Raw genomic sequence first — 144179 nt, forward strand, 5'->3', positions numbered from 1 at the left:
CCAGCCCTCCCTCACTGAGCTGCTGAGAGGATGCATGGAAAACACAAGATAGCAGCAGGCACTCAACAAAAAATACTATTACTGTTTTGGAGTTAATCTTAAAGTTGGTTTTGGTGGGGCGCCTGCGTGGCTCAGTCAGTTAAGCATCTGCCTTCGGCTCAGGTCATGATCTCGCGATCCTGGGATCGAGCCCAGAGTCAGGCTCCTTGCTCCACAGGGAGTCTGCTTGTCCCTCTGCCTGCATGTGCTCTCTCTCTCACTCAAATAAATAAATAAAATCTTTTTTTAAAAAAGCTGTTTCTGATAAACAGCCCTCAAATTTTAATTTTCCTGTGGGAAAAAGCTTAATGAGGTACCGTGGTTGCTTACGTTCATTCGGACTTCTCCAACCACTTTGTTTCAAAAACAATTTGGGAATTGACAAAATACTCTTTACACAGTGGGTGTTACTAAGCCCACCAACAAACTTTTCAACACTATCACTTCATGAAAGAAGCATGTGAACATCTGCAAAAAAAAGGCAGTCTCTGAGTAAAGGACATCATCCCCCAAAAAGGACAGTGAGCAACTGCTTGACAAAATTATCCTTGTTTTCCATTTTGCCACCTACCAGTAAATACTTAAAGACCAACAACAGTTTGCAAACTGACACTTGATGAAAGACACTCAACTTCCTAGCCTGACTCTTCTCCATTACAGGAAGTTGTTCTATCTACATCATGGGATGTTCATTCAACAAACACTAACCAAACCTACTAGTTGCTATTAAAGGAATTTAAGCTCAACATGATTCACTGTGTATATTTTGCAAGGTAACATTAACTTATATAGTACTGTTATTACAAAAAACCCACACAAATATTATAAATTAATTCCTACAAGGAAAAAAGATTTCCCTCCGTTTCAATGTCTAGGTCATTTTCTGTACTCACGCTATCACAAATGACATTTAGAATTTTAGAATAAACATATGCCACACTTTCTCTTTAGAAAATAGTCATATTTGTGATATAGCTCATGACTCTGCCATTCTCTGTCTCATGAAAATTAAGAATATTACTTTTCTCTCAGATAGTATGGCTCCCAAGGGAAAGTTACTAAGCTAGAAATTGCTGCTATAATTACCAGCATGCAGACTCTGAATTCTAAGGAAGACAATTTAGGAAGATTTAAAATATAGATTTAGACAGAGAAAATTTTATTTCCTTATTTTTGAAAGTATTGTGGGGTGCCTGGGTGGCTCAGTCAGTTAAGTGTCTGCCTTTGGCTCAATTCATGATCTTGGAGTCCCAGGATCAAGCCCGCATCGGGATCCCTGCTCAGTGGGGAATGGGCTCCTTCCTCTGCCCCTCACCTTGCTCATGCTCTCTCTCTCAAATAAATATATAAGATCTTTAAAAAAAAAAAAAAGAAAGAAAGAAAGAAAAGAAAGTAAGTGTTGTAAGATTTTCCAAGTGTTAAAATTCACTGTCAAGTACAACGATTGAGAAATAACAAGACACCAAACGTAGAAATTACATAGTTTTATAATTTTCTCTGTTGCTTCTTAATCCACTGACAATAATTTCATAATATAATATTTTTAGGCATCTTCTCATTACTTTCTTCGGTTTCTACTTCTTTAGGCAACAATGGCTTGATCTTTAGTAACAAACCTTCACTTGTTGAACTACGAAGGAAAGCTCGTACCACGAAAGGTCCTGGAAACAAGGACAAGAATCAACTTTTATTTTATTCCACAAATATATGCGCCAATAGAAACATACAACAACAAACCTTATAAAACTTACATTATATTTTCCCCTTGAAAAGTACTGATATTACTGAAGTAATATTTTTAATTACAAGGAATATCATCTCATGTCTAGAGTAGAAGACTACCTGTACTCTAGCAAACTATCCTTGAAGCTACACATTCTGTAATAATTCGTTTCTCTCTTCCAGGAGATGACCACCTAGAATTTATCTTACTGCAAAGCTGAAAGTGAAGGGAGCAGGTGGTAATATTTACATTTGATGGCAATAGCACCGATACTATTCTGCGTTATTGAACATTTAGTAAAATTCCCTAAAAATTAAAAGGCTTTTCATAAGGAAAGTTAAGGGACTTCATTTAAAATGTCAAAAAAAGATGGATAGCCGGGACGGCAGCATAGGAAGAGCGTTAGCGCAGCTCTCTCACAGACACAGCCAAGCGACAACTACATATGGAATACACTCCGTAAAGAAGTCCGGAAGACTACATGAGCAGCACATCCATAACAGAAGGTTCAAGGGCTGCACTGCGAGAGGCAGGAAAGTCAGAGATCACACTCTCTGCAAAAGCCCCGTCCCAGGCAAGGTTACCGACAATAAGGAGGGATCTCAAAAATACAGAGCTTTTCCCTGATGACCAAGGGTTTTGTCTTCCACACCAGGCACTCCAACCACTGTGTCCTGTACCAGAGAGATGAGCTCCCAGAATTATGGCTTTGAAAACCAACAGGGTGCATCCAGGAGAACTGTAGAACTGGAAAGAACAGAGAACGGACTCTGGGTTCACACACAAACTCACTCCACAACCTCGTGCAAAAAAGCAGCAGTCTGAAAAGCCTCTAGACTGTATGTGAAGGAAACCCCCTTATTAATCCTAAAGCAACCTGGAGAGCAGGAACCTGCTGAGACTCTCTCTGGGGATGAAAGTGCAGGTAGATGGCATTGTTGCAATCTCATTTAACCTTGCTCATGTCTGCGCTGGCGGGAGCCATGCTGGCAATCCCACTCTAACCTAATGCCACTGGGCATGCTCTGCACCCCCACGCCACAGCCACAGCAGAGCTGGGGGGCCAGAGCCCCATGCACTATGACCTCACTGTACTGCAGCCAAAGCACAACCAACCAGGTGAGCAGCCGCACCCTAAAATGAAACCTGTTGCACAGCCAGTCAGGTGAGACCCCACCCCGGCTCCTTCCTTCCTTCCTTCCTTCCTCACAGGTTACAGACAGACAAGCACCCCACATCCATTCCACCCCAACCCACACACAGCTGACAGGTGTGTGAAGTCCACACAGGGGATGCCCCTTGAGCACCTGGCTCCCTCGTACTTCTAAGCCCCACAGAAAATCTTGTACACAGGGCCACTCCCTCAAGACTGGGAAGAGGGAGTTATTGCAATACAAAAGAACAAAGCAACACCTCCAAAAAAGACTTTAATGAAATGGAGATAAGTAATCGACCTGATGAAGAGATCAAAGTAATAATGGTCTTAAAGATGCTTACTCAGGAGAAGAATGAACGAACACATGGAGAACTTCAACAGAGAGAGAGAAAATATATGAAAGTCCCAAACAAAAATCACAGAGCTGAAGAATAAAATTACCGAACTGACATACACATGAGGGGTCAACAGTAGGCTGGATGAAGAACAGATCACTAACCTGGCAGACACAGGAATGGACTCACCCAGACAAGGGAACAGAAAGAAAAAAGAACTTTAAATCGTGAAAATAGCTTAAGGAACACACAGGACAACATCAAGCAGAATAACTTTCTCATTATAGGGGTCCCAGAAGGAAAAGAAAGGGGCAGAAAACCTATACAAAGAAATAATAATTGAGAAACCTAACTTGAGGAATGAAATCAACATCTAGATCCCAGAAGGTCCGAAAGTTTCGAGAGATGAAACCAAAGAGTCACGCCAAGACATGTTATAATTAAAATGTCAAAAGTTAAAGAGAGAGTTCTTAAAAGCAGCAGGAGAAAAACAACTTGACACATACAAAGGAAACCTCATAGAGTTATCAGCAAATTTTCAGAAGAAACGTTGAAGGCCAAATTGACCAGCAAGACATATTCGAAGTTCTTAAAGGAAAAAACTTAAAACAAAGAATACTCCACCAAGAAGGTTATCATTCATAATAGAAGGAGAGATAGTTTTTCAGGTAAGTATAAGCCGAAGGAGCTCATGATCACTAAACCAACCTTATAAGAAATGTCAAAAGATGGGGGCACCTGGGTGGCTCAGTGGGTTAAGCCTCTGCCTTCGGCTCAGGTCATGATCTCAGGGTGCTGGGATCGAGCCCCACACCGGGCTCTCTGCTCAATGGGAGCCTGCTTCCTCCTCTCTCTCTGCCTCCCTCTCTGCCTACTTGTGATATCTCTCTCTCTCTTTCTCTCTGCCTACTTGTGATCTCTCTCTCTCTCTCTGTCAAATAAATAAATAAAGCCTTTAAAAAAAAGAAATGTCAAAGGAACTTCTTTAAGCTGAAATGAAAGACTACTAATAATGACAGGAAAACATACTAAAGTAAAAATCTCACTGGAAAATATATTGTAAAGGTAGTACATTTACTCACTTATACAGCTAGCATAAAAGTCAAAGAAGAAAAGTGGTAAAACTAAAACTATAATAATTAGTTAAGGGATACATAAAATGAAAAACTATAAAACGTGACATAAAAACCATAAAATACAGAAGGTGAAATAAAAATGCAGAGTTCTGGAATGAGTTTCAATTAAGTTGCTACCAACTGAAAACAGACTGCTATATACATGGAATGGTATATGTGAACCTCCTGGTAACCACAAAGAGAAAAACTTGTCACAAATATAAAAAGAAAATGAGAAAGGAATCTAAACATAACATTAAAGGAAATTAACAAATCAGGAGGAAAGAGAAAAGAAGAAAGAAACAGAGAGGGACAATAAAAACACCCCAGAAAACAACCAAATGGCAATAAGTACACACCTATTAATAATTACTTTAAATGTAAATGGTCTAAATCCTTTAATTAAAGACAGAAAGTAGCTGAATGGATTTATAAACAAAAACAAGGGACACCTGGGTGGCTCAGTTGGTTAAGCATCTCCCTTTGGCTCGCGTCACAATCCCAAGGTTCTGGGATGGAGTCCCGCATTGAGCTCCTTGCTTATTAGCAGGGAGCCTGCTGCCTACCACTCCCCCTGCTTGTGCTCGCTCGTTCGCGCTCTCTCTGACAAATAAAATCTTAAAAGAACACACACAAAACCCAAAAAACAAGACTCTAGGCCCTGCTACAAGAGACTCAGCTCAAAAGTGGAGCTTTTGAAATAAAATCTAAAAAGAAAACAAACAAAAAAGGAGTAAGGACTGAGAGTAAAGGGATGGAAAAAGATATTCCACGTTAAGTGGAAACAAACAAAAAGCTGGTTTAGCTGAACTTACCCAACAAACCGATTCTATTTTTATTTATTTTTTTTAAGATTTTATTTATTCATTTGAGCCAAAGAGAGAGAGAAAGCAAAAAGCAGGGGGAGAGGTAGAGGGAGAAACAGACTCCCTGCTGAGTGGAAGCTGGATGTGGGGCTAGATCCCAGGCCCTGGAGATCATGACCTGAGCCAAAGGCAGACGTTTAACCATCTGAGCCACCCAGGCACCCCAGCAAAACTGATTTTAAAACAGAATGTAATAAAAGACAAAGAAGGTTATTACATAATGATAAAAGGATCAACCTGGCAAGAAGATATACTATTATAAATATGTATGTACCCAACATAGGAGGATCAAAATATATAAAGCAAATATTAATAATCTTGAGGAAAAGATTGACAGCAGTAGTAGGGGATTTTAACGCTCCACTTAAACATCAATGATCACCTAAACAGATAATCTATAAGGAAACATCACCCTTAAACAACACATTAGACCAAATGGACTTAATAGATTTACACAGAAGATTCCATCCGAAACAGAGCACACATTCTTGTCAAGAACACATGGAACATTTTCCAGGACAGATCAAGGGTTAGGCCACAAAACAACTCTCTATAAATTTAAGACTGAAATCACATCAAGAATCTTTTCTGACCACAATGGTATGGAAACTAGAAGTCAATTACAAGAAAAAGAATGGAAAAAACACAAAAACGTGGAGATTAAATAACATGCTACAACAACGGATCATCAAAGAAATAAAAGGAAAAATTTTAAAGTACCTAGAGACATGTGAAAACAGAAATACAACATACAAAAATCTATGGGATGCATTAGAAGCAGTTGGAAGAGAGTTTATAGCAACACAGGCCTACTTCAAAACACAAGAAAAATCTGAAACAACTTAACTTTAAACCTAAAGGAACTAAAAAATGAAGAACAAATGAAACACAAAGTTAGTACAAGGAAAGAAATAATAAATATCAGAGTTGGGGTGCCCGGGTGGCTTAGTGGGTTAAGCCTCTGCCTTCAGCTCAGGCCATAATCTCAGGGTCCTGGGATCGAGCCCCACATTGTGCTTTCTGCTCAGTGGGGAGCCTGCTTCCTCCTCTCTCTCTGCCTGTTGCTCTGCCTACTTGTGATTTCTCTGTCAAATAAACAAATAAAATCTTTAAAATAAATAAATAAATAAATATTAGAGTGGAAATAAGTGGAAAAAAAGAGAAAGAAATGAAATAGACCTAAAAAGACAATAGAAAAAAATGAATGAGGGGCATTTAGCAGAGAGCCACTCTCTCTGGGATAGAGTCCCTCATCGGGCTCTCTGCTCAGTGGGGAGCCTGCTTCCTCCTCTCTCTCTCTCTGCCTCTCTGCCTACTTATGATCTCTATCTGTCAAATAAATAAATAAAATCTTTAAAAAAAAAAGAAACAAAATTGACAAATCATTACTTAGACTCACCAAGAAAAAAAAAAGTCAGAAATGAAAGAAAATTATAACTGATAACACAGAAATACAAAATCCTAAGACCGCTATGAACAATTATATGCCAACAAACTGGATAAGCTGCCAAAACCTAGCAAATACTTAGAAACAGGGGCACCTGGGTGGCTCAGTGGGTTAAAGCCTCTGCTTTCGGCTTAGGTCATGATCTCAGGGTCCTGGGATCGAGCCCTACATCGGGCTCTCTGCTCAGCAGGGAGCCTGCTTCCCTCTCACTCTCTGCCTGCCTCTCTGCCTACTTGTGATCTCTGTCTGTCAAATAAATAAATAAAATCTTTAATAAAAAAAATACTTAGAAACAAACAAGTTCTTCCAAGACTGAATCGGGAAGAACAAAAACCATCTGAACAAACTGATAATAGCAAAGAGACTGAATGACTCAGTAATCAAAAACCTCCTAACAAACAAAAAGCCAAAACCAAATGGCTTGACTGGTGAATTCTGACAGACATTTAAGGAAGATTTAGTACCTAACTTCCTTAAACTTTTCCAAAAAACTGAAGAGGACAGAATGCATCAAAACTCATTTTATGAGGCCAGTATTATTACCCTGACACCAAAATTAAACAACACCATCACAAAAAAAAAAAGAAAATTACAGGTCAATAACCCTGATGCACACATATGTAAAAGTCCTCAACAACATATTAGCAAACCCAATTCAAATATACATTAAAAGAATCATAACCATGATTAAGTGGGATTTATTCCAGGGAAGAAAGGCCGGTTCAACATGTATACATCAATGTGATACAGATTAACAAAATGTAAAATAAAAATCATATGATCACCTCAATACATGCAGAAAAACCATCTGACAAAAGTCACATCCATTTACAATAAGAACTTTCTACAAAGCAGGTAAAGAGACAACATACACACCTTAACATAATAAAGGTCATATACAATCCCACAATTAATATCAGACTAAACAATGAAAAGCTAGAAGCTTTCTCTAAGATCAGGAACAGAGACAAGGATGCCCACTCTCCCCACTGTTAGTCAACACAGCACTGCAATTCCTAGTCACGGCACTTAGGCAACAACAACAACGAAAAGGCACTCGTATAGGAAAGGAAGATGTAAAACTGTCCGTTTGCAGCAGACATGGTATTATATATATAAAAAAAAAATGACGACTACACCAAAAACCGATTAGAATCAATTTACTAAAAAAATTTAGTAAAGTGGCAGGAGACATGGAAGGGGCAAGACGGCAAAGAAGCAGGAGACCCTGTTTCAACTGGTCCCCTGAGGCGAGCTAAGTGTCTACCAGAACACTGTGAACACCCGTGAAATCAGCCTGAGATGAAGATCAGATACTTCCGGATCTCTGCGGGGGCAGAGGCCACCAGTGGAGAGGTCAAGCAGAGTGGGAACTGTTGGGACTGCTATCAGAGGATAATCAGAGCATGAAGGAGCCACCACAAGCGACTCACTGGAAAGTAATGCCCCAATAAGGAAGTGTCCCATGCTTGGGGACCAGCATCAACCTGGAGTCTAATGAAAAGCACTCAAAGAGAACAAAAGGTCTTAAGGTGCAACTGGTGGGATCAAATGGCCCCGGGCACGGTCCTAAGCCCATGGTCCCAGCCTCAGGGGTCGCACCCCCGCCTGCCCGAGAGAGCCTGGTGTGGGCGCCGGCAGGCAGTCTCTGAAACCGCAGGCTTCTGCGACCTGTACTGCTGCTGACCCCAGACAGCAGTACCGACAGCCGCCAGGATCGGGTGCCCCCAGACCAATATACTTGTGGTTTTAGAGGCACGAGGAGTGCAGAGACAAGCAGGGACATCAGGCAACCACATAGTGGCTTGGAGTCTGCATCAGCTGTGGAAGGTTACGGTGTTCAGCAGAGATTGCAGAGGGGGAGACTGTGTGTTCTGGACCATCCAGGGGCGATCAGACTGAGGCTTCTCTCTGAGGCCGAGGACTGAGTGCAGACAGTTTACTTTTTGCACTGGCCCTCTGAAAAGCTGCAAAAAGCTGCCCAAGAACAAAAACCTCCAGAGTACAAAAACCTGAAAAACACGTTTCCACAGAGCCCAGCCCCTTGATAGAAGGCAGGGTGACTCAGCCCAAGCACGACTGACTGAAAAATAACACGCAGGCCCTGCCCCCAGAAGACAAGCCAAAAGAACGAGAGGACAACCACCACAGGGTCCCCATAAAGCTGTAAAACCCCAACATCAGGGGAAAACAATATATTAAGCTCCCAGTATTGCCCTAAAATGTGTATATTTCATAGATACAATTTTTTTAATTAGTTTTCACGATTCTTTTACTTTTATTTTTTTAACCTACTCACCATTACAACTAGATATTAAATACTACATATTACATGACAACTTTTTAACTTGAACTTTTTTATACATATACCTGGGTTTAATTTTCTTTTTTTTTTAAAATATATAGATATAATAAGCTTCAAGGTAATCCTTTTTTCTTATTAAATGCTATTCCTATACATAAGCTATTTTTAATTTCCCTGTATCTCTGGAAAGTTGAGTCCTTTAACAAAGATAAGATACCCCCAGGAAATACTGAAATAACCTTCCTTGCCCACATCAAGGGTTTATAACCACCTTCTCATCTTATTCTTCGGTCATCTTACTCCTTCTGTATATTTGTTTTTGTTTTAGTACCATATAAATCTTATTCTTGGGGTTCATTTTGGCTGAGTTTTTCTTTTTTTTCTTTCTTGTCTTTTACTTTTGTCAGTCTTTCTGTTTGTTCATTTTTGGTTTATGTATATTATAAATGTTACTTTGGGGACTCATTTTGGCTTTTTTTCCTGTCTTTTTCTCTTTTTTTCATTTTTCTTTCTTATTGGTGGTAACTTCCAATTGCTCCAAAACTTTCCAAGGGGCACCTTTACTGGATCATGTTCAATATATTAGGCTATATATCCCCTCAACCACCTCTCACCAAAATGACTAGGAGGAAGAACACCCAAAAGAGGAAAAATTCAGAGACTGTGACCTCTGCCACAGAACCATTGGATATGGACATAAGCCATATGTTGGAATTGGAATTTAGGGTAAAAATTGTCCAGGCAATGGCTAGGTTGGAGAAGACCATTAGTGGCAACATAGAATCTCTAAGAGTGGAAGTGAGAGCCATCTAGCAGAAGGTAAAAATGTTATCAAGAAGATCCACTCTAATCTAAATACTCTAACAGCGAGAGTAACCGAAGCAGAAGGCTGAATTAGTGATCTAGAAGACAAAATGATAGAGGAGGCCTGGAACAAACGATGTAGAAGCCATGAAAAGAGAATTAAGGAAATAAATGATGCAATGAAACATTCCAGTGGCAGAATTATTGGGATTCCTGAGGGGGTGGAGAAAGAGAGAAGATTAGGAGATATAGTTTAACAAATACTGGATGAAAATTTCCCTCATCTGGGGACTGGAACAAATGTACACGTCCTAGAAGCAGAGAGGACACTCCCAAAGATCAACAAGTCTAGAAAGACCTCAAGGCACTTAATTGTGACATTCACAAATCATAAATTCAGACAGGAGATCTTAACGGCAGATGGGGGAAGAGATTCCTTACGTACAGAGGAAAGAGGGTCAGAATAACGTCAGACCTGTCCACAGAAACCTGGCTAGCCAGAAAGGGCTGGCAAGACATACTCAGGGCACTAAATGAGAAGAATATGCATCCAAGTATACTTTATCCAGCAAGGCTGACATTCAGAATGAATGGAGAGATAAAGAGCTTCCAAGACCAGCAAGGTCTAAAAGACTATTGACCACCAAGCCAGCACTACAAGAAATACTAAGGGGAATCTATAAAAGAAGAAAGAATCCAAGAGTGATATAGAACAGAAATATACAGAGACAATGTACAGAAACAAGGACTTCATAGGCAACATGATGTTAATAAAAACTTATCTTTCAATAATTATTCTCAATGTGAACAGCCTAAATGCTCCCATAAAAAGGCACAGGGTTGCAGACTGGAAAAAACAACAGGACCTGTCCGTATGTTGTCTACAAGAGATACATTTTGAACCTAAAGATACATCCAGACTGAAAGTGAATGGATGGAGAACCATCTTTCACGCCAATGGATCTCAAAAGAAAGCTGGGAGATGAATTAGATTTTAAACTAAAGACTGTAGTCAGAGATACAGAAGGACACTACACATCATTCTTAAAGGGCCTATCCAACAAGATCTAACAAATGTAAATATTTATGCCCCCAACATGGGAGCAGCCAACTACATAAGCCAACTGTTAAAGAAAATAAAGTCATATTGATATGAATACATTAGTTTTAGGGGTTCTTAACACGCAACTCTCAACAACAGATCATCTAAGCAGAAAATCAACAAAGAAACAAGAAGTTTGATCAACACGTTGAACCAGAAGAACCTCATAGATATATACAGAACATTCCACCCTCAACCAACAGAATACTCATTCTTCTTGAGTGCACATGGAACTCTCTCCAGAATATACCACATACTGGGTCACATATCAGGGCTCAACCAATACCAAAAGAACTGAGATTATTCCGTGCATATTCTCAGACCACAATGCTTTGAAACTGGAACTCAATCACAAGAAAAAGTTTGGAAGGAATTCAAACACTTGAAAGCTAAAGACCATCCTGCTCAAAAATATTTGGATCAACCAGGAAATCAAAGAGGAACTTAAACAATTCAAGGAAACCAATGAGAATGAAGACACATTGGTCCAAAACCTATGAGATATGGCAAAGGCGGTCCTAAGGGGGAAATATAGTCATCCAAGGCTCACTAAAAAAACCTGAAAAATCCCGAATACACTAACTCTCTTTACACCTTAAAGAACTGGAAAATCAACAACAAATTAAGCCAACCCCATGTACAAGAAGGGAAATAAGATTAGAGCAGAGATCAATGAGTTAGAAACCAGAAATACGGTAGAACACATCAACGAAACTAAAAGCTGATTCTCTGAAAGACTTAATAAGATCGATGAACCACTGGCCAAACTAATCCAAAAGAAAACAGAGAGGACCAAAATTAATAAAATTATGAATGAAAGGGGAGAGATCATGACTAACACCAAGGAAAATGAAACAATCATCACAAAGTATTATCAACAGTTATATGACAATAAGTTAAGCAACCTAAAAGAAATGGATACATTCCTGGAAACCTATAAACTTCCAAGACTGAAACAGGAAGAAACTGATAACTTGAATAGACCAATATCTACTAATGAGATTGAAGCAGTGATCAAAAACCTCCCAAAAAACAAGAGCCCAGGACCTGACAGATTCCCTGGGGAATTATAACAAACATTCAAAGAAGAATTATACCTATTCTTCTGAAGCTCTTTCAAAAAAGAGAAAAAGAGGGAAAACTTCCAGACTTTTTCTATGAAGCCAGCATTACCTTGATCCCCAAACTAGGCAAAGACCCCACCAAAAAGGAGAATTTCAGACCAATATTCCTGATGAATATGGATGCCAAGATTCTCAACAAGATGCTAGCTAATAGGATCCAACAGTACATTGAAGATTATCCACCATGACCAAGTGGGATTTATCCCTGGGATGCAAGGGTGGTTCAACATTAGCAAGTCAATCAATGTGACAGAACAAATCAATAAGAAAAGAGAGAAGAACCATATGGTCCTCTCAATTGACGCAGAAAAGCACTTGACAAAATACAGCATCTGTTCCTGATTAAAACTCTTCAAACTGAGGGACAGACGGGACATTCCTTAACTTCATAAAATCTATCTATGAAAAACCCACAGTGAATATGATTCTCAATGGGGAAAAACTGAGAGCCTTCCCTTTGAGATCAGGAACATGACAAGGATGCCCACTCTTGCCACTATTGTTCAACATAGTACTAGAAGTCCTAGCAACATCAATCAGACAACAAAAAGAAATAAAAGGTACTCAAACTGGCAAAGAAGTCAAACTCCCTCTCTTCGCAGATGACATGATACTTTGTATGGAAAACCCAAAAGACTCCACCCCCAAACTACTAGAACTCATATAGCAATTCAGTAATGTGGCAGGATATAATGTACAGATATCAGTTGCTTTCTCATACACTAGCAATGAAAATATAGAAAGGGAAATTAGAGAATTGATTCCATTTACTATGGCACCAAGAACCATAAGGTACCTTGCAATAAATCTAACCAAAAGGTAAAGGATCTGTACTCAAGGAACTACGGAACACTCATGAAAGAAACTGAAGAAGACACAAAAAGATGGAAAAGCATTCCACGCTCGTGGATCGGAAGAATAAACATTGCTAAAATGTCTATACTGCCTAGAGCAACCTATACTTTCATTGCCATCCTGATCAAAATTCCACCAGCATTCTTCCAAGCGCTGGAACAAACAGTCCTAAAATTTGTATGGAACCAGAAAAGACTCCGAATTGCTAAGCAAATGTTGAAAAAGAAAAACAAAGCTGGGGGCATCACATTGCCTGGTTTCAAGCTTTACTACAAAGCTGTGATCACCAAGACAGCACAGTACTGGCACAAAAACAGACACATAGACCAGTGGAACAGAGTGAAGAGTCCAGATTTGGACCCTCAACTTTATGATCAAATAGTCTTCAACAAAGCAGGAAAAAATATCCAGTGGAGAAAAGACAGTCTCTTCAATAAATGGTGCTGGGAAAATTGGACGGCTATGTGTAGAAGAATGAAATTCAACCATTTTCTCATACCATACACAAAGATAAACTCAAAATGGATGAAAGACCTCAACATGAGGCAGGAATCTATCAAAATCCTGGAAGAGAACATAGGCAGTAATCCCTTCGACATCAGCCACAGCAACTTCTTTCAAAACATGTCTCCAAAGGCAAAGGAAACCAAAGTGAAAGTGAACTTCTGGGACTTCATCAAGATCAAAAGCTTCTGCACAGCAAAGGAAACAGTCAACAAAACAAAGAAGCAACCCACAGAACATGAGAAGATATTTGCAAATGACACTACAGACAAAGGGTTGATATCCAACATCTATAAAGTACTCCTCAAACTCAACACTTAAAAAACAGATAATCATGTCAAAAAATGGGCAGAAGACATGAACAGACAATTCTCCAATGAAGACATACAAATGTCTAATGGACACATGAAAAAATGCTCATCATCACTAGCCATCAGGGAGATTCAAATCAAAACCACATTGAGAAAACACCTGACACCAATTAGAATGGCCAAAATTAGCAAGACAGGAAACAACGTGTGTTGGAGAGGATGTGGAGAAATGGGAACCCTCTTACACTGTTGGTGGGAATGCAAGTTGGTGCAGACACTTTGGAAAACAGTGTGGAGATTCCTTAAGAAATTAAAAACAGAACTTCCCTACGACCCTGCAATTGCACTACTGGGCATTTACCCCAAAGATACAGATGTAGTGAAAAGAAGGGCCATCTGTACCCCAGTGCTCATAGCAGCAATGGCCACAGTTACCCAACTATGGAAAGAGCCAAGATGCCCTTCAACAGATGAATGGATAAAGAAGATATGGTCCATATATATTCCATACAATGGAATATTACATAGCCATCAGAAAGGATGAATACCCAACTTTTGTATCAACATGGATGGGACTGGAGGAGATTATGCTGAGTGAAATAAGTCAAGCAGAGAGAGTCAATTACCATATGGTTTCACTTACTTGTGGAACATAAGGAATAACACAGAGGGCATTAGAAGGAGGAAAGGAAAAGTGAATTGGAATAAATCAGAGAGGGAGACGGAAGATGAGAGACTGTGGATTCTGGGAAACAAACAGGGTTAGGAAGGGGAGGGAGGTGGGGGGTTGGGTGAACCTGGTGGTGGGCATTAAGGAGGGCACGTACTACATGGAGCACTGTGTGTGGTGCATAAATAATGAATCTTGGAACATGAAAAAAGAATTAAGATGTTAAAAAAAGTGGCAGGGTACAAAATCAATATACAAAAATCAGTTGTTTCTATACACTAACAACAAATGATCAGAAAGAGAAATTAAGAGAGTAAACCCATTTACAACTGCATTGAAAAGAATAAAATACCTAGAAAGAAATAAAGAAGGTGAAAGATTAGTACATTGAACACCGTAAGACAGTGATAAAAGAAACTGAAGACAATACAAAGAAACAGTCCATGCTCATGAATTTGAAGAATTAATATTGTAAGGATGTACATATGGCCCAAAGTGATCTACAAATTCAATGCAATCTCTATCAAAATTCCAATAATATTGCTCACAAAAATAGAACAAATAATTCTAAAATTTGTATGGAACCACAAAAGACGCTGAACAGCCAAAGCAATCTTGAGAAAGAACAAAGCCAGAGATACCAAGCTTCCTGGTTTTAACCTATACTACAAAGCTACAGTAATTAAAACAGTATGATATTGACATAAAAAGACATATGGAACAGAATAGAGCGCCTAGAAATAAAGCCATACATATATAGTCAATTAATTCACAACACAGGAGGCAAGGACATACAATGGAAGAAGGACAGTCTCTTTAATAAATGTGCTGGGAAAACTGAACAGGTAACATGCAAAGAGGGAAACTGAACCAATATCTCACACCACATACAAATATTAACTCCAATAGGTTAAAGACTTGAAAATAAGACTTGGAACAATAAAACTCCTAGAAGAAAATACATTTGGTAAGCTCTTCGACATTGGTCTTAGCAGGATGACTACAACGGGCAACAAAAACAAAAACAAATGAGACTACAACAAACTAAAAAGCTCTGAACAGCAAAGGAAACCATCAACAAAATCAAAAGGCAATCTGGAGAACAGAAGAAGGTATTTGCAAATCATATATCTGATAAGGGATTAGTATCCAAAGTTTATAAAGAACTCATAAAACTCAGTAACAAAAAAAAATCCAATCTAAAACTGGGCAGAGAATCTAAAGAGACAATTTCCCAAAACACACAGGAGGAAAACAGGCACATGAAAAGCTCAACATCACTCATCACCAGGGAAATGCAAATCCAAACCACCTCACACCTGTCAGAGTGGCTGTTATCAAAAATAACAAGCAAGGATGTGGAGAAAAAGAGAACCCTCATGCACAGTTAGTGGGAATGTAAATTAGGGCAGACACTGGAAAAGAGTATGAGGATTCCTCCAAAAACCACCAAAAGAATGACCATATGGCCCAGCAACTCCACTTTTGGGTATGTATCAGAAGAAAATGAACACACTAGTTTGAAAAGATATATGCACCCCTACGTTCCTTGCAGCATATTTGCAATAGTCAAGATCTGGAGACAACCTAAGCGTCCATCTATACATGAATGAAGAAAGAAGATATGGTGTCTGCACGTGCACATACGCGCACGCGCACACACACACACACACACACACACAATGGAATCCTACTCAGGCATATTAAAGAATGAAATCTTACTACTTGTTGCATTAATGGACCTTGAGGATACTTTGCTAAGTGAAATGAGGCAGACAGAGACAAATATCAATGATTTCACTGATAAGTGAAATCTAAAATACAAAACAAACCAACCAAACCAAACCCCGTCTCACAGATACGGAGAACAGACTGGTGGGCGCCAGAAGAGAAGGGACCAGGTGTGGGGGGGACAAAATGGGTGAAGGGAATCAAGAGGAACAAACATTCAGTTATGAAATAAATCAGCCAAGGGGATGTGATGCACAGAAATAAAGTCAGCATTACTGTGATACTAACTTATCAATTTGCAATGTATACAAATGTTGAATTATTATGTTGTACACTTGAAACTAAAAGGATATTGTATATTAATTATATTGATATACAACTTCGAAAATGGCAAAAAGAGGACACACTGCTTTTAGAGATCTGCTGTTCATCATTTCATTCCTGCCTGTCTCAGAAGGTCCTATCCTGAAAGCAAAATGCCCGTGGAACGTAAGAATGCGCACACGCACAATCACTAAGTACTACGGCCACACCTGTGGCAGCAGAATTAACAAGTGAGGTCTTTATTCACCAGCGTGTTAACTTCCAAGGAAGGTAAAAAATAGCTTAAGATTGGGTTTTAATTACACACTTGGTTATAAGACTAAGCCTGACGGAGTCCTATCATGGCAAGGCTATAAACGAAGAGTCTACTGAGTACAGTGAACCCTTTCTGGGCTGCAGCGGCTGGCAGGGAAGCTTGTCTGAGGAGACGATGTGGCACATAGTGGGACAGTAGGGGTCTGGCTCTGTGCTTCCATCCTACGAAACAGCCTCCACATCTCCATCAAGTTTCACCGTTGTGCAGGAATTACCAGTTTATAAGAGTGACTCTCGTGACATGATTAAAAACTTTGTTCTTTTGAAAAAATAAGTAACATTGAAAAAGACAATTGCTAACGTCAGTGACAAATCTGCTTCAAAATATTTCATAAATGCTTTTAGTTTCTATTTAACACTGTTGCAAGTTTAAGGCAATCAGTTACAATTTTCTTTCAAAGTTAATACTTAATGGTAGAAATAATGGAATTTACAAAGATTTCAGGATTTCCTTACTAATGTTAAAGAGGTCTCCTCTCCAAACAACTACAACTGGTTAATAAGGTCATTAGGAATCCTCTGGATAGTTAAATTTTATTTATTTAACCCCTGAAAATATTGCTGCTATTGTACACTGTTACTTGCTCTTAACTTGTTTTCTTAATATTTTACATTTTTAAAGAATCCCCGAGCTCTAGGGACGTCTACCGCAGCAAATTGCTTACCCAAATTGACTGGTCTGTGCTTACAGACTTCACCGATAACTGCTTGCAGATTTGCAGCTATCTGGTCACTTGGCATATCCAGCTGAAAGAAAGGATATAGAACGTTAATAATGTGAAAGTGAGAAGATAATACAACTTTTGGTAACTGTACCAGTAATTATTTTCATCTGTTAAGAGACCCTCCTGTGAAAGAAAAAACTTCTGTCTCTCTTCTTTTAGAAGGCTACACTCACACGTCTTTACATGTCAAGACTTAATTACCTTATGAAACATATCACAGTAAAGTTTGTTCAAGCTGCTCTACTTGAGATTCCTGATTTCCAAGTATTTTCCCCAAAGCACAACCTGGGCAGAATATACCATCCCCTGATCCCTACATCCAAAGACTCACCGATATTTCCTTTTGAAGTTTTTTGCTACTTTTTTTTTTTTTTTTTTTAAGATTTTGTTTATTTGAGAGAGAGACAAAGAGCATGAGCAGGGAGAGTTGGGGGAGAGTGACAAGCAGGCTCTGCACTGAGCGCACAGCCCAGTGTGGGGCCCGGAGGTCATGACCTGACCTGAGTGGAAGTCAGACGCTCAGCCCACTGAGCCCCTCAGGGAAGTCAGACGCTCAGCCCACTGAGCCCCTCAGGCACCCCTGTTGCTGATTTACTTTTGAAGGAGCATTTTCATAGGAAAATGTTCAGAAATTCATGCTCTCAGGAGTACAAAATAAAACTACTTAACCACACACATTCACACAACACACCCCTGCTACAGGGACATTTCCAGGATGCTATGCTAACACACTATGAAATAACAAATATCCTGCTATTCAATGAAAACAGTAGTAAGTAAATATACAGTGAACACGCCCTATACGTAAAATTCCAGAAGCTAGCTCACAACTGGGAAAAAGTCCTTATGTTTACCATGTTACTCTTCTAAAATATACCAGTTAAAATCAGCTACATTACATCCCAATGTTTAAAGGATTTTACACTTCGCTAAATGCATCAATTTTTTAAAAATTCATGTAAAACTCATAATAGCATAACTGGAAAAAAAAGTCACATGGTAATAGTTGGAAGTTCAAGCAAGGTTTCTATTCTCCAGTGATTCTAAGACCCCTATGAGAAACGTGCTGTGTCAGCATGAAGAGAATTCCTCATGAAAAAAATTATTCTCATTATCACCAGACAACACTTATTTGACACTCGCTTGGACAAGATGTAACACCAAACCCTAAATGAGAAGGTCTGGACATTACTGGAGAATTTTCCCTTAAGCCAATCTGTAAGTGGGAGTTCTGAGAGGGGGGGGAAAAAAATCAAGCAATGCTTATTAATTCACCTTCTCAGTCCAGAGAACTTACAGGCTTTAATCACGTAGTTCACTAGCAGAAAAGGCTACCTTACATTTGCAATGTTAAAAAACAAAACAAAATGAAACAAAAACTAAGGGTATCAACATGTGTCTCCTTTCATTCCTCTCTCAACTGTCTACATTAATCAAATTGTCCTATTACCAACTGAAGCAACCACCACAGCTCTGTTAAGTTCCTTCAGCCTTTGTTAAAGACCTGCAGCTACCTTAAATTTGGGAAAGTAACAGATACAAGAAAGAACAGATGTCCGATATAGCTTTTACTATTTATTATTAAGTTATGCTCTACATTGTTACATTATAAAACATTAAATAATATACTAAACTCAACTATACTTTTGTGGACTTATACTGCCTACAGTTAGTTCAAATAAGATGCTGAACACATGCAACATATGCTTGAGAAATACAAAACAAACAATTTCTCTATGACTTTCATTATTAGAATGACTTCAAGGACTTCATTAAGTTTTAAAATATGTAAAAATGCTTTTAAACATAGTTTACATTTTTGTCCAAATTTCAGCACCTCTAATCTTTAGTATTGTGTCCTCTGTTCAATTTGAAAATATTTATAACCATATTTCATTTTACTTTTTAAGATACTATACAAAATTATGAAAAATCTATATATTTCATGGTTTATATAGTAATTGCGATTACTTAATTGACTGTTGATGCTAATTATGGTCAAAAAGTATGCATGCATTCATCTGTTGATGGACATCTAGGTTCTTTCCATAGTCTGGCTATTGTAGACATTGCTGCTATAAACATTCGGGTACACGTGCCCCTTCGGATCACTATGTTTGTATCTTTAGGGTAAATACCCAGTAGTGCAATTGCTGGGTCATAGGGTAGTTCTATTTTCAACATTTTGAGGAACCTCCATGCTGTTTTCCAGAGTGGTTGGACCAGCTTGCATTCCCACCAACAGTGGAGGAGGGTTCCCCTTTCTCCACATCCTCTCCAGCATCTGTCATTTCCTGACTTGTTAATTTTAGCCATTCTGACTGGTGTGAGGTGATATCTCATTGTGGTATATATACACAATGGAATACTATGCAGCCATCAAAAGAAATGAAATCTTGCCATTTGCGACGACGTGGATGGAACTAGAGCGTATCATGCTTAGTGAAATAAGTCAATCGGAGAAAGACAACTATCATATGATCTCCCTGATATGAGGACATGGAGAAGCAACATGGGGGGGTAGGGGGATAGGAGAAGAATAAATGAAACAAGATGGGATTGGGAGGGAGACAAACCATAAATGACTCTTAATCTCACAAAACAAACTGGGGGTTGCTGGGGGGAGGTGGGATTGGGAGAGGGGGAGCGGGCTATGGACATTGGGGAGGGGAGGCGAACCATAAGAGACTATGGACTCTGAAAAACAACCTGAGGGTTTTGAAGGGTCAGGGGTGGGAGGTTGGGGGAACAGGTGGTGGGTAATGGGGAGGGCACGTTTTGCATGGAGCACTGGGTGTTGTGCAAAAAGAATGAATACTGTTACGCTGAAAAAATAAATAAAATGGAAAAAAAAAAAAAAAAGAAATTCCTGCAAACCAACAAGAGAACAGTAACCCTGATAGAACAATAGGCAAATGCTATGAAAAGGCAATTTACAGAACTTAAACTAGACTATAAAAATGAGAAAGTTGGATTATTCCAGCTGTTGGCAAGAATGAGAAGATGTAAGAAGCCTCAGGCTTCCTAGTGGAAGCTGGACTGACGTCATCATTCTGGCTTGGGTCAAAGCCTGGGTCAATAAAGAACTGTTCCTCTGCAAAAAAAAAAAAAAAAAAAAAAAAAAAAAAAAAAGTATGCATGCACTTTTTTTTTTTTTTAAAGATTTTCTTTCTTAGTTATTTGACAGAGAGAGAGATCACAAGTAGGCAGAGAGGCAGGCAGAGAGAGAGGAGGAAGCAGGCTCCCCACTGAGCAGAGAGCCCGATGTGGGGCTCGATCCCAGGTCCCTGAGATCATGACCTGAGCCCAAGGCAGAAGCTTAACCCACTGAGCCACCCAAGCACCCCAAATTTTCTCAAAACTTGCACAGGAAATGTATTTGGGCTGACAGTAACTCAGGAAACCAACATTTGCGAGCTTCTCTACCTACATCTCAGTTACTCTGCGCTTCCATGGTGCGCTCATGCAATAACATTTTGTAGTCTTACGGAGGTAAGGACAGGCCATTTTGAGATGATATAATTCTCAGTATCAGAGCATAAGACTTGGTATACCAGGAAAGAGAGAAATAAAAAGCTAAACAAAGCTGGGATTGGTGGAGCCTGAACTCTGGCAAGCACTATATTTGCGCACGTGCATATGTGTGCATTTGAATACTACTCATGTTCAGCTAAAGTGACTGCCCACTCCAAGACAAGGTAGTTATTCCTCATCCTGTAGCAGATATGGTTTCAAGAAAAGACTACCTTACTGAATCCTACGTTCTGCTTAACGTCCCTTATTACGTCAGAAATAGTCTCCCAAATGAATATGTACCATTTACATCGATGTGGATGGAACTGAAGGTATAATACTAAGTGAAATAAGTCAATCAGAGAAAAACAAAATATAGTTTCACTCATACGTGGAATATAAAAAATAGTGCAGAGGATCATAGGGGAAGGGAGGGAAAACGGAATGGGAAAAAATCAGAGAGGCAGACAAACCATGAAAGACTCTAGACTGCAGGAAACAAACTGAGGGCTGCTGGAGGGGAGGTGGGGGGGAGGCTGGGGCAACTGGGTGACGGACATTGGGGTATGTGTTGTGATAAGCACTGAGTGTTATATGCAACTGATGAACTACTGAACACTATATCTGAAATGAATGATGTACTATATGCTGGCTAAATGAATTAAAAAAGAAAAAAGAAATGCCTAAGCTGATGAGATGGAAGACTTCCCAGGGTGTCTGGGTGCAGGCTCAGGGGATACAGGTGAGCTCTATGTCTCTCTTTGCTGTGACTCTCAGATTTTCCTCTTTCCATGCAATTCCTAACCTTTGTCTTCAGTTTTTACAATGATGAGAAAACTAAACATTAGTGGTTCCTGACCATTTTTTCAGCCCTTTGAGATGCAGATGAGTGCAAAGAAAACTGTAGCCATGAGTGTCTGACGCGATGATTCCTTTTCCCCAAGATTTTATTTAAATTCCAATTAGTTAACATACAGTGTAATACCAGTTTCAGGTGTAAACTTAGTGATTCGTCACTTACATACAACAGCCAGTGCTCATCTCAACAAGCGCCCTCCTAATACCCATCACCCTTTAACCCATCCCCTACCCACCTCCTCTCCAGCAACCCTTAATTTGTTCTCTTAAGAGTCTGTAGGGGCATCTGGGTAGCAGTCTGTTAAGCATCCAACTCTTGGTTTTAGCTCATGTCAAGATGCTGGGGTTGTGAGACTAAACCCCGAGTTGGGCTCCAAGCTCAGTGCAGAGTCTGCTTGAGGTTTTCTCTCCTCTCTCTTTACTCCTCCCACTTGTGTCACTCTCTAAAATTAGTAAAACTTTTTCTTTAAGAGTCTGTTTTCTGGTTTGCCTCTTTTCTTTACTCCTATGCTCATCTGTTTGTTTCTTAAATTGCACATGACTGAAATTACATGGTATTTGTCTTTCACTTAACATAATAATGTTCTCTAGCTCCCATCTATGCCTTTGCAAATGGCAAGATTCCATTCTTTTTTTTTTGGCTGAGTAATATTCCATTGCATACATTTACCATATTTTCTTTATCCATTCATCAATGAATGAACATTTGGCCTCTCTCCATAATTTGGCTACTGTTGATAATGCTGCTATGAACATTGGGATGCCTGTATCTCTTTAAATCAGTATTCCTGTTATCCTTTAGGTAAATACCTTGTTGTGCAATGCTAGAGGCAGGGTAGCTCGATTTCTAACTTTCTGAGGAGCCTCTATACTGTTTTCCAGAGTAGCTGCACCAACTGGCATTCCCACCAACAGTGAGAAGAGAGTTCCCCTTTCTCCTCACCAACATCTATTGTTTCCTGTGTTAATTTTAGCCATTCTGACAAATGTGAGGTGATGGTTTTGACTTCTATTTCCGTGATGATGAGGATGCTGGGTATCTTTTCATATGCACGTTGGCCATCTGGATGTCTTCTTTGGAAAAGTGTCTATTCATGTTTTCTGCCCATTTTTTTTTTTTTTAGATTTTTATTTATTTGTCAGAGAGATACAGAGAGTACAGGCAGGCAGAGAGGCAGGCAGAGGCAGAGGGAGAAGCTGGCTCCCTGCGGAGCAAGGAACCCAATGTGGGACTCGATCCCAGGACACTGGGATCATGACCTGAGCCGAAGGCAGCCGCTTAACCAACTGAGCCACCCAGGCATCCCATCTGCCCATTTTTTTAAGTGGAGTATTTGTTTTTTGGGTATTTGAGTTTTATACGTTTTGGATATTAACCCATTATCAGATATGTCACTTGCAAATATCTTCTCCCATTCGAAGGCTGCGCTTAGTTTTGCTGCTTCCTTCACTGTGCAGAAGCTTTTTATCTTGACAAAGGCTCAACAGTTTATGTTTGCTTCTGTTTCCCTCGCCTCAGGAGACATTAGATCCCTGGCCACGACCTTCTCGAGTTCTTTCTTTTGAGATGAGTTCCTCTGTCTTGGCATCTGTCTAAGTTTTTGTCTTCTGGGTGTTAGGAAAGCCTGTTATGTTTCCTGAACCTGAGTGTGGCTCTATGAAGAAGAGGTGATATACTGTCCAGGGCCTGGCTCTTCGGGAAGTGTCTCTGGTGTGCTGCGTGCACCCTGCTGCTGTGTGATGGCTGCTCTGTCCCTCAGGTCGGTCCTCTGCAGAATTTCTCCCCGCCTACAGTGGGAAGTGTTTGGACCTTACCAGAGTATGGCGAGTTTCGATGAGGTATGCTCTGGTCAACTTGCTAAAAGAGACCTAATACGATTTCCACTAGAAATGAAGCTTTTGCAGCACTCTACGGTCAGCAGACATGGTACATGTGGAGGTCTGTGCTGGTCTTCTGGGGGAAGGGCCCACTGTGCTGGTCTTGCTCTAGAAAAGTAGTTCCAGCGGAGTCTGGTGGGGGGAGGGAGGGGCAGGGACTTGGTAGAAGCAGGTAAGGCAGCCAGTGTTGGCGCTGCGCTGTTTACTGAAGTTGGTCTGTGCCAAGATGCAGGGGAGGGAAAGGGTACCGTCTGGCTTTGTCCCTAGAGAGAGGGAAGCACTTTTGGAGGGGTGAATGATTGCCCTCATGTGTCACAGGCATTTTTCCATTACTGATTTCACACTGCCTGTCTCTGGGTCGTTTGCCTGCCGGGAGCAGCACAGCACATCCTGGGCTCTAATCTAATCAGGCCTGATGAGTTTTAAAATTCCAAACTTCAGAGACTGGTGTGACAGGGACCTGTACCGGTCTTCTGGGGAAGGGTCGCACTGTGCTGCGACGGATGCAGGTTTGTCCAGAAGGACAGCGGCCCCAGACTGCAGGGCATAGGATTTGGAGCAGGCAGGCTAAACAGGGGGTACCAGTTAGCTGCCCTTGGCAGGTGTCTCTGCACCTCTGCTGAGGGGCAGGAGGGAAATGGCACTCACCAGTTCTTCTGCCCATGAAGAAGCAACGCCTACCTCTCAAGGATGCTCCCCAAAAAGTACGAAGTCTCTCCCCACAGCCCTTAGGCAATTCTCAGAGAGCCTGATTTCTCAGATAGTGATTCTCAGAGAGTCTGCACCAGAGCTGTTTGCCTGCCACCGCTCCAGAAGTGGGACAGTGTCCTCAGGTCTCTATCACAACCGAGCCGGGGAACCTCTGAAACTCCAGTCTTTGAGTCCTGCTGGCTGCAAAAGCCCACAAAATTCAGCCCGTAACCTTTTCCCGAGGCAACAGCTTTGGGAAAGTGTTCTCCTTGTGCTCATGCCTCCGTGCTGCACTCTCTCTAGCCTTTCTCCGCGACCAGGGCTCCATTCCTTCCCCAGCACCTGCAATCTGTGTCTCCCTCAAACCACATCTCAGCACTTTCTACGTCCCTGAAGTGGCCTCTCCTTTCCCTCTTGCTATGCGGTGTGTTCTATCAGTCCTCATGCTGATGTCTTGAGTATTCAGAATGCTACGGTGGTTGTCGAGCTGTAGCTGAGAGATAAGGCAAGCCCAGGGTCCTCTTACCACATCAGCACTTTAACTCCCCCCACTAAGGCAATGATTCTCAAACTTTTAGGGGTTATCAAAACCCACTCCAGGGGCGCCTGGGTGGCTCAGTGGGTTAAAGCCTCTGCCTTCGGCTCAGGTCATGATCCCAGGATCCTGGGATGGAGCCCTGCATCGGGCTCTCTGCCCAGTGGGAAGCCTGCTTCTCTTCCTCTCTCTCTCTGCCTGCCTCTCTGCCTACTTGTGATCTCTGTCAAATAAATAAATAAAATCTTAAAAAAAAACACCTCGCTCCAGAAAACTGCACAAGGCACACAAAAGAATTAGACTATGCTTTCAGGGTCTTCAATGGATTCTCTGTTTAAAAGAAAGGGGAAGAGAAAAGAAAGGCTTCTGAGGAAAGTGTGTCACTTAAAATGGATCCCTAGTCGTTGTACTTTGAGAACTGCTAGACAAAAGGTAAGTCTTAAAATATTTTGGACTAAGGACTACATTGTAGGAAAAGGATTTGACTTAATTTTTTACCTTTTACAGGGGCCTAAAACTAAAACACAAAGGACAACAAGTGAATTATGTACACATGATTTTTTAACAATCACATGATCCTCCTGAAGTGGGTCAGCTGCTGTCTCTGTAAATGCTCTGACAGCCCTTCGATGAATGAGCAACTCTAACTGGAAACTGGAGAGAGGACTGCTCCTGTGGCAAGCACCTGTTAGAACATGTAATCTCCAAAATCTCTTCCAAATGCAATGTTCTTTTTTTCCTTTATTTTTTTAAAGATTTATTAATCTAATAGAGAAAGAGACAGCAAGAGAGGGAACACAAACAGGGGGAGGAGAGGGAGAAGCAGGCTTCCCGCTGAGTGGGGAGCCCAGTGTGGGTCCTGATCCCAGGACCCCAGGATCATGATCTGAGGTAAAGGCAGACACCCAATGACTGAGCCACCCAGGTACCCCACAAATGCAACGTTCTAAGAGTAAATAAAGGATGGCATGGCATACAGTTTCTGTAGATGGGCCAATAGTCTTAATCACCCCGACTCCTCTAACAGTCACAATCAAGAAAAGGAAGATAATCTGTGTGTTTCCTATATAAAATTAAGGAAAGCAATAGTAAGAATAATTGATTGAGTAGCTCTATTTATTGAGTAAATACTCTGCACCAAGCTCTATTCTAAGCATTATGTAAATATTCTCATTCATTTCTCCCAAGAATCCTCTGAGATAGGAACTACACAATGGAGACTCGGAAAACTCTGTAACTGATCCAAGCGCACAGACCCCTGGTAAGAAGCGGCTCAGCAGCTGTCTGCATTAGCTCTAAAGGCAGAGAAATTTGCATCTGAAGACTCACACTATTTACTAGCTTGTGACCCTGGACACAGTTTTTAAGAGTTGGTAACCCTTATGAAAAACAAAGTATCAGTTGCCAGGAAAATACAAATTGTTACAAACATAGGGTAGAAAAAGAGAAAACCAAGTAAAACGCTTCATGGAAAAGAAGATGCATTTAAGTCGAAACATTATGAATTGTCCTCTCTGCCAAATGAATCCTTTACTGCCTTCCAAGCTTTTAGGTGGTATCACCATATAATTCACCTACCCCCTCTTGGCTCCCGCTCTATCCATCGTCACGCGGGGAACTAGTAACAAAAGATGAACAAGATACAAACCTCCCGTTCAAGGAATTTACAGTCTGGTAGCTAAAATACAACATCACAGGTGCCGCTCTAACTTACACGAACAACAGAGCACAAAGGCAGAGAGGCAGAAGTGACTGACTTTGACAGAGAAGGCTACCCAAAGAAGGGGACACACGGGTCTTAACGATGTGCTGAGTCTTAAAGGATGAAGAGTTCTGCGGGACGACGGTGACCTTCCAGGAGGAAGGAGCAGCAGAAGGTAGCATCCCAAGAGGGCAGAACAGGTGACCAGCAGGTGGCTCGCTGCATTTAGCCCCAGTGTTGCCAACGCAAATGCTCACAGTGGCCAGAGCAGGTGGCATGTAGGACTGAGGAGCGCTGGGTGTGAGTACATACACCCACGACACCTGTGCGACACAGGCTGGGCGGAGCTGGACGGTACCACTCCCTGCGGGGGAGGCAGGAAGCGACTGACCACTAACGCACTGCCGCACTGAGGGCTGGGGCCAGAGTTAACAGAATTCTCAACGCGTCAAGAACTAGAAGCCTGAATGTCTTTGTGATATCACCTAGTTTTTAAATGCTCACTCAAGAAAGCAAAACAAAACCATTACCTGGGCCCAGTAAGTATGGGGAACCGAACTCAGCCTGTAAGCTGCCAACCTTCAGCCTGCATCACTGAAAATAACAAGAAATACTGAATTTGAACTCGACATAGTGACTGGAGACTACAGAAAGATTTGAATATAAAGCTAAAGATTTTATTTAGAACTGCAAGCAGTGAAAAACTAATGTTTCTCAGCAGACAATTGGTATATCTGATCTAGGTTTTAGAAAGAATTCTACAGAGAAAGTAAGTAAGAGTTTTCTTTTTGTCAACCTTCACTTCTCTTAGGACGTGGAGAAAGTAAAAGGCAAAAAGGAGAACTCCACAAAGTCGAGGGCAGACTCTCTGGCTGGCCCATCCTAACCAGTATCAGAAGAACCCAAAGAGAAACAGCAGGCTTCTGGTGAACCGAAGTTGCAAAGAACCTCCACGAGTGGGACCGAATGAAAAGAACCTACGAAAGAAGACAAAGCTTCTTGCTCAGAAAAGAAGGCACAAGGCAATGGAAAAGTAAGACTTTGGAAGAAAATCCCAATTCCTCCATTACTTTCTAAATTGGCATCAACCAACATGCTTCACATCCTGTGGGCCTCGTGCCAACCCCTAAAGCTGAGCACCAAAGGCCAGAAACTAGACGTATTTAGGGGAAATCTGCAAATATGCTTACCCCGACCAAGGGAAGAACATTCCTATCACCACAGAGGAGACCAAGATTCTCAGTCACAAATATCAAAGATGGATCGGGGGAAATGTCTCTGGAAAGTTCTGGAAAAAGGTATCTTCTAATGGAACCTACCCTCCTGAAGTGGCTGTACCCCCCAAGAGTGGGGCACTGCCCAGTTGGCTCTGATGCTCCCCTGGAGGGAGTGGCTACCGTACTCGCGACAACTTCAGTCCCAGATGCTGTGTGCCTCTGGGTCCAACTGCAGCCAGGGTGGGAAGATGGAGACAGTGGAATCGCCACACAAGGCCCACGGTGTCAGGTGGGGGGTGGTCCATGGGCGAAGTCGGCCTGCAGATACGGAAGGTTGGGTTCACCTGCAATTTCATGCAGGACAAGTCTGGGTGCCTGAAAAACGGGGGAGAGTATGTCCTGTTCTTGCTACCGGCCTGCAATTTTCTATCCCCATACCTGGAGGACGATACTGTGCCCCAAATGTGTTTGGAGGAATAACGTATTAATGAACAGCCTCCAGCGAACTCACAGGACCAGGAAAAGGGGAACAGCTGTGATTACGATTGATGGTAGAAAGGGAACTGCACTCAGCTCCACGGTGCCACTGACAGAGAGACGGCAGGCTGTTCACACCCTCCACCGTCCTGCTTCCGGGGCGCAGGGCCTGGTGAGTTGCAGACGTTACCCTCCGACACCACCGGGGCACAACAGCATTGTGGGTTGGGATGCAGGGACTCGTATGCGTAACACTGGGAAAGCATTTCAAAATTACTATTTGTTCCTACTCAATTAGATGAAAAAGTCATTCATACTCTGAAACGTCGACCTTTCTGAAATAGAAGTGACCTTGACAGTTCTTTTAAAGTGGGAGCCTGAGCCTCACTCGCCAAGGGGGTGGAGTCGGGAGAACAGGTGTGCTTCTGCACTGGATCTCTCTGCTCCCGAGAGTCTAACTGCTCCCTTCTCAGGCTCATGACTTTGAACTGTTGAGTATTTCAAACCAAAGGGAAAGCTATTATTCTTTCCCAATCCCCAAAACATACTCTTACTACACAAGACTTTTTTTTATGTTGTCTTAATAACCTGAGACCTCTACGGTGTGTCTCTGAGATAAAAACACAGAACGCTTTGCCGGCATTATTTCTCCATACCCTATTATGTATATTTCTACCACTTAAAAATATTTAAGGGAACTTCTGAGTCATAAATTCATAATGTATTGGATTTCAAATGTGTCCATAAAATCATCTATTGTATCTAGGAGGCCAAATGCACTGTGGGCAAATTATTAATATTCATAACTTGGGATTAAGTCAAAAATCATTATTTCTTCGGCATGATTTTTTTAAACCTCTCAAATGAGATAGGATTGAAATACTTAAAAGCTGTACATTTAACATATGTAATTTGATAAGTTTGATTCATTTAAAAATTTTATGTCCTTCCTGAATTCCTGAATTTATAGTTCTGTGGTTCTTAGAAAAGACGGTTGTTTTCACTTGTGTTTTTATTGCAGTTTCCAACATTGTTTTATTGTTGTGGATTTTTGGATTATAAGATTTTCCCCCCTCCAAAATGTATTAGGAGTAGTGGAGCTGGAAACTTTGTAACCATCAGGATGTGGACAGATTTGGGCAAGAATCCTCAATAAATGTTAAAAACTGGAGGAATGTTTGTTGATGAGCAAGATATTTCCATGATCTTGCAATGTCTCTATGCCATTTACTCATTAATGGTCAGAATTTTTCAGTGTAAATAAATAACATACACATTTTATTCTTTAAAAAAAAAAAAAAGAATTCTACAGGAAGGGTGTAAAACAGGAGTTGGCGGGCGCCTGGGTGGCTCAGTGGGTTAAGCCGCTGCCTTCGGCTCAGGTCATGATCTCGGGGTCCTGGGATCGAGTCCCGCATCGGGCTCTCTGCTCAGCAGGGAGCCTGCTTCCCTCTCTCTCTCTCTGCCTGCCTCTCTATCTACTTGTGATCTCTCTCTGTCAAATAAATAAAATCTTTAAAAAAAAAAAACAAAACAGGAGTTGGCAAACTTCCTCTATAAATGGTCAGACAGAAACTATTTTGGGCTGTGCAGGCCAAACAGTCTATGTTGCAACTACTCAGTTCTGCCCTTTTAGCAAGAAAGAAGCCATACACAATACATGAGCGAATGAGTGCAACTGTGTTCCAATGAAACTTGCCGTAAAGAAATAGGTGAAGAGCCAGAAAGAGCTCACAGGCTGGCTTACAGACCTCTGGTGTGAAGACAGACTGAAGGATGTTTGAAGAAACGAATGGGCAAAAACAGCTATTAATTTTTGCTAGATAAAAAAGATTTTTGTTTTGTTAACAGAAAGCTTTGTTGGGTGCTGAGAGACTTCTACTATGTAGCTCTCTACTATGAAGAAGAAACAAAAAAATGTTTTGCCAAGCTAAATATAGTAGGAAAAATGCTTAGTGGCTGTTCTAATAGCTGTCCTAAGCTTAGATATGTGTTTGGAAGATGTTGTATGGGGCTTTTCTGGAAGCTTCTTCAGGACTGATGATTATGTCCTAAATCTGAAAGCAAAAAAGGCATGTAGTACCCTATACTCTAAAGGAAGACGCCAACAATTAAAGGTGCTAAAAAGGTCCTATTATAATCAACATCCAGCTGAGTAGAAGCAAGCCAAGTGAGGAGGCAAGGCTCCAAGAAACGACTCTGTAGAGACAGGGTCACCCTTCAGGAGGGGAAACTAGCGGGCTGAATGTGTGCTATGAAGGACATCAAACCAATAAGGGCTGGCCAGAGAAGTAGCAGTAATCAAAGTGGGGTAAGAAATACAGGTGGGCGGGGCGCCTGGGTGGCTCAGTGGGTTAAGCCTCTGCCTTCGGCTCAGGTCATGATCTCAGGGTCCTGGGATCGAGCCCCACATCGGGCTCTCTGCTCAGCAGGGAGCCTGCTTCCTCCTCTCTCTCTCTCTGCCTGCCTCTCTGCCTACTTGTGATCTCTGTCTGTCGAATGAATAAAATAAAATCTTTAAAAAAAAAAAAAAAAGAAATACAGGTGGGCAAGCAGAGGCGTGTGTCTTTTCTCCCTTATTCCCTTCATCAGGTCTCTCCCCCAGAGAAGTCAAGCCGCCTAGGCAATGGGGTCAAGGTATTTCAGAACTGAGTCACATCACTGCAGGACTCTTCGTGTTTAGAGTGGGAAGTAGTAAGAGTGAGAACTTAATAAAGCCCTCCTCGCTTCAGACCATATGAGCCATACAAGCCCGGTTCCCAACTGCGCAAGGGAACTCTGTGCCTACGAGATTAGAGTCCTGAACTGGATCAAACTGCACTTTTGATTATTGTCAGTTACTGGAATTACGAGATCCATCTAACGTGCCAGAGAAGGGAACAGAGAAAGGAAATCGTACACATGGCTCAGCTAGAATCAGAGAACGGAGGAAACCATTCCATGCTTGTATCCCACTAAATTCAGACTTTCCAATAAAGAGTTACACACTTATACACAGAACTGTATTTCTGCACATATGAAAGACATGAACTTATGTTCACAGGAATGATGTATGAAATGAGAGATACCAGAAACAGTCTAAATGCCCAAGAAAAGGAATACGGTTGAATAAATTATTATATATCTACACGACATTATGATATAACTATTAAAATTGTATCCTGCAAGAATTTTAGTATTCGAGAAACAATATTCAAGGAAAAAGAGAACACAAAAATTAACATATAGTATGACAGCAACGACATAAACAAAAAATACAAGCACAGAGACAGAGCAGTAATGAAAAGTACTAAAATGTTACCAAACGCAATCTTTGAATTTTATATTCTTATACTATTTAGTATTTTTCAAGTATTTTACTATGTACTTGTTAATAAAAAATTAGTTTCAGTTTAGCATTTAAAATTACAAAACCAGTCCTTTATGATGCTACAAATCATAAGGCATACTTTATCTCGTGTTTTTTTTTAAATGAGACTCATTCACAGTAATAGCGGGAGAGCAAACCCCCCCCAACAACCACCACAGCTGCAACAGGCTAATTACGTTTTTACAGCTTCGATATTTTTAACTATATTTTCAGGATTCAAAGGCAGTTACACTGGCCTTTTTTAAGTGTACAGTTCCATACATTTTAACTCACACATACATTTGAGGAACCACCACCACAATACATGATAAACCACCAAAAAAACTTCATCCGATCTCTCTTAGCCACTCCTAACGCTTGCGATCCCTGCTGTCACTACAGTGTGTCTTCCCCACCACGTCATACAAATGGAGTAACAGCACGGAACCTTTGTTTTCTTCCCTTTGTAATTTTTTAGAAGTGTGGCAGGTAAAATATATACAGCATAAAATTCACCATCTTAACTGTTTTGAAGTACGTGGGTGGCATTAAGCACATTCTCACGGTTGTGCACCTCTCAACACCATCCATCTCAGAACTTTTCCCATCTTCCTCATCTAAAACCATACCCACTGAACACTAATTCTCCACTCTCCCCTGCCCCCAGCCCTGGCAATCACCACTGGACGGCCTGTCCCTATGAATATGCCTGCTTTAGGCTCCGCAAACAAGTGGAACCATAGTGTTCACCCTCTGTCAACTGGGGTACTTCGTGCGGCACAATGTCTTCAAGGTTCACATGTTATGCAAATAGCACGCATCAGAATTTCCTTCCTTTTTAAGACCAAATGAAATTCCACTGCACACACAGGCATACCTTGTTTTCCTGACCTTCACTTTACTGTACTTCAGATAACTGTGTTTTTCACAAATTGAAGGTTTGTGGCAACTTTATGTCGAACAAGTCTACTGGTACGTTTTCCCAATAGCATTTGCTCAATTCATATCTCTGTGATATTTTGGTAATTCTCACAATATTTCAAACTTATTCACCGTTATGGAGTCAATTGACACAGTAAACTTCACTGTTGACTGATTTTAAGAAATTTCACCACCGCCTCGCCTTTAGCAACCACTGCCCTGATCAGTCAGCAGCTGTCAACATTCAGGCTAGACCGTCCATCAGCAGAAAGATCACAACTCACTGAAAGCTTGGGGATGGATAGGATTTCTTAGCAATAAAGTAATTTTTAATTAAGGTATGTACACCGTTCTTTTAGACATAATGCTACTTCACACTTTAACTACGGCATAGTATAAATATAACATTTATATGCAGTAGAGAACAAAAAAATTCACTTGACTCACTTGACTACAATATTTACTTTATTGCAGCGGTCTAGAACTGAACCTGCAATATCTCCAAAGTACGCTGGAATATACATTTTGCTTATCCATCATCTGTCATGGACACTTGGGGTGCTTCCACTTTTGGGCTATTTGAATAATGCTATGAACACAGCTGCACACACACCTGTGTGAGTTCCTGCTTTCAATTCTTTGGAGTATATTATCTATAACTAGAATCTATGGTAATTCTGCTTAATTTTTTTAAATTTATTTGACAGACAGAGATCACAAGTAGGCAGAGAGGCAGGCAGAGAGAGAGGAGGAAGCAGGCTCCCCGCGGAGCAGAGAGCCCGATGCGGGGCTCGATCCCAGGACCCTGGGATCATGACCTGAGCCGAAGGCAGAGGCTTTAACCCGCTGAGCCACCCAGGCACCCCATGTTTCATTTTTTGAGGAAGTCTCGTGTACTTTCCCACAGCAACTGAACCATTTGACATCCCCGTCACCAGTGTACAAGGGTTCCAATTTCTCTGTACCCTCGCCAACCCCTATTTCTGGGTTTGGGGGCTTTTGTTGTTGTTGTTGTAGTTGTTTTTATAATATGCATCCCATTAAGTGTGAAGCAGTATCTCATTTTGGTTTTAATTTGCATTTTCCTGTTGGCTAATGATGCTCAGCTTCTTTTCATGTCTTTATTGGCCATTTGTCTATTCTATGTGAGAGATGTGCATTGAGATCTCTTGCTTATTTTTTGAATTATTTATCATGTTACTACTGAGTTACAGTGGTCCCCCTCATCGATGGGGGATATGTTCTAAGAGCCCCAGTGGATGCCTGAAACTGCAGAGTACCAAACCTCTATACTATGTTTTCTCCTACATACACATATCTATGGTAGAGTTTAACTTCTAAATTAGGCACAGTAAAAAATGAATAATAATAAAAAAGAATATAACATGATAATATACTGTAATAAAAGTTAAGTGAATGTGGCCTGTCTCTTTCTCAAAATAACTTACTATACTATGCTCACCCTTCTTGCGCTGATGGGAGATGATAAAATGTCTAATGGTGGGCCACCTGGGTGGCTCAGTCAGTTAAGCGTCCAACTCTTGATTTGGGCTCAGGTCATGATCTCAGGGTTGTGAGATCAAACCCGCACCAGGCTTCACGCTCGGTGGGGAGTTTGCTTGAGATTCTCTTCTTTTCCCTCTGCCTCTCCCCACTGCCTACTGTCTCTTTCTCTCTCAAACAAATAAATTTTTTTTTGTCAAAAATGCCGACATGGTGAGATGAAGTGAGGTGAGTGACACAGGCATTGCAACACGGCATCAGACTATTACTGACCTCCTGACCAGGAGGCAAGAGGACCACTACTTCCAGATTGCTGTTGACTGTGGGGAACCGGAACTGCGGAAAGTGAAACCACAGGTAAGGGGAGGACCCCGTACGGGAGCTCTTCTCATGTTCTACATACAAGTCTCGTGCCGCGTGTGTGATCCGCGTAGATTTTCTGCCATTCGGCTGCCTTTCTACTCTGCTGACAGTGATCTTAGATGCGCAAAAGTTTCAAATTTTGATGAGGTCCCATTTATCTCTTTTGTTGCCTGTGCTTTTGGTGTCAGTACATAACCTTTTGTGACCACTTGCACCTGGGTTATAGAAGGTACCTTTTGAGATTCACTTAAGTTCTATCAACAGTTCATACCTTTTTTAATCACTGAACAGTACTGCATCATATGACATACCAGATGTGGTTTTTAATCCATTCATCTAGAGGACAACTGAGTTTTTTCCAGCTTTTGATCATTTTCAATACAGTTCCTATAAATATATGTTCAGATATTTACATAAGTTTTTATTTCACTTTAAATGTTCCAACTCTAGGGGCACCTGGTGGCTCAGTCAGTTAAGCGTCTGACTCTTGATCTCAGCTCAAGTCTTGATTTTAGGGTCTTGTGAGTTCAAGCCCTGTACTGGGCTTCCTCTCCTTCTGGGACACCAATATTAGGAAAGCTAGATCTTTGTTATTAGCCCATAGGACCCTAAGGCTTTCTCTTTTTTTCCAACCTTTTGTCTTTGTTTTCAGATTGGATAATGCCTATGGTCTATCTGTAAGTTCTTTCTTTCCTCTGTTATCTCCACTAATTTCATCTCTAGTAGCTCATAAATGATTTTTATGAGGTCCCTTTCCCAGGTTCTCCCCTCTCCTCGAACTTCCCAGTACTTTCTGGTTCCCTAAGGCTCTCCTCTGGAACCCCAGCCAGAAAAATAAAATGTATTTACCCCATTTTGCCACTTACTCTCTGTAACTGCTCCTGCATTGGGGGCCAAATGACAAGACAGAGAAAAGAAGCTAAGACAGTGTGCCTCCCCCTCTTGTGACCACAGAGCCTCCAGTCCGAAAGGAAGGTTCCCTCTTCTCAAATTTTAGATACCTGTACCCTTTCCTGCACCAACTGTTTGCACTAGGATTCACGATGTCTACTTCTCCGGCCTGAAGGGGAGGGCTTCTCAAACTGCAGCTCTCTCTGCCTGCGCTGACGCCGCGTCCCCGTTTTAGGTTATGGTGAGCCCAGTTCATGACAACACAAGGAGAAAAATGACAAACTCAGCAGCAGAGGTGAGGGCTGGTACTTCAAATTCTGGCCTTCCCTAATTTGTCTGTCACTATTTACTTTCCAGAGTCTTCAAATAGCTACTCCATGCCTTCTGTCCAGGTTTTATAACAGCTGCGTTCAGTGTGAGAGAGAGGCTGGCCTGTGATTACACGGTATCACCTGGAACCAGGTCTTCAGACTCAGGTGTTATGTATTTACACTTTAGGGTTGGCAAACATTCTCTGCAAAGAACCAGATGGTAAATATTTTAGGCTTTTAAGGCCACATGTGACATTTGCTGCATATTCCATTTTTTTCCCTTTAAAAGATTATTTTAACCTCACAAGTGGTACAAAAACAGACTCACAGAACCACTGTTTGCCAACTCCTGTATTAGAATATATCATTTGTCTCCAAATATATAAAAATGTATGCAAAAGAAAAGTTATGGAATGAGTTATGCTTTACATCACTTTAACAAATTCCCAACTTTTGGGGCAGGTGGGTGGTTCAGTCAGTTAAGCGACTGCCTTTGGCTCAGGTCATGATCTCAGGGTCCTGGGACCGAGACCCCCATCAGGCTCCCTGCTCAGTGAGGAGTCTGCTTATCCCTCTCCCTCAGCCCCTCCTTGCCCCACTTGTGCTCTCTCTGTCTTAAATAAATAAATAAATAAAATCTAAAAAAAAAAAAATTCCTAACTTTATCAAAATCTAAATGGGGGAAGGAGGATGCTCTCAGGTAACAGCGGCTTTCATCATTGCTTACGTTAAAGCTATTTGGAAAATGCTGAATTTTGTGTTTCTATTTAATGTATTTAGTAATTCATAATAGGGTCTTATTGGTGTTTTACTGTTTACTATATATACTATACTAGTGAATGCTACTGGTTGAAAGTAACACTGATGAAACTCACAAGGAATCACATTCAGACCCACTCAATTTCCTCTCCCAGCATTCGGATAAAGACAGACTGCAGTGAAAGCCAGCAAACTAATCACTGGTCTTTGAAATAAGTTAACAAAAGAAAGACGTGTGTGCAGTGTACTGAAAACTATTATTAACAAATGGATTAACAAAGGAAAGCAAGTCAGTTTACCGCCTTTTACATGTTTTGACACACATATTTTTCATCACGTTATTCTACTAACCAATGACCACTACATTATTGAGTTAATGCAATGAATTAAAAAGAGAAGTTAAGCATTTTTTAAATGATATGGTTTTTCTTATGTTACTATTTATATCTGGTAGAAGGGGAAAGTCACACTTCAATTCCCAAATCCCTAATTTCATGACAATATAAGTAAGAAAATTGGGAATGATAGTAAACGATTCTTGACCCAATACTACTACTGGTAAAAAAAAAAAAAAAAAGGCTGATGAACATCCATCCAAAGGATGTAACATACTACAAGGATGATTCACCCCAGTTAAACATGCGTATCTCACAATAAAGCATTAAGCAGAACCCTGGCACATATTGCGTTCAGGATAAATATTAGTTTCTCTCTCCTCTTTCTTAGCCCCATACAATTGAAGATCTAAGATCTATCACCAATCTACTTCCTTCTTTTTTAATGAGAATGAACAAGTATAGAATTTGAGTTTTACATTCTACAGTTTATTTTCTTGTCTTTATAATTCCCTTACCTATGAGACAGTTCACTAGTATACCAGAAATAAGGCAACAAACGAAGTTAGTTACCAGCTGGAAGGAATGGAGAAAAAAGAGAAGGGGAAGTAGTAGAGAGCTATGGGCCAATGAGCTACCACCTTTCATCCAACTCTGGCTTGCGTCTGACTGATTTAAGCAATATTCTTTGCTTGCCACTTTTACAACTTATGGGCCTCGTTGCTATAAAATAAGCCTTCAATTTCCACGTACTACATTATCCATATCCTGCTTAACCAAACTTCAACACATTCACTTTTCCTGTTGTAACATGTTCACTACAACTGGAAGCTCTGATTTCAACAGGAGATTTTACTATGTTTATATTCCCTTACCCTGAACTTGTTTATTTTTGTTAAAATATACTTCAGCTTTTATCAGCTGCCAGGTAAACAATATTCTTGCCACAAAACAATTCACTATTACATAAGCAAAGCATAATGACACAAGCCTATGAATGAACCATGTCTACAACTTTAAAAAGGAGAATAAAGCACATCAAAGACACTGCCTTTATATTAAGTGTGTCAGAGATCCAAGTATTTTTGAAACCTGAACAAGAAACACTAGTTAAATCAGGTCTTGGCATGATTTGGTATAAACGTAAATCCACGCTGTCTTATCCTGTTTTTTCCCTTTTAGAAAATGAGCATAGGTTTTATTTGCAGATACTTTTATCATTTACAAGTCTTCAAATTCTGGTTACTTATATGACTGTAAAAGGACTATAGCTGTTTTTCTTTAATGCTATGGTAACTGGTCAAGTCAAAGCCAGTCTCTTACATAATGTATATTTTAAAGATATTCAAAATTTAATCCTATTTAGTGACATTTTTACAAGTCTTCCTCATTCCAAATCATTCCAGATTTTATATTCTAATTATCCAAAGGATACAAACATAATTATTTGAAGGGGTACATATTAATAAATCAAAAGAATAGAAATGGTTTCTAAAGTGAAACAGAACAAATTTAAAGTATGTAGTTGTTTTAGAATACTCTCTTTTATTTACTTGGTTTTATAGTATGGTAATGGGAACTTGTCCTGTAATATAAGAAAATAAATAGGGAGAGTAGACTCCATTCACTCAAAGGAGGAATCAATGTTTCACAATCAATTTACTGGGGCCACTAATTCAGAATTTGTAGTAATTCACAATCAAATTTTTTTACAAGTTTATAATGTAACAAATGAATAATATAAGGATATAGGAAAACATAATATCTTTAAAGAACAAACTTTTATATTAAAAACATTTTTAAATAAATGTTTGTGATTTGTTAATAATAGAGCATTATTAACTCAGTTAGCATCTACCAGGTAACAATTTGTGATTAGATACCCTATGTAATCAAAGTTAATTAGCCTGAATGCCCCTCAAAAACTTTCTGTGGTATTCATTTTTCACTAATTCATGCTAATTTTCCCATAAATTTAATTATATTTTCATCTTTCCAATATGTAGGTGGACAGCCAAAGAGGAAGGGATAAGCAGAAAAGAACTAAAAAAAAAAAAAAAAAGCAAAAAGGAAAGAGAGGAAGAAAATAGTAAAGAAAAACCTCAAAGAGCTATTAAAAGAAAAAAAAAACAGTTAAGAGAAAAGGGGGAAGAAGGGAAAGGGGAACCTGAAAACAAACCTTACTACTATTGCTGCTGCTATTATTACTATTATTATCATCATCATCATCACCATTACGATTATTGAACCAAGCCTCATCTAGTACCCTCCTGCCAGAGTTCTGAAAGCCAAGTGAGGGGCGGGGGTAGGGGAAGGATTTCTCAGTATTCAGTATATATAGATTTACTTAATCTCCATTTTCATTTTTCTCAACTCCCAACCTCCAGGTTAGACACGCTCTTTTTTAATTTTTCCATCCATCTGCCAGCATGGGAAAGGGCAGTTACCCAGTGTCAGGAAGTATGTTAAGAATCTTCAATAGTTTTAACTACTGCTCCCTATTTTAGAGGGTTTTTGTCCCATCTCCAGACAAACATTGACACCCAGTTCCAGAGGTATGTAGAGGGAGATCCTGAGCCTTTTACAAGATCCAGAAATGTAGACTACACTAATTTTTTTTTTTTTTGGCTTTCTCTATTGTTGACTTCAGAAATTTTTAAAAAGTAGAAACTATAAACAGTGCATTCTTCAACAATAAGGCAATCAAACTAGCATATAACTAAAACTGAAGTCAAAAAAGATTCTTAATATTTTTTTAAAAAGGTTCCAAATTTTAAAATACTTTGCCAAATAAGATTAAAAAGTACCAAGACACATTATTTTAAAAATAATGACAAGAAAGCTAAATATCAAGATACAATCAGAGGCAAATTCACAGATTTAAACTCTTTGGAATTTAAGAAACAAAGCTGATGAACATAGGGAAGGGGGGGTGGAACGGCAGGGGGGGGTGGAAAGAAAGGAGGCCAAACATAAGACACTCCTAATAACAGAGAACAAAGTGAGGGTTGCCAGAGGCGGTGGATGAGGGGATGGGCTAAACAAGTGATGGGGACTGAGGAGGGCCCTTGTTGGGATGAGCACTGGGTGTTCTGTTTAAGTGATGAATCACTAAATTCTACTCCTGAAACCAATTATCCTCTATGTTAACCAACTAGAATTTAAATTAAAACCGAAAACCAAACAAACAAAAAAGAAAACTTACAAATCTGACATAAAACAGAAAATTAGAAAACCAACAATAGCAAAAATCTCAGGGTAACAGCATAAAAAAAAGAGCAAATCAACAAATTATAACTAGAAAAAGGTACCAATAAACAAATTCTAAAAGCCATACTAAAAAATAAAACTACTTTGAAAAGCATATATAGGACAATGTTCTATACTTAGGCTCCAAGTGGGAACATATTTAAGGGATAAACATTAAGATGTCTGCAACTTAATTTTCTGTGTTTCAGAAAATAAAAGATATCTATTACTTTCTCTAAGCAAACCACTTTAACTAGTTTTCTAAGCAGATGTGGAAAAATTAGTGAATCTAGGTGATGAGAATATAGTATATAGGTAGGTGTTCATTCTACTATTCTTTCAACTTTTCCATTCATTTAAAATTTTCAAAATAAAAAACTGAAGAAAAATATGCAAACACTGAGGACATTTACAAATAGGAGCTTAAGTAGAGGTAAGAATTTATAAAGCAATAAATTCCAAGAAAATGTGTAGTATTAAATTTCTTTACTTTCTTACAGGAAACATAATGAATACGGTTTAATTGCCCTTCAGATGTTCTTTTCTAAAGTGCTATGAACCCAAGACCCCCACTGTCCTAGGAGAAAGGGAAGATAAAACATCAAGATCCCTGATTTTATGGTTTTTCAGAAAATATTATAATGGAAAGTCATTTTTAAAAACGCTCACTTTATGTACATGTATACTTGAAAAGAATTCCTTCAAAGTGAAAAACTGAAACAGAAAAAGCTGACTGGAAGTATAACAGGTCTTTATGAACCATTCTTTCAAAGGCCAAACATTTTCTATAAAGTGTGGAAAATTCTGGCAAGTTGCTGGGCTGACAGCAAAACACTTAATAAAGGAAACAAGACTACAAAAAAAAAAAAATTGTCTGAAACTAAGTAGATTCACAGTACATTGCACCCTTTGAAAGGTCCAGTATGTATCACAAAGCAAATCTGTCTTTATCCTCAAACTTTATCCAATTATCTTAATCACAAAAGATTTTTCAATTAGAACTGATTTCAAAATCAAAGCCTAAAACCCATGGAAACTACAGTGAGTACTTCCATATATATAAGATTCTAATAAACTGGATTCGACATAAAAGTTAGCTTAGTTGAGGGGGCCGGGTTAAAAAAAAAAAAAAAGGTTAGCTTAGTTGCTAGTTTAAAACATATATACAGAGACATGGGGTTGATTTTACAGGCTCTTTTAGGAGTATATATAATGGGCTATGGGAGCAATATAATTTATTATGGTATTAAATACTGTGATAGGTTAAATACACCAAGTAAGCATACTGCAAATCTTCCTTTAAACTACAGTGCACGTCCTCCGTTCCGGATAACTGCTTCCTACTACAAGTCTTAATGTGCCACATTTTATAGCTCTAGTAATTTTTTCCTAATAAAAAGTTGTCCCTTAATCTCTACCATTCTCAGCAACTACAACATTACCACACCTGTTTTCGAAATATGTGAGACAGTCAACATTAACCAACGTGAAAGGAGACGAAGAAAGAACACTTATGTATTTGACAAATATAAAAGTATTATGTGTATCTATGTAAAATGGGAAATTCCACATTAATAGAAAATTAGAAAAAAAACTTTTACCTTATAATAAAGGAAAATAATAAGAAAGCCAATCAATAATGCAGTTGCCCTTTAATTACACTTAGAAATCCAAAAAAAAGTAGGCTGGAAGCCAAGTATCTTAAATCACACAAGGAATCTATCAGTGAGGGAAAAAAACAAGGCATATTCTGAAAGCCTCACAGCTAACATAAAATGGATTTGTGGTATGTTGTAAAATACTAATAGGCACCCTTTGAAAATTACTTCAAAGTCTTTATTCTGGCAGGTTTATGCTATAATACCTTAACACAGTTTAATTTTCTTGTGTAATGTCAAAATATACACCTGGCTAAGTGTTTCTATAAATAAAGGATGGGATTCTTAATTCTTCATCCTGAGAAATTCCAGGAATTAAAATTTTCACTTTCAATATTACCCCAATAGGTCTGTTCGAAAAGCTGGGTATAAATCAAATTTTTATAAAACAAGACATTGATTCACTATATATAAATTGAGAATGTCTTTTTTTTTTAAGATTTATTTATTTGACAGACAGAGATCACAAGTAGGCAGAGAGGCAGGCAGAGAGAGAAGGGGAAGCAGGCTCCCTGCTGAGCAGAGAGCCCACCGCGGGGCTCGATCCCAGAACCCTGAGATCACAACCTGAGCCGAAGGCAGAGAATTTAACCCACTGAGCCACCCAGGTGCCCCAAAAATGTCTTTATTTCTAACTGACCTTCAACTGGCAGTAGCTTTTGTTATTCTTACATTTGTATATTCATTCATCAAGAATTACTTATTGAGCACCTACCATTTGCCAGGTACTATTCTAGTCTAAGAATTGGGGATAGAGTAATAAACAAAATGAAAAAAAATTTCCTTTTATTTTCTTATTCTTTTAGGTTTCTTGGCTCCCCAGCTGTGCCAAAGCCTTAACTGTCTCTCAAATCCAGCCAGTCTTCTTTTAAATGAAGTTTTTCCGGGCACATGGCCACTCAGCTAGCACAGACCTTCAGCTAAGCCATGTGCATAAGCTCTGAACCCTGGTATGGGGCAGAATTGATGCGGTCAGTGGTTCACATGCTTGAAAGAAAGCTGCTTGCTCTCCACCTGCGTCCTGACTCCTTTACTTAGGCTACAAATCAGACATGCCATCAGCCAGATTCAACCACACAGAGTAAAAGACCCTAAGAGATGGGGAAAAAAAGTGTGTGACCCCTGGATGACTCTGGGACATAACAGCCCTAAACTGCCCACCCGCTCTAACTTGGGAGAAAAGTGACTTTCTGCTGTGGTTACGTCACTGTTGTTTGGTCCCTCTGAAAGAGCTAAACCAGTGCAGGCGTCCAGGCGTCCACTCATCGTGTTGGGCACTATTTTAAAACACGATCATGACCCTTAATTCCCCTGGTATATGTTTCAGACTCCTCACAGAAGCTATCCTTGATCTACTCTACGCCATGATTACCTCAATCACAGCTTCTTTTGTGCAGCTTCTTCATAGTTTATATGTATCCATTAGTACACTTATGACACCTTACTATATAGTTTATTTCCATGTTTATTATTAGATGTGTCTTTCTTAAAAAAGGTCTTATTCTTTTTTGTATCACTCTATGTCTGACACAGAGTCAGTACTTAATATTATTAAATAAAACATGTTAAATTGGGGGCACCTGGGTGGCTCAGATGGTTGAGCATCTGCCTTCAGCTCAGGTCATAATCTCAGGGTCCTGGGATGGAGCCCCACATGAGGCTCCCTGCTCATTAGGGAATCTGCTTGTTCTCCTCTCTCTCCCTCTGCCCTTCCCCCTGCACATGTTCTCTCTCTCTCTCTCTCAAATAAGTAAAATTTTTAAAAAACAAAAACAAAAACAGCCTTTTACGAAGATGGCGCCGAAAGCTAAGAAGGAAGCCCCTGCCCCTCGCAAAGCCTAAGCCAAAGCAAAGGCTTTGAAGGCCAAGAAAGCGGTGCTGAAAGGCGTCCACAGTCACAAAAAAAAGAAGATCCGCACATCACCTACGTTCCGACGACCCAAGACTCTGCGTCTCCGAAGGCAGCCCAAATACCCTCGAAAGAGCGCCCCCAGGAGAAACAAGCTTGATCACTCTGCCATAATCAAGTTCCCCCTGACTACTGAGTCAGCCATGAAGAAAATAGAAGACAACAACACACTTGTGTTCATTGTGGATGTCAAGGCCAACAAGCACCGGATCAAACAGGCTGTGAAGAAGCTCTATGACATGGATGTAGCCAAGGTCAACACCTTAATCAGGCCTGATGGAGAGAAGAAGGCATACGTTCGACTGGCCCCTGACTATGATGCTTTGGATGTTGCCAATAAAATTGGGATCATCTAAACTGAGTCCAGCTGGCTAAATCGAAATACAGTTTTTTCCTGATTAAAAAAAAAAACAAAAAAACGTTTACTTGGTTTCTTTTTTTTTCTTTTTTTGTTTTTGTTTTTGGTTAGGTTATAAATGAACTAATAATCTTTCCTATTCAAAAAATAAAGTTTAAAAATATCAATAAATGAAGATTTTTTTTTTTTATATAGGATGCAGCGAAAATATCTCATACACTATAGGTCAGAAAAATCAGTCCCAAACACTGGGTAGAAAAGGCCTTATTTTTAGTAATTAGATGCCAGGCAATCTCAGTGTTTATAAACACTTCAATTCTACAAGCACCTTCAGTGACCATAGCTCTTGTCAATTTCATTTACTAGGCACTGGTAAAAAGAGCAAGTCACAGTAGAGGTGAGTCAGACAGGGTGTCCACAGTAAAAGGGAGTCACAGGCCTCCTCACCAAAAAAAAAAAAAAGAAAAAAGAGAGCATAGTGGAGAATCAGAGGAGGCCCAGAAACATGAGGAAAAAGGAGTAAGAATGGCAGGGAGGAACAGATGAGGAAAGTCAGAATCTTAAGTAAAACAGAAGACTCTAACCGAAGAAGAAAACAATGGTAATGTTTACCTTCCTATTGAAAGTGGACACTGACTCACACATACACCAGTATGTATCACCTAACAAACTGACGAATCGATTACATTCGGTAATATCTAATTCTGCTGAGTATGTGAGGCACTGTAACACTACTGAATGAATTACAAGGTAATGCGAACATTTTAGAGAGCAATTTAGCGATACTTACAATAACATTTTCAATATACATTCTATTTCTTGAAATTCGCCTTCTGGGTATACTTGAAAAAAACTGGCAATATGTATTTTTAAGAATGTCATTCAAATATTATTTGTAATAGCAAAACACTGGACATGATCTAAATGTCCATCAACAGGAAATGAATATTTGTACATGTTCACAAGAGAATATGCAACCATTGAAAAGAACAGAACACATCTCTTTGCATCTTTGAAGACATCCATGCCATTTTAAGTGGAAAAGAAAGGTATGGAACAGTATGTGTGGCCTATCTTGTGTGTGAGTGAATTTTTATAAGGGTGGGTTTTTTTAAAAAAGATTTTATTTATTTATTTGACAGGAAGAAAGACAGTGAGAGAGGGAACACAAGCAGGGGTAGAGGGAGAGGGAGAAGCAGGCCTCCCACCAAGCAGGGAGTCCAAGGAGGGGCTCAATCCCATGACCCTGGGACCACGAACCAAGCTGACACTTAAACCAGGCACCCTCTAAGGGTGTTTATGTAATGCCTTAACATTTCTAGAAGGACAAAAACTATTTTTTTAAGTGTATTTACTTTAGGGGCGCCTCGGTAGCTCAGTCAGTTGGGCCTCCAGCTCTTGATTCAGCTCAGGTCATGATCTCACTGAGCTAGAGTCCCATGTTGGGCTCCATGCTCAGTAGGGTGTCTACTAGAAATTCTCTCTCCCTCTGCCCCTCCCCATGCTCACGCTCTCTCTCTTCTCTAAAATAATAAATTCTTAAAAATCTGTTTTAGAAAGTGTGTTTACTTTTAGTAATGTCTACACCCAACATGGGGCTTGAACTCATGACCCTGGGCCAAGAAGCAGGTCTCTTCTGACTGAGCCAGCCAGGCACCCCAACAAAAAACTATCAATAAAAGTTCTAGGGAAAAAAAAAAAAAGTTCTAAGAGAAAACATTGCAGGGAGAGGGGCTTTAGTGTGTCTTTTCTGTAAACTGCTCTAATTTAACCAAATGCATATGTTAATTTGATAATTTTAAAATGTCAACAGAGTTATCTGGTCATAATTTTCTGTCTCTAATAGAGTTTTCTATATTATAAACCAGATAAATCCTTTAAGAATTATCTAATTACTATCTGAAATTGAACTACTATTTGGAATATATATATATATACTAGCCATACTAGGCAGGTACATAATTATGTCTCAACATTTTTAGAGAATCTCCCTCAGTTTCATCTCTTTTTCATGGAAAGAACCATAATTTTAAAAGAAATTAGGGTACAGTGAAATATGTTTTTCTCCCCTGTGAATCTTTATTTTTAGTTTTATGCTTTAAAATCTTTCCCTTGGAACGCTGTGGTGGCTCAGTCAGTTAGGCATCTACCTTCAGTTCGGTTTATATCCCAGGGTCCTGGGACTGAGCCTGGCCTCAGGCTCCCTGCTCAGTGGGAGGCCTGCTTCTCCCTCTCCCTCTGCCTGCCACTCCCCCTGCTTATGCTCTGTCAAAGAAATAAAATCTTTAGAAAAGAAAAAAATAAATAAAATCTTTCCCTTAAATTTGGTCACTTAGGAGTTTACTTTTATCCCAACCAACATACCCTTCATGCTGAAGGAAAAAAAAAAGTGGTGACTACTTGATAGTCAATTGACTGAAAAATAAAATATTCCAACGATAACTCATTGTGTTTGCATAATATTCAACATATAATTTAAATAGCATTTCCATGAATAAAAACTTGAAAGATAAAAAAATAAAAAAAATTAAATAACTAAAAAAAAACTTGAAAGAAAATAAAGAATATTTAGCCACAAATGAAAGAAATATATAAAAATACATTTTATCTAAAAATAAATGGCATTTTCTCTGATATAAGCATTTGATCTGACAGCATGCAGTCATAACCAATCTCATGAATGTGTAAATTATAGCACAAATGGTAGGAAAGATTAGCAAAAACACCTAATTTACCTATAAGTAACACTGCTGACAAATATAAGATACTGGCTAACTATAAGAGTGTTTGTATAGGTTTGAGATACGAGGGCATTAGAAGTTGAGTTCTAATACCCAAGATACCAACCTTCAAGTCAGATAACTAAGAAACATCATTCAAATGACTATGCTTATCACTTTGATACAGAAGGAAAGCCAGCTTAAACTAGTCTAGACCAATTTCATATTTCATCAATACCAGAACTGGATCTTAAAGCCATGTGGCAGTGTGGACCTGTTGAGAATCCTAACAAGTGGTATCAAAATGACTGAACTGAAGTAAGACAGATCTGTCTTCTACAGCAAACACAAACACAAAATTAATACATTTCACTCTTCCAAAAAACATCTTTTTAGATCAGGAGTCAGCAAACCTTTTCTCTAAAGAGCCAGAATATAAAGATTTCAGGTTTTGCAGGCTACAAATAATCTCTGTAGCAAATTCTTCGTTTTGTTTTATTTACAACCCTTTAAAGTTGTAAAGAGCATTCTTAGCTCACGGGCTGTACAGAAACTGTCCGCAGCTGGATTTGGCCCATAGGCTTTGGCTTTTGACCCTGATCTAGATACCTTCCTTCCTTCTATACACCACAGTGAGGACCCCGACTGGGCATGTGCAGCTGTTAGTGCTCCTTTATCTGCACAGTCCTCACGTCACACAGGGGGCAAAAATAAATGAATAAAAACCCAACACCTTCAATATTTCCAACCGTATAGGAAGAATAACATCACTCAGGACGCCTGGGCGGCTCAGTCGTTTGGGCAAACAACTCTGGGATTTGGGCTCAGATCAGGATCTTGGGGTTCTGGGATGGAGCCCCAAGTGGGGAGTCTGCTTGGGAATTCTCTCTCCCTCTGCACACCTCCCCCCCGCTTGTGTTCTCTCTCTCTTTCAAATAAATAAATATATCTTAAAAAATAACATACCTCAGAAATCTCAAACTTTTGAAAGATATATTACTTTGCTTTAAAATCTCTTTTATCTCTGATAATTATAAATAAAATTCAAATACTTATATTAATACAATTGTAAAAACATTTTTATTCCTTTTTAAATAACTATATTGAGGTATACTCGATACACTGAACATTTTTAACTTGATTGAGGTATATTTTACATATCATATTACTTACCATTTTCTAATTTATGTTTCTTGATTTTTTTAGTAAGCTTGTCAGATTGTGCAACAATAACCATAAGTCAGTTTTAAAACTTCTTTTCATCACCCCAAGATGATCCCTGATGCATTTACTCTTAATGCCTAAACTTACTGCTTCCATCCTGCCCAAGGCAACCACACAGCTACTTTTTATCTTTACAGTTTTGCCTTTTCATATAAATGGTATCACATAGTATGTGGTTTCTATGTCTGATTTTCACTGCGCATAAAGCTTTTGTGAATCATCCACAGCAGAGCAGGTATCCACAGTTCATTTCTTTTTTTTGCTGAATAATATTCCACAGGATATGTTGCACATTCTTAACGTGTCAACTTATTAAGTTCTGACACACGTATATACTCATGAAAACCTCATGAGTCAAAATAACAAACATGTCACTTATCCCACAAATTCTGTGCGCTCGTTTGTAATCCCTCCTTCCCACCCCTCCCCATCCACTTATGCCCACAGCAGTGACTGGTCTGTTTGCGTCACATTATACATTAGTACACTATATAAACTCGCGTTTGCCAGAATTTTATATAAACAGAATCATACAATATGTACACCTTTGGCTTTCACCAGTATAATCATTTTTAAATTCATCCATGTTAAATCATGTATTAATTTTTTTTATTACTAAAGACTATTCTATTAAATAGATATATAAAGATTATTTATACATTCACCTGTCAATGGACATGTGGAATGTTTTCACTTTTTAACTATTACAAATAAATCTGTCATAAGTATTTGTTCCTGAGTCTTTGTAGGGACATGGTTTCATTTCTTCTGCATAAATATCTAAAAGTGAAATGTGGATCATCCAGCAGGTGGATGTTAAATTTTTTTTTCCATTTTATTTATTTTTTCAGCATAACAGTATTCATTGTTTTTGCACAACACCCAGTGCTCCATGCAAAACGTGCCCTCCCCATTACCCACCACCTGTTCCCCCAACCTCCCACCCCTGACCCTTCAAAACCCTCAGGTTGTTTTTCAGAGTCCATAGTCTCTTATGGTTCGCCTCCCCTTCCAAATTTTAAGATATATTTATTTATTTGAGACAGACAACGAGCAAGCAAGTGGGGGAGGGGCAAAAAGAGAGGGAGAATCCTGAAGCAGCCTCCCTACTGTGTGCAGGGCTTGATCCCAGGACCCTGAAATCATGACCTGAACCAAAATCAAGGGTTGGCCACCCAACAAACTGAGCCACCCAGGCACCCCTGGACGTTAACTTTCTTTCTTTTTTTTAAAAGATTTTATTATTTAATTTTTTGACAGAGAGAGATCACACGTAGGCAGAGAGGCAGGCAGAGAGAGAGAGGGGGAAGCAGGCTTCCTGCTGAGCAGAGAGCCTGATGCGGGACTCGATCCCAGTACCCTGAGATCATGACCTGAGCCGAAGGCAGCGGCTTAATCCACTGAGCCACCCAGGTGCCCTGAATGTTAACTTTCTTAAGCTGCCAAAATGTGCCAAAGAGGTTGTATCATTTTACACTGCCACAATAGTGTAAGTGTTCCAATCTCTCCACTTCCTTATCAATACTTGCTATGGTCAGTTTTTCTAATTTTAATTATTCTAATAGATGTGCATTGATAGCTCATGGGGGTTTTAGTTTGTATTTCCGTTAACAACTAATAATGCTGAGCATCTTTCAATGTGCTTGTCATCTGTCTGCCTGCCATGTGTCTGCACACCTTGATCAGGTATGTTCCAATCTTTTGCTCATTTTAAAAACTGGGTTTTTTCTTATTATTGAGGTTTAAGAGCTCCTCATATATTATGGATTTATCAGTGTTACATAATTTGTAAATACTTTATCCCAGCTGTGATTTATCTTCCCTTAATAATGTCTTTTATTTTTTTATTTTTTAAGATTTTATTTATTTATTTGATAGAGATCTCAAGTAGGCAGAGAGGCAGGCTGAGAGAGAGAGGAGGAAACAGGCTCCCCCCAGAGCAGAGAGCCCAATGCGGGGCTCAATCCCAGGATCCTGGGATCATGACCCGAGCCGAAGGCCGAGGCTTCAACTCACTGAGACACCCAGGCGCCCCAATAATGTCTTTTAAAGAGCAAATGCTTTTTATTTTTATACAGTGCAATTTACTAATTTCTTCTTTTGCGGATGATGCTATGCTTTTCATTTCACACCTCAAAAAAGAAAATCACTGTCTAACTCAACTTTTCCTTCCACAGATTTTATAATTTTAGGCATGATGTTTAGGTCTTTGATACATTTTGAGCTAATTATATGTGGTATGAAGTCATGGGTCAAAGGTCATTTTACTATATGCAGATATTCAATTGTTCCAGTACCATTTCTCGAAAAAATTAATGTTTCTCCATTAAAAATGACTTTGCAACATGTTTTAAGTCAGCTGTCCAAAAAAAAAAAAAAAAAAAAAAAACCCATTGGGTTTTGGGACTCTATTCTATTCTACCACCATCTTGTCTTTTTTGATGTCAATACCACAGTGCCTTAAACACCACTGCTTTATAAATCTTGAAATCAGGTAGATCTCTAACTTCGCTATTTGTCGAAGCTGTTTTAGTTATTCTAGATCCTTTGTATTTCCATACGAATCTTAAGAATCAGCTTGCCAGTTTCTATCAAAAAAAAAAGGCTAAATGGGATTTTGATCAAGAATGTACTGCATCCGGGCGCCTGGGTGGCTCAGTGGGTTAAAGCCTCTGCCTTTCGCTCAGGTCATGATCCCAGGGTCCTAGGATCGAGCCCCGCATCGGGCTCTCTGCTTGGCAGGGAGCCTGCTTCCTCCTCTCTCTCTCTGCCTGCCTCTCTGCCTGCTTGTGATCTCTGTCATATGTATAAATAAAATCTTAAAAAAAAAAAAAAAAAGAATGTACCGCATCTACACACTACTCTGGGGACAACTGACATCTTAACAGTACTGGATTCACGGACCGTAAACATGGTACCCCTCATTATTCATACTAGATTCACTGACCGTAAACATGGTACATGTCATTACTTACACCGGATTCACTGACCGTAAACATGGTACACGTCATTATTTATTAGATCTTAATTTCCCTCAACTATGTCTTGAAATCTTCATGTTCGGATCTTGCACATCTTTTGTCAGATTTATCTCTAAGTATTTCCTATTTTTTGATATTACTATATATATATATATATATATATATTTTTACTTGTAACAGTATTTGCTTGTAATTTACTTATAATAGTGAAAAAATGGAAACAACTCAAGTGCCCACCTGACTGCACTGCCTAAAATACCTAGATTGGTGCTGAACAGAAGTGGTGAAGGTGGACATCATTAACTTGCTCCTGTTCTTAGAAGAAAAGTATTCAGTTTTTCACCTCTAAGTATAATGTTAGTTGCTGGTTTTTCTTAGACGCCTTTCGTCAGGTTGAGGGCATTAACTTCTGTTCCTGGTGTGCTGAGACTTTTTGATCAGAAATGAATGTTCAAGTCTCTCAAATGCTTTCTCTGTATCTACTGAGATGATCAGATGGCTTTTGATTTATAATTTGTTAATATGGTGAATTTTAATGATTGATCACTGAATGTTAAGTGAACTAGTATTCCTAGGATAAACCCTACTTGGTGATGTCATGTTATCCTTTTTCATATATATATTGCTGGATTCTATTAGCTAAAATTTAGTTTATAACTTTAACATCTATTTTTTCCTAAAATTTTTATTTATTTATTTGACAGAGAGAGAGATCTCAAGTAGGCAGAGGCAGGCAGAGGGGGTGGGGGAAGGAAGCAGGCTCTCTGCTGAGCAAAGAGCCCGATGCAGGGCTCGATCCCAGGACCCTGAGATCACGACCTGAGCTGAAGGCAGAGGCTTAACCCACTGAGGCACCCAGGCGCCCCAACATCTATTTTTCATGAATGATAGTGGACTATATTTTTTTGCCTGGTTTTGGTATCGAGGTAATGCTGACTATCGTAGGTGAAAAAGTAATCAGGTCCCTGTTACTTCATATTAGCCTGAAGTAGAAATCTGCTTTATAGTCATTAGTTCAACTATTCCTTCCTAGCCTAGAATGTATGCATCATTATTTTTTTTTTAAATATTTTATTGATTTGACAGACAGAAATCACAAGTAGGCAGAGAGGCAGGCAGAGAGAGAGGAGGAAGCAGGCTCCCTGCAGAGCAGAGAGCCCGATGCGGGGCTCGATCCCAGGACCCTGAGATCATGACCTGAGCCGAAGGCAGAGGCTTTAACCCACTGAGCCACCCAGGCGCCCCTGTATGCATCATTATTAATGTCATTTTGCATTTAGGGAAAATGGGGAATGGGACTCAGAGAGCAATGGAACGCAATTCCAATCTGGAACTAGGATTTGAATCCAGACAGTATAAATCTAAAATCCACTCTCTTAATCTGTTATACTACACAATACTATAATATTTAAGTAGTATTAAAAAAGATTCTCAAGAAATAAAAAATTTTTAAAATAAAAAAATTTAAAAAACAAAGATTCCCTTTAAACATGGAAATTGATTTATTTTTCATTAAGAAAAAGCATTCTACCTCTAAATGATACAAGTAGTCTGACCTGGAGCTCCTGTAATCACTTAAGCACTACGGTATTTGTTGAGAAGAATAAATGAGATGTCAGTTTCTTATACACTGAGTCGGGATCTAGATAAACTATTAACTACTGAATATACTGAAAACATTACTTAACAAAAAGCAAAGATCCACCTGGAAAAAAATAGTCTTATAAAGATGTCCTATAGTCCCCCAAAGTCTAACCAAAACAGCACCAACGGGGCACATGGGTGACTCAGTCAGTTGAGCATCCTACTTGGTTTTGGCTCAGGTCATAATGTCATGGGTTGCGGGACCAAGCCCTGTGTCAGACTGCGCACTCAGTGGGGAATCTGCATAAAGATTCTTTCCCTCTGCCACTCCTCCCCTCCCCTCTCTTTACTATATAAATTCTATAGCTCAGGAATTCAAGTCACAACATTTTAAGAAACTTGTTTTAAGTCTGCCATTCCATAAGTAGCAGAACAGGTATTCTCAGTTCTGTAGAGAACTAAGTCTCTACAGCTCTAGAATATTTTCTAAAAATTCCCATTTTTTTCATTTGCTTTTCACATTACAATGTTACCATCCCTAAGAAATAAGAAGCACTGCCAAGGGCCTTTTGGAAATAAGGAAAGTGCAACATCAGATTTTAGCAGGCCACAATGCCATGCAATTGGCGCTGAGCTCTGATGTAATGACAGCAGACAGGGCTTTCCCAATCCCTGACTGGATTAAACTGCTTTGCCCTCTTTCTAAGGCAAGTTTTCCTTCCATAAAACTAGCTGAGTGCTTTTCTCGACTTCTGATAGTCTACAGTGGGCACAGCTCAACTAGCTTGGACTACCAGCTGTTGGCTGTAACGCAGAATCCCTCTTAAGAGCAGGACGGGAAGAGGAGTAACAGCTACTCAAATAATTCCAGGCCTGCGGCAAGATGGTTTTGAGCAAAGAGCCTGGAGTCTTGAAGACTGCCAACACTCAAATACCTATTCTGCCTCACACCAGCTGTGAGACCTTGGAAAAATTATTTAAACTCTTTGGCCTTCATCCATAAAATGGGGATGATAATTTGTCCTCTCATAGTGTTGAAGATTAAGAGAGAAAATATACGAAATGAAGAGTGTTAAGAAGAGTGCCTGGGCACTGCTTAAATTTTATTATCAATATCATTATTATTCTATGGTTACTGAACAGGAAAAAGTACTTTAGAGATCCCTTAGCATAAAGAAGATTGTAGCAAATAAATGTATATCTAAAAACAAAGTCCTATAAACCTGACCTATGTATATCAGAGTCCAAAAAATAGCTTTGAAAGTTGATTTCCAGCATATTCTATAAGTAGACAAACAGTTTTTAAAACACAAGGAGGGATAATCAAAACAATTCATAAAAATAAAGCAAATTACTCAATTCCATGATAGGAGGATTAAATACCTACTATGGGCTTAGCCTTATGCAATGTTCCATAAGGGATATGCAAGATCTAACCCTATTCTCAATAAACTTATTGGAATAATCAAATAAGGAAAATATATCACTGAGGGGCACACGAAGGAATTCTCAAATACCATTAAAATCTACGAGTTGAATGTACAGAATAAAAAATTATCTGTCTGCAGACTTAGTGTTACTCCTGATGCTAGTGCCAAGAACAAGTTCAAAGGAGCGGCCTGTTATATTGTAAATTATCAGTCACTCAAGCAAAACAAAAGAAGGCTATTTAATAGTTTCCATTGTAACTTACTGTTGCTATTTTGGTCTCGAGAAAGTTCTCCCTTTCTTCATCTACCTTAATTTCATGTCCCATTTTAAATAATTCAAGCATTTTGGGGATGTCACGGCCAATGGAATCTGGTTAGAAAAATTAAAAATCCAAAGTTAATACTACATATAAACAAGTAACAAAAATTACAGAGTAAGAGAAACATTCATCCTATATTAAGATATAGTAAACAAGCCGTGGCAGACAGACTAATTTAGAGTGTTGCATGCCCTTTCATGACCCCTCCCCGTGAGTGTGAACGGGAGCTACAACTTGCTTCTAACCAAGAGACAGAATGCTTATATACACATGATTACATTACATAAAACTGTTAATGCTGACCCCAGAGGAGACTCTCTGCTTTACTGGTTTTGAAGAAGCAGCTGCAATGTTTAAAGCTGACATAGGAAAAGGGCCCCAAGACAAGAAACTGATGCCCTCAACCAGCAGCCTGCGAGGAGCTGAATCCGGCCCCAAAGCCATGTGAGTCCAGAAGGGGATCCTCCCCAGTCAAGGGTCAGATGAAACCACAGGCCTGACTGATACCTTGATGGAAGCTTCATGAGACACGGAAGCAGAGGCCCCAGCGTAGGTGTACACACATTCCTAACACACCATGAGATAGGAAATGTGTGCTGTTTTATGACACTCAGTTTCTGGGAATGTCTGCCTTCAGCTCAGGTCAGGATCCCAGGATCCGGGACTGAGCCCAGCATGGGACTTCCTGCTCAGCGGGGTGCCTGCTTCTCCCTCTCCCACTCCCCCTGCTTGTGTTCCCTCTCTCACTGTCTCTGTCAAATAAATAAATGAAATGTTTTAAAAAAAAAAAAAAGAATTGAAACTCAACTTATTGGGTCACTTTGTCCTCCATTATGGTAGAAAGAGTACAACTGAATACAGAAAGGAGAAAAATGAAGTCAAGGTAAAAATGAAGAATTTTCAAAGAATCACACAGAAAACTTGAAAAATAAACTGTACCTTCCAACGTTCAGTCATTAATATTTAACTCAAATTTAATACACAAAAATACAAGTTTTTAATATTTCATGACACCACACCTTTACTTGAAAAATTTTCAATTTTGTAAATAGAAAATATGAATTATTTAATTATTTGAAGAGTAAGAAATACGATAAGGGATGTGCTACTACAGACACATCACTTATACATCTCCAATAATTCTCCCCAGGACAAGTCAGCACGAAGATCTCATTACATAAAGTACAGTATATCGGGGCGCCTGGGTGGCTCAGTGGGTTAAGCCGCTGCCTTCAGCTCAGGTCATGGTCTCAGGGTCCTGGGATCGAGCCCCCCATCGGGCTCTCTGCTCAGCAGGGAGCCTGCTCCCCCACCCCCCTGCTTGCCTCTCTGCCTACTTGTGATCTCTGTCTGTCAAATAAATAAATTAAAAAAAATAAATAAAGTACAGTATATCTTCAGCATACATTACTTCCAAGGATCACCTGGGGAGTTGTTCAGTATAGCTCAGGAGCACTTCAGTACAATGAAAGCAATTATCCACAAGGAACTTAAAATCTAACTGCAAGTGATGGAGAGAAAAGGGACTTGCAGATAGAACAACTACTAAAAAATACCACTTTTTTTAAAGTATCACATTCTGATGTAACTATACTAAACAGTATGAAAAAAAGCATAATAAAAACAGTAAATGCTAAAAGTGATGTACAAAAAAGAGGAACCTGGTTAAATCATTTATCTCTACTTACAATTGTTTCTTAAGAATAGTACCTTCTATGTAGTGACAGCTCAAGAATTATGTTAACTAACCTAAATCTATAACCATAATGCCTTCCTTTCTGTCACTGCGAATCGAGAGTCTATGCTCTTAGCAAAGGCCAACCCTCTCCATTTGTGCGCTGGATACCACCACTCCCTTCTCTCTACTATCCCACCAACTTCCTTAGACATGCTTTTCTAAATCATCAGCATCAGTTTGCAAACCTGCTATAAAATCTCCCATCTTAAAATAAAGTCCGCAACTTCATACTGTCTTCCAGAAACCAATACTTCCCTAAAGGGCGTTAAGTTCTCAAACAGCTGTCTATCTTTTTTCTACTTCTTCTCCTTCCATTTTCTCTTATATCTATTTCAATCACGTTTTCATCCACTGAAAGTAGTATTTTCAAGGTCACCAATGACCTTCACAATGACAAATCCAATCATCATTTCTCAATGTTCCTCTGATTTGACCTATCAATAGCAGTTCAGAGTATATCCCTCCTTTTCCTAAAATATCCTGACTTGTCCTCTGAAACACTTTCTCACTGCCTGTTCCACTCAGTTTGTTGGCTGAGCCACCCTCACCCGGGCGACTTACAAAGACTGAACTACTTCAGGGCTCAGTCACTTGACTTGTCCTTCTATTCAATCACACCTCAGCAATCTCATCCAGACACATGGCTTTAAAAACCATCTCTCTACTGATAACTGCCAAATTTGTATCTCCGGCCACAGCCTCTCTCATCCAATCACCTACTTGGTATCTCTGTCTAGATGCAGGTAGATAATTAGTAAGGAGTACAAAAGGACAAATGTTTGCTAAAGGAATGAATAAATGACTTCACCATTTTGAGTCTGATTTCACAGTGAAATTATGAGTGTGACAGATCAGGGCTTAGGAAGAAAACAGAAACAGTTTTACACTAAAATAAACTGAAGAGAAGGTTCTCATGGGGTATTGAAAAAACATATACAGCGTGTGTAGTTAGAATAAGAAACCAGGGGGCGCCTGGGTGGCTCAGTGGTTTAAGCCTCTGCCTTCGGCTCAGGTCATGATCTCAGAGTCCTGGGATCGAGCCCCGCATCGGGCGCTCTGCTCAGTGAGGAGCCTGTTTCTCCCTCTCTCTCTGCCTGCCTCTCTGCCTACTTGTGACCTCTCTTTCTGTCAAATAAATAAATAAAAATATTTAAAAAAAAAATAAGAAACCAGAAAAAAGTGATAGACTGGAGGTAATGATGCAGATTTGAGTTTTCGGGCCAATTCTATCCCAAAACAAATGAAATTTTCTTTCTTTGACCTTTTTTCTACCTCTTTGTCCTATAACCAAAGTGTGTCAATGTTTATTTGCATTTATCTTATGAGCAAGATGTTGAGCATCATTTCTAGTGCTTAACGGCCAACTACATAGCTTATTTTGTAAACTGCCTGTTCAGTTCTTTTGCCCCTTTTTAAAAGCAGTCTTCTTACTGAGTCTTAAGAGTTCTTTGTACATTCTAAAAATAAGTCCTTTGCCAGATAAATATGCAAATATTTTCCCTCAAGCTGTGGATTGTCTTTTCATCTTCTTAATGGTGTCTTCCCATGAGCCATGTTCTTAATTTTGACAGTCCACTGTAGCAATTTTTTCTTCTATGGCTCATGCTTTTTGTGTCCTAAGAAATCTTTGCCTAATCCAGAGCTGTAAAGATTTTCTTCCAGAAAATTTCCTTCTAAAATTTCATGGCTTTAGCTCTTATAATTAGATCTGTGATCCATTTTTAATTAATTTTTGTGTTTGACGTGAGGAAAGGGATAACCAGTTATTTTAGAAACAGTCACTGAAAACTATTCTTTCCCTATTTAACCTTGGCAGCTTTGTCAAAAATCGGTTGTTCCGTAGGCGTGGGTCTGTTCTTTAACTCTCGATGTTTGGTCTGTAACACATCCATCTTTATGCCATGCCACACTGTCCTGATTACTACAGCACTAAAGTCAGGTCATGCAGGTCCTCCAATTCTGTTCTTCCTTTTCAAACACATTTTTTTACTCCAGGTCCTTTATATTTCCACTACATACTAGAATAAGTTTCTCAATTTCCAAAAAAAAAATTTTTTTTTTTAAGCTTTCTGGGAGCTTGTTTGGGACTGTACTAAATCTGTAGAAAATGTAGGGGGAAATCCCTCTCAACAATATAGCCTTCAAATCCACAGCAATGCCTGTCCCTTTATTTACTTAGGTGCTCCTGATACTTTCAGCAATATTTAGCAGTTTTCTGTAAGTAGGTCCTGCATCTTTTGTTAAAATTTACTCCTGGGGCGCCTGGGTGGCTCAGTGGATTAAGCCGCTGCCTTCGGCTCAGGTCATGATCTCAGGGTCCTGGGATCGAGCCCCGCATCAGGCTCTCTGCTCCACAGGGAGCCTGCTTCCTCCTCTCTCTCTGCCTGCCTCTCTGCCTGCTTGTGATCTCTCTCTCTCTGTCAAATAAATAAATAAAATCTTAAAAAAAAAAAAAAAAAAAAAAATTTACTCCTTATTTTGACTCGCTATTCCTTTGACTTTTTTATTCTCTTATTAATGGAACTGTTTTATAAATTTCATTTTGACTGGCTATTGCTGGTATAGAAAAACAGTTGATTTTGTGTATTGATCTTAAATACTGTAACCTCACTAAATTCACTTATTAGAATTCACTCATTTAGAATCCTAACTTCTGGGCATAAAGACAGTTTTATTTCTTCCTTTCCCATATGTATGTCCTTTATTTCACTGGCCTTCAGTACAATGTTGAACATAAGTGGTGAGAGCACAAACTTTACCTTGTTGCTGATTTTAGGTAGAAAGCATTCAGTCGTTTGTTTTTGTTTTTTTTAAGATTTTATTTATTTGACAGAGAGAGATCACAAGTAGGCAGAGAGGCAGGCTGAGAGAGAGGGGGAAGCAGGCTCCCCACCAAGCAGAGAGCCGGATGTGGAGCTCAATCCCAGGACCCTGGATATCATGACCTGAGCCGAAGGCAGAGGTTTAACCCACTGAGCCACCCAGGCGCCCCCGAAAGCATTCAGTCTGAATGGTCTCATCACTAAGAGTGATATGAGCTGTTGATCTTTCATAGGTGTGCTTTGTCAAGCTGAAGAAGTTCCCTTCTGTTTCTAGTATTCTGAGTTCTCAGCATGGCTGTGAGATTTTGTCAAATGTTTTCCCTGTATCTAGTGAGATGATCTTAAGGTCTTTTTCCTTTATTCTACTAACATGATATATAATATTGATGTTCAAATGTTAAACTAACTTTGTAATCCTAGAATAAACCTCCTGGGTTAATGTTTACTAACCCTTATATACATACCTACATATATACATAAAAACATACCGCCAGATTCAATTTGCTAATGTTTTATTAAGAATTTGTGCTTCTATGTTCATGAGGGATATTGATCTGTTGTTTTCTTTGCCTATGATATCCTTGTCTACCTCTGATATCTACCTATGATATGCTGAGCTCATAAAATGAATTGGTAAGTGGTTCCTTCACCATTACTTTCTAAAAGAGGTTGTGATAGATTGGTATTATTTTTGCCTTAAATGTTGGATAGAATTCCCCAGTAAGAAATCACGTGGCCCTGAACTTTTCACTGTGGGAAGCTGTAAATTACTAATTCAATTTCTTTTTTTTTTTTTTAAGATTTTATTTATTTATTTGACAGACAGAGAGCACAAGTAGGCAGAGAGGCAGGCAGAGATAGAAGGAAGTAGGCTCCCTGCTGAGCAGAGAGCCTGATGCAGGGCTCGATCCCAGGATCCTGGGATCATGACCTGAGCCGAAGGCAGAGGCTTTAACCCACTGAGCCACCCAGGCGCCCACTAATTCAATTTCTTTAGCTGATATAGATTCATGGAGATTTTTCTATTATCTTCTAGACACTGTGGTGATCTGTGTCTTACAAGGAATTTGCCCATTTCATTGGCATAAAGTTGTCCCTAACAGTCCTTGTCTCAAAAGTCTATTTTGTCTGGTATTAATATAGTTAATCCAAGTCACTAATCCTTACTGTATCTTTTTTTTTTTTTTAAGATTTTATTTATTTATTTATCTGACAGAGAGAAACAGAAAGAGTACAGTAGGAGAAACAGCAGGCAGAAGGAGAGGGAGAAGCAGGCTCCCTGCTGAGCAGTGAGGCCGATGTGGGGCTCAGTCCCAGGACCCTATGATCATGATCTCAGCTGAAGGTAGGTGCTTAACCAACTCAGCCGCCTAGGAGCACCTTCTTGGTGTATCTTTACCTATCATTTGACTTTCAACCTATTCGTGTACTTGCATATAAAGTGTCTCCTGTAAACACCATATAATTGGATTGTTTTTTCCTTTGTTTTATAACCCCTGCCTTTTGGGTGGAATGTTTATTCATTCCATTTCCAATTAACAGCACTAATGATATGGCTGGATTTAGGTCTTTACTTTGATGTGTTTTCACTCATCTCATCTCATAGGTTCTTCTGTTCCTTTACTGCCTTCTTTCCTTTGAAACAAAAATATTTTAGTGTATCTTTTTCATTTTTATTCCTCTACTTAGTTTTAACCTGCGTCTCTTTGTATAGGTTTCTTCCTTATTCCAGAGATTACCATGCGCATGCTTATTTATCACAACCTACTTCACGTCAACACTGACTTCCAGGAAAACAGAATAAATTTGTGCCAGCCTAACTCCATCTTCCCTCCACCACCCGATATTATGATCATGCCCAAACCTGTTTCACCGCCTATATATTCATAGTATATACTGGGTTGTTCACAACAGAAATCAAGGAATCATTCTAGATTCCTCCCTCTTCCTTACCCCCCACATCTAACCCGTAACTCCTGTTCATTCGGCCTTCTCAATATCCCACAACAGCTTTCCTCCTCTCCGTTTTTATTGCCACTGCTCAAATTCTGTCCTTATTCGTCTTTTACTTGGCCTACCGCATTAGCCTCCTACTGGTCTCTGTTAGAGTCTCATCATTTCCCTATTAGCACAGTCACTTACACAGCTTCCACACAGTCATCTAATATGCAAATCTTACATCACTCTTCTGAGCACCATTTTTCAATGGCTCCTAACTGCATAAAGGATCAAATCTAATCTCCACAGTATGTCACACAAAGCCCTTGGTGATCTGGCCCACTGCCCATCACTGTCTACCCCACTGACCACCAGTATCTGATAAAACATTATGTGCCAAATGACAGAAAGGTATTTATAATCTCCTGCATACAACTGAGTTTCTCATACTTTTGTTCGTAGTATAGGCCATTTCCTCTATCTGGAACGTTCTCCCCATGCATGTCAGAAAAGAAAATACCTATTCATGCTTAACCTCTTCACGGCTATTTCTTTCCTATAATCTGATTCTACAAAGTAGTCCTCCACTCCTCTCAGCACGTTGTAGGCTGTGCACGAGTGCACTTTCCGTGCTTGAGTGCAGTGGTTTACTCCTGCCTCTCTGGCCTCTCAAAGTTTATCTCCTTAAAGATGGGAACTACCTTTTTCTCTTTTAAGCCTCAATACTAAGAGCACTACCTGGCACATAATAGGTACTCAGTTGTTACTGATGTGCTTATTCAGTAAATGACTGGTGAAAGTAGAAACAATCTATGAAGGCGTGAAAAAGAATGACTACTCCCTAACTAACTGCAGAGAACAAGCGACTTCCTCAGGAACTGCAGGGAGTGAGTAACAGCCGCGGTGCATTTATGATCTGTACTTATCACCCAGCCCGTGCTAAGCTCTCACATACACTATAACAAAAACACTAGACTGAGATGTTATCATGAGACCCATTTTGTAGATGAATAAATAAGAGGCACAAAAAATGTTACAAAACTGGTTCAAGGTCAAAGTAAGTGATAAATCCAAGACAGAGAGGTTTATATTAACTACTGTTCTATTCTGCTTTTCAGTATAGCCCAATGTTAAATCTTCATTGCTATTTCTAGGTCTCTGCGAGCCCTTCCTGCTAGGTAATTGCTCTCTTCTTCACCTTCTCTTTTCTCTGTACTTTTCTCTGTCCTCTGTACTCTTTTACTTCTCTCCTTGTTCCTTCTTCCTTTCCCTTTCTCACCCTCCAATTCTACAAGTTTCCACAATGAACGTAATCAGTACTAAACTATATGATCAGGTATTTCACCCTAACATTCTCTTTTCTTCTTTACCCAAAAATATCATAGGAAAGAAGTAGAATAAAACAAGACAGGGACAACAAAGTAGGAACAGTAAGAAAGGAGGTGAGTAAAGATTGTATAGTATAAAAGAAGTCTCAAGAAACAAACAAAAAAAAACTTCTAAGAAGAGATCTTTGAATGTGGCAAAAGAAAGACTGATGATTATTTCTGACAGCAACAGTTTAGCTGAATTATGAGAGAGAAGGATGTAAGAAAGAATAACACTTGGTAAGGAAATGGGGACACCCAACCAGTGAAGACCACTTGTTTAAAAAAACTTCGTATAAAACAACAGAAAAGATAAGATTGTAGCTAGAAAGGATAGCTAAGTCAAATAAAGGTTTTGGGGGTAGGTGTTTTGGTTTTTGTTGTTTTAACTAGAGAATCTAAGCATGATTAAATATTAAATTAAACCAGTTTGCCTGCTGCAAAAAACAAAACTAATAGCTCTGTGACAGTAAGGACCTTGTCTGTCTTGTTCACACTCACCACATTCAAGGCCTGGGATGTAGTAGATACTCAATAACTGTACATACAATTACTCTAATCCAGAAAAATCTACAAATTGTAGATAATTCATTCCTCAGTTGATTAATTCAATGCTGTATCTTCTATCAACTGAATGTTGCATTAAATGTGCATTCGTCGTACAAAATATTTGTTGAGTCCCGCTGTGTGCCGCATTATTACTCTATACCATGGGAACAGCATGGTGAACAAAAATAAAAAATGCTCATACTTCAATGAGAAGAACCAAATACACATTCACAGCAAAACAATATACAATGAAAGACAAAATCATCCGATTATCTCAGTAAATACAGAAAACAATGACAAATTTCAACATCCGCTCATGATAAAAACTCTCAACAACATCGATACAGAAGGAACATACCTCAATCTAACATAGGCGGAATGTGACAAATCTACAGTTAACACTATACTCAATGGTTAACAAACTGGAAGTTTTTCCTCAAAAATCAGGAAGAAGCTAAGGATGTCCACTCTTGCCACTTTCATTCAACACCTACTAGAAGTCTTAGCCACAGCAATTAGACAAGAAAAAAATAATTAAAAGGCATCCAAACTGGTAAGAAAGAAGAAAACCATTACTATTTGTCAATAATATAATACTATAAATAAAACCCTAAAAACCACCAAGAACTATTAAAAGTAATAAATAAGGGTTGTCTGGATGGCTCAATTGATTAAGTGTCTGTCTTTGTCTCAGGTCATGATTTCAGGGTCCTGGGATCAAGCCCCACATCGGGCTCTGCACTCAGTGAGAAGACTGCTTCTCCCTCTCCCTTTGCCCCTGCTCATGCTAGTTCTCTCTCTAATAAATAAATAAAATCTTATTTTTTTAAGACATCTTTTGTTCATTTTATTTTTTAAAGATTTTATTTATTTATTTGATAGAGATCACAAGTAGGCAGAGAGGCAGGCAGATAGAGAAGGAGGTAAGAGAGCCCAATGCAGGGCTTGATCCCAGGACCCTGAGATGAGATCATGACCTGAGCTGAAGGCAGAGGCTTAACCCACTGAGCCACCAAGGCACCTCAAATAAATAAAATCTTAAAAAAAAAAAAGAATTCAGTAGGCTTACAGAATACAAAATTAATATACAGAAATCTGCTGCATTTCTATATACTAACAATGAATAGCAAAAAGAGAAATTAATAATCCCATTTACAACTGCACTAAAAGAGAATAAAATACCTAGGAATAAATTTGACCAAGGAGGTGAAAGACTGAAAACTACAGAACATGGATGAAAGAAACTGAAGATGACACAAACAAATGGAAAGATATTTCATGCTCATGGACTGAAGGAATATTATGTTAAAATAAGCACTATGTTAAAATGTCCATACTACCCAAAGCAATTTACAGATTCAATAGAATACCTATCAATACCAACAACATTTTTCACAGAACTAGAATAATCCTAAAATTCGTATGGAACCACAAAAGACCCTGGATACCCAAAGTAATCCTGAAAAAAAGAACACAACTGGAGATACCACAATCCCAGATTTCAAGATATACTACAAAGTTGTAGTAATCAGAAAAGTATGGTACCGGCACAAAAACAAGATAGATACATGGGCCAATGAAATAGGACAGAGAGCCCAGAAATAAACCTACATTTACATCATAAATTAATCTTCGACAAAGGGTTAAGATATATAATGGGGAAAAGACAGCCTCTTCAATAAACAGTATTGGGAAAAGTGGGACAGCTACATGCAAAGGAATGAAACGGGACCGCTCTTACACCATACACTGAAATAAACTGAAAATGTGTTAAAGACCTAAATGTGGGACCTAAAACCATAAAACTCCTAGAAGAAAACATAGGCAGCAATCTCTGACATCAACCTTAGCAACATTTTTCTAGATATGTCTCCTCAGGCAAGGGAAACAAAAGCAAAAATAATCCAACAGGACTATGCCAAAAAAAACAAATAAATAAAAAGCTTTTGCACAATGATGAAAATCAGCAACAGAACGAAAAGACAACCTACTGAGTGGGAGAAGATATGTGCAATATATCATATATATATATATATATATATATATATATATATATATACACACACACACACACATATATGCAATGTATCTGATGTATCAGATAGCAGGTTAATAGCCAAAATATATAAAGATCTTACACAACTCAACACCAGAAAATCCCATTAAAAATGGGCAGAGGATCTGAATAGACATTTTTACAAAAAAGATATGCAGAGGGCCGAAAGACACATGAAAAGATGTTCAACATCACTAATCATAGGAAAATGAAAATCAAAACCCCAAAGAAACATCACCTTACACCTGGCCAGAATGGCTAGTATGAAAAACACAGGAAATAAGAAGCACAGGTGAGGATGTGGTGAGAAAGGAACCCTCGTGCACTATCGGTAGGAATGTGAATGGTGCAGCCAGTGTGTATACCGGGTATGTACCCAAAGAAAATGAACACGCTAATTCAAAAACATATATACATGCACCCCTATGTTTACTGCAGCATTATTTACAACAGCCAAGATATAGAAGCAACCCAAGTGTCCGTCAATAGGTGAATGGATAAAAAAGGTGTGGTATATGTAAATGGAATGTTACTCAGCCATAAGCAAGTAGGAGACCTCACCATCTGTGACAACATGGACGGACCCAGGGGTAGCATGCCAAGTGACATGAGTCAGGTAGAGAAAGGAAAATACCGTATGATTTCACTTATATATGTAATCTAAAAAAACAAAACAAATGAACAAACAAAAAGGCAAAAATGACCTATAAATACTGAGAACAATATGGTGGTTGCCAGAGTACAATGCTACGAGTGTTAAGTCCTAAAAAATATCAAAAACCGCAATAATGGAAAATAGTGATAAGGGAGCGTGGGGAGTAATAGTTTATGTGGAAGGCCTCTCCATCTGGGTGATATTTGAATGAGGAAGTGAACCCAGCCAACAATCAAAGCGCATTATAAAAGGACGGGACAATGAGTCCAAAGATGAGAGAAGGGAGAACACTTAGTGTGTGTGAGGAAGGGCAAGGAGGCCACTGTAGCTAGAGTGAAAGGTAATAGAACCAGCTGTGATATATCAATAATTCATCTTTAATAATTATAATTATTCACAATAATCATTGGAGTCTTTCACACACAGCTTTTAAACTAATACATGAGGGGAAAATCTGGAAAAATTTCAAATTCATTACTGTGCAAAATTCTCTATGTCTTAGTATTTTTCTTCATATAACCAAAGAATTCAAATTATTTCAATAATGCAAGCAATCCTCTTAAGTACACCATGTCAATCTATGAATTAAAACTATTTCACGTTAGGTTTCAATAAGCTCACATGCACTAGTCTCAAACGTGATACAACACCAACTTCCACATGGACAGCGGTGTCCTACTCAGCAGATGTGAACACTCTTCGGATCAGACTGCGACCACATCCTTTCAACAATACTCCAACTGGAGCACCGATGCTAATTCTACGCGTTAAGAGGAATACTCATTAATGAGTCTAATTTCCTAATCACGTCCCTTTTCTATCTAACCGCCAATAACTTAGCATGGTTTAAAAGAATTTAACTTTCTCCGTATATGCCATAATACCCACCCACGGGTTAATATGTGTAATAAAAAACTAATTCCCTTAAGTCAAGATATCTTTCATACTCGTATTTTTTTGTTTAGTAAGTGCTAAAAGACAGATCAGCAATTTAAAATCTAATTTATCAATAAAACATATCTATATTAGAGATGAAGGAATTTCAGGGGGCACTTACATTGGAAGAAAAAAAGCTAGTTGACAAGCAAAATGAAGCCCATTTTCTTCGAAGAAATGCCTTTTTTTTTTTTTAGTAAAAAAGAAATATACTAGGAAAAGAAGCCAAATGTGCATTTGAAAAAGAGAACTTGCCTACAGTTATGTAAGCAATTAAAGTGAATAAAAATGCAACATTAAACATGCTGCAGAATGTGCACACTCAATCCAGCCAAGACAGTTACACCCACTCCCATTAGTAAAACAAAATGTAAGACAAAACGGGAGACTAATGAGCTCAGCTGCAGAGGCCTGTTTGTTTGTTTTTTAATTTCATCCATTTGCTCAAAACGTAGTTTCTATTTTACCCTAAAGTCTTTTGTTGGATATAAGGGGAATCAAATGTTCCTGAACAAAAATCGGAATAAGCTCTGAAAATGCATAATACAAGCCTCATTTGTTCTAACGCACATCTGGCGTGTTCTGTTTTAACATTTTGGACAGGTTAATCGTTTGTCTTCGTGTTTAAAGAACACAAATGTTCTGCCGGTGCTGTTAAACAGGTCCTGGGGTGGGAAAAGGGGGGTGGTGAAAAGACAATGTTCGAGGTGGAGAAAGGTCTATTTTTTCAAGATGCTTTGTTAAAGCGAATGGACTGGGGGTTGGGGGGGTGTGCAGACACTACATACCTAGAAAACTTGACCGTGGTATACAGAAGCTACGACTCATTATGAAAGTACAAATAAAGTCAAGTCAATTAAAAAAATAAACATTTTAAAGGGTCACTTTTCTTATTTAAAATAAATTATTTGAAAGCCTTCCAGGTGAAAAAACAATGGTCTCAAGTTCTATGATGAAAACAGTAATAAAAAAATTCAAGGTTAATGAATAAAGAAAACAGAGACCAAAGGGATAACTGAGAGAATGAAAAAGTAGCCAAGGTGACAAAGTTAACTTCTGTGAAAACCACGTCACCGTGCAAACCAAGGAGATGACCGGACACTGATACCGGGTATTCCGTTTCACTCTTAACTGACTGTATTTAGTATTGTTTGGTTTTGGTGAGCTTGAATTTAACTAGAACCAAAAAATTATGAGAACTATTTTCATCAAATTCAACTGTAATTCTGGTTTAAATTTTAAATAATGTTCAGTTTCAGGTTTTGCTTGGGAAAGAATGTAAGTTTGATTCCATGACAACAAATACCCCCATAATGGATGCCCCTAATAGAAAGCACCAAACCACAGTCAGATATCTAAAAGGATGTGTTCTTCAATGCAGGTTACAAAAATAAACAAAATTCTACAACAATAAAAGAATCGGAGAGGACCTTTGAATTTACTTAAAGTACAAAACACAATCTATAATTCAGATTAAGTATTATGGCCATCAATTATGATGAATTAGTTCAACTTGAATTAAAATGTGAACATGAATCTGCTAAAACAATTTTGAAATACTTGCTCTGTTTATACTACAAAATTTACCCCCAAATCCAGCACACCCAAAACAAACTATGTCAGCAAATGAACTTATCTTTCCTCCCAAATCTATTCCATTTCCATTAATAACAACTTTTTAGGAGATCCCCAGGCTTCAAAATCTCAGCATCGTACAACTCCCCCTTTTCTCCCCACAACCTAACCATTCCCAATTGTTAGCACAAAGATCCAGTGTCTTTGACATTTATCGCCTTACTACAGTCTCATTATGAAAACTTTAGCTTAAATAACCTTTATTAGTCCCTGAAAATTGCTCTTAAACTGTTCTCCCAACTTCTAGTTTTGATTCAGGCCAATGCATCTTACAAATTCTCTCTGGATTGAAGCTCTAAGGAACTCCCCACTTTTAAAACTTCTAAGAGGGACACCTGGGTGGCTCAGTGGGTTAAAGCCTCTGCCTTTGGCTCAGGTCATGATCCCAGGGTCCTGGGATCGAGTCCCACATCAGGCTTTCTGCTCAGTAGGGAGCCTGCTTCCTCTTCTCTCTCTCTAACTGCCTCTCTGCTTACCTGTGATCTCTGTCAAATAAATGATTAAATCTTAAAAAAAAAAAATTTAAAACTTCTAAGAGATTCCTGCTAAAAAGCGGAATAAAGTTCCAAGCTTCTTAGGATCTTATTCAGGATCCTTCCCGGGGTGCCTGGGTGGCTCAGTCAGTTAAGTGGCTGCCTTCAGCTCAGGTCATGATCCCAAGGTCTTGGGATGGAGCCCCACATCAGGCTTCCTGCTGAGCGGGGAGCCTGCTTCTCTGTCTCCCTCTGCCTGCTGCTCTGCCTACTTGTGATCTCTCTCTCTCTTATTAAATTAAATAATTAAATTAAATTATTATTATAATTTATACTTCTTTATTAATTACATTATATTAATATTATAAATTAAATAATTAAATAAATTAAACTATCTCTCTTATTAAATAAATAAAATCTTCAAAAAAAAAAAAAGATCCTTCTCAATATGGTATCAATCTTCCAAAACGATTCCCATTATTTGCTTTCATTCAACATAGGAGTAACCATTCACTATAAGCCAAAGAGAAGTAGCTGATAATTTTTTGTATACAGCCTGTAATATCTGACTTACTTCAATGTATACCATTAATAAATTCCTTCTATTTAAAATAATATCACCCTTAATCCACCCATCCAATTATTCAAGGTACAGTTTTTATGTTTGTTTATTTTTTAAGTAGGCTCCACACCCAACGTGGGGCTTCAATTCACAACTCTGAGATTGAGAGTAACATGCTCTACCGACTGAGCCAGCCAGTTGCCCTTTTCAAGCTACAGCTTATTTTCTTTTTTTAAGATTTTAATTTTTTTTAATTTTTAATTTTTTTAATTTCTTTTCAGTGTACCAGAATTCATTGTTTATGCATCACACCCAGTGCTCCATGCGATACATGCCCTTCTTAATACCCACCACCAGGCTTACCCATCCCTCCCACCACCCTCCCCTTCAAAACCCTCAGTTTGTTTCTCGGAGTCCAGTCTCTCATGGTTTGTCTCCACCTCCAATGTCCCTCAGCTCCCTTCTCCTCTCCATCTCCCCATGTCCTCCGTGTTATTCCTTATGCTCCACAAATAAGGGAAACCATATGATAACTGACTCTCTCTGCTTGACTTATTTCAAAGATTTTATTTTTATTTTTATGTAATCTCTACACCCATCGTAGGGCTTGAACTCACAACCCTGAGGTCAAGAGTCATGCTCCACCAACTGAGCCAGCCAGGTGCCCCTCAAATGTTTTCTCCTTCAGCATGCCTTCTCTGTGAATTTATCGTATAATACTTCACACTACGGCTATTTATGTAGCAACATTACCTCCTACTAGATTTCATAAGGGGGAAATATCCATAATGGGAAAGTTCTTTAAGGGAAGTATCTACAGAGCCATGTACACAGTAAGCATTTATACATGTATGTATATATGTGCATATAAATGTGTATTATAATATATAAATATACATATGTTGAATGCTGGCATAAATAAGCATACATATCATATTAGTAAAGAAGTATAAAATAGTATGGTAACATACCTAGGGGGTAATAAGTACCATTAATTTCAAACCTAAGTTTGGCCTAAATTTAAAGAACCGGTATTATAAAGTAACTAGGTTTTCAAATGATTAGATTACCAACATTAATGCCAAAGGGAAAAAAAATCAAAACCACATGTTCTCAACACAACATGAAATTCAAATACCAGAACATATTATTTACTCTACATATATATTGGCAGTTTTATTTTATAACTAAACATACATATCAAAAAGTTGTTGACAGCATATTAAAATAATAAAAATTCTCCCTTACTTCGAGTTAGCTTTGGAAATCTTTTTTTCAGCTTTTTCTTTAATGGATTAAGCTCGGGCATTATTTCTGGAACAGCTACATAAAAGTCTGATTGAATTTCATCATCCAAAATCTGAAAATCGGGAGAAAAGATTAAACCTTAGATTATATGAAAAGGTTTATCCTTCTGAATATTAAGTATAATGTAGTAATTTCCCTTATAATTTAGAAAAGAGACATTAAACATAATTCTTTCCTTCAAAGATCCTACAAACACATTTAGCAATTATGAAAACCATTAGAATCAAAATATTTTCTGATGTTCTCTTTTAAAAATAGCCACATCCTTTTAAACAAAACAAAACAAAAACATTTACTGGGTTTAATTCTTCTGTGGGGTTATGCTGGGCAAAAGCGTAATAAACTAGAAGATAGCACTGATGTGTACATGGCTCATATATGCCTACAAAGCTGAATTCATCTGTCCATTAAAACTGAAGACACAATGCTGAAAATTTTGCAACATATCATATGTAAAATTAATAACACTCAAATCACTAGCAACCAAATCACTAGCAACCACACTGCTTTCCTAAATTTAGAGCATCAAGAGAACTAATCTATAATTATTTTCACAAAGAACCGAAACTAAAATTCTGTTTGCCTCCAATAACTAAAAATAAAAGAGGCGTGGGATAGTCAAAGACAAATTCATTTATAATTTATTTATCCACACTCTAATTCCATTTTAATAGCAAAAGGAATAATATTCAATTTCTAAAAGACAGTTTTAATTAATTCAAGCAAACATCCGAAATAATTATTAGACTACTGTAATATATTCCATTTAAACATGTAGTTGCTCACAAAATGATTACAATAACATTTAGCTGATTACAAAAAAGCAAACTTTTTAGAAAAATACTGCCTGGACAACAAGTATTTCACCAGTGATTCTTTTTGCACACAGTATTATCATAATATGTCATTCAAAGACGTGGTCTGGCCTTACACAGTGAACCCTAAAATCTTGCACCATGGCAAAATTAAGCACTGATTCTGGAATTTTACCTTCCTGTTATTATTCTTATTTTTTCCAAATTCTTTACTCCCTGAATAACTTACTATGGTCCCCTTAACAGTAACAACTTGCATTAGATGAGCACTTACCACATGTACAAAGCATCTGCTAACATGTCAAATGAGCCAGTCCTTAAAATAACCCTACGAGGCCAGTACCAATATTGACCGTACAGGAAACTGAGGGCTGAGGGCAGATTAGTCAGTCTGTACACTTATAAAGAAGCAGACCTAGATTTCAAACACATGCAATGTGGTTCCAGAACCCAGGGTTCTTTTTTTTTTTTTAAAGATTTTTTATTTATTTATTTGACAGAGAGAGATCACAAGTAGGCAGAGAGGCAGGCAGAAGAGAGTGAGAGGGAAGCAGGCTCCCTGCCGAGCAGAGAGCCTGATGCGGGACTCGATCCCAGGACCCTGAGATCATGACCTGAGCCGAAGGCAGCGGCTTAAACCACTGAGCCACCCAGGCGCCCTCAGGGTTCTTATTCATAGAAATATGAAAACAGATGCAATTTTGAAACATCAAAGAATTGCATGTGAAATTTCTACTCTAAGACCTTTCAATATGGATTTTATGACATGCTTCTTTAAATTTAAAATTATGTTTAAAAGTTATGTTATAGTTAACCTTAAGATCACCTCTTGGAATAATATAAAATGATATAAATGAAAACCATGCTTTAGAGACAAGTAAAAATGAAGTTATGAAACAAAATGAATTTATTAAAGGCCTTACTTAGGAAATGACTATTAGTTCAGTAAATTTATCCTACATTTATATTTTATAAGTGCTAAGTAAAACAGTATTTAACTTAACTAAAAAATACAGAAACGTGTAAAAAAAAAATTACAGCCATGATACTATTTACCAAAACTGTCTTGAATTTATCTCATAATCTGAATAACTTCTAAAAATAACATGGATGCGGGGCACCTGGATGGCTCAGTCGGTTGGGCAGCTGACTCTTAGTTTTGGCTCAGGTGTTGAGCTCAGGGCAGACTCTGCTTGAGGATTCTTCCTCTCCCTCTGCCCCTCGCCCTGTTCGTGTGAGCACTCTCTGTCTCTCTCTCTATCCAGTTAAACAAAAAAAAAAAAACAACTCTGAAAAGTAAAAATAAAAAAATAACATGGATAAGCTCTGAAAGATTATGCTAGTGATGCTTATACAGCTGGCATTTTCTCTCTAGTAATCAATCACCACTGGTATGCTTAAAGAGAAATTCTGTACCTGGAACATTCTATTTACCAAATAATTTCAAAATGTATTTGGTTTTCTTATCTGGGTTACTTTTTCAAATATGTTTTATTTAATAAACTTAATTCTACAGAACACATCCTGTTCCCTTACCATTTTTTCCTTGAGAAAGGAAACATTTCTTGCTTAACATTTAACTTCATTTAAACTCTATTGTTGTTTTGACAGTTCTACAAGACACACTTATGCTTTCAGAAAAAATGAAAAAACAGATGGAAGGCAGTACACTAATTTAATAAGACCAGTTACTTTTCTGGGCTCCAGAAACTAAGCTCTATTTTCTCTAATTCCAAAGAATCTGTGGTATTGCTTATTTTTTAAAAATTAAAAGAATTTTAATAATTTTATTAAATTAAAGTTTATGATACATCACAAGGAACTGGGTACCACCCTCTGACTTTGACCCAGAGTCTGAGTGAAAGCACAATCTCTTTGTATTTTCCATTAGTGCTACTCCCAAATGCCATTTTGGGGACTCTCCTTAAAAATCCAGAATCCCCACCACATTTAGAGTACCGGGGTGGAAAAAAACAAACTACACGCACTCTTGTACATCCCAAATGAAGAGCCTAGTTCACACTTTCCTCAAATCAAAATCTAGATATGGAACAAAGAGAAAGTTTCAAATCACTTTCTCCTGTTCTAGAAACAAAAAGGTTTTCTATAACTTTCTTTCTTTCTTTTTAAGATTTTATCTATTTATTTGAAAACAGAGAGAGAAAGAGAGCATGGGCGGGGCGGGGGGGGTGACGGCGTTAGCTGAGCAGGGAGCTTGACAGGACTCCATCCCAGAATCCTGGGATCATGACCTGAGCCAAAGGCAGACGCTCAACTGACTGAGCCACCCAGGTGCCCCGTTTTCTATAACCTTCAATTAAATTTAGAAAATTTTAGACAGTATTAAGGAAAATCTCTTGTATTTTCAAATATAACGCCCAAAATTCAACAGCCATGCCTCTTCTCACCTTACAAAACAAAACAAAAAAACATCATTCTGGTTGCAAACGAGCTCCACAAACTCTTTGTTACTTTCTCAACGCAGGTTCCATAACCACTCATTGCCTCACGCTGAGCCTATGCCACTCTGAAGTCACTGGAGAGTAAAAGTTAAGAGTAATCAGAAGTATTGTATTACTACAGAGTCAGATACTATCCTTTGTGATCTGTAAAGTTAATCACATTTTTCACTCCAAGAAGGAAAACAAATATTTGATCTCCAAAACATGAACAGTGATATTCATGAGTGCTACCTTTTAAACTTCATCTTAAATCTCGTATTTAAAACCACAAAGAGTCATACTGCCCTTTCCAGTCTACCCTCAAAAACTCTCACAAACATATAGGAAGCAAGAGGTTAAAAAAAGTCATGAAATAAATCAAGCATAATTAATATCAGACCGTTGGTTAGTTTTTTTCTTAGCTTGATTTCAAGACTCAAAAGAGTAGGAAATTTTCTCCCTGTTTTACAAAGCTTTATAACTGTCTGTCAAAAGATATAGGCACAGCGGTTAGGTTCCACATGAACTCAATCAATGGATGGCAAAGATAACAATTTCTGTAACTACTGAACATGAAGACAACACTGTACCTTCTGAATCAGATTAATTCCTCCTGCAAACGCAGCTCCATGTTCTTCTGCTATTTTAATCTCGGATGCATTCTACAAAAATACAATAGTTTGAACATCAATCTTTAAACAAATTCAGTCTAATTTCAAGTATTTTGTAAGAAATAACATCAAAGTAAAAATTGTGGTTTTTACTTTTAAGTGAAAATCCATCATTTCTCATTCTGATACATCAGAGATACTGTCTCTTGAACAAGTTTACTTTGTAGGTGACTAAGGTATTTCTTGAGTAACACATGAGGAAATACATTTGAAATGACATACAAGGAACCTAAGACGGGGCTCACTCTAACTCTTTGATGCCGTCAGTAATCACCTCCAAAAGTAAACGATTAAAGCATATTTAGTTTTGCTAACTTAAATGAAGACATCTTATCAAACCAAAGAGGAAAAATTACTTAAGAAGTGATAGAATCAAAACTATATTGTACACCTGAAACTAATATAACACTATATGGTAACTAACTAAAATTAAAAACTTTAAAAAATTTAGCTAGTTGTCTGAAAATTCAAAAAAAAAATACAGTATTAGTTATTTTCTATGTTCCATTTATGCCATTTGATTTTACTATGAAAATGTATCAGTCCCTTAAGTCACTCAGGTTTTGTAGGTTTCCCACAGCTATATTCTCCATTTGTCTGGGGGAAAAAAAGTAAATCATCTCTTTCTTGAAAGCGAAGCAGATACAGAAAAATCAAAACGCTCTACAAAACAAATTCATAAATACATTACAAATGTTTGTAATACAAAAAGACTGATAAAGAACCTTATGACTCTATTTGTTACAGTCTCAATTTCCTGGTTTTCCAGACTAGGTATTTTTAAGTGTGGTTTCTAGGTCTTCACAGCACTAACTGAGCCCATTGCTGTAAAATAATTTTATTGGGCGCCTGAGTGGCTCAGTGGTTTAAGCCTCTGTCTTCAACTCAGGTCATGATCTCAGGGTCCTGGGATCGAGCCCCACATGGGGGCTCCCTACTCAGCAGGGAGTCTGCTTCTCCCTCTCCAGCTGCCACCGCTCCCCCTGCTTGTGTGCCTGCGTGCGTACATGCACGCTATTCCTCTGTCAAATAAATAAATAAAAATCTTTTAAAAAAATAATAATTTCATTTATTTGACAGATAGAGATCACAAGTAGGCAGAGAGGCAGGCAGAGAAAGGGAGAGGGGGAAGCAGGCTCCCCGCTGAGCAGAGAGCCCGATCGATGCAGGGCTTGATCCCAGGACCCTGAGATCATGACCTGAGCCGAAGGCAGAGGCTTTAACCCACTGAGCCACCCAGGCGCCCCAATAATTTCATTGTTTTTGTTTGAGAATATTTTCAGTAGGAAACAAGAGCCAGCAGGACAAATTCTCTTTTTTTTTTTTTTTTTCAGTTTCTTGTGAGAAATATAGTGTAGCAGACTAATAATGATGAAATTAATATTCTGGTTTAGCTCTTTCTCAAATGACATAACTCAAGTAAGTCATCTAACTGCTTCAAACGGGAAAAGTAAGACTACATGAATAGCCTACAGAATATGGAAAAAAAATGATACGAAAAGTTGACAAAGGTTACTCACCCCTGTAAATACAGCAACTTTATTGATTTCTGAAACGAATGGGTATGGAAAACGAAGAACACTGGCAAACGGCTCCACTCTTTTCTAAATACACAACAATGGAAGAATTCATTCATCTTTTCTATATACCTCACCTCTATAACAAACAAAACGGGTATGTTTTGTTTTCAATGTTTTCATTCTACCATATGTCCTCTAGTCCAGAACTATTCACTGATTACAATTTAAAGCATAAGAGACTGTATTTCTTTTCTAAGAAATCATATTGAAAACCTGCATCTCTCTCCCCACCTCCATAGGGCCAGAGCACTTGGCTTCTATCTCTACACCATTCAGCACAATCTGTCATACAGTAAGTGACGTGTTCGCATACCCCTATCTTCCCCAGCACCCAGGATTATGCTTTCTACATGGTAGATAGATATCAATCAATGTTCACTACCTTGAATTAAATTCAAAAGAACGTGTCATTTTTTTTGGACACCATCAAGGAGGACGTGAGCACAGCTGTGCATAATGGATGACAGAAAATATCCAGCTAATCTGCTCGGTAGGTCTCTACTAACCCTGAACCTAAGACAGAACGCCAAGCCTGAAAGGCTCTTCTGAGTGGGTCTAATTTGAAACAACATGGACTGCCCACCACTTTCAGAGATACCTGGGAAGTCAGTTGGAAAATCCAAAATATATATATGGCATGCATTCAGGCATCCAAATATGGACAGAGATGCTACAGGGCCTCAGAACGTCTTTGTTCAGTTTTCTAGTCAAGGAACTGTCGAGCACTGTGGCTCATATCACTTAGAGAGACTTCACATGGGAAGTCTAGGCCCACAGTTTCAGTGCAGTTTTAAGGTCTAGAAAAAAGGGAAGCAGGGTTGTTCCCTAATTAAAACAGATTGAAAGGTTATATTTTTAGCAAAACTTTATTTTGAGTAGAGATAACCTCCTGAGGATTTATTTTCAGACAAAAAGGAACAAACTCTCAAGCACACTTGACATCAGACATGCAACTCAGTTTTACTGACTGGCATTCCTTTGCCATTAACATGTCACAACTAGTTTCAGTAAATTTTTCACTGGCAAGCAATCACAATTAAGGCATCCCCTGGGGGAATATTGGCTTGCTGTATAAGCACTCTAACAAAAACAAAAAGTGTCTTAGGAAGACAACAGTATCCTTTCGGTGTTAATAGTTTACAAGCGGCTTTCACTTATGAAATGAAACTTGTGGTCCTACAACTCTTCATTATGAGCCACAGTCAACAGCCAAAGAACTCAGGTGTTGGGGAACTACCCCCAGCACAGTGGAAAAGCTGCATATAACTTTTAACTCCCCCCAAACTTAACTACTAATAGCCTATTACTGACCAAAAGCCTTATCGATAACATAAAGTCAACCAACACATATTTGGTGTGCTGTGTGTATTAGATACTATATTCTTTTGACAAAGGCTAGAGAAAAGAAAATGTTATTAAGAAAATAAGGAAAACACATTTACAGTAGTGTACTGTCTTTATCAAAAAACTCTGCATGTAAGTGGATCCTCATAGTTCGAACCTGTTATTCAAGGGTCAACAGTATAGCAATGGTTAACTGAGAAAGTGATCATCTTGGGTACTTACAACATTTTTAAAATAAAAAGAACGAACAATAACACTGTGCTATAAAATCAAATTACAGCATGGCTGGTATAAACTGCTTCTAAGAAATAAGAACTTAAGAATTAAGATAGACCTTGATTCAAATCCTAACTCCACCTCTTATTTTGTGACCTTGAACAAGTTACTTCAGTTTCTCTGTCTCAGCTTCCTCTTTTGAGGTTATTATAGGATTAAATGAGAAAATGCATGCAAAGCACTTAGCACTGTGGCTGGTACACAGAAGTTTCCTGTAAATGCTGGTTGAGATTATTAAACACTTACCAAGTCCTTTACATGCATTATCTCATTTAATCCTCTTAAAAACTATATGAACTGAGCATTTTTTAAAAATGTTATTCTCTAATTAGCAAACCTGGCGGGGGGGGGCACATCAGGACTCAGAGACAAAGGCAGAGACCCAAACATCAGCTGGTTTCTCCTTGCCAGGCTGGGACAGAAGTTCAACCAGACCTCATCCATTCCAGCTGTGTCCCGCTGTAGAGACAGTTTCCTCTTTAAACCTGATTGCAAGTGAGCTGGTTACAAACTGGCCCCACTTCATCCAAGGACCTAGCTCCAGGGCTTTCACAGCATCCTCAAGTTTGAGCATCCCTTGTTCCTGCTGCTGATGGTGCCATGCGGCCATGGACTGGCGCATGAACCTGGCCCTGAACTTATACAAGTAAGAGTCATAAACCACGACCTCCGTGAGGTCCGAGGGTTCCAGAATCTTTAGCTTGAGCACGACTTTGCTCACTTGCTTGATGTATGGGATTCGAGATCCACCTGGGCCAAACAGAGCTTCCGAGAGCTGCGTCTGGACCTGCAACACCTCAGGATCTTTCAAGTCTTTGGGAGCTTTCACCCACAGTGGAAGGTCTTTCTGTTCTGGCAGCGTCCCCATCTGGAGAGCCTCAAAACTGAACTAAGCATTTTGTCTCCATTTATAAAGAGGTGGAAAAAATAGATCTGAAAAGGTTAAACCAGAAACCCAAAGTCAAAGAACAAGGAAGTAGTGACACCAGGATTCTGACCTGTACTGTAATCTGACTCCAGAGCCCACGCTTGTAAGCACTACACGGCCTCCTCCCAAGCGTCCAACTAGTGTTGTTGCTGAGGCTGTTAAAATTGTATTCAAAAATCTGTACCTTCTAGTCTGACCAAAAAAAGACATCCTCAGAATAAAAACTGAAATACCATTTCCACGAAAATTAGATCTCTTAAATGAGGCAAAACTTAGAGTTGTAACGGACCTCAAGTCTAATTCAGTATTTTTACTACTTTTAGAGTTTTATAATCAAAAGTCATCCAAGGAACTGCACATAAACAGATGAAGCAGAAAAATTTTGGTTGAAGCAAGAGTGAGGGGCTTGGTACCCTACCCATGCAAACTTAGTCTCAACACAGGACTCTAAGGAACATACTCTGATTTCAAACCCTCATTTATAGAACAGGAACAGGACACACGGGCAGCTTAAGTCATTTTTCAAAGTTACAGTAATACCTCAATTACTTTTAACACTACTTTTGCTGAATTTATACCAGTGATTTTTCAGGTGAGTAGGAGATAAATGTTCAGCGACTCTGCAGAATATGTTGAACATAATTTTAAATAAGGAAAATAAAAACAAAATTTTTCATCCCATAGTCTAGAAAGAGCGTAAGATTTCCCAAAAATTATTACAGGAAGCAATTAAGAAACAGCAGTTCATACAGCCCCTCCTCACAAATACATTCATCTTAGTTGACTCTACGTACCTTCTTCTCCAGTGCCATATCCAGTGTCAAATCAAGATAAACACCCTGTTTTGGATGAGTAAAGTCTAGAATTTGAAATTTCTTAAGTAACTGAATTGCTTTCTCCACCTCATATATCTGCCTTGGATACAAGCGCTTTAAGTAGACATCATCCTCAGGTTCACCTTCCATGAAGGAGTATGACTTTATTTTTTCAATCTCATCTTTTTTCTCATCTGATGCTATGCCTTTCACACCTTTTTTCGTTTTCTTTGCAGGCCTTAAAAAAAGACAAATTGAAGATCAGTTATCTCAATACATGTTCTAAGAAAAAAAGTTTTTAAGACAATATAGGGGTGCCTGGGTGACTCAGTCAGTTAAGCATCTCTAAAGCAGAAAAAATAAAAGATAAGGTTTTTTTTTTTAAAGTTTATTTTAATTCAAAACCACAGACAGCTTTACAATGTTTCTGGTTGAACAAATAGTAAGTGAACTTTTATACTGTTTGCAGTTGATGCAAAGTTGGATAACACATTGATGCTGCTTTCCAAAAATTTAGAGAAACAGAGGAGACAGACATGCAAACAGATTTCAATACAATGGGTAACTACTTTGACAGAATGTCATTGGAGCCATAGAAAAATCCAGTCTAGGAAGTTAGGAAGTGTTCTAGAGGAGATTGACTTTCTAATATCAATTCTTGAAGGATAAGGAACAGTTAGCCCAAGTACATACCCAAGTGAGACAAAAACATCTGACCAGTGAAATCATGTACACAAATTTTCATTTTGCAGCATTACTCATAGTAGTCAAAAACTGAAAACAACCTAAATGTCCAATAACCCAGATGAACAGATACAAAAATGTGATATATCCACACCTTAAATACTAATCAGCAGTAAAGGAATGAAGCACTGATACAAGCTACAGTAAGTATAAACTTTGAAAACATTATGCCAGTGAAAGAAGCCAGTCACAAAAGATCACATATTTTATGGTTCCATTTGTATGAGACATCAAGAATGGGCAAATGCACAGAAACTGCAAGTAGATTTAGTGATTGTTTAAGGCTGGAAGAGGGAGGTAGAAAAATGGGGTGTAACTGCCAATGGGCATGAGGTTTTAGGGGAAGTTAACAAAAATATTCTAAAAATGACACCGTGATGGTGGCAAAAGTGTGAATATACTAAAAACCGCCGAATTATACACTTTACATGAGTGAATTGTATAGTATGTAAATTGGATCTCAATAAAGCTATTATCTTAAAAAGGAGAGCTAGCCAGGCAAAGAAACAACATAATAAAAAGTACTGAGTCATGGGACGCCTGGGTGGCTCAGTGGGTTAAAGCCTCTGCCTTTGGCTCAGGTCATGATCTCAGGGTCCTGGGATCGAGCCCCGCATTGGGCTCTCTGCTCAGCAGGGAGCCTGCTTCCCCTTCTCTCTCTGCCTGCCTCTCTGCCTATTTGTGATCTCTGTCAAATAAATAAATAAAAATCTTAAAAAAAAAAAAAAAAGTACTGAGTCATGAAACAGAATACAAGTATATAAGGAGAGCTATTATAAACGCTAACTGATGAGAGCTGACGGGAGCAAGACTTTTTTCTCTAAGGGACCAGTCAGCAAATAGTTTATAGTCTCTTATCTTAATATTTCAATTATGCCACTGTAATGTGAAAGCAGCCATAGACATTAGAAAATGAATGAGTGTAGCCATGTTCCAATAAAACTTTATTTATGATAGTTTTTTTATCATAACAAAAACTTTATTTATGAACAAATGGCTTAAATTTCCTAATTTGCATATGTCACAAAATACTGTTTTTTCTTTTTTTGTCCAAACACTTAAAAACATAAGAACCATGTTCATGAGCCATGCAAAAGTAAATGGTAGAACAGATTTTCTGGCCCACTGGACGTATTTTGCTGACTCCTGAACTACAGGGCGAAACAGAAGGCTAGAAACATCAGAAGACGGGGCTGGAGAACCTCGATCAGAAAAGGCCTTCACTCGAGGCAGTGAGAAGCCACGAAACAGGAGTGACACCTGTATTTCCCGCAGAGTATTCCAGCCACAGTTAAGAGACAGAGTAGAGGGAAGCTGGACGGGAGACGACATAAAGACTAATCCCTCTCTTCTTCTCAAGGAGCTAGGACAGCCTCTAGAACAGTGATGGTAATAGGCTGGAGAAGATGAGACATTAGATATTCATAAACAGTGCAGAAAAATGATGAAAAAAGACTATTTTTATACTACATGTCCTGTGTTTCTGGCTTGGGTGACCCGATATACCGTAGTACCATTGAGACCAAAAATAAAGAAGGCAAAACAGGTTTCTTGTGAGGGGGGTATTCGGAGATGAGGGTGGGGCTGACCCAATCTTTATCCCCTCACTCAAGGCCTCCCAGCACTCTGGTCATGTGACTAGTCTGGCCAATATAATAAAGCAAAAGTGATAGTTCCCCTGCCCTAAGCTCAGGCGGATAAGAAGCTTCATGTTCCACTCGCATGCTTGTATTTCTGCCATTTCCACAAGAACATGCTTGTGCCAGCCGAAGGCAGGAGAAAAAGAGATACTGAAACAGAGTTGCCCCCACAGAGCCCCAGGCTAGACAGGACAATTCACAAGTGACACCAGACTCAGAGATGCACAGCAAGCCCGGCCAAAGTCCTAGGAGACACACACCCTAACCGAGCTTAGATCAGCGGAGCCACAGACGGTGGCCAAGGACAAGAGTTCTTGAGTGGTCTGATAGATAACAAACGGGCTAACAAGGTATTTACTAAATATCTAGGAAAATCCATTCAACAGGTAAGATGAAAGAGCAGATAAGAATTTCAACCTAAGAAGACAGGAAAAAAAAAAAACCTAGAGATGATATATTTTCTCAACACTATTTCAAATCACACCTATAATCTTTTATCCACAGAGTTTTAAATCAGTTAAGTAGTATTTCTAGAAAAGGGTTTGAGTCCTGTTGTGGGTAAAATAATGGCTTTCCAAGGATGTTATATCTACTTGGCAAAAAAGGCTTTGCAGATGTGCTTAGGACCAAAGACTTTGAGATGCAGAATCCAGGCAGCCATCTAATCACACATGTCCTTGAAAGCAGAGAAACTTCCCACCTACATCTGAAAGAGATGGGAAGAGACAGAAGAAATTTGAGTGTGAAAGGGAATCTGCCATTCCTAGCTTTGAAGATGGAGGAAGGGGGCTACAAGCCCAGGAATGTGGGTAGCCTCTTAAAAGTAGGAATGGAGAAGAAACAGATTTTCCCCTAGAGCTTCTAGAGAGGAAGGAAGCCCTGCTGACACCTTGATTTTACCCAGTGAGATCCATGAAAGATTTGACCTATAGAACTACAGGATAAAAATTTTTGATGTTTTAAACCACAAAGTTTGTGGTAATATGTTAACAGAAAACTAATACATAAATCCTACAGAATTTATGTGAAAGAAAATCGATGACAATAAAATAAATTTTTTAAAAAGAAACTCAAAATTCAATGCAATGTATAATTCCATTCTCACTTTTTTGTCCTCAGTGAATCCTTACTCCCACAACTAACAGCATCCTCCCAGCTAATAAGCAGTTCAACAGAACAGCAGATAATGACAATGCTCATTTTTAATGGGGCACAGGTGTCCTTCTGGACTGATGACAAGTGTACGCAGGTGTCCAAGTGGATGGATGCAACATGCCTCAGTAACTATTCTGGAAGTACTCCACAAAACTCCCAATCTTTCAGACTGGAGAAATCACAGTTCTATTTTATGTTTGGTGAAAGAATAGGGAGGCCAATAAAAGGAGGAATCTGAAGAGCATGTTTGGTAAAATACCAACATCTAACATAAACAAAACAAGTTACTGTCCTAGCTATAGCCTACAGACTTACTTTCCATAAATGCTGATTTTACCACGAAATTTTTAATCATGGCCAAACCTGTTCATTTAAATTGCAATTAATATCAAATTCCCAGGGACTAAAATATGATTTTAAAATTAATATATGAAACACCCAACAGAAGTTTCATACATAGAGTGAGTTGAGTATACAGCAATTTATTTATTTATACTTTGGTCCTTGTTTCGTAAAATATCTGAGGTGATTTAGTAAAAATATTTTTAAGTTACAAAAGAAACACTGTTTTAGTTAAAGGAAAAAAAAAGCATAATATCATTATAACAGAGATCAAATAGGACTCTTAAAAAACACTTTCTGGGGGCACCTGGGTGGCTCAGTGGGTTAAGCCACTGTCTTCAGCTCAGGTCATGATCTCAGGGTCCTGGGATCGAGTCCCATGTCAGGCTCTCTGCTCAGTGGGGAGTCTGCTTCCCTCTCTCTCTCTCTCTCTGCCTGCCTCTCTGCCTACTTGTGATCTCTCTCTCTGTCAAATAAATAAATAAAAAACCTTTAAAAAAAAACAAAACAAAACACTTTCTGGAGTGCCTGGGTGGCTCGTGGGTTAAGCCTCTGCCTTCAGCTCAGGTCATGATCTCAGGGTCCTGGGATTGAGTCCCGCATTGGGCTCTCTGCTCAGCAGGGAGCCTGCTTTCTCCCCCCTCCCCCACCCACCGCTGCCTGCCTCTCTGCTTACTTGTGATCTCTGTCTGTCAAATAAATAAATAAGTCTTTAAAAAAAACCCCACACAGGGGCGCCTGGGTGGCTCAGTGGGTTAAGCCGCTGCCTTCGGCTCGGGTCATGATCTCAGGGTCCTGGGATCGAGTCCCGCATCGGGCTCTCTGCTCAGCGGGGAGCCTGCTTCCCTCTCTCTCTCTCTGCCTGCCTCTCTATCTACTTGTGATGTCTCTCTGTCAAATAAATAAATAAAATCTTAAAAAAAAAAAAAATTGCTGCAATCTTTAAAAAAAAAAAAAAAAAAAAACCCCACACAATTGAACAAAATCTGTCAATAATTAATTATATAGACCCACTGCCAGTTTTCCATGACCCTCAAAAACTGTCTATTCATGAGAATCATATCCAGAAGATCTCTGTTGTTCATGCAATTATGTAAGGCCTTATCAGGAGAGCTTAAATAGTATGATTCTTGGGGAATAAAAATAAATCATACTAAAAAGGTTTTTGCCAAGGTGAGGGAAAAAATCCCTGGCAGTCTGAATCAAAGAGAATTTAGCTGCAGTTACTGGGTACCCAAACCATATAGACTAAATGAGTAATAAGAGATTATAATTATACTAAGGTAATAATCTTCCCCTGCCTCATCTGTCCCTTAAGTCCAAAAGCATGAAAGGAAAAATAATTCCATGTCATACTCAAATAAAACAAACAAAAAATCAGTGCTATAATGAAGTTCACTTCAAGACCTTTGAAGATCTGTGACCCCAGAGAGCCAAGTCCCTTCAAGGCTGAAAAACCCTTTACATTGAGGAGTTGGGGGACAGAAGTGGAGGGGGCATGGTGATTCACAACTTCTGTCAAACTAAACTGAACTAAACAGAAGAGAAAATTCTTAGGGCATGCAATCATTGATAGAATACAAACATCTGGACATCTCACTTCTCAGTATAATCCTATAAATAAATTCACTATTATCTCTGACCCTGGCTCATTCATGAAACTAAATGCGTAAGTTCTGCTTATGCTTACAATGTGAAAGCCAAAAGAGTAAAACCCAGTCAATAATACAAATAAATGAAAATTAAAAAAAAATAAAAACTGGAAAGAGTATTAACAGCTAGACTGTCAGATAAAATCCCAACTCTTCTCGACTGCATCACAAAGCTGAGATCACAGGGCAACCAAGCAGCATTAAATCCAAGAAGAATCAGCCAGCATTCCCTACTCCCACTCCGCGTGCATACTCAGGACACTCTCACCTGCAGTAGAGTGTAAGAGGAAGAAGGTAAGAATGTTGGAGCTACCAAAAGTCCTGGGACATCTGCACACAACAGGAGTTCATACTCAATTTGTAGGCCCTTTCCACAGACCTCCCACAGACACTCCTGGGAAAGACTGGAGCAGGCCAAGAGACTAGAAAGTCTCCCTAAAGAGTACAGGCACAGAGATTAGCCAGATTAGCTGCCAGAAAGGCATGCAATCCTGAAACCATGTAGGGCACAGATAAACACCCATGGGTATAGGGAAAAGAAAGAAGAAAAAAAACACGAAAACTTCTACCCTTAGGGCAGGTCAGCAAACAGTCCAGTCCTGCACCAGTACAGTAAAGCTGGGGAAGGGCCGGGACACTCTGGCACAGACCAGCAGCAGACAAATACCACGGGGCGAAGGGACAGAAATACGGAGAAAACCCCATCCCAAAGGTCCAGCCATACTGGGCCCACTTAAGATAAAGCTGGTTTGGAAAACAGAGAATCTTTCCTGCACCCATCTCCAGGCTAGCAAGCACTAAAAAGCAACAGCAATCCACACTAGGGAAGGAGAAAGAGTACAGACACACACACACACACACACACACACACACACACACACACACACTCTGCCCCAAGGCACAGCTGCATGGGCAAGGCAGAAAACAGAACATAAAACAGGAACGCTCAGAAAAACCTTCCAAGCAACCCAGCCCCCATCCTACGCACAAGGTAAAGTACAGAAATTTGAAGCTGGTGGTAACCATAGCAACAACAAAACCCAGTTCGACTTCGGACTGGACTGATTCAACACTGTGACAACAGGCATGGGCATTCCTGGGCATAAATACTAGGTACTTTGGTTTCAACTGTTCTACACAAAATGTCCGGCAGTCAATACAAAATTCTGAGATACATCACCTGTTATTAACGGAGAAACAGAACCAAAGTCGGAGATGACTAAAGTGGACTTTTTTTTAATCAGTATCGGCCACTGGCAAACCATGAGTATGTGCACACACACGGACAAATGAAGAGATTCAAACTGACGAGACGAGAGAAGCAAGAACAAGCTTCTCTCAGGGGCCTCAGTAGCTCAGTCATTATGCGTCTGCCTTCGGCTCAGGTCATGAGCCCAGGGTCCTAGGATCAGGCCCCGCATTGGGCTCCCCGCTCAGCAAGAAGCCTGCTTCTCCCTCTCCCACTCCTCCTGCTTGAGTTCCTGCTCTCACTGTCTCTCTCTCTCTGTCAAATGAAATCTTTAAAAAAAAAAAAAAAGAGAGAAAGAAAGAAAGAAAGAAAAGAAAAAAAGAACAAGCCTCTCCACCCTGTCTCAGATCCTGATTAAAAAAAAAAAATTTTCCATATAAAAAGTATTTTCTTAAGCCGCTGCCTTCGGCTCGGGTCATGATCTCGGGGTCCTGGGATCGAGTCCCGCATCGGGCTCTCTGCTCCGCAGGGAGCCTGCTTCCTCCTTTCTCTCTGCCTGCCTCTCTGCCTACTTGTGATCTCTCTGTCAGATAAATAAATAAAATCTTTAAAAAAAAAAAGTATTTTCTAGTATATTATAAAGTCAGTACATTAAAAAATTAAAACTACTGGAGCACCTGGGTGGCACAGTTGGTTAAGCATCCGACTCTTGGTTTCAGCTCCTGTTGCGATCTCTGAATCATGAGATCAAGCCCCACATCAGGCTCCACACTCAGCACTGAGTCTGCTTGGGATTCTCTCTCCCCTGTCCCTCTGTCCCTCCCCACAGCATGCATGCACACTTGGACACTGTCTCTCGCTAATAAATAAATAATCTTAAAAAAATTTAGAACCACAACTAAAATTATGAATACTATCATTCTCATCAAGTTACTGAATAATTCTCATTGTCAGACATGAAAAAAAAATTGTAAAAATGACTTTTCAGGTTTTTTTAAGTATGCGTATTTCTTATACTATCCTTTTTAGGTAAGTGAAATTGCTTTTAAAGTTGCACTGGAACAGAGCACGGGTAAGACATAAAATGAAAAATTTCTATTCAATAAAAGAAACATTTAAAGATAAAATGTTCTCAAAGTAATGAATATCCTTAAAAATATTTTCAAAAATCAGGAAAAAAGATAAATATTCCAACCGAAAAATAGGCAAAAGATATAAATTAGAAATAGGATGAAAAAATAAATAAACACTGATGATATCCAAAATTTCATTGCTGGATGAGGATGGGAATGTAAACTGGTACAACCAGTACTCCTCCAACTTCTCAAAAACAAAAAAGAAACTAGAGGCACCTGGATGGCTCAGTGGGTTAAGCCTCTCCGGCTCAGGTCACCATCTCAGGGTCCTGGGATCAAGCCCCAAATTGGGCTCTCTGCTCAGCAGGGAGCCTGGTTCCTCCTCTCTCTGTGCCTGCCTCTCTGCCTACTTGTGATCTCGGTCTGTCAAATAAATAAATACAATCTTAAAAAAAAAAAAAAAAAGAATCCAGATACTATCCACACTCAAAGGAAGGTTCCTTGGTTCCTTTCTAGTTACATTTCTGCACCTCCCTCTTCATCCTATATTCAAGCCATTAGCGGACTGTATTTCGTCCATATCATTCACTCTCATGCTTCTGTACCACTAAAATACTTTTCTCTCAATCCCCCTGAAAAATTCCATCTTTTAGGACCCAGCTCAAATACTTCTTATCATACCCTCCTTCAGGTAGATTTAATTCACATTTTATCTGTGATCCCATAGCACTTGGTCCATTTCCCTACCATAACAGTTAAAATATAAAGTTATAATGCAGATATATGCTTATTTATTATATATAAAAAGCTCTTACTAATCAACAACAAAGAACTGGAATAGGACGTGAACAAAAATTTACAATAAACAGTTCTCGCTTTAGCAACACATATACTGAATACATAAAGCTGAAATAGAGAGGAAAGTTAACAAAATATACATGGCTCTTAAACACACAAAAAGATATACAATCTCAATAATAACAAAAAAATATAAATTAAAACTTGATGATACCATTTATTACCTATCAAAGTGGCAAAGTTCAAAAATTTTAACTATGCTGTATATGGAAAAGTAGACATTCTAATGTAATTCACTGGTAAGGACATAAATTGGCAATATCTCTATAAAGGCAATTTACTATTACCTATTACCAATCAAAATGATAAATGTACACATCTTTTGATTCAAAAATTCTATTTCTCAGAGTTTATACTATAAATACATTCATAATCTCTGGCAAGATCTATGTACATGATTATTCACGTTATAGCAAAAGACTGAAAAAAACACGGGCCATGGGGGAAATAGGGAAGTGGTTTAATGAATTATGGTATATCCACACAATGGAATATTATGTGCATGCTCATTACAGCATTATTTACAATAGCCAAAACATGGAAACAACCTAAGTGTCCATCAACGAATGAATGGATAAAGAAAATATGGTACATATATACAATGAAATAGTATTCAGTCGTAAAAAAAGAATAAAATCTTGCCATTTGAGACAGCATGGATGGACTATAAAGGCACTATGCTAAGTGAAGTAAGTCAGAGAATAACAAATGCCATATGATCTCATTTATACATGAAATACTTAAAAAAAAAAAAAAAAAGAATTCACAGATGCAGGGAACAGACTGGTGGTTACCAGAGGCAGGAGTGGGGGTGGGTGTAATGGGTAAAAGTGGTCAAAAGAACAAAATCCCAGTTATAAAACTAACCATGGGATGTAATGTACAGCATAGTGACTACAGTTGATAATACTGTATTGTCTCTCTGAAAGTTACTGAAGAGTTAAGTCTTCAAAAGTTCTCATCACAAGAAAACAAACTCTAATAGTTCTATACAGTGATAGATATTAACCAGGCTTACTTCGTGAGCATTTCCCAAAACATACAAATACTGAATTATTAGATTGTACACCTGACACTAATATATATCAATTATATCTCAATAAAAAAAAAACAACAACTAGACAGCTTCCTCTGAAACAATGTCCAAGATATACTGTTAAGTAAAAAGCAAGCAAGCAAGATGTAGAACAGGGTATACAGTTAAATAAGCAACAACAATTCTGACACTAAATGTGTGGATTTTGTTCCCACACCAACCAACTACCTGACAGAAGCTGAGTATCCAACAACTGAAGACAGTTCTGATACTCTCTGGATTTAGCATCCACTCTCACAAATTAAGGACTGAGTTCCTAAGACTGCCCCCACCTCACATGCCAACTGCAATTCCAGGCCTCTGGTATTTCTGGCCCAGTAGCTGTAAATCAAGGGGTCCTGTGACCCCCTCCACAGACTTCATAACTTGCCAGAGTAACTCAGAGAACTCAGAGAAACACTTACTTAACATTTATGTTCACTATATAATAAAAGATACAGGATAAAGATAAAGGATAAAGGATAAAAGATAAGATAAAGGATACAGATGATACAAAGGTACAGAGGGCAAGGTCCGGAAGAGTCTGGAGTACAAGAGTTTCTGTCCCTGTTGGGTCTGCGTGCACCACACTTTGGGCACATATATATGCTCACCAATCCAGAAACTTTTAGAACCTCACAGTACAGGGAATTTTATGGAGGCATGATCAATTACGAACTCAATCTCTAGCTCCTCTCTCTTCTCTGGATGACAGGTAGGGCTGAAAGCTCCTAATCATGGCTTAGTCTTTCCGGTGACCAGGCTCCATCTAAGGGCCCACCAAGAGTTTCTTATTAAAACAAAAGATGCTCCTGTCACCCAGAAAATTACAAGGGTTTTAGGAGCTCTGTATCAGGAACTGGGTCAAAGACCAAATATTAGAATAACAGATGCTCCTAGCAACCCTATCACTCAGATTACAGGAGTTTTAGGAGCTCTGTATCAAGAACTGGAAGCAGAGACCAGTACAAATATTTCTTATTATGTCACAAAGCCCTAGCTCCAACACTTACTACCCTGTGTACCTAGGCAAGTTAATATTTCCATGTCATGCATTTCAACTCAAAAAGAGAACATAATAACAACAGCTTCCACGTGAAATAGCTGTGTAGAGATTAAATTAGTCACTGAATGTCAGTGTTCAATAAATGTTAAGTATTACTACAGTAAGTCGTATTTTCCTTTACAACTACAAAAGGTCATAAAAGCAGAGATAATAAACTTGCACAACTGTATGTCCATGTACATCTTTAAGAGATAAAGCATAATGTTTTTTCATCAAAATTTTAAATGAAAGCAAAGAAAATTAATTAAAAAAAATACTTACTTTGTAGCAGCAGCAAAATGTCTGCTGGGCTCCTGAACACATATAGAACAAGGATAAAGAGGTGTCTGATAAGCCAACTTGAAAAGACTATGCTTTTGATGAAGTATCAAGACTTGAAAGAAAAAAACATGTAAAATATTAATATTAACCATTATATCCATAATTTTACATCCTTAATGAATGTTTTCCAAAACAAAAACAGTCACTCTCAACCATTCTTTAAAAAGTATAACAGCGGCAGTGCCTGGGTGGCCCAGTCAGTTAAGCATCCAACACTTGGTTTCAGCTCAAATCGTGATCTCAGGGTCAGAGGATCAAGTCCGGCATCCAACTCCGTGCTGCTGGGTGTGGAGTCGGCTTGGGATACTCTCCCTCACCTTCTGCTCCTCCCCCTTATGCTCTTTCTCTCTCAAATAAATAAATAAATCTTAAAAACAAAAAAATGTAAGAGTAGAAACTACAATTCTTGAAACTAAAGCCAATTAAACAACTAGCTGAAAAATTCTGTCTTCATTTACTTTTTTTTTTAGATTTTATTTTTAAGTAATCTCTACACCCAACATGGGGCTTAAACTTACAACCCCAAGGTCGAAGGTTACATGCTCTACCAACTGAGTCTATCAGGCACCCGTGTCTTCACTTATTTTCAACTTAATCCAGTTCAGGTTCAACAGAGTATGTTAGCTCTACTATTATGGAATACATATATGTAACCTGAATTTCTTTTTTTTTTTAAAATATTTTATTTATTTGACAGAGAGAAATCACAACTAGGCAGAGAGGCAGGCAGAGAGAGAGGAGGAAGCAGGCTCCCTGCGGAGCAGCGAGCCCAACGTGGGGCTCGATCCCAGGACCCTGGGATCATGACCTGAGCCGAAGGCAGAGGCTTTAACCCACTGAGCCACCCAGGCGCCCCCCTTTTTTTTTTCCTGAATTTCTTTTTAATAATTCAAATTTTATTCCAGAGTTGCCTAAGGTACTCTGAAGAATAGCAAAGTGGAGAGAACTGCCTTACCAGATAGCAACTTGTTTTGAAGCTATGGTAATTATGACACTTGGCTATTGGCACAATTATGGAAAGCAAACTAATAATAAACAAAAACAGCCCAGCAACAAACCCATACACATGTGGATATCCGAAATATGACAAATGTTATTACAAATCACTGTGCAAATAATTCAATTAAGTGGTGTTAAGGAAAGGGACTATCCATAGGGAAAAGAGCATGTTTGGATCCCTATCTCACACCACATACACTCAAATCTAGATGGACTAAGGATTTACATCTGAATGGCAAAACTAAAGGCTTTCAGAACAGGAAAATGTCTTTTCTCACTGTTTGGGAGGGAACAATTTCACAAACAAAACCCAAAATCACTAGCCAAAAAGTAACTTATTAGTGTTAAGAACACCTATTAAAGAAAGTGAAAGCCAAGCCAAAAACTGGGAGAACAGAATTGCAACCTATATAACAAAGGATTAATATCCAGAATATGTAAGATAAATCCAAAAAATAAAAGAGATGAGCAAGTTTCTAATTTAACAGAAAACACAAATGATACATGAATGTATGGGAAAATGCACAATCTTATTTGTAATCAGGTGAATATTAAACCGCAATAAAATATCATTCCACAGTGCTATTTAAAGAGTAGTCCGTTGGCCTGTAAATTAAAATTACACCAGTATGTAAATCAACCACATCACTAAGTATATTATTCACTAAAGCTGACAATATTTTTTTTCACAGGACCTATCAGTAAAGCAAGCAGTGCTTTGATTAAATTGTGGAAGGTAACAGTTTCTAGATCCAATCATTTAAGTAGCAATGTGTTACATATATCGGATTGGCAACTTTTTAGAAAAAGTCTGGGATTGCTGAAAATGTTAAGTAAGGGTAAATTTTACACATAGTAAATAAGAGTATGAATTGGAATACCACTTTGGAAAAAAATATGGCATAATTCAATGAGCTGGGCATACGCATATCAATGATGCAGTAATTCCACTTCTGGGAATATGCCCCAGAGAAACTCCTGCACATGTGTACTAAGAGACATGCACAAAAATAACAACATCATAACATCAGGAGACTTCTGGGGAAGATGGCAAGGTAAGAGGACCATAAGCTCACCTCATCCCAGGAATACAACTAGCTGATCGCTGATTCAATATAAATAACCCAGAAAATGACCCAAAGCCTGGCAGAACAGACTCTCCACAACCAAATGTAGAGAAAAGGCCACTTGCAGTAGGAAGGACAGAGATATGGCTGGGAGCTAAATGGATGGGCCCAGAAAGTGGAGAGAAACAGACTCTCACACCAGGCAGCCCACACAGGGAAGACCAATCCCCCTAACATTCGGCTTTGAAAACCAGGGGAGCTGAATTTCAGGAGTTCTTACAATCAGCAAGGCTTAGCACTTGGAACTTTAAAAATCCGCAGGCTCATGGGAGAGACAGGAGGGAGAGACAGGAGGGAGCCAGAAGGGCAAGAGAAACTGAGTCCTCCCCATTAAAGAGACAGCAAAACAAACAGCCTTCATGCAGATACAGCACAGAAGCAGCAGTCTGAAAAAGTCTGGGGTGTACGAGAGGGTGGTTTGTTTGAATAAACAAATCTCAGACCATGTGCTGGAGAGGTAGGGATCTTTGGGAGACTTCTCCAGGAACAAAATTATTGGCAGACACCATTTGCATGTCTCACCTGCAGTATAAACACACCAACACCTTTGTTGGTTGCAGCACCAACACCTGCTACCTAACCTGCTAACAGTGCACACACCCCCCCCCCCCCCCCCCCCCCGTTCTCCTGCTGACATGTCCCTTCCATCCACGCCTCTGATCCAGGTCTCCTCCCACAAAAGACCCATACAAATCTGGCTAACACTGTGCAACCCGACCCAGAGCACTTCTGCAGATCTGACCCTTCCAACACAACCTTCCTCAGTCTCTGGTGCTGGAGGTCCAGTCCTCTCAACTTGGACCTTGCTGGCACCAATCACCCTGCCCCCACACTCAGCTACAGTTAGGTGCTACTGCATCTCTAGCAAACATCTGGTCTGACTCAACTTAAGCCCCAAGTGTCCCCAGACTGGCCCACTAACAACAGAGACCCAACCCTGCCCACAAGAGGCAAAGAGAGCCATTGCAGATGACTGGAATGAAGGCAAACATGGCTCAGCCACAACAGCGGGGCACACGCAACACTCAGAGGAGACATGCCTGAAGTGCCAATTTCTGATGAACAGGGACATCGCACTGCAGCACACGACAGGACTTGCTCTTCATAAGGCCACTACTTTCAAGAACAGAAGACATAGCTGACTTTTCCAACAGATGAAAACAGACACAGAAAGACAAAATGAGCAAACAGATGAATATGTCCCAAATGAAAGTAAAGGACAAAATCATAGCAAGAGAACTAAATAAAATGGAGATAAATAATACAACTGGTAGAAAATGTAAAGCAAGGATCATAAAGATAAGTCACTGCACTTAAGAAAAGAGTAGAGAATCTCAGTAAGGCCCTTAACAAAGGGATGGAAAGCATAAAATAAAGCCAATCAAAGATGAAGAACTCAAACTGAAATAGAAACCACACTAGATGGAATAAACAGTCATGACCCGGAGGAAAGAATATAGCATTTTCCACATAACTAGAAGAGATAATCCTAAAATTCGTATGGAACCACAGAAGACCCTGAATAGTCAAAGCAATCTTGAAAAAGAAAAACAAAACTGGTGGTATCACAATCCCACATTTCAAGATATACTATAAATCTGTGGCAATCAAAATAATACGATACTGGCACAAAAACAGACAGATCTATGGAACAGAACAGAAAGTCCAGAAATAAACCCATAACTATATGGTCAGTTAATCTTTGACAAAGGAGGTAACAATGTGCAATGGGAAAAAGACAATCTCTTCAAAATTACAATGCTGGGAAAACTGGACAGCTACATGCAAAAGAATGAAGCTGGACCACTACCTTACATCAGACACAAAAATAAATTCAAAATGAGTAAAAACCTAAATGTGAGGTGGCTCAATTGGTTTAGCATCCAACTCTGGGTTTCAGCTCAGGTCATGATCTCACGGTCATGGGATTAAGCCCCACGTCAGGCTCCACAGTCAGAGGGGAGTCCACATGAGATTCTCTCTCTTCTCTCCTACTCCCACCGTCTCTCCCCCAGAGACATATTAAAGACGTATTATTTACATCTCCCCCAGAGATGTAAATAAATAAATACATCTTAAAAAAAAAAAAAAAACTAAATGTGAGACAAGAAACTATAAAAATCTTAACAGAGAGACAGGCAGTAGTTTCTTTGACATCAGCAGCAGCAACACTTTTCTAGATATATCGCCTTAGGCAAGGGAAACAAAAGCAAAAATAAACCATAGACACTACATCAAAATAAAACCCTCTGCACAGCAAAGGAAACAACAAAACTAAAAGATGACCTACTGAATGGGAGCAGATATTTTCAAATGACATATCCAGTAAAGAGTTAGTATCCAAAATACATAAAGAACTTACACAACTCCACACACACACCCAAAACATAATACTAATACTTCAATTAAAAATGGGTAGAACCAATGTTCATAGCAGCAATGGTCACAGTTGCCAAACTGTAGATAGAACCAAGATGCCCTTCAACGGATGAATGGATAAGGAAGATATGGTCCATCTATACAATAGAGCATTATGCCTCCATCAAAAAGGATGAATACCCAAATTTGTATCAACATGGACGGGACTGGAAGAGATTATGCTGAGTGAAATAAGTCAAGCAGAGAGAGTGAAGTATCGTATGGTTTTACTTACTTGTGGGGCATAAGGAATAACATGGAGGATACTGGGGGACAGAGAGGAAAAGGGAGTTGGGGGAAATCAGAGGGCGAGACGAACCATGAGAGACTGTGGACTCAGAAACAACCTGAGGGGTTTGGAGGGGGTGGGGTGGGGGGTTGGGTGAGCTTGGTGGTGGGTATTATGAGCACTGGGTGAGGTGCATAAACAGTGATTTTTGGAACACTGGAAAGAAATAAAATAAAATGGAAAAAAAATGGGTAGGAGATATGAACAGACATTTCTCCAAAAAAGACATACAAATGTCTAACAAACACACGAAAATATACTCAATGTCACTCATCATCAGCAAAAAGCAAACTGAAACTATAAAGAAATAACACCTCACAGCTGTCGGAATAGCTAAAGTCCAGAACACAAGAAAGAAGTGTCGGCGAGGATATAAAGACGAAGGAAACCTCAAGCGCCACTAGTGACTGTAAACTGGTATAGACACTGCAGAAGACCATGTGGAGGTGCCTCAAAAAATGAAAAATAGAAAAAAATTAAAAACAGAATTACCATATGATCCACGAATTTCACTACTGGGTATTCTCACATAGAGTATGAAAACACTAATTCAAAAACATATATGCATCCCTATCTTTACTGCAGCATTCTTTACAAGAGCCAAATTCTGGAAGTAGCCCAAGTGTCCATCAATCAATGGATAAAAATGATGTGGGATGTGTGTGTGTGTGTGTGTGTGTGTGTGTGTGTGTACATACAATGGAATACTATTCAGCTATAAAAAAGAATGAAATCTTGACATTTTCAACAACATGGATGGATCTAAAAATTACAATGACAAGTGAAATAAGTCAGCCAGAGAAAGACAAATACCATAGGATTTCACCCATATAGAACTTAAGAAACTTGAGAACTTAAGAAACAAACAAATGAACAAAGGAAAAAAGAGACAAACAAACAAACACCAACCAACCAGACTCTTAACTATAGAGAACAAACAGATGGCGGCCAGAGGGGACGTAGGTGGGGGGATGGCTAACATAGGTGATGGGGATGAAGAGTGCACTCATCATGACAACCACTGAGCAATATACAGAATTGCTGGATTACTGTATTATACACCTGAAACAGTAATCGAACACTGTGTGTCACCTCTACTGGAATTAAAATAAATCATCATCATCACCACCACCGTAACATCTTTGTAATGGCAAAACTGCAGAAAAGAACCCAAGCAGCTATCTACAGTAGAATGGATAAACTGTGGTAATTCCTATAATGGAAAACTAGAGAAGTGTAAAAATGACTCAACTATATGTTACATGGATGAATTTCACAAACATAATTTTGATAAAAAAAAAAGTAAGTGGCAAAAGAATTCATTTGGTATTATTTCAAGTTCAAAAACATGCATAACTAATCAATTTTGTATTTATGGGTATATATATTACTTGTATGCATGTGTGTACATTAAAACTATACAGAAAACAAGGGAGGGATAAAACAAATTCAGGGAAAGTGCTTACGACTGGGGAAGAAGCAGATGAAAGAAAAAGGCACTTGGGCATTTGAAGAATTGGTAATGTTCTATTTCTTTAAGATTAATAGTGAGTATTCAGAATTTCACATTTTTTATATATTATATTCTTTTGCAGGCAAAAATACAAAGAAAATGTCTTTATTTAAAAAATCACAAAAGAAAACACTAAAATAAATCTTCGGGATGCCTGGGTGGCTCAGCCAGCTAAGCGTCTGCCTTCATCTCAGGTCCTGATGGAGCATCTGGCTCCTTGCTCAGCAGGGAGCCTGCTTCTCCCTCTGCCTGCCACTCCCCTGCTTGTGTGCACGCTCGCTCTCTCTCTCTGACAAATAAATAAAATCTTCAAAAATAAAGTCTTCCTCCCACCACTAGCCTCCCCACAACCCCCCGGTCCATGTTAGCAATTTCTTGTGCATCTTTGTAGATATATTACTTCCCTCCTCTTTAATAAAATGGCAGAACATTCTACTCACTATTCTATACACCTTGCTTTCTCACTTAAAGGCAGTGAGTCCATTTTCTCACACACACACAGACACAGATATAAATACACATATTCACGTGAGACATACATACATAATTTCATGCAGGCCTTTCATAAAAGTCTGTACATGTATATATTACAGTGGTAATTTCCTACCAGTTCATAAAGACTTACCTTCTTACAGCTGCAAAGTACTCCACTGTGTGGTTATTTAATTTACTTCATCACTGACCAACCATTAGGTCACTTATATTTTGCTATTATAAACAGTGCTGTGTTAAATAACCTGGTGTCAACATCATTTTGTGCACATACAAATGTATTTACAAAATAAATTTCAAGTAAATTTGCTGAGTCAAAAGACATGAACATTTGTAATTTTGATAAATACTGCTTTCTATAATGACAGTGCCATACACATTTCAACCAGCAATGAAAAGGTAGTTTATTTCCACACATTTATGCCAACATAGTAAATTACCAAACATGTTGGTCTTTGCCAATCTAGTAAATGAAAGACAGTATGGAGAATTGTCTTATTTTGCATTTTTCTTATACATTAAAGTAAGTGTCCACATTTTTGGCCCTCTATATTGTCTTTTCTGTTGAATAGACTTCAACTCAATTTTTTTAGTACTCTACAACTAAAATTTCACATAAAATGACTTAAAATCTAATCATAAATCCATTTATTATATAAAACCATGCAACAACCCATAATATGGGAATTATAATACTCATCTACACATCAAGTGAATTCATTTCATTCGGTAAGTTTCTAAATACATAGCACTGCGCACACAGAATGGTACAAATTCCTTACTGAGGCCTACCAGGTTTTCTCTGAGAGGGCCCCTGCCTATCACTCAACAGCACTCTCCTACTTGTTCACTAGGATCCTACTTTCTGACCCTTGAATCCCTCAAGTTAATTCCTGCCTCTGTGCCACTGCATTTAAGGTTACATTTGACTGGGATGCACCCTCTTCGTATCTTCCCTTAGCCTACTCCTACTTACCATAAGTTCAAAGCCATCAAGCCACATGCCTAACAACTTAACTTCATCCCTCATCTACCAAGAGAAATTTGAAGCACAAGATAAACATCACAACTGAATTCTATGAATTCAGGGATAACATTTGGGGCAGTGTAGGAGACCTGTTTAATGTCGGGAATTCTTTACAGTACAATAACCACAAGGGGCTTTAATGGCTAAGGAAGAAGAGGGCGATAGACTAGGAGATCCAGTTTCTGCCCTCAAAAATCTCAAATCCAGTGGGCTATGCTTGTGTGCAAAAATTTAAGAGGAGACCCTCCACATTTTCAAAGAAGCCAGCTACCTTCAAAAAATCACACACAGTAAATGAAGGAACAGTAGTTAACCATTCAAGGTTTGGCGAACACTTCCAAACAATAAACAATAATTCTAATTGTACTAAACAAGAACCCAATGACCTTGGTAAGATCCTCAAAATAATAATTTTCTTGAATACATCAACTACAAACCCCTGTAAAACAATCAACCGCTACTATTTAAAATCCTAAATCATGACAACCAGAAATTAAACTTTTCAACAGAAAGCTATGAAACTGTGACCTGCTAATAAAAACCAAATTACAAAATGCCACTATAGCTGACCCTTGCACAACATGGGTTTGAACTGTGTGGGTCCAGTTATACAGAGATTTTTTTTTTTCAATAAAGACAGTACAGTATTGTAAATGTATTTTCTCTGCCTTATGATTTTCTTAATAACATTTTTCTCTATCTTACTTTATTGTAAGAATAAAATATATAATACACAGAACATACAAAATAAGTGTTTATCAACTGTTATCAGCAAGGCTTCCATCAACATTAGGCTATTGGTAGTTCTGTTTTGGAGGAGTCAAAATTAAGGCAGAGAGTGGGGAGGGAGGGTGTATGACGGTCATCAGAGTCTGTCATTGTTCCCTGGCTGGAGGTTAGACTCAATAAAGAAAGAAACAAAAAAAATTATTATGCAGATTTTCAACTGCCTGGGGTTGGGAGGCGCACCCCTAATCCCTACACTGTTCATGGATCAACTATGTTCAAATAGCACAGTTAGACCATATCCGCATTTCAATCCCTCTGCGGTCATTTTGTCTACTTGTATTATCACACTCCTTTAACACACGTCTTCTCCCTTCACTCTTTACAGATAACCTCACTTGCTAGAATTATCTGAACGAGGAATTCCCGCATCTGTACTGGTTCTCAAAAGTCACTCCCAGCCCAACCCCTTGGCAGTGAGATGGGAATTACTTATGTCCTTTGCTAGCTATTTCTTGTATCTGATACTGAAAGATTAGAGTTCTACAATCCTCAATTTCCCTAGGAGATCTTATCCATCTAGTCTTTCCTTCCCACTACACCCATCATGGTCCAGGCCACCGTCATCTACCACAAGGATTACGGCAACAAATTCCAAACTATTCGATATTCCACTCCTGTCCTACTCCACTTCTTTTCCACCTGCTAGTAAGAGGGATCATTTAAAAATGAAAATATCACCACATCCCTAAAACACCTGGATGGCGTCCCCTTGTTCTTTGAATAACTTCCTAACAAGGTCCTCCACGAGATACTTAGAACCTATAGTGAACTTGATCTCACACTCTTTCTCACGCTTGCTGTACTTCAAATACACTGGCCTCCTTTCAGCTTCTTTTTTTTCTAAGATTTTATTTCAGACACAAGACAAAGAGAGAACGTGCGTATGGGTGCACGTGCACACACATACGCACACACATACACACACACACACACACACACACACACACACAAGTGGGGGGGGCGGATGGGCAGAGGGAGAAGCAGGCTCTAGGCTGAGCAGGGAGCCCAGGTGGGGCTCAATTCCAGGACTCTGGGATCATCACCTGAGCCGAAGGGAGACACTTAACTGACTGGGCCACCCAGGCGCCCCATCCTTTCAGTTTCTTAAACACGCTGTAGTTTTTTTTAACCACTTCGGTATTTCAAATATAATCCTCCCTCCATGTATAACATTCTCCCCTACACGTTCTACTCCCCCTTCCATAGCTAATTCCTAATTAGCCAATGATCTTTCAGGGACTCTGTTAAATTACTTCCCCGAAGTTTTCCCTGAAGACTCAGGACAGACTAGGTCTCTCACAAACACTCTTACAGCACCTTGTACTTTTCCCTCACATCACTTAAACAATTGTAATTAAAGAAAATAATTAACCAGTTCATGCCTGCACCTCATAAAAGATAAGCATCACGGGGAGGGAATGTGTATAGTTTATTCACCATCACTGAGTGGAGGAAGGAAACTTGAACAAATGAAAGCAAAAACTGCATTCGAATTCCTTTAAGTATTATTTGTTACAACACATGGAAGAGGGTGGCCTTACGATGAAGAGCCACTGATTTATTCATTCTTCTACACAATATGCCAACGAGACGTGCTGGCTCCACTTTAAACATTTGGTGAACAGACAAAAATCCCTGTCCCCGTGGAGCTTACGTCCCAGTGAGGGGAGACAACGCTCATAAACACAAAATGGTAGTGGTTATTTTAACCCATTTTAACCCAGTGGTTAAAATGGAGAGTCAAGGGGAAAGTGGGCTGCACTTTAAGTAAATTGTTGAGGTAGGCTTCATCAAAGGTGACACCTGAGCAAAGACTTGAAAGAAATGAGAAAATTAGTCACACAAATATCGAGAAAAGGATTCAAGACTCATCCCATCTGGAGAAAAAGTCTTCCCAAGGCAGAAATGTTCCTGGAGTTGATTAGGGAACAAGGAAGCCAGTGTGGCTAGAGCACACAGAGTGAGGGGGAGGGTAGCCAGAAAAGAGGTCAGAGAGGTAAACTGGGTAAGGGTGGGGCAAGGGGGCAAGGCAGGCACAAGATGATATGAAGACCTTGGCCAACAGAAGTAGAATGTAAACCACATATATAATTTAAATTTTCTAATAGCCACATTTAAAAAAGGTAAGCAAAGAAACCAGTGAAATTAATTAAGATTAACACACTTTATTACAGCTAATACCCCAAAATATTATCATTTCAACACGTTACCAATATAAAAAATTCAGGCATTTTACTTTTAGGGGTACTAATTCCTTAAAATCTAACGTCTATTTGACACAGTCAATTCAGACTGACCACATCTGAAGTGCTCAGTAGTGGATAACAATAAAGACAGCACAACCACAGGCCATTTTAAGGACTAAGAAAAATGGGGAGGCCTTGCAGAGTTTCAAGCAGAAGAGTAACATGACTTAGGTTCTCAAAGGACCAATTCTACTACTTGTTGAGCATACACTGAAATCCAGGTAAGGAATGGTAACGGCACACAAGGTAGTTGCTGTAGTGTAGTGAGAAGTTGGATTTTGGATGTATTCCAAGGGTAAAACCAATGGGATTTGTCAACTAATTAATGTGAAGTGTGGCGAAAGGAGGGGGAGTTGAGGATATTCTGACGTTTTGGCCCAGACTAAGGATGAAGTTACCATCAAATGAGATGGGGAAGACTGCACGCTATAATGAGTCCAATTTTAGACAAGTGTGAAGTGCTAATGAGATATAAAGTGGAGATAGAGAATTGGCAGATGAGCTCAAGAATCAAAAGTTCAAAAGAGGTCCCAACTCTAATCATACATTTGAGAGCCGATCACCATACAGAAAATAGTCAAAGCCGAAGACGTGGATGAAATCACCAGGGGAGTGAATTTATATACAAAAGACATAACGATGAAAGACAGGATCCTGGCTCCTGAGACACTGCAGGGTAAGAGACTGGGGAGAGGAGGAGGGACCAGCAAAGTAATGTGAGACATGACAGGTGATACGAAAATAGTATCAAGAGAGTGAGGAATCCTAGAAGCCAAGAGAAAAAAAACATGGCAAGGAGAGAATGATGATCTTCAGTTCTCTTTTTGGTTTATTTGACTTGTCTCATATAATGCTATTTCTCTCATACATGAAGAAAACACCGTAACTGTTTTCAGTTACTTTTTGGTTTGCTCGCTTAGTCGTTACCAGGGTCTTAAGCAACTAGGCCTAACAGAGAATCCTGTCTTGACACTAGGCGTTCCTGTTAGAAGCTCAAAGAGAAAACTAGGATGTAGAGATGGAGAGGAGAAGGGAGTTGAGGGAAACTGGAAGGGGAGATGAACCATGAGAGACTATGGACTCTGAAAAACAACCTGAGGGTTTTGAAGGGGGGGGGAGGTTGAGGAACCAGGTGGTGGGTAATAGGGAGGGCATGTATTGCATGGAGCACTGGGTGTGATGCCAAAACAATGAATACTGTTACGCTGAAAATAAACAAATAAAAAAGAATTAAAAAACAAAACAAAACTCCCTGGCCTAGGAGTGAAGCTTCAGTCTTGCCCTCCACGTACTAGTTCTCCCAGCTACGACCTATGTCCACCGTATCAGTTTATTCCTCCGCAAAACAGGAGGGATGCTTCCACCTGAAGGCCCACCTTAATTAAACAACAGGATGTATCAATGTTTCCAAAACACAAAACAAAAATTTTAAAAGCGTTGTATTTGGGGCGCCTGGGTGGCTCAGTGGGTTAAAGCCTCTGCCTTCGGCTCAGGTCATGATCTCAGGGTCCTGGGATCGAGCCCCGCATTGGGCTCTCTGCTCAGCGAGGAGCCTGCTTCCCTTCCTCTCTCTCTACTTGTGAGCTCTGTCAAATGAATAAATAAAATCTTAAAAAAAAAAAAAAGCGCTGTATTTAAAAAAAAAAAAAGAAGAAGAAGCATTGTGACCGACAAAGGGCTGTCCTCCTCGACAACAGTCTACTAACTGCGGAAAAGAGCTACCAAGAAGTACCACGCAATTAGTCTCCAAACGGTAAATGCTGGTGCAAAGGAGACAAGGTCTGCGCGCTCTAAGAATCAGAATTGCGTTAAATGAGACAAGATGGGATCGGAGGGAGACAAACCGTAAGAGACTCTTCATCTCACAAAACAGACTGAGCGTTGCTGGGGGGAGGGGGGAGAAGGGATGGGAGGTGGGGTTGTGGACATTGGGGAGGGCATGTGCTATGGCGAGTGCTGTGAAGTGTGTAAACCTGGCGATTCACACACCTGTTCCCCTGGGGCTAATCATACATTATATGCTAATTTAAAAATTAAAAAAACATTTAAAGGAAAATAAAGAAGAGTTGGAGTTGCCTGCACCGACGTGCTGCCAAGGCACGACCGAACATTCTGCAACGTGTTAAACTTGACGGACGCAGACCCTCAACTGCAGCACCTCGTCCCCGCGGAGCTCCCCGCGCAGCTCACAGCCCCGTGGGGACGGAACCGCGTCCTCGCCTCCGTCCCCAAGCGTGGCCGGAGGGCTGGCCGGGCACGGCCCCCTCCCACGACACCCCCACGGAGGACAGCTCCAGAGGAGAGTGAAGGATCCGATAGGGTCGCTTTTAAGTAGTAAAAACTCTCCGGAGAACCTAGAGCCCTGGCAAGCGTTTCGAGTCCCCAGTGCCAACCGTGCCTAGGAGAGTCCGGCTTAAAACCGGAGCCTCCATGCCCGAGCTGCTGCCCCTCTTACGCCCAGATAACGCCCCGCTTTACCTCTACCGAGGCATCTTACGGCGGCCGCCATGTTGGCCATTCCGGATGGTGTGGACGAAATTCGTCCTACGCTCCCACGTAGAAGAATCTAAACGGGTTCCTCTCCGGAATTGGCCGAGGGGGAAGGATTCGGAAGAGCAAGAAGAAAAGGGGCGGGGCCCAAAGATGGGCGTTCACGCCGGCCCGGAACCGCGCGGCGGCGGACGCCGGGGCCCCGTGGCGGTGTTACCGTCCGTCTTCCGTGCCGGGACCTGAGTTCCGCGGTTCCGGCGCGGCCGCTCTACGCAGCCTCAGAGGAACCTGCCCTTCGGGGAATGCGGCCGTGGGGCGCTTCCCTGTTCGTTTCTTCTTTCCGAGTCGTCAGATGTGCTCAGGGCGGAACGCTTACTGACTGAGAGCGAACCCGGGCGAGCACGAGAAACAGTCCGAAGAGCATCCCCCTTCAGTCGTCCCGTTTCCAGCCTCGAAGTCCTCACGTCGCCAGTGTCCGCGACCGCCCGCGGCGCCCCGCGCACCGCAGACCCTTCCCCTCCGCTCGGGCGCCGCGCGTTCTCCCCGCGGCGGGCCGGGCCGTGAACCGCGCTGGAATCTCCGGGCCTCTTCTGTGCTGGAAGCGCAGGTCTGAACCGCCGCGCGGGGATCGGGACCGAGGGAAGGGCCCGTGTCCTTCCCAGCACGTCGCCGCCGCTGTCCGCGTGCTGTCGTCTCCACGGTCCGGCCGCAGGCGACATCGCTTCCCGGTTTCCGCGAGACCCTCCGTGGCCGCCGCCGGTCGGCCCGGCCCCGACGCCCGCGCGCAAGCCCGGGGCCTCCGCTGTGCGGGCGGGCGCGTGCGGACACACAGACACAGACAGACACAGAGACACGCAGTCTCAAAGAACTTGCCTCTGCGGTAAAACGTTCTCCCTTCTCGCGTCTTCTGCGCCCTTCCTCACGCACGGACGGTTGCCGCGGGTCTGGCCGCCTGCGTAGACGCCCCGCTGCGGCGACAGAACCCACGGCGCTTGCTCGCTCGGTGCTGGGAACGGGTTTCCTGGGACGCCCGGCTGCTCGCTGGCTTGAGCGATCCGGGACCGCTCCGAGGAGGCCCACCGCGGGCTTCTCGCCCCGCGCGGAGCCGGTGCCCGGCTGACAGGTACATACAGCCTTAAAAAAATCTAATTTCATTTGAGGGTAAATTCAGGATCGGGGGCAAGTTCACCAAATCCATTTCGGACAAAAGAGGAGATTCGAGGTGGTTTTCCTTCGCCCCCCAGCTCCCCGATTCTGCAGTCCGGGTAGCCCGGTCCGGGTACGGCTCTGTCTCCGGTTCGGCGGACGCAACGAGACCCTCGGCCGCGGGACTCGGAGCAACGGTGCGTGCTCGTCGCAGCCGCGCTCAAGCCGTGCTCTGCGGAGCCGCCGCCTCGCCGGCCGCCCACGGACCCCCAGAGCTCGACGGCATCGGTCCCGGGGGCCCAGAGCCCAGTTATTTGTGCATAGCGATCCGTAGAGAGGTTCTTCGGTGTGAGACTTAGCGAAAATGACAAAATCCACACGCTGAAATGGAAACTCCAAGCCTCCAAACGGTCAGTACATCATGAAGTTCTCGCCAGAGTCGGGCAGTAGAGCTTTCCGGTAAGCCATGGTGCTCGGGAACCAGACTTTCTGGGTTTGAAGCCCATGTCGTCCCTTACCACCGTGTGACCTAGGGCAAGTCCCTCTACACCTCTTTGGGCCTCGCTTTCCTTATCCGGGACGCAGGACGGAGGAGATGCTTTGTTGAGGTACTCCCTGTAGTACCTGGCACGGAGTAAGCACTCATTACACGCCGCAGTTCGTCATTAGGGGGGAACCAGTGGGGGCCCTTCACCAGAGAGGCAAGACGATATGCTGTCCAGTTACCTGTTTTCGTTATCTGCTTGTTTCTTAATAGTACATGCTGATACGTGAATGATTCATGTGCCAGGTGCCCCATTCTTCACATCAGAACTTTTCTTAGTGCTTGCAGAGAGTTCAGGCTGTGTTCGTGCACTTCCTTAAAGCTCACTTTAAACGTAACTTTTCCCAGTTGATTTCTAGGAAGTTTTATACTCGCCAGGAGTCTTGGCAACACGCCAGCTGCCGCCTGCTTGGCTAGCTTCCCTGGGAAAAGCTTCTAAATATTTGCCTGGCCCTGTCGTTCCCTTGATCGGTGCTCTCTGCTTTCTTCAACCATCTTTCAGTTGTTCTGGAAACGCCTTTGCAAGAAGAGTCAGTTCCCATTTTGGGTTCAAGTTGAAAGTGGATTCTCATATTGGACAAAAATAAGGAACTCGATGACATTTCCTACTTCAGTGCTATGCAGCAGAGTCACCCAGAAGGCTTGTTAAAACAGATTGCTGGGCTCTATGCCCCAGAGTTTCTGATCCAGTAGGCCTGGGTGTGGCCCGTGAATTTGTATTTATAATGGGTTCTCAGGTGATGCTGAGAACCGGTGTAGTTGTCCAGAGACCACACTTTAAAAACCACTCCCTATGTAATACCCTGAAACATTTGCATCCATACCTATCATTAACTTGGAGTTGTTTTGTTTAACAGTTTTATACTCAATATAATATAGGCAATAAAAGCATTAACTCCCATACGTTGTATGTCTCTAGGACCAGAATCTACCTACCTTATCTTCTTCTCCATAAGAAACTGCTGTTCCATACCTGGGTTTCTGCTCTAAATCTGTCCAGCCACCAGCTGGGAGATTTTCTGGTCTCTGCCCATTTGTCTATATGGATTTTAAGTATCATTACTAAGTCCTTGATTACCTTCCCTCTTTGTGCTCACTGCAGATCAGATTACTTTTTTTAATACAGAAAGGTCTATCTAGAATAACGGTTTCTTAGTCATAAGGTAGAAAATTTGGTGAGAAATTAGAACTCATTTTGTCTTGCTCCACACCCACCCGATATGGGAGTTACTGTGTCCCACAACCCCTGGAAGGCTATTTTAATTCAGGATTGAACTAGGCGATTCAGAACTGTCCAGTGGAATGTTGGTGAATGTCTAACACCTGGCTCTACATAAAATCAACCAACTCACAGAACTCTGGCCCCTTAGCCCTTGGTTCTCATATGGCTGGGGCATACTACTGGAAGTTTCCTGATAAAAGCCTTTGGTAACTTAAAAGACCTAAAACAGACCAACTTATCCTAGAGCCACACTTCTCAAACCTCAGTGTGAATACAAATCACTTGGGAATCTTACCAAAATGTAGATTCTAATTTAGTAGGTCTGGGATGGAGCCTGAATTTCTGATTTCTAACGAGCTCCTAAGCAATGTTAATGCGGTTGGTCCATGAACCATGCTTTGAATTACAAGTTCCTAGAACACATCCTAGAATAAAATTCATATTTGTATCATTAATCTCAAACAGAATCTTTTGACTAGGCTCCCTCTTCTTAATACACAGAATGCTGATGATTCACAGACCTGTACCCCTGGGGCAAATAATACATTATATGTTAATTTTACAAAATGCCTTCTTACAAGAAAAAAAAATTCACAGAATAAACTGAAGTGGATTCCCAAATTTCTGGGTATAAACTCCATGACCTTCATGTCTCAGTAGTGATACTAGAAATATCGATAACGCCCTGCCCCACCCACATCTGTTTCTGGTGGAAACTTCCCCTCCCACATAAATAAAATTCCCCAGCCCCAGCTATCTGGACCAGTTGAAGCTATCTGACCCAAGGAATGTCCATCTATACTGTAGAGAGTGATCTAGCTAGAAAAAAGCTAGGCCAATCCTTTTTCTCATAAAACTGGAATTGGGGGAAATGAAAGACTGAAACATTCAGGTAGGAGAACCCAAGCTGTCAGGTCATGAGTAGATTCAAGGCTAGAGAAGCTCTGAAAGACAAGCTGAAATTATTAGTGAGCAGACATGGCGCACAGAGTTACATGAAGCCAGTCAGTTTCAAGAAGAGACCGGAACGAGGATGTGGAGAAGACAGTTATCATGCAGAAGAGATCAGCGGGCCTCGTTAGAGGAAGATAGCAGACGCAGCTTCCGTTCCTGTTACAGTTTCTGTCAAGTCTGCTGTATCACTATCACTCTCCGGCGTTCTTATGAGATCCCTATCTACCACATATCCCCACAGTAACCTCTGTTTGCTTGAGCCAGTACCAGCGAACTTCTGTATCTTCTAAACAAACAAAGAACCAAAACAAGGGTGCCTGGGTGGTGCAGTGGGTTAAAGCCTCTGCCTTCAGCTCAGGTCATGATCCCAGGGTCCTGGGATCGAGCCCTGCATCGGGCTCTCTGCTTAGCGGGGAGCCTGCTTCCCCCTCTCTCTGTGTCTGCCTCTCTGCCCACTTGTGACTTTTCTCTGTCAAATAAATTTTAAAAATCTTAAAAAAAGGGGCGCCTGGGTGGCTCAGTGGATTAAGCCGCTGCCTTCGGCTCAGGTCATGATCTCAGGGTCCTGGGATCGAGCCCCGCGTCGGGCTCTCTGCTCTGCAGGGAGCCTGCTTCCTCCTCTCTCTCTGCCTGCCTCTCTGCCTACTTGTGATCTCTCTCTCTGTCAAATAAATAAATGAAATCTTTAAAAAAAAAATAAAAAAAAAATCTTAAAAAAAAAAACCAAAACAAAAAGCAAAACAACAACAACAACAACAAAGAAACTAATTAAAATCATGGAACTCCAGTTGTTCTGGTCATGATGCATGAATTGACAGCTCTCTTGCAGAATGAGTGGCAGAGCCTTAACCATGGAATCTCAGAGTTTGAAAATCTCCTGAGGTTTTCTATCTACCTGATGTATTAACCCCTATCTGTAATTCTCTGCTTAAATTTATGGTGGCAAAATCTTGAATATTCTGTAAGTCACTCCATTTTTGGATAACTCTAATTGTTAAGGCTGCTCCCTATATTAGAGCTGAAATTATCTTCCCTCTAACTTGGACCCAACTGAACCCTTTGGGTCAATCCCATTTCCAATTCCATGTCCACATGGCAAGTCTGCTCCCTGCTGTTCAGTGACAGCTGCCATGCCTCTGACGTCTTCTCCTCGCTTAGCTGAGTGTGTTCCTGTTCTTACACACACCGTTCCTCTTTTCCATGGCATGGCAGTGAACACTTCTCATCTTCCTTGGAGGCTTACCAAGGATATATTCTACAATGGCCTGTGTCTCTCTTAAAAGGTAATCCCGCAATGGAACAAAACACTCCGGAAGAGAAAGGAGTATTACTCCTGGAAATATCAACAACCTAAAACTGCAGCCACTTTTAATGGCCTCACTCAGGACACTGTAATTCCTTGGCTTCTCCTCAGTACTTCTTTATTATGACTAAAAACATACCACAAGTATCCCAGATTTGAGCCACACCAAAAACTTCTTGCTTTAAGAACTTCTTGCTTTAAGATTTTGGTTTTTTTTTAAGATTTTGTTTAAGATTTTGTTTAAGAACTTCTTGCTTTAAGATTTTGTTTTTAGAATTACCTATGTCCAATACAAATAGAATGCAAATTACAATGGACTTATCAGTTTTCCAGGAGCTACACTAAAAAAGTAAAAAGACAAAATTCATTTTAACAATTTGTTTAACTCAATATATTTATAATATCCAGTCAATGTGTAATATAAAAATATTGAGATATTTTATATTTTTATGCTTTGAGGTTCTATATATATTCTACACGTAGAGTGTATCACAACTAGGACTAAGTGCATTTCAGACGCTCCATAGCCGCATGTGGCTACTACATTAAAACAATTTTAGAGGAGGAAGAATGGCTAACACTTCCTGAACTTGTACTGTGTGCCAGTACACAGTACGGGTTTTGTGTACTAAAGGGTTTACATATGTTAACTGTTTAATTCTTCACAACAACCCGATACTGTAGGCCCTACAGTTATTCTCATTTTACAGACGAAGGAACAGACGCACTGGAGGTTAAGCAGCTTGCCCAAGTTGAGATTTCAACCCAGGCTGGCTGGCTTCGTACACGACATTTGTAACCACTATTATCCATGTACCACACACATACTTCAGGCTGGACACTGTGCTAAGCACCATACATATCGTATCTTACTTAATTCCCATTTTATAAATAAACAAACCGAAGCTCCGGGAAGCTAGTGTCTTGCTGAAAGGCACACAGTGAGTGTTGGAGCCTAGCATCAGCTCTGTGTATTTGACCGTCACACCCGCCTCCTGCTTCACTGCCCCGAAACTCTGGTGTCTAAACACACATACACCCATGACTCGATATTTTTGATGTTCTAAATTAGAAAATGGCCAGATAATATCAGAGTGTGTGGGAGAAAGTAAATAACATGTAAGCACATATGTATTATTTTTTGGTCTTCAAAGCCAAGTGTGGAAGTCACAAGCACCAACAAAACACTAATTAGAGTTAATTATCTTCAATGCGTGCAGTGGTAAAACTTGCTTGAAATGTTTATCTAAATATGGAATGCATTTTTACTTTTTTAAATTTATTTTTGAGGGCCTCTCTTACCCAACTTTTTAAAAAAAATTTTAAAGTTATTTATTTTTTTCAGTAATCTCTATACCCAATGTGGAGCTTGAACCCATGACCCTGAGATCAATCACCTGCCCTAGTGACTGAGCTAGCCAGGTGTCCCTGGAACTGCGTATTTTAAGCACTTGATAGCTCTGAGAAAAGTAACAATACCAACAAAGCAATTCTCAGGAAAATGTTTTATTTTTACAGAAGAGTGTGCCCAACCCACAAGAGGAGACTGTAAGGAACTGAGAGGATGTGACTCTCTTCCTCCCTTTTGTACTGTGTGGCTCTATTGTTTTGCAGACTTAGAAGTGAACTTGACATTTTGTTGTTGCCTTTTTCTCAGTCCTGTCTTTCTTTTAGATAAGGTCGAACTGAAGCTGAGTTCAAGCCCTCGTCTTCGGGGTGAACAAGATCTTTCTCTCTCTCCAGACATCTCCGTTGTACTGCCTCAGGAAATGAGTCCCAGGTTTTTAGGGGATCTTGGGAATTATTTCTTAGACATTTTATTTGAAAAATATTGAGTCTAAATAAATACTCCAATATTCACCCATGTACAGTAGCATCTTGTCTTTGTCTAAATTGCCTTAGTCCGTCTCACAGATTGTCTGTTGTTGCAAGTGGGTTAGCATCTCTCTTCTTCCTTAGATGCCAAATGGCAGAGGGAGAAGAGTATGGGAGGGGGTGGGGAGGAAAGAGACTCGAGTGGAGGAACGTTTCATAATCAAGAAGGCACAAGCTCAGGAGCGCCGGGGTGGCTCAGTCATTAAGCCTCTGCCTTCGGCTCACGTCATGATCCCAGGGTCCTGAGATCAAGCCCCACATCCGGCTCTCTGCTTGGTGGGAAGCCTGCTTCTCTTTCTCCCACTCTCCCTGCTTGTGTTCCCTCTCTCACTGTGTCTCTCTGTCAAATGAATAACTAAAATCTTAAAAAAAAAAAAAAAAAAGCAGCCAGAGTTTCAGGTCAGGCTCTTTCCTGGCCTAGCCAACGCTCGAAAAGTTATGTCCCCATTCAATGCCTTTGTCTTTCCAGCTGAAAATAGGGATGACGGCATTTTCATGGAACATGATTCTCCACTGCAATTCCTTAGAGTCCATGATGTACTGTTAATTTATGCTAAGCTACTATGAATACTTGTTAAAGGTTAATTTTTAATTGACAAATAAAAAGTGCTTCTAGCTCTGCTAGGAGAGTTGGCGGAGCTCTAACCCAAGCGAACAAACAGATCAAAGAGACACACAGGCCCAAGGAAAGGAAGCAAGTATCCTCATCCATCAGGAAAAGGAAATTGCATTTAGGAAAACTAATAAATTTCCCCAAAGCTCAAAAGAAAAGAGGAATGGCTGGGATTAGAAATAAGGTCAGACAGGTTCCTAAATAACATCTATTTTCAACTGTAGTGATCTAGGTTCTCAAGTGGTTGGTACCACCAGAACTGATATAAAACAGGTAATTCTTAAAAACAAACAAAAAAAACACCACACAGGAATACATTGCTTTCCTGAACTCTCTCTAGAAAGAGGTCTGCAGAAATGCAGGGAGCCCAGGATGCCCTGGTTCCCTACGTCCCACCATCGGAGGAGGCCTGGAGCGAGCCGGGGTTTTTGCGGTGTTCCCACCACACCACTCCTGCGGCACACAGAAGCGATTCAGCAAGTGGCGGCGGGGTCGTAGGCGGGCTCCCCTTACCCCAAGCTGAGGGCTACTGGTTGGACAGACCGACGAGCTGCAGGCATCTGCTTGGCTCTGAGGAGCCGTTGCTGGTAAGGAGGGAGGCGAGAGCATTCCGGGGAGCCGGCACACTGTGGTCCGCCCAGAGCCTTCCAAGCATGAGTGTTACCCCCTGGGCAGGGAGGCCAAAGAAACGTGTCAAAGAGACATTTCCCCAGAACCACGTGGGGACCGGGAGCCCGGGATTTGTTTACAGGAGCCAGGGAACAAAGAGGACAGGAGAGACACTTGAAGGCAGCTCGGGTCTGACGGCCTTGGCACGGATCTTCCACCCAGAAAGGAACCGAAAGCAGCAGAAGGGGACAAAAAGGAGACACACAGTGCAGTAGCAAGTGTGTCGGGAACCGCTCAGGGCGACATACCCTTGCCACAGCCGGCGCACCCACCCGGAGCTCGAGAGCACCGGAGGCCGAGGCGCAGATCCAGTCGGTACCGGTGCGGTCCTAACGGCAGAGAAATACCAGGGCTCCGGCTCACGCTTCGTCTGGAGAACACCAGGTGCGCGTGCGCAGCCGTCTGAGCACAAGACCGGCAGCTATGATTGTTTTTTACAACAATGCTGCCCGCTTATGAAGTTTGTTAGGTCTCATCCAGTGTTTGATTTTCCTCTATTTCCTTGGGCCAAGGTTAGCTGGGGTTTTTTCCCTTGCGTCTCTTTATGAAATACCTAATTCCAGGTCACACATTAAAATATGGCACCAGTACCCTATTTCTTAACTAACTGTTAGATGAATTACGGTTGATCCTTGAACAACGTGGGGGTTAGGGGTGCCAACCCCCTGTAGAGTCCAAAATCCGTAAGTAACTCTTCACTCCCCCAAAGCTTAACGATTAATAGCTTGTTGTTCACTGAAGCCTTAGGGATAACATCAACAGTTGATTCGCACACATTTCATACTTACATGTGTCGTATACTGTATACTTGCAATAACGTAAGCTAGAGAAAATGCCACTAAGACAATCATATGGAAGAGAAAATGCATTTACAGTACTATACCGTATTTATTTAAAAAAATTGCCTATAGTTCAAATCCGTGTTGAGCATCCATTGTGATCTGAAATCCTTGTCTAATTCGCTAAATCTCTCTTATTATTCTTATTTTAATTCCAGTCTATTTAACAGTGTGACACTAATTTCAGATGTATAGCAGAGGAATTCAACGATTGTATTACTCAGTGCTCGTCATGGGAACTGTACTCTTAATCCCCTCACCTGTTTCACCCAGTGCCTGAAAACCATCAGTTTGTTCTCTATAGTTAAGAATCTGTGGTTTTGGGGCGCCCGGGTGGCTCAGTTGGTTAAGTGTCTGCCTTCCACTCAGGTCATGATCCCGGGGTCCTGGGATGGAGCCCCGCATTCGGCTCCTGCTCAGTGGGGAGCCTGCTTCTATCGCTGCTGCTCCCCCATTGGTATTCTCTCTCTCTCTCTGTCAAACAAATAAATAAAATATTCAAAGAAAAAAAAAGAGTCTGTGGGTTTTTTTTTGTTTTGTTTTGTTTTTGTTTGTCTCTCTTTCTTTTTCTTCATTTGTTTTGTTTCTTACTAATTTGCTAAATCTTACCAAGTTACCTATGACTATTTACTCTATCCCTTATTCCATGGGAATTAAGTCTCTTTCGTCACCTGCAAAAAGGCATTATCACAACTCATTGCAAAACCTGAATAAATTGTATTCACTGGCTAACCCTTTGTTATTTATGTTACCTCTTTCAAATAACTTAGTAGATTAGAAAGAAACGACTTAGTTTTACTCAACGGTCCTTATCATGTTGGCACAAATCCACATGCTACAAAAATATTTCATTATCTTTACTCATTTTTTTCCTAAGAGATTTTTTTTTCCTCCTTGCTATAATCTGGTAAATTACAGATAATTTCTTGTTTTAATGGGGTATTATACTGATTATACTCCATTTGCCACCGGCCACTTTTGTTTTTCACTTTTGTCCACCCTGCTAGGTGCACCCTTAGAGACTGACCCTTTTAAAGGGCACCTCCTGGGCTCCCTTGCTTCCAACTTCTCACTTGGGCAGTAGGGAGCTCCAGCAAGAGGCAGAGTACAGGAAGAAAGAGAAGCCAGTGTATTGCCCTGCTCCCTCTGTTTGGCTGTGGCCCCGGAGGTGGCTGCATGTCGATGGCCCCTGCTTCTTCCAGGCGGCTTTCCTTCCATAGCTCTGGCTCTCACCTCTTTTCTAATAACACCGTGTTTCCCCTGGTCTCTTCAGGCCTGGCGTGGCAGTGGTTCCCTTCCTATCTCCTGTGTTTATTTCAACATCCCTTAACCCTGTCCACACTATTGTAAATAGTCTCCCTCTTAACCTCTCTGGTTAAACTCTGAATTTGCCATCTGTTTCCTGCCAGGCCCCTGACTCATACAGACACCTGGTCACTATATTGTTAGATCAGACTTTAAATTAACTGGTGGGATAAACAAAGAGAATTATGCGTGTTGGCAAAAAAATTTTTCACGATAGGCTAACAATAAAAACTTCCACGGTTCAAAAGAAACACAGGCCAGACGTCATAGCAGGTTGTCTTATGATGGACTCGTGTTCTTAACTCCGCCTTGAGGTTTATGGTTTATGGTAAGACACCACCTTCCTCTTATTTCCGAACTGCAGTGCTCCCCCAGTCTGCTGAAACCCCTTCTGCACATAAAAGAGATAGTCTTACCCCCGTGACTTACAACCCTGCCAACACAATACATATCCAATTTTGGAGTGGTTTGGTCAAGGATAATGCCCCGGAGACTCCAAACCTCCAAGACAGTTCCTACCGTTCTTTAGCGCGCTCCAAGGCGCGTGGACTAGAGTAAGATCCTCTTTAACTTTTCCCTCTAGTTGCCAAAATGTCACATGCTTCTTTCAGCTAAGCAGAAAGCTATTAGATCATCCGTACAATCACACACAGACACACATACACGTCTCCTAAGGAGAAATATGAGTTCTCGGAGACAGTACTCTTTGCTAATACAGTAATGGCCCACAGACATTTTTAAAATTATACTGATAACTAATTAAGCTAACATATTATATTTAAATAATCAGCAGACCAAGCCATACTGGGCCCACATTTGGACATGGCTGTGACCACTGGACCCGAGCGGGCATCACACGTTTTAGATGGCCCAGGGAGCTCCATGTGCGCCACGATCATCACTGCTGCCCCTGGCTCACTAAATCACAAAGTAGGTCACTGCCCTGCACACACTGGAGTCTGCACCCTCCGATCCCACTCCTTTCCAATGGTCCTGCTTGGATGTCTATCAGAATAAGAAATAGGCGTCTTGCTAAAGAACAAACCTCTTAGTGATAGTCCCATTAGCAAAACGCCAGGCTAAAGCTGCAGAATTGCAACTTGTAAGGGTCTGACTAAATTCTTAGAGAAAGTCCTTTTGCCTTCCATATGTTAAGTGATAGACTTAAGGGCCTTTCCGTCAGAACCTTATTACATTTAATATATTTATATTTGCGCTTTTTGTTAAGTGGGTGGATATTTTGTATCCTCATGCTTTTTCTTTTTTATATACTTTCGGACACTACTCTTAGTCAAAGTGCTTTAGGTAAACCAGCTTTTTTTTTTTAAGACTTTTATTTATTTGAAAGAGAGCGTGCGTGCGCATGCGCAAGTGGAAGCGGGGGTGGGGGGGGAGAGGGTAAGGTAGATGGGGGGGCGGGGGGGGTAGGGAGAGAGTGAAGCAGATTCCCTGCTGAGCACCGACTTAGTGTGGCGCTCCTGGGGCTCAGTGTGGGGCATCTCAGGCCCCCGAGAGCATGGCCTGAACAAAAGTCACGACGCTTCACTAACCAAATCACCCAGGCACCCCAAGATAAACGCTTTTAGTGAATTAGTCTGATACCACTCAATTATACTTTTTAAGTGGATGAATTATGAGATTTGTTTTCCCATTTGAATCTGGGTGGGTTTTTTCCGGTTAGAGTCAGTTTTATATGCTGCAGAATGAGATACAGTACGAGACAGGGAAACCGAGGGGACCCCTCAAAGGACTGCTTTTTGCTCCTTTTCCCACTTCCACTTTTTTTTTTTAAGATTTTATTTATTTATTTGACAGAGAGAGAGATCACAAGTAGGCAGAGAGGCAGGCAGAGAGAGGGGGAAGCAGGTCCCCGCTGAGCAGAGAGATTGATGCGGGTCTGGATCCCAGGACCCGGAGATCATGACCTGAGCCTAAGGCAGAGGCTTAACCCACTGAGCCACCCAGGTGCCCCTCCCACTTCCATTCTTGTTAAGACCTGCACGCTGCCCCACATACGTCTTGTCATACAGATCATGTATATTCTCCTTGAAATGGTCAAGGAGTTAATGATTTCTCTGGCGTCTTCCAGCACAACGGATAACATCTAAGGAGGGACAGGGCAAGATCTGCATGTACCTTTTCCAAGACCACCGAGTCACCAAGACCCCTGGCTCCAGGGCATAAGCGATTTATGGAGGACAACTGAGTACCAGCTCTGTTTTAACCAGTTCCTGGATGTGTGAGAAGACCTCCAAACACCAGAGCACAATCCTCAGGAAAAACCCAGACCCTAAGCAAAGACAAGTGTCATTCTCCTTTCCTGTCCAACTCTCCCAGATGCTCTGTCTGTATCTTCTCTCTCTATGTCTTCAATAAGTTCTGCTCTTGGGACACTTGGGTGGCTCAGTCGTTAAGCATCTGCCTTCGGCTCAGGTCATGATCTCAGGGACCTCGGATGGAGCCCCGCATCAGGCTCCCTGCTCAGTGGGAAGCCTGCTTTCTCTCTCCCACTCCCCCTGCTCATGTCCCTACTCTCGCTGTATCTCTCTCCGTCAAATAAATAAAATCTTTAAAATAAATAAGTAAATAAATTCTGCTCTCACTTCCTTCCAACTTGCCTTTGATTTCTATCCCGCGCAAAGTCAAAAACCCTCTGGGCTGGCCCCGCGGGACCCCTGCCCCATCTGGGTCCTTGGGCCCAGCCAACCTGCATCCCCAGATTCTGATCCCCAGGCCGATGTTCTTGGAAGCCTGTCCACTCTAATCTCCACCTGTGACTTATGACTTCTTGCCTTATGTATGGAAATATAATGGAACACTTTACTCAATTTACTGGATTTTTGTTGCCATGAGCAACCTATGTTGCCATGAGCAAAACCTATGAAGGTGCACACATGGGTTGTGTCTTTCCACAACGTCAGCTTTATTCCCTCATAAAGCAAAGTTGAATCACAATTATAAAGGGTTCAGGACTCCAAACTCCATGACATTTCGCCCCGCGGTTAAACTTGGTTTCCCACAGAGCACACAACGCAGGGCAGAAGACAAGCCACTCAGCAAACAGGGAAACAGCAGGGTGTAGGAAGTTAACGGATCAAACATGCTGTCAGTCACCGGCCCGCAGTTGAGATAAGGCCTCGGTCGGGTCCAGGTCAGCTCTCAGCACACGCAGCTTCCGATCTTCCAGCCCTGAAGGATGGGGGTTCTGTTAGGAGAACCCCAGAGCTTTCCCCAACAGCTGCCTTTTGTAAGTGGTCAGACATAGAGGGGTCAGGTCTAAGGAGCTGGACAGTTTGCTGCCAAGCCCGTCATTTCTTCAAGGGATGGGGATTTAATCAGTTTTGCATCACCACGGGCCTCCTCTGGTTCTGCTCCTTCTCAGTTCCGGGCACTCAGCGGACATCCATCCCCGTGACATCCAGCGGCAGAACCTTGACAGCTTGCACCATCGCTTGACACAGGCCCCTGCTTGACACGAGAGACTCGATTTTGGTCTTTACAGTTATACTGAGGTTGTCATGCTCAAAATGTAATCTCTACTGTCAAGAAAACTCTATGCTTATTTTTAAAGTCCTAGGGACACCCATGTGGTTTAGTCGGTTAAGTGTCTGCCTTCGGCTCATATTATGATCCCAGGTCCTGGGATCGAACCGCAGATCGGACTTCCTGCTCAGTGGGGAGCCTGCTTCTCCCTCTCCCTTTGCTGCTCTCCTTGCTTGTGCTCTCTCTCTCTCTCTCTCAAATAAATAAATAAAATCTTTAAAAAAAAAATCCTAAAACTTTTAAGACTAGTTTGCTCACTGGGAAATCTCACTGAGCCAGCCCATGTAAACTTCGCTATGGTCTTGTCATTGCAGGCTTAAAAATACTGATAAAGAAAAGAGGATTTGTTGCATTTGTACACCCGATTAAACAACTGCCACATAATCAGTTAACTAAATTAATCGAACCCGGTCAGTGCCTTTGTAAACAAACGGACTGATGTCCATTGCACGCTGGAAACCTGGCTAGTAATCTTGTAGCCTCAGCAGAGCAGTGCAAGAGTCCCTGGCTCTGGGAATCCCAAGCAGACCGAGTTGGTCCACTCACCGCTGACAAAATCCAAAGGCAGAGAAATAAGTGAAGGTGAAACAAACAAGGAATTTAGCTCAGTGTGGCCAATACCAGGAAGACAGTGGACTAGCCTAGCATCTCAGAAACTGTCTCCAAAGTCCTGGAAATACTTCTGGGTTTATTTAAGGAATGTGTGGGACAAAGGAGGGTGGGTCGGTGCAGGTAGACAAGGAAGGTCAAGTCAGTCATGGTCTTGGAGTCAATCATGGGTCTGGTCTTGCTGGCTCTGTGCAGTTTCTATTGCTTGAGGGGTAGTTCCAATTGCCATCAGGAGATGCTTTGCCCTATTGCTGTCAGGGTTTTTTTGCCTGAGCCCAGAGATCAGCTGGAAAATCTACCCAAATAGAAAGTCTGAGGTAGAAATAGAGTCAGCTGAAGTTCTCTCACAATCTCTTCTGTTGTGGCCCACTAATTATCCCACTAGGACAGTTTTATACCTAAGAGTTCATTGTTTTCCCAAATCTGTTTGTTGATGAAATGTGTATGTACAAGAAAGGTTTTTTTTTTATTTATTTTTTAAAAGATTTTGTTTATTTATATGAGAGAGAGAAAGAATGAGAGAGAGAGCACGAGAGGGGAGAGGTCAGAGGGAGAAGCAGGCTCCCCACCGAGCAGGGAGCCCAGTATGGGACTTGATCCGGGGACTCCAGGATCACATGACCTGAGCTGAAGGCAGTTGCTTAACCAACTGAGCCCCCCAGATGTCCCAAGAAAGTTTTTTTGATATATGAAAACGTCTCTGAGTGCTTTGGAATTTTGATAATGCTGCTAGAAGCCACTAAAAACCATCGCTGCCAAATTTGGGGTAACAAGACAAATGTAAAACTATAGAAAAAAGAATAAAAATCTAAGATTCTACCTTCAGAGTTAAGGTGCTACATTTTCTTGTTCCATTTTAGCGCAAATACCTAGAGCACACTTACTGTGTGTGAGATAAATGTTCTCGGCGGTTAACATATACTACTATTCTCGTATGGGGTAAGTACTATTACTACGCTCATTTTACAGATGAGGAAATTCAAGCCCAGACAGGCTAGGTAAGATGCTCTAGATAATTACATGGTGGAACCCACTTTTAAACCTAACAAGTCTGAGTTCCAGCTGAAAACACTGGCTATCACTGGCGATGCATTTTATGTGTGTTTTATGGAAAAAAAAAGGCAATTTAGAGCAACAATCAGCAGGTCCATATTCAAAGAAAAGTTTAGCAAACAAATGAGTTCTACATACTTTAAATTTAAAAAAAATCTTTAAGATATGTAATTATCATTTTATATGATTACCTAACCAGCCACTCATTCCAAATGAGCTAAATAAAAGGTTTTCTGCTACTCAAAGAAGTAAAACATTGAGTCCCATGTTTAAAAGTTATTAAAGAAGATAATTTAGGTTATGCCCAAAAAAATGAGCACTTCATGAATTACTCTTTTGGAGAACTGCAAAATGGGGCAGAAGATGGGAAACTTTTATAGGATAAGGAATAAAGAACAAGGGAATGAAAAACAGAAATTATCTGATTGGCTGGGTCCGATAAGTCAGCCTTGTCTGGGGTGAGAAGGCCCGACTTGGCTTGGCATTTGTGGGTCAACTGACTGATATGCTGTGTTTCTGGCCAAGGTGAGCTTTGGGGACACAAAAGTGATCCCAGTTTCAGTCCGCTGACATGCCACCCCATGAAGAAGCAACTCCATCCTGGGTATAGAAATCTGTTTCAATACACACTATAAAAATCGAGTGGTTTCTCATGAGAGAGAGAATAGAATTTGACATTAAAAAGAACAGAGTAGTCTTTTCAACAAATGATGCTAGGACAATTGACCATCTAAATGCAGAAGAAATGAACCTCAACACATATATTAGACCTTACACAAATTACTCAAAATGGAACATAGACCTGAATGTGATACATGAAATTATAAAACTTATAGAAGCGTGGTAGAAACTCTAGGTGACCTTGGTTTTGGCCATGACATGTTAGATAAAACACCAAAGGCACAATCCATGAGAGAAAAACCGGCAAATTAGACTTCATTAAAATTTTAAGATTTTGCTCTGTGAAGGATGTATTAATAGAATGAGAAGACAAGCCGCAGACTGGGAGAAAATATTTGCAGGCCACATATCTGATAAAAGACATATCCAAGCTATGTGAAGAACTTAAGTATTGTTAACAAAGCTAAAATGAGTATTTTGTCCTAAATTTTTGCTAAGTGTTTGACCATTAAAAAAACGAAGATGGAGTTCTGGAAGGGCAATTACTCAGTCAGAGAATATGAACTATTTAAAACATGCATCTTAACTTTTAAAAGTGGTAAGATTTTATTTTTTGTGACAAAATTAATTATTCTATTAAATCCAAATGAGGGAGAGGCAGTGAAGTAAGAATGGAAGAGAGCTTTGGCTGCCTCTATTCTGACCTCAGATTTTCTGATTGGGTTCTTCTTTCCAGCCAGTCTCCTTGCTCAGGGAGAAAACTGGGACAGCAAAGCATCCCCTTATATGAATTAAAACTACCTCCTCAAGGGGCGCCTGGGTGGCTCAGTGGGTTAAGCCTCTGCCTTCAGCTCACGTCATGATCTCAGGGTCCTGGGATCGGGCCGTATCGGGCTCTCTGCTTGGCAGGGAGCCTGCTTCCTCCCCTCTCTGGCTGCTGCTCTGCCTACTTGTAATCTCTCTCTCTCTCTCTCTCTCTGTAAAAAAGAAAAAAAAAAAATTAAAAAAAAACAACAAAAAACTACCTCCTCAAGCAATAAGGGCTGCCCTAAGCCGGCAAGACCAGACCCATGATTGGCTCCAAGACAATGATCGATTTGACCTTCCTTGCCTACCTGTATCTACCCACCCACCTTTGTCCCACACATTCCTTATAGAATACCCGCAAGTATTCTCAGGACTTTGGAGACAGTCTTTGAAAGGCTCGGCTCGTCTGCAGTTTTCTTGGTGTTGGCCTCAGTGAACTAAATTCCTTTCTTGTTTCACCACTACTCGCTTGCTCATCTCTCTGCTTTTGGATTCTGTCAGAGCGGGGGAATGGCTACACCTGTTTTGTTTGGGACCCCCGGAGCCAGGGGCTCTTGCTCCCCTATACCCTAGCTACAAGAACAAGAAACCTCGAAAAGGAAATGAATATAGGCGAGTAAAACACAGAGCTGCATAAAAGAAGAACTGGGATTTGGATACTGAATAATTACTAGCTTGTATATAACGCTTACTCCACGCTGGCACTATTCTAAGCACTTCACATTTATAAATACCTTTTATTCTAGGACAACCCTCGGACACAAGTACTGTTATATATTGTGCCCATTTCATAGATAAAGAGATTGAGGCATAGAGTGGTTTTAAAAAAACTCGCCCAACGTCACTTGGCTAGTAAAGAAGTGCCCTTTGAACAAACCCAAGTTGTGGGTCCCGTCTACACTATCTCGCCATTATACTGTATCCTGTCGCTGAAGCCAACAACCGTTCCTCAAACGTCTTCTATATACAAGGCATTATATTAAGACATAACCAGAAAAACAAGAGTTTTATTAATGAGAAATTTATAATGTTGTGTGAGAAACCTGCAGCTAACTCACTTTGGGGGGAAAAAAAGAGAAGGAGAGAGAGAACAATTTAGCCTAGATGGGGAAAATCTCGGGTTTCAAATAAAAGTTGAGAAATCATTTGTGGTTTAAAAAATGTGTAGGTGCGGAAACTGATAAGGATGTAAAAAAACACTCAAAGGAGATTGAACTTCAGGTAAATTGTTCATTAGGATCCCTGATCACTAAGTAAATAACATTTGAAAAAATTGGCTTCAGGCTAATTTATTTTAGTTAACCCATTTTAGGTAACTATTTTCGTTTTTATTTGCTTGTTTATTTTTTTCATTAAGATTTTATTTATTTATTTATTTATTTATTTGACAGAGCCGCAGAGAGAGGGGGGCACAAGCAGGGCTAAGTGGAAGAGGGAGAAGCAGGCTTCCTGCTGAGCAGGGAGCCAGATTTGGGGGCTCAGTCCTAGGACCATGGGATCATGACCTGACCCAAAGGAGACTGAGCCACCCAGAAGCCTTCATTTGCTTGTTTAGAAGGATTGGTTTTGTATGAAAATCTTCTTGAGCACGTGCTGTGAAAACAAGTAAGAGTCTAAAGATATTTGTATGGCTATAAATCCATGCTCTAGGGCGTTGGGTCAGAATCCAGAGCAGGGCTGTTAAACCCGTAGAGACTCCTAATCTCACAAAACAAACTGAGGATTGCTGGGGGGAGGGGGTGTGTGGAGAGGGTGGTTGGGTTATGGACATTGGGGAGGGTATGTGCTATGGTGAGTGCTGTGAGTTATGTAAGACTGACGATTCACAGACCTGTACCCCTGGGGTAAATAATACATTATATGTTAACAAAAATAATTAAAAATAAAAAGAAAAAATTAAAAAATAAAAATAAATTTTTTAAAAAAGCACACACACAATAGATCCCACCCCCAGACTTTCTAATTCATTAGGTCTAAGGTGCACCAGAGAACTTCCATTTCTAACAAGTTTCTAGGGTGATGAGGTGACCTTGAGACGGCCTGAAGGAGACCACACCTAGGAAACCCACTGCCCTAGGGGAATCACTAACTGGGAGGGAGGTTGGTGTTTGAGAAGCCTTCCCAGCTGACTTTGTAAGGGAAGGCATTTGTACTGAAAATCCAAGGTTTAGTGGATTCTGGAAGGGGGTTGGCATGGACAAAGGCAGGGACTATCAGAAAGGGTTCTCAGAAAGCCAGAGGTGTAGGATGTTTGTAAACTGGGAAAGACCTGATAGAAAAAACAGACTTCATGCTAGGCTAAGGAGCTTGACTTGTTCCCGAGTCCTTGGGGATTGAAGGGTTTTAATAAAGACAAGGGAGAAATAGTAATTTCATCACAAAGCTCCTTCGGCACCAATAAAAGGTAGGGATACCTGCCACATCCTATAAAAAATGAGAAAAATAGAACTTGATAATGCAAAAGGACTAAAAGCTATTACTTCTAAATGATCTTTCCCCAAACAAAAGTCTGGAAGTGGGCTGCATCTTCCAAACAGAGGGACTTCTATTAGACATTATTTATATTAGAAACTCAAGACAAATTTATTTAATCCTGTAACAACATTTAAATAAAAGTATTTCAATTCTTTCTTCCCTTCTGGTTATAGCTAACTACTTGGGAGGGGAATATACTTGATTTTTCTAGGCAGATTTTGACATTTAAAATAATGCATAAGCCCGAGGGGTAGGAATTTTCATTACTTAGGTTTACTTTCAGGAAATCAGATTGCTGTTTGTATAATGTTATCCAGCAGGATTTGTTCCACATTAAGAGTCAAAAGGACATTGTAAATGGATATTAATAATACCTCACGTATATTTAAATTTTAGTAGGGAATTAAAGCACAATAATAATGTACATTTGTCAGTGATTATGCTGAGACAGAATGCTGGTCAGTACTTCAAAGAGGCAGGTAAAGCTAAGAATGAAAGTTTGGGATTGAAAAAAGTAAAGCACCTAGAAATCACTCAGATAATTCATGTTAGAAATACAGTTACGCAACAGAAGGGATTTTGTGTCTATTAGTCAAAAGCTGTAGTTCAACATTGACGTCTTTCAACCACCTGTACCGTTGTTTAGCCTTGGAAAGGTCTGGGCATTAACTGGCACATGTCACGGGTAGACTATGTCCTAAGAGGCACAGGCCACAGAGGAAAACTTGTAATTTTCAGAACAGTTTGCAAATGCAACTGTGAATGCCTCATTCATATGAACAATAGGCGGACGGGAAAATGCTATTCAGAACACAGGACATGGAGAGAGGTGAAGATCCAAAGCCAAGGAAATTGAATAAAAATTCATGTGAACATTAAATGAAGTGAGGGAAAAAATCCTCGCTTCTGCACATAAACAAGTTTCCCCCTAGGGCAACTCAGTTAAGTCCAAAAAAGCTCTAGGAAAACACTCAATAAAATGTAATAAGGAAAGGAAAAGAAAGGAAAATGGATTTAGCAAAAGCTGACCTACTGCCAAAAATATAATTTTCCCTCTCTTCCTGCAAAGTACACCTATCAATACCAATACTTTTTCCGGTAAAAACCATTCCATCAATTTTAAAATGTGAAATACAATAAAATACAGCAACGAAACCTCAGTAATTCAGACCCATTTAAATTTTGTTCTTATTCTCTCTCTCTCTCTCTCTCTCCTCCTTGTTTCTCTTCCTAGGCAAAGAACAGAAGGAAATTATATTTTGACCCTGGAGAAGAAATGTCAGTTTGTGCATTTAAAGAGTGCAAAGGCAAAAAAAAAAAAAAAGTGCAAAGCCGAGCTGATAGTGATCAGGATATTTACTATAGGTAAGTTACAAATGAGGATGCTAAACCATACCCCGTAGCAAGCAGACATTTCTTATCTGGCTTAGTCTTTCATCTGTTCCTGCCAAGCATGAACAAACTTACCCAATAGTACTGCCATGCAAGAAAGCTCTGTGGTTCCACCACTTTATTTTGGGGAGACAACAGTGCTCCGGAGACAATCTAGCGAGAGGCCAATGAACACCAGCTTGTCTTTGCTGCTCCTTACCTTTGGGATCTTAGCAAAGCATTTATGCATTCTTCCATTCGTTGATTTAATCACTCCCCCTGAACTCAGATATAGCAACAGAGGAGGAGCTATGAGGAACCGCTAATTAAATAACACACACATGCTTTGCCAACATAAAATGTTTTATTTAATCATTTCTTTAGAAACTGAGATATCATATAAGGCTTAATTTGCTAAGTCAGATTTTTTCACAACTTATTTGTTAAATCAGATTTCCCTGAAAATAAGTAGGAAAATTAAAAAGATAACTTTTAGAGAGTATTATAAAATCTTTACGATTGCTAGGGAAAATCAACAACACCAAAAAACACACTGTTTCAGAACCCAAATTGGTATCTGTCTCTTTTAAAAGTTTTTCTGATTTCAAGAGAGAATAGGATTAAGATTTATTTAATATATTCCTTCAACAAGCATTTATTGATCACTTGGTACGTACCAAGAATATATGTATCAAGTCTATCCCTTGACAAAATAAACACACAGAGATTTCTGGATACAATAATCAAATACTTGTGAAGAGAAGGAAGCATATGGAAAATAATTTTCTTCCAAATACCTACAAACCGAAACCCTAGTGGTAAAACCTACTCTAGAAACTAGAGAATAATTCTTTTCAGCCTGAGAATGACGCCCATTGCCTAAAGTGTCTGGATGGCCAGCCTGTTTTCCGTTTACGATTGTTAATACAGCCCATTAAAATTCTTTTTCTAATAACAAAAGTCATACAAATCCAACGAGTATAAAAAATATGGAAGTCTCTTCGCAGCAATCCCATTTCCCATGAGTTACCGCTGTTAACATGTTTATTCATCCAGACTGTTTTTCTGTATCCTAAATTATAATAGATGACCCAAGAAACTCCCAAACTACTGGGAAATTGGACAGTCAAGCCTCTTCTATAATTGATGAGACTCCAAGAGAATCTTAAGTCCCCGAAGATGGCTAACGTGTATTTCCAGGGTTGAATGCTTCTCCTGGTTGGTCAGTGGTCTGCTGGGCTCCCTTGCCACACCAGTGTATGAGTAGCAAGGTACAGAGAATTTATATCTTCAGCCCCTTTCTAGTCCTATTTTTTATTTTTTTAAAGATTTTATTTATTTATTTGACAGAGATCACAAGTAGGCAGAGCAGCAGGCAGAGAGAGAGGGGGAAGCAGGCTCCCCGCTGAGCAGAGAGCCCGATGCGGGGCTTGATCACAGGACCCTGAGATCATGACCTGAGCTGAAGGCAGAATCTCAACCCACTGAGCCACCCAGGCGCCCCCTCTAGTTCTGTTGATGACCATAAAAGTAAGAGCTGAAAACTTCAAAATAATCACCTTATCAAAATTTGGTGATCACCCTTCTTGGGCTTTTAGCTGGTCCTTGGTGATTCCTAGACTTGAATCATGTCAACTCATGTTGGATACATCCAGCAGGTAGGACAAGAACACTCCCTTTTCCCAGCTAGTCCTCTCATTCTATCGACGTCTGAGAGCACCTCATCGTCTGGGCGACCACACATGTGAAGAACAGGCTAATATTTATTCTTTCAATGAGTGTTTCTGGACACTTGCTTTATGTCAAAGAATATTGATGAAGGAATACCGTGAGGGGCTCCTGGGTGGCTCAGTCGATTAGGCACTTGACTCTTGGTTTCTGCTCAGGTCACGATTGCAGGGTGGTGGGATTGAGCCCCATGTCAGGCTCTGCCCATGGCACAGAGTCTGCTTGGGATTCTTTTCCTTTCTCTCCCAATCTCTCTCTTTCAAATAAATAAATAAAATCTTCCCTGAGAGGAACTGAAGGCCAAATTTCTCCGAAAACTAAGGTCAAAGAGGTGAGGAGATTTTTCCAAAATTACACAGCTGGCTGTTAAGCACAGTCAGTTTAAGACCTGGGTCTGTATCCAGGTTAGAGTGATACAGCAAGGAAAGAAGCTTCCAGGAGACGTAAGCTTCCCAAGAAAATAAAACAAAATTTGAAAAAAAAAAAAAAAGGTACCATTTTCAGATAGGTAAACAAAATATAGCATGATTAGGTGATTACCAATCCTTTATGACTTCCATGAAATTGCTCCTGAGAGCAGAAAAATAGAGCAACATACAAGAAACATCAAAGGCAGGATTAACAATTCAGTCTCCTCGGTAAAACATTCTATGTGCCCCATGTAACTGCTCACAAGATGTTTTAGATCAAAACACTTTCCAACAGCCAGAACCAAACCCACCACTAAATTCCAGGAGTACATGAAGAGACTCCTACGTCTACTAAGTATCTTAAATCAGGTTCTATTCTCAATTATAAGGATTACATTGATGCTGACATACTTCGTTCTAAGGCTCTCTTTGCTTTATGCCAAATCTTAGTCCATAGAGGTATAATCTTAGGAATATGATAGAAAAATATGATAAAAATACAGCTGATAGAGATTTTAATCCATATCTTAAATGAGCTTACTGAATTTTGTTACCCGATTTTGGTTGTCATACTATTTGAGGGACAAACATCCAACTCATAAATACCCAGGAGGCAAAAATAGGCTGTTAGACCATTTTCTTTTCTTTTCTTTGTTCTTTCCTTTTTTTTTTTTTTTTAAGATTTTATTTATTTACTTGACAGACAAATCACAAGTAGGCAGAGAGACAGGCAGAGAGAAAGGAGGAAGCAGGCTCCCCGCTGAGCAGAGAGCCCAATGTGGGGCTCGGTCATGACCTGAGCCGAAAGCAGAGGCTTTAACCCACTGAGCCACCCAGGTGCCCCTCTTTCCTTTTCTTTTCTTTGTGTAGTCTCTACACCCAATGTGGGGCTCATACTCACAACCCTGAGACCAAGAGTTGCTTGCTCTCCTGACTGAGCCACCCAAGTGTCCCTAGACCACTATTTTAGAACTAAACTTTTGGAAAGAATTTTTTTTTTTTTTTTTTTTTTTTTTTTTGGGTCAGTTGGGGTCTGATGTTATGTGAGAGGCATGGGAAAGAAAGGCTTTAAGAAAATTTGTTTACCATTGGCTGATTAGCAGTTTGCCTTTCAGTGTGGCAGACAGCTGAGCACATGAGACTTTTGAGACACAGTTTTATAAGATTTAGACATATGTAAGACCAGCGAAGACTTTCGGAAGTAATATTATCAAGTCTTTCATTTTTACTTCATTTTTAGTTTGTCATTTCCATCTACTCCTTCTATTTAAAAACTCTCTGATGCTTTCTGTTCATTTATCTTGACTTCAAGAGATTGTCGAGCTGCCCCATGCTGTTTCACTGAGACAAATATCTAATGCTATAGAATTTCATTTGAATGAAGAGTCAGATCACTATTATAGAGGTACTTCGTTGACATAGGCAGTTGGTTCAGTGTTTTCATTTTATGCAGCCTTAAATAGAGCTCGTTAGAAATCACTCTTTGGGGGCACCTGGGTGGCTCAGTTGTTAAGCGTCTGCCTTTGGCTCAGGTCATGATCCCAGGATCCTGGGTTTGAGCCCCGTATTGGGCTTCCTGCTCAGCGGGAATCCTGCTTCTCTTTCTCCCATTCCCTCTGCTTATGTTCTCTCTCTGGCTGTGTTTCTCTCTGTCAAATAAATAAAATCTTAAAAAAAAAAAGAAAGAAAGAAAAAAAGAAAGAAAGGAAAAGAAATCTCTCTTTGGGTCCAACGCAATTGTGCTATTACTTAGGTCCGGGAAGTTCATCTCCTGGGTTTCTCCAGCTCCTATGCTTCGAATAGAACCATCTCCATTAGTAGTTAGGTCTGCTATATTCAGCACAGTGAAAAGTCTAGTCCTACTGGTTAAACATATAAATCATCTATATTAATTTTCTGTATAAGGACTTAGTGAAAAATATTTATACAATAGAGGCTGTGGTTCAGAAACTTCGAGAGTAAAACCACGTTTAAATTTAAACATAAGTGACCTGATGAAATAACGCATAGCATTATTATTATTAGAGGCAGAAGAATCAGGTACTAAACGTGAGAACGTCTGAGTTTGAGATCTGGGTTTGCCACATGCAAGCAGAGCTTGTGAATTTGGAGGTGTCATCTGGCATCTCTGAATTTTCTTATCTGCTAAAAATGAAAGTTATGATGATATGACTCTGATTTCTTCCAAACAATACTGTTGTAAAGATCAAATGAGCTGATTGTACATTAAAAAGTTTTATAAATTGTGGGGTGCCTGGGTGGCCCAGACGTTAAGTGTCTGCCTTTGGCTCAGATCATGATCCCAACGTCTCCTCATCGGGCTCCCTGCTCCGAGGGAAGCCTGCCTCTCCCTCTCCCGTTTCCCCTGCTTGTGTTCCCTCTCTCACTGTCTCTCTGTCAAATAAATAAATAAATAAATAAATAAATAGATGTTTTGTAAATCGTAAGGTGCCACGCAAAATCAGAAAAAGAGTAATAAAATATTTGTTTAAAAATGAAAAGTAATATCTCATTTTCTTTACCAAACTGCAGAAAACTGGAGAGGATTAGAATGGCATTATACTGTCTTGTCGTACTTCTAATTATTGGATCTTTGCTGCCCACCTCAGATTTCAGGTAACTATGCTTATTGTCTCGTATTATAATGAAACAATATTGTGCCTAGGTCCACCATTAAGAATTTCTTTTTTTTTTAATATTTTATTTATTTATTTGACAGAGTGAAATCACAAGTAGGCAGAGAGGCAGGCAGAGAGAGAAGGGGAAGCAGGCTTCCTGCTGAGCAGAGAGCCCGATGTGGGGCTCGATCCCAGGACCCTGAGATCATGACCCAAGCCGAAGGCAGAGGCTTAACCCACTGCACCACCCAGGCGCCCCCACCATTAAGAATTTCAACCAGCTTCTATAACTATTATGTGTTAAAGGGAAAGACACATTAGGCACTGATTTTTTCATTTTACTAATAAAACATTTACATAATATCTTCTGGGGAAAATATAAAGAGGGCTATTCTATTAAAAGTTAAGAATGGCCAACCTAAAGTACAGAAAAACTTTGTAAGAAATGAAAAGCAACTTAACTTGAGAGATAATCAAAGAAAAGCCTCCAGGGAAGTCTTTTCTCCAGTTGAGAAGAATGTATTTAAAGCTTACTGAAAAGAGAAAGGAAAGAACTATCAGAACAATAAGAATTGTTGATAGGAAAGAATCTAAGAATGGTGTCAAGGGAGTGAATCAGGCAGGGAAGATAAAGCAGAGAAGCACAAGAGGTCTTACCGGGAGAGAAATAGAAAAATGCTTTCGAAAAGAGGAAGGTAACGAGCTAGGGAACTTCAGATATCCCTGAGGTTACACATAATAGAAATAGTTATTTATGTCTGTGTCTATCTCAGCCACGAGATTTTTAGTTCCTTAAAGCAAGATGCCGTATCTTGCACATAGTTGTGTCTCCCCGAGCAACTAGCTTAGTTCCTTGTTAGTAGGAGGTACTGGGTAGGTACTGAGTTGCACCTGCATAAAAGTTACCTGTAATGTATGCTAGATGCTGGTATGAAACACAGGAATAGCCACAAAGCAAGATGAAGCTCATTAGGGATATACTCGCTCATTTATTCATTCTACAAATTCTCAGTGAGCACCATGTGCTAGGAAGGTTCGGAGGATAAAGCAATGAGTCATGTGTAATCATGCGTTACAAAAATATAACCCGTATCTTCCAAGTTTAACATTAGAAGAATTTCCAGATGATCAGGAGATAGTTGGACCACGTGGCCATGCTTTTTCCTCTGGTCTTCCCTTGGCACGGGGGTCTTTAAACTGATTGTCATTGAGACAGTCATACTGGGGAGGGAGTGCAGATCCCGCTGTTGGCACTCTGGCCCAAGCGTGGGCAAGTGACCCTCTCCTGGCTTCCTGGCTGCCTCAGGCGGTAGAGCATGCTTGATCTCAGGAGTATAAATTTGAGCCCCATGTTGGGAGTAGAGATTATGTAAAAAAAAAACAACAAACCAAAAAAACCAAACCAAAAAACAACAAAACTAAAAAAAAGTTTATTAAAGTTTGGGGGACAACAAAAGGTGACCTAGACAATAGCTAAATAATAGTGTGAATTTGGGTAATCCGGATTGAAGTTATACCATGCCTCCAAAGCCCATGTGCTACCCTGGAGGGAAAAAAGAAGACAATTGAAAAACAAAACTGATCTTATCTGTGTCCTTTCTTCTTGGCTCTCCTTTTGCTACCACTTGGTGGATCATGGGAGCCATCTTTAAGAGGAATCCCTCAACAATACACTTCCAGGGGCGCCTGAGTGGCTCAGTCAGTTGAGCATCTGACTCTTGGTTTCAGCTCAGATCATGATCTCAGGGTCCTGGGCTCAAGCCCCAAGTTGGGCTCTGTGCCCAACGTGGAGTCTGATTGTCCCTCTTCCCCCCCTCTGCTTGCATGTGGGCGCGTGCACCCGCAGTCTGTCTCTCAAATAAATAAATAAAATCTTAAAAAAAAATACACTTCCAAATATTCTGATCCTTTGACCTTTGGAGATCGAGTTTTACTTCATATCAATTTTGGGGCACACCCACTCAGAAAAACGTTTCTGTCTGAGGAATACCCCTTTCCTTGGCAAGTATCAACGTAGTTGTTCCAACCACATCACAACACGATAAGCTGAACATTCTCTCAAGAGATAGGTGGTACTAAACTCTAGTTTCCTCTTTCATTTGTAATTAGGAAAATGGGCTCTGTGTTTATTAAAATAAAAATAATATAAAAACTAAGTTTGTTGATTGAGTCTAGATATCCCACCAAGTTCCGTGTGCAGATCACACGGAAAGGAAAAAAAGCCTGTACCTACACAGGTTCGACTTGGGACCTTCATTACTTCGGCTCAAAGCACTCTGTGAAGGGGAAAAGGCTATGAGGAAAGGAGAGGCAGGAAGAAAAGCTACTCTTCAACGGTCTTCTATGTGCTAACACAGTTCTAGCAACACTCAAATATCTCATTGTGTCTTCCCAACAGCACAACCCTGTCAGTTCGGCTCATTTTATAGGTGTGGAAAACAAAATACAAAGGATCTAAGTGAAGAAGTCTGTTCATATTTAGCATATATATATTTAGCAATCAGATTGCACTCGGCTTCCTGCAGTCACTCAATGAATATTTGCTGTGAATTTACTATGTACAAACATGACAATGTATCATGAGGGAAACAAAATGACATACATTCTCTGTCCTCAAATTACTTCCATTCTAGTAATGGATGAAAAAATCAGTCCGCTAATGAGGAGGTTATTCATAACCACTGAAATAATGTTTTCAGATGACAAGAGTGGGATTAAAGCAACCATCCAGCAGTTTAAAAAGTGGTGGCTAGTGATGAAAAAGAGGTGATGAGCATGTAATAGGATACTCCCTGGACATGTTGGTTCAGGTTAAAAATTCTCAAGCTCCTTTAAAAATTAAATTTGCTCGGTTATATTGAGTCATTCATTCAGAGACTGCCTGGGGGTAGGGACATTAATTAGAACCAATTGTAGCAGGTCCAAATCTAACACAGATCTTCACTTTAAAAGGCAGGGAGACGAGGGAGTGGCAAATAGGCTCGTATTTCCAGAAAAGAACTGTTCTAGAAAGATCAAAAAGGAAAGACAATTATGAAGGGAGGCTGCATCAGAAAGTAAGAAAAGCACTGAACGGAAAGTGAATGGCTGCTCTAAGAAGTAATAAAAATTATATCTGGTGGGGCGCCTGGGTGGCTCAGTCGGTTAAGCGTCTGACTTTGGTTCAGGTCATGATCCTCACTGGGCTCCCTGATTGGTTGAGGAGCCTACTTCTCCCTCTGCCTCCCTCTCCCTTGCTTATGCTCTCTCTCTTTCTCCTGTCAAATAAAACAAAACAAAACAAAACAAAATAACTGTATCTGACGATATATTGTTGTAGCTAAGCACGTGGACCTAAACATTAAAAAGATCTGGACTTAGATCCTGGCTCCCTTGAAGAAGGTTATTTGACATCTTTGAGACTCAGGTTTCTTATCTGTGGAGCGGGGTAAAATAATACTATTATTTACCTTTACATGGGGGTTATAAAGGTTAAACAAGCTAATGCAAATAAAATGTCTGGGACATCGTAAGCTCTCAGTAAGTAGCTTCCATTATGGTTATTTGGTGATTTAAGGACTGCCCTTGAATTTGGTGAATAGTTGGTAATCCACTAGCTTCGTACAATTAATTCAATGGAATGCTAAGCAACCTTTAACATACATAACAATTAAGAACAAGTGCAGTTCTTAATTGGTGTGTCCATGGATAGGGGCATTTTGAGAGTTGGTATGAAAGGTTTTTGGACGACATAGTCATGGGAGTGGCAGTGGGGAATGAATGATACTTGGGATTAGTGGACAGGGGCTGGAGATGCTGTATGTCCTGTGATTCTCGGGAAAGTCCTCCACATAGAAAGGTGCTGCCTGTGCAACCTACATGATTTTCTTTTCTTTCTTCTGTTTTTTTTTTTTAACAATCAACTTTTTTTTTTTTTTTTTTTTTTTTTTAAGATTTGCCTTATTTATTTGAGAGAGCACAAGCAGGAGGGTGGGGTAGAGGGAGAGGGGGAAGCAGAGTCCCCACCGAACAGGGAGCCCAACTGGGGACCAGGACCTTGGGATCATAACAGGAGCCCAAGGCAGAGGCTTACCTGACTGAGTCACCCAGGCACCCTCCTACATGATTTTTAAATGGACGTTTTAGACATTAGTGTAGGTAAAAATGAAAAAAACAAAAAAAAAAACAACAAAACAAAACAAAACCCCAAACCCTGTCTATAATGATGTGAATCTAGAACTGAACTCCATTTTACTTAAAATATAAAAGGATTTTTCCCCCCCACGAATCATATGAATTTTCTAGGAATCCAGCTTTTATGTAAACGGAGGGAAAAAAATGAACGTTGTTCTCCTTGGAGTTTTACCAAGGACATTTCATCATTTGGGGAAAATCCTGTCACTCAACAGTGTTACTCCTATGACAAATCAACACATCTGAATATCAGTCTGCTTTTTTGGCCATGACATTTGAATTAAAGCTACATATAGGTACAAGCATCTAGCTTCTCCATTCTGCCTTCTAATGAAGTCATGTTTGAGCGCTTTGTCATATTATTTCATTATAAATTGCTTGGCTTTTATTATCCTATATTTTATGGCTGGTGAATTGTATTGCTTTTAAACACTTGTTTAAAAATTAAACTTATTTATTAACTATGCATTTCATCTCAGGATAATAAGGAAGGCATTATAAAAGATTTGCTAATAGAAGGGAGTATTGGGCCTAATGGGGTTGAAAACCATGTTCTAGGATATATATATATATTTTTTAAAGATTTATTTATTTGACAGATAGAGATTACAAGTAGGCAGAGAGGCAGGCAGAGAGAGAGAGAAGGAAGCAGGCTCCCAGCCAAGCAGAGAGCCCGACACGGGGCTGGATCCCAGGATCCTGGGATCATGACCTGAGCTGAAGGCAGAGGCTTTAACCCGCTGAGCCATCCAGGCGCCCCTAGGATTATATTTAATGACAAGAAAATGTGTTAATAATATAAGGTCAGCACAAAAGACCCAGAATAGCTAAAGCAATCATGAAAAAGCAAAGCAAAGCTAGAGGACTGATCTCATCTGGACTTCAACTTATATTATAAAGCTGTAGTAATCAAAACAATATGCACAAAAATAGACACATAGATTAATGGAACAGAATAGAGAGTCCCAAAATAAATATAAGGTCAATTAATCTTTGACAAAGCAGGAAAGAATATCCAGTGGGAAAAAGACAGCCCCTTCAACAAATGGTGTTGGGAAAACTGGACAGCTATATGCAAAAGAATGAAATTGAACCACTTTCTTAAACCATATACAAAAATAAATTCAAAATGGATTAAAGACCTAAATGTGAGACCTGAATCCACCAAAACACTAGAAGAGAGCAAGGCAGTGACTTCTCTGATGTCAGCCTAGCAACTTTATTCTAGTTAGGTCTCTTGAGGCAAAGGAAACAAAAGCAAAAACAAACTATTGGGACTTCATAAAAATAAAATAGGTCTGCATAGCAGAGGAAACAATCAACAAAACTCAAAGGTAGCCTACAGATGGGAGAAGATATTTGCAAATGACATATCCAATAAAGGGTTAATATACAAAATATATAAAGAATTTACACAACTCAACACCCCAAAACCAATAATCCAATTAAAGAATGGGCAGAAGACATGAACAGACATTTTTCCAAAAAAAGACATACAGATAGCCAAGAGACATGTGAGAAAATGCTCAACATGACTCATCATCAGGGAAATGCAAATCAAAACCACTATGAGTTATTGCCTCACACATGCCATAGTGGCTAAATTCAACAACACAAGAAACAATAGGTATTGGCAAGGATGTGGAGGAAGGGGAGCCCTCATGCACTGTTGGTGAGAATGCAAACTGGTGCAAGACAGTGTGGAAAATAGTACGGAGTTACCTGAAAAGGTAAAGAATAGAACTACCCTATGTTCCGGCAATTGCAATCCTTACCCAGAGAATTTACCCAGAGAATTCAAAAACACTAATTTGAAGGGATACATGTGCCCAGTGTATAGCAGCATTATTTGCAATAGCCAAATTATGGAAGCAGCCCAAGTGTCCATTGACTAATGAATGTATAAGGAAGATGTGGCATATATATTATGTATTTCTATATAAAAATATATATATATTATGTATTTTTATATATATATAAAATGGAATATTATTCAGCCATGTAAAAGATGAAATCTTGCCATTTGCAATACACGGAGAGTATCATGCTAAGAGAAATAAGTCAATCAGAAAAAGACAAATACCATATGATTTTACTCATATATAGAACTTAAGAAACAAACAAATGAGCAAATGGAAAAAAAGAGAGACAAACCAAGAAACAGACTCTTAATTACCAGAGGGGAGTGGGGAGGGGGAATGGGTTAAATGGGCTATGGGGATTAAGGAGGACACTTGTGATGAGCACTGGGTGTCGTATGGAATTGTTGAATCACTATATTGTACACCTGAAACTAATATCACACTATGTTAACTGGAATTTAAAAAAAACACTTGAAAAATAACATAAAAGTGACAAAAGAAATTTCAAAGCATTACCTATGGGTTGATCCCACTTTTATAAACAAACAAAACTCACAAGAACTCACACTCCTTTCCCCGTAATAACTTATGGGATCATAGTAACCCACCTGAAGAGGACTCTTCTGTGCTCTATAATTTGGTAGCATTTTGATCAAATAATTCATGCGCTTTATTTTAGTTGGAGAATTACAGAAATGTATTGTTTAGGTTCCCAGGAATCACATGGGAAACAAAATATGGGTTCTAATATTGGATTTATTATTTAAGCCAAGGCATTTAATTTTTATAAGTGTGTTTCTTTACCTGAAAAACCCAAAGCCTAGGGATACCTTATCAATAACAGGAATTCCAGCTTTCTGGTCCTGTAATGATAAGCCTTTTCCCCAGTATGATCTATGGAACACTGATACAATAGGACATTTATGGGTCTTAAGTAAATAGAGTTCTGTCACCAATATATTTGAGAAAGCCCTGGTTTAAATGAAGTTAGATATGTTTCCTTAGGTAAGACTTCTCACTTTTTTTTTTTCAGCTTAAGGGTATTGTGAGTTTTCAAGAGAAGTACAATTGTAGCATTTCTTGTGCATAATTTGCCACAGATTTTCCCTTTCCCTGAACCCTGAGAAATTCATGGAAGTAGTATGCTATAGAGCAGGTGTTGGAATATGCTAACTTAAGGCGATGTACATTTTTAGGAAGTTTTATTTTCAAAGGACTGAGTCCCCATGGTTAATTTTCAGTCCTTGTAATAAGCAATGAGGGAAATTGTTCTGTGTAGTGATTCTCTTAAATCACATCGTATGCTGGAATCCTAACTTGTGAGTTTAGTCTGGCAGAAAGAAGAAACTGGAAAAATTAACAAAAGAACACAAATTTTAAAAAGGAAAAAAAAAAAAGGAACACGGCAGTGGAGGGGGGGGAGCCTGGGTGGCTCAGTGGGTTAAGCTTCTGCCTTCCAATCAAGTCATGGTCCCAGGGTCCTAGGATCGAGCCCCGCATAAGGCTCTCTGCTCAGCAGGGAGCCTGCTCCTCCCCTTCTCTCTGCCTGCCTTTCTGCCTACTTGTGATCTCTGTCTGTGAAATAAGTAAATAAAATCTTTAAAAAAAAAAAAAAAAGAGGAACACAGGGGTGCCTAGGTGGCTCAGTCAGTTGAATGTTCAGCTCTTGATTTTGGCTCCGGTCATGATCTCCGGGTCTTGGGGTCGAGCTCAGTGTTGGGCTCTGCACTTGTCCTCCTCCCTCTGCTCCTCCCCACTGCTCATGCCCTCTCTCCCTCTCAAATAAATAAAATCTTAAAAAAAAAAAGAACACAAATTAAAATGTGTGATGAACGTGAACCATTTTAGAATAAGAGTGAAATAGAAGCTGTTTTCGCACTAAAAGACTGTTCTAGTTCATAAAATCAGTTCCCAAAAACAGGTTTGGCTGGTCTATTCAGTTTAAACTATTATATCTGAAATTGTTTATAGACAAATAATACAATGTAGACATGGAGCACAGTGCAGATACACATGGAATATAATATTTTGGATAGAAAATAAATAGGAAAAGAATTAGATGATTTGAGATGTTATATTGTGCTTTCCTGGTTTTTTGGGGGATTGGGCCACCAATATAGACAAGCTAAATAAGAAAGTGGAGTATAATTCTGGAAAGAACACAGATAACAAAATTATCTCTGTTGCAGAAAATAGCACAATCTCTTTAATGATTATTTTAAAGGTCAACTGGTAGGAGTTTGCCAAAATTGTTTTGTGTAGGTGTATCAGCAGTTGGTATTAGTTAAAAAGAAACCCAAAACCAAAAACCTCTTGTTTGGCATTTAAAGCGTTATTCTAGATTATATAAATGTCAAACTTCAAAATGTAAATTATTTAATGTGTGGAATATCTGACACAAGATTTTAACATCTCGTTTATTTACTGTGCCAGAAAATGTACTTTTGGGCCGCAGTTTCCCACAGGAGATGGTGTATAAAAATTCATTTTAGGGCGCCTGGGTGGCTCAGTGGGTTAAAGCCTCTGCCCTCCACTCAGGTCATGATCTCAGGGTCCTGGGATCGAGCCCCGCATGAGGCTTTCTGCTCACTGGGGAGCCTGCTTCCCCCTCTCTTTCTGCCTGCCTCTCTATTTGTGATCTCTGTCAAATGAATAAATAAAATCTTAAAAAAATAAAAAATAAACTAATTTTAATAATATACAAAGTAGGGGCGCCTGGGTGGCTCAGTCGTCGAATGTCTGCCTTTGGCTCAGGTCATAATCTCAGGGTCCTGCATGGGACTCCCTGCTCGGGGGAAGCCTTCTTCTCCCTCTCCAGCTCCCCCTGCTTGTGTTCCCTCTCTATTAAATAATAAATAAAATCTTAAAAAATAATAATAATACACAAAGTAAAACAATCATGAAGGTAAGTAAGTCTACCATCCAAATAAAAACAAAACAGTCAGTTAATGGATTCTAACCAACTGAGCCACCCAGGTGTCCCAACAGTCAGTTAATGGATTCTAAAACCAAATTAAGATTAACATATAAACTTCGTAAGGATAATAATACTGAAGTCTACATTTGGCCAAATAATTAGTAAGTCTCCACCTCACAGGTCATTAAGCTACATTTCTGGGTGGGTGAAGGGAATATCATCACTCTACTCAGGGGTCCACACCCAATATTACTTATTGTGAGTCAACCTGATATTATGTGTCTTCTGATGAGAGGCAATATGGTATCCAGAACGTACCAAGAAGTATTCTAGCCAATTTGAATCCATTAAAACCCTACATATAACAGTTTACAAAAAAAAAAAACAACAACAAAAAAACCCCCCAAAAACAGGGTACAGTGGAATAAACCAAAAGATATAACACAAGGAAGAAATTAGACAAATCTGAAAGTGTGATGTTCTCCAGGTTAATTGTCCCAGTTTCTTCAAGTCAAGGTCATAAAAAAAGGGAAATACTAGATAAAGAGAGACTTAGCCATATCAACTTGATGTAATGTGTGGTCCTGGATTGGAGACTAGTTTGGACAAACCGCTCTAAAGGACATTTTTGTGTTATTAAGGAATTTTTAAGACTACATTCTATGTGGTAGATAAAAGAAATACTAAAATAGGTGGACATCATTGACTGATAAAAGCAGGCTACCAATCAATCACAGTAGGAATTCATTTAAAAATATATACAGAAAACGAGGAAGGCATACATCACTAAGGTGTTAAGTGTAGTGGAAATGTAACTTTTTTGTCTATATTTTCTACAATGCAAGTTCATTAATAAATGGCTATTAACAATTCATTAATATGGGGATATTAACAACAAAATATGTGACCCATAAGGAAATGGGTTTCTCAATGACTTACCAGGCTGTATGTTAGGTTGACAAAAGCTATGTTTTTCTGCGTCTTGACTCAACAAGTGAATGCTAGACTTCTAGTCATATGTAAAATGTTTCTGCACCACCCCATTTCTATCCCCCATTCTTCTATCAGTCAAATATTCCTGAGAGCCTTTCACAATTTAAGAGTAAACTCTAAAGACACACAGAGAAAAAGATTAGGCTTCTTTCCCCATTTTAGGAAATGCTGGGTGGCACCCTTTTCCTGTCAGGCCCCTTACTCACTGGTGCCCTGAGGACAGAGTTGCAAACCAGATTGGCTAGAGCTTGACATTCACTAGAGCACCGTTTACTGGGGGGGTGGGGGGGGTGGCTAAGGGCTGCTGGGTCTAAAGTGCAACTCTGCACTTTTTTTTTTTTTTTTTTTTAAATATCAGATGGAGGAGATTGGGTTTCTATCTCCAATATGCTAGCTGGACATCTGGGCAGAGCCTCCTCAGCACGGTGACGCACCATAAGGACGTGACCTCTTACCCTGTTTTACCCGTAATTGCTAGTCTACCGTTCTCTCTCTCGCTGTTCTAGCTTCTCACATGCGGTGGGGTAAGTCAGCCAACCAGCCATCATCCTTTCTGTGGGAAGAAACTTTGGTCTCAGCCCAACAGTGTGGCTAGTTCAGCAATCTCTTCGGCATAGTAGGGGACATATTTTTAGAGGATATATTAAATGTACTTTGTTGACAGGGGAAATCCCAGAAAAGTGTAATTGGCTTCTGAAAGAAACGAAAAAATGCTTGATACACATTTTTTAGAAATTGTAGAGCACATGAAGTATCCATTCTTCACAACACTTTTGGAAAATTATAGTACAATGCATGCTTTCAGAATAAGATGCTTAGTACTATAATCTTGAGAAAATGTACCTGTTTTTCTACCTCTTTGTTTTTTTAATGCACTCCTACTTCTCTATTGAGTATTCTGACACTTTATTTTATTTTATTTTTTTTAAAGATTTTATTTTATTTATTTGACAGAGAGAAATCACAACAAGGCAGAGAGGCAGGCAGAGAGAGAGAGAGAGAGGGAAGCAGGCTCCCTGCTGAGCAGAGAGCCCGATGCGGGACTCGATCCCAGGACCCTGAGATCATGACCTGAGCCGAAGGCAGCGGCTTAACCCACTGAGCCACCCAGGCGCCCTCTGACACTTTAATTTAAAAGCACATAATCAAAATCAAAATCAAAATAATCCAGAGGTTGAACATTCTTTGAGAAATTTGGAATTTCACAGAAATTTCTTATCTGAAAAATCATCCCTATAGCAACTGACTATAACTTTATTAACAGATCCACGTTATCAGTGTGAGGCCTGGATTGATGTTATATAATCTATGATTTCAACCTCTAGCTCATGCTTGGTACACAGAATTGCAGGTTGTCCTGAAAAATGAGAACAAGAAAAACAAAAAAGTATATCCTCCTCAACACAGTTAGCATGAGAACACAGTGATATTTGGTATTTTTGGTAAAGCAGTTATCTGGGTCAACCCACACATCAGCATATAATTTCTTCTATCCACTAAAAGAATTGGTCAGGTAAAAATATTAACTTAATTGATCAGACAATTATAAATCCTGCACTATCAAGGGAAAGAAGGAAGGGAAAAGTTAGGTTGGGTGGGTAGGTTTGTTCTGGGGAACTGATTAGGGAGTGTTATCAGAAAATAAGGCGTTGTAGCTCATAAAGAAGAAATTCATTGCAGGAAGAGAGCCAAAAGAGACATAACTTCTTTTAACCATTTATTTGTCTTTGTTTAATAACATAATTATAGGACATAATAATATGTAGCATTTTAAAATAATTTATTATTTTTTATAATATTTACACTTGGCATCTTCACCTTTAAGTTGTTCAGGGTATGTAAATGTCTTGGTTTTACTCCATTGTTTTTGATAGATGAAGCTGGGAAATAACAAGCCTGGCAAATTGCCAAAGATGGAGAACATATTTGATGACAGAATTGGAAGTAGAACACATCACTCCTGCCCCCTAATTCAGTGCAAACAGATGTGTGTATTTCCACAATTTTTAAGCTCTGGTTACTTGGAGATTTCTGGTGAAGAAATTTCTTTCTTTTTTTTTTTTTAAAGATTTATTTATTTATTTGACAAAGAGATCACAAGTAGGCAGAGAGACAGACAGAGGGTGGGGCGGGGTTGGGGGGAAGCAGGTTCCCTGCTGAGCAGAGAGCCTGATATGGGACTCGATCCCAGGACTCTGGGATCATGACCTGAGCTGAAGGCAGAGGCTTAACCCACTGAGCCACCCAGGTGCCCTGGTGAAGAAATTTCTTGAAGTAAAACATGCTTTAGGTATTTTCTACTTGTGATTATGCCTTTTAATTATGTCAATATATTTTTTAAAAAATGTGTTTTGTTTTTATGATTTTTACTTCTGATAAAATCAAATGGAAGAAAGTATATCAACGGCTCCTTGAAGGTATCTTTGAAAAATTCATATTATGACTCAAAATAATATAACTCAGCAAAGCCTGTATACTATATTTATTAATTTAGTCAAGAAACATTGTCTATTGTTGTCAGGCTTAACAGTTACTATTTTACTTGTTTTCATGCCAACCTTGCAAGTACATTTTATACTTATGTTTCAGATGAAGTTAAGCAATTTGTCTGGTGAGAGGCAGAGCCAGAATTTGTATCCTGTCTTGACTCAAATCTGTCTTGCTCCAAAAGCCCTAGGAATTTTATGACACCAAATAAAAGGTCAGGGTCCCTTCTCTCAAAGTGCTGAGGGTATGCAGATGGGAAGAGATATCTGGTTGTGGGGGTACATTGAGTAAAGCTTTACAAAAGAAGGAGCGTTGGAACAGGTGCTTGAAAAACGTGCTTGTTTTGATTATGCGGAGATGGGCTGAGAAGTGGAAACCAAGAACAATGTCAAAGGTGCAGAGTGGGAGTCAGGGCACATGCAGGGAACACATCTGGATGCAATTTAGGGTACGTGAAGGTAAAATGTGCTAAGTTTGGAAAAGTCTCTGAATCAAGGTCCTTGAGCAAAGGACAGTGGGGAGCCTTTATTAATTACCACTGGCCTAGAAATATAGGTATGAATACAAAACACACAGCCCTAAATCTTTAATGGTAATAGGGTGAGGAATATCACCTTCTTCTTAAGGGGGCATTTTTAAAAAAAAATTTATAAAGGATAAAAGAGTCCTTCTACTTGATAACTCAGAATTTATATATAGTCTTCAGTGTACCAAAAATAAGCTCTACTGACCTTTTAGAAAGAGATGTGATTATTGGGCTTAAAAAACAGACCATGAAAATTTTACTGAAAGTGTCTTTAGTTTAGATAAACATAAGTTTAAGCTTGCTTTATTAGACTTGTAGTTGTGAAACTCAGTACAATGCCGTAACTGTATTTCTTCGGACTCACCAGTCACACAATGTTGAAATGATGGATCTAATGTATGCTACACCTACCCTGAAGCTTCCCAGTGTATTTGTTTGTGGTGGCAGTACGTTTAACTGGAACGCTCTTTCCCAGCTTCCCTTTTAGCTAGTTGTGTCCTGTCATTAAGTTTGGGCTGATGAAATCCAAGGAAATATTTCTTCAGTGAGACTTCCAGGAAAGTGCCTAGAGATGGGCGTAATTTTTGCCCTTCTAAGACAATGGCTGGGATAGCTGGAATCCCAAAGGCTGTATCTCAGATAACCTCTTTGGTACCTTTAATCAGAATAGAAAGAAACACCGGTCCTTGCAGATGAATTAGAAAGAAGTTCCTCTTCTCAGCAGCAGCATACTTTGCAGTATCTGGATCCCGGCACTTCCCGGTCAGGTGCCTTGGCAGTGAATAAAACGCCCGGCCATGTGAGGTGGCCCTGACAGGTCCATTGGATGCTGAGGCAGGACACGGAGCCCTGTTCTAAGGAGAGCAGGGCGGAGACTAATCCCTGCCGAACATGGATGTGCCCCTTCAGCCCTGAATCGACTACCAACAAACTTTTTTTATGTGAGAGAGAAATAAAATTTAAGTTCGTTATTTCTGCTTTCTTGTATAGCAACTAATTGCTAGTAAGTAAATGGAGACCAAATGGTTTGGTTGAAGAAGGGCTACCAGTAATTAATTAATCACACAGATGTTTCTTGAGCATTAGGCATCACTCTGTGATGTGCTAGGAATAAAAACAGGGCTTAAAATCCACGATGAGAAAGACAGATGCAGACTTCTGTAGAGAATTACAGTAGACCACGACACGGTTGCTCAGTTTGCATTTTGCACATAGACTGTCTGGCCAAAAAGTGAGTGCGGGCCGGGCTCTGATAGAGGGCATTCACACACACACGGAATCGTTTATAGTTCGTCTCCACAAATGGGATGTCTCTTTTTAAAGCCTATGATTCAACCAAGAATAATGCCTTATCGTTCAGTGATTTCCAAACTTTTTTTTTTTTTAAAGATTTTATTTATTTACTTGACAGAAAGAGGTCACAAGCAGGCAGAGAGGCAGGCAGAGAGAGAGAGGGAAGCAGGCCCCCCGCTGAGCAGAGAGCCCGATGCGGGACTCGATCCCAGGACCCTGAGATCATGACCTGAGCCGAAGGCAGCGGCTTAAACCACTGAGCCACCCAGGCGCCCCTCCAAACTTCTTTAGCAGCAGTTAGTGTTCTTTAAAAGAACCCTCATGCAGAAACAATGTGTTAGTCCAGATGTTTTGGTTGTAGAGGTCTACTTCAAATTAATTTAGATGTAGAAGAGAATTTGCTAGTTTAACTACATACATTGTAATAAAAGTGGGCACAGTGTGCTATGGAAATACACAGTAGGGCTTCTACAGATGGCTCCACAAAGGAAGGGATGCTTGAGCTAAAGTGCGAAAGATGATTTCAAGAGGAGGACAAAGTGGGAAAGAGCATACCATGCTGAGTCAGTAGCTTGTGCAGAAATATCTAGAGTATGTCCAGTTTTGGAAATAAGTGGTTC

At 39.9% G+C, this 144179-nt stretch overlaps 2 protein-coding genes and 2 pseudogenes across 2 annotated transcripts; 2 read left to right on the plus strand and 2 right to left on the minus strand.

Annotated features, from left to right (window-relative positions):
- Window positions 1–1508: 1508 nt before the first annotated feature.
- Window positions 1509–103766, minus strand: MRPL1 (mitochondrial ribosomal protein L1). The gene is made up of 9 exons (XM_045996550.1): window positions 103592–103766; window positions 90154–90265; window positions 79075–79333; window positions 75673–75756; window positions 74072–74143; window positions 70166–70277; window positions 54130–54236; window positions 17392–17473; window positions 1509–1700 (listed from the first exon to the last, which is right to left on the minus strand). Exons 1-9 carry the CDS (start codon window positions 103629–103631, stop codon window positions 1567–1569), a joined length of 1002 nt encoding a protein of 333 aa, XP_045852506.1. The 5' UTR covers window positions 103632–103766; the 3' UTR covers window positions 1509–1566.
- Window positions 23644–28619, plus strand: LOC123932426 (annotated as a pseudogene).
- Window positions 43449–43925, plus strand: LOC123935662 (annotated as a pseudogene).
- On the minus strand, window positions 76882–79033 carry LOC123935678 (developmental pluripotency-associated 5 protein-like). Its single transcript, XM_045996551.1, has one exon. It carries the CDS (start codon window positions 78218–78220, stop codon window positions 77789–77791), a length of 432 nt encoding a protein of 143 aa, XP_045852507.1. The 5' UTR covers window positions 78221–79033; the 3' UTR covers window positions 76882–77788.
- Window positions 103767–144179: the final 40413 nt, after the last annotated feature.

The sequence above is a fragment of the Meles meles genome, chromosome 2 (assembly GCF_922984935.1).
Source record: "Meles meles chromosome 2, mMelMel3.1 paternal haplotype, whole genome shotgun sequence".
In the NCBI taxonomy this organism is placed as follows: Eukaryota; Metazoa; Chordata; class Mammalia; order Carnivora; family Mustelidae; genus Meles; species Meles meles.

Excerpts from the sequence above, each read along its gene's own strand:
- LOC123935678 (XM_045996551.1), bottom strand. The coding sequence starts at position 78,220 with ATGGGGACGCTGCCAGAACAGAAAGACCTTCCACTGTGGGTGAAAGCT.
- MRPL1 (XM_045996550.1), bottom strand. The coding sequence starts at position 103,631 with ATGGCCAACATGGCGGCCGCCGTAAGATGCCTCGGTAGAG. Across the intron at positions 75,757-79,074 it reads ATATGGCACTGGAGAAGAAG|AAAAGAGTGGAGCCGTTTGC; the intron begins GTACGTAGAGTC and ends TTGTGTATTTAG. Across the intron at positions 70,278-74,071 it reads GAATTAATCTGATTCAGAAG|ATTTTGGATGATGAAATTCA; the intron begins GTACAGTGTTGT and ends CCCGATTTTCAG.